The sequence below is a fragment of the Ursus americanus genome, chromosome 20 (genome assembly GCF_024610735.1).
Source record: "Ursus americanus isolate L20-20 chromosome 20, mUrsAme1.1.p, whole genome shotgun sequence".
In the NCBI taxonomy this organism is placed as follows: Eukaryota; Metazoa; Chordata; class Mammalia; order Carnivora; family Ursidae; genus Ursus; species Ursus americanus.
Window position 1 is genome coordinate 4,690,430 of NC_142146.1, and position 144,179 is coordinate 4,834,608.

Here is a 144,179-nt window from a genome sequence, read left to right on the forward strand (position 1 = left end):
TAGCCTGGGATGGGGGCCACGTTGGGCAAGGTTGGGTCACAGTTGCAGACTCTTGGGGGTACCTGGCGTCTGCCTAAACCCAGCCCTAGAATGTACACATGCACATGTTCCCCCTGACATCTGCTTGGTTTTGGGGGGCAAATAATGCTCAGACTGATTTTGTCTTTGTCAACAGTGTCTTTAACGCTGGTTCCCTGTGCGGATTTCTCCAGCCAACAGCATACAGGATCATGTTTTAAATTGACCATTACAGAAATAACACAGTTCCATGTTAGATCTATCCCATTAATCATGCTATTGTTCAGGCATAGAGAGAGGAAAGGAATAAAGTTCAAATTAATTTGAGGCATATTTTTGTAAGAGTTGGTAATCGGAGAGACAACTGAGCCAACGGAGATCTCACCTCCAACTGCCAGAGCAGGAGTAAAAGTTTAGAAATGCTAGAGCATATTTCCAGGGAAGGAGTGTGCTGGCGCTGAGGGGTGAGAGGTACTTCGCTGAGGGGCCTTTGCATGACTTTTACCACTGCCTGCGAAATTGTCTCCTTTGCTGAGGCAGGAGCTAATTGTTCCAAGATCTTTGGAAAAATACTTTAGATGAGCAAAGTGTATCCTCGCTAGTCAGAGTACTCTGGGATATTCCTCACAGCTCCCAGGATTCATGTTCTAAATGTCCCCTTGTCTGTCTAGTGGCTTCTTCCTATGTTTCCATTGATGAACCCCCATGGGGTCCCTCTGCCGCAGAGTTCTCATGGGTGAGAACAGAAGAGATGATCTCATCCTGACATGACTCCTTTCTTTCCTTCTTTTTTTCCTTTCTCTCTTTCTTTCTCTTCCTTCCTTCCTTCCTTCCTTCCTTCCTTCCTTCCTTCCTTCCTTCCTTCCTAAGATTTTATTTATTTATTTGACAGAGAGAGAGAGCACAGGCAAGGGGAGTGGCAGGCAGAGGGTGAGGGAGAAGCAGGCTCCCACTGAGCAGAGAGTCCGACGTGGGGCTCTATCCCAGGACCCTGTGACCTGAGCCGAAGGCAGGCACTCAACCGACTGAGCCACCCAGGCACCCTGACTCACTTCTTTCTTACACTGAAACAACTTTACTACTAAAAACAACTTTTTTGTCTTCGCCATAAACGAATCGATTTGAAATCATATCAAACCATAACAATCCATCCTGTGGCTTTGAGTCCCTCACACACTAATGAATGCTAGGGCCTAATGCCCTAACAAATCCAAGTTCACAAAAGTATCAGTCCACCCTCTGATTCCACATCACTCGCAGTCTTCATCATACACAATCATATTTTGTTCATACTTCTCCTCTGATGCACATTCTTTTACGCCATACATTAATCGCCGGTATAAGCGACCATATTCCTAATATTATCAATGTAAACATGAAAAAGGACTCTTCAACATGGGACCATATCCAATCACCAGCCAACCAAAAGTTAAGTGCCTTAAACCACCTTGTGCAACTTCCTTGACAATTACATCTGCAAGCAGAGCTCCCAGGATACAAGCTTACACAGTGCTATCAAGCACACATTCCTGTGCCAAAATATCAGAATCCAAGGTTATCATTACTTTAGGGAATGCGTGTGGTTTTTTTCTCTTTTCAATTCCTGCAAAGTTGTTTTGACGTTATTAGTCTTGTCTTTGAAATATTCTTTTACCTGTTTTCAGTTTTCTGATGTATAATTTACATTTGTTAGATTAACTTTCAAAAGTCCAATGTGAAATATTTCTTTGGTTATTTGAATAGTTCCTTTATCTTCTTTAACCCTGAATGGCATTTTTTCCTCCTATTGTAACACTCATTGCCTGTTTTAGTTTTATATGCTCTATCATGTTGAGTTTCTTGGTTTTTGCTTGACTGCAATAGGTTAGCATGAGGCTGGTGGAGGGTGTATTCTCCTGGACCAGTTTCCCATATTATGTATCCCTGGTTGAGGAAACATCAAGGCCATGGTCAGAGGTAGTTATACCACAGGTGTAGCCACAGGGGTAGCAGTAATAAAGGTATTTTGGTTCCCTTCTGCCAACATATCCTTAGGAACATGTTTTCCTTTTGTCTTGAGAGAGCCATAGGCTCTACTCTCTTTTTTGACATTGGGGAACCACAAAAGTACGGAAACTCAGTGTCAGTGCCAATAATCCAAATCCATAGTTGACCAAGGAATCATGGCCATTAGGATCTGTGGTATCCACTTCTGGCTGTCTTGTCACTTTAGATAGGTGACCAGGATTGTCCTGAGAAAATAGCTGTTCTAAGGCTATTCCACATATACAACCAATCTGAACTGCAACAGTGTCAGTCTACAGTTTGAGAAACATCTTTCTTGTCATTTTTAAGTATTTTCGTATTAGCATTTTTTTCCAGCTTTATATTGAATTTCCATTGCTCTGTTACTTCTGTGTGAAAATTATTTATCGTTTGTAATATATTGCTTTTTTTTTTTTTAAGACAGGGAGAGAGAGAGGGAGAGGGAGAATCATAAGCAGGCTCCATACCCAGAAGCAGAGCCTGAAGTGGGGCTGGATCTCACGACCCTGAGATCATGACCTGAGCCGAAATCAAGTCCGGAGTTTAACTGACATTAGCCACCCAGATGCCCCAGGTTGTCTCCTTTTTAGTGATGAACTATTTCTACTTCCAGACTTTGAGGGGATACAAAAAAGGGCTTTCAATAATGACAACAAAATAAGTTATAGCAGTAGCTAGCATTGAGTACTTACTGTGTGTCAAGGAACCTGTCAAGTATTTAATATATTTTATTTAATTTCCGCACTAACCCTTTGGGGTAGGTAGTTTTACTTATCTTTAGATGTGAAGTGTGATACTTGGAGATGTTGAATAAATGGCCCAAAGTCATGCAGATAATAAATGTTGAAGTTAGAATTCAAAATTTGTCAGTCAGGTTTTATACTGCATGTTTATGTTCCCCCACAAATTCCTATGTTGGATCCCAAATCCCCAGTGTGATGGTATTTGGAGGTGGGGCCTGTGGGAAGTAATTAGATCATGATGGGATTAGTGCCCTTTTAAGAAAAGACAGGAGAGAATTTCTTCTCTCTGCTTTCTACCACGTGAGGATAGGGGAAGGCCATCTGCAAACTAGGAAGAGGGCCCTCACCTCACCAAGTACCAAATCAGCCCACACCTCCACGTTGGCCTTTCCAGCCCTCAAAACTGTGAGGAATAAATATTTGTTGTTTAAGCCACCCAGTATGTGGTATTTTTGTCATAGAATTTGAAGTAGACTAAGACATTGGGATTCTAGGCATTCTTATCCACTGGGTAATACCTCAAGTAAAGAAAACAGACTTAAAACAGTTTGTGTGGTAAAATCCAATTTTTGTTGTTTGTTTGTTGTTGTTGTTGTTGTTGGCAGAATCTTTTATTCGAAACAAAACAAAACCCCAAACAAAAATTTTTGCAACCACACACAGGAGGGGTATGGGTAGGGGGAGGTGTCTGTCCATCCAGCCCCAGCCCCCAGCCCATATGGTTTTGGCAGCAACAAGGGGTGTGGGCTAATGGCCCCCAAATAAAAATGGTGTGTGTGTGGGAAGGATGCGAAAGTAGTGGGGTGTGGTGGGGGGAAAGGGGCAGCCGAGGTCAGTAACGGGGAACGCTGCGAGTGGGAGGCCATTTCATAACACTTCCTGTTGCTGTCACCCCTGCGGACACCTTCTTTGCCCATCAGCAGGACGAGCGTCTTGGCAGTCATGGTAACAGTGATGTTGAAAGTGGGCGCTCCGCTGGTGCTCCTGGTGCGAAGGTCCAGGGGAAATTCCCTGTCCTGCAGCAGCGGGTCCCCCTTAACAGGACATTTCCGGCTCCCAAGTGTCAGCCCATTCACGAAAAAACTTGACGGGTCTTTGCCAACCGGGACACCAACCTCAGCTGGCGTGAAGTTGACGAAGGTTTTCTCAGGACGTTGGTCCAGACCGAGGGCGAGTCCTTGTAGCGCACGGTGGCCGGTGGCCGCGTCCTGACACGTCGCTCCTGCCAGGAGGTGGTGGATGTGGGTGTCCCCCCCCCCCCCCGCCGCAGGTGGCGCCGCTGCTGGGGTCCGGTGCCGGGCTGAGCTGGGGGCCTCCGGCTGGCAGGCGGGAGAGGCGGGGAGCTCCGGGCTGTGCCCACCGCCAACCGGCCCTGCGAGCTGTGCTGCAGCCCTCCCACCGCCACCAAAATCCCGTTTTCTGTGTGTAATAAGCCGCTCAGCAAGGCAGAATTTTGCATTTTTATTCGTAGAGACACTACCAGTTAAAATTGACAACTGTTGGGCGCCAGGGTGGCTCAGCTGATTAAGCGTCTGCCTTCAGCTCAGGTCTTGATCTCAGGGGCCTGGGATGGAGCCCGCATCCGGCTCTCTGCTCAGGGGGGAGCCTGCTTCTCCCTCTCCCCCCTGCCGCTCCCCTGGCTTGTGCTCTCTCTCTCACTCACTCTCTCAAATAAATAAATAAAATCTTAAAAAAATAAGATAAAACTGACGGTTGTGGGCCACCTGGCTGGCTCAACCGGAAGACCATGCAACTCCTGATCTCTGGGTCCTGAGTTCCAGCCCCTCTACACTGGCGATAGAGATAACTAACTAACTGACTGACTGACTAACTAACTTTTGTTAGTAACCTTTGTTCTGAAAGGGGGGTTCCTTTTAATTAGGTAGGAGCAAGGCAAGCAGGGGAAGTGTGTAGCTGGGCACTTTGGGAGCCATGAATGCTGCTCCTCTTGTCAGGTTCTTTGGCAGAAAGTCAGCATTTTCTCGAAGACTAAGGAGACTTCTGGGAGATCTCCTGGGAAGAAGGAAGGAAGTTCTGGAAGGAACTTATTGAGACCCTGGCTGCTTTCTTCAGGAGGGTGTGTTACTACAGCATCTTTGATGCCCTCAAGTGGCCCCGACCTGAGACTGCGGCAAGACACAAGGGAGAAATTCACCGTAAAGGAGAGGGGAGCTCGGACCTAACATTGCTGGCTGGGAGGACAGGCTTCCAGCTCCGTCTTTATAAATTTCACTCTTGTATGTCCTAGGAGAAAGAGCCCTTGGTATTTGTAACATTGGAACTGCAGGCTATCAGAGTACTTGTTTCAATAACAGCTCCATCTTGTGAGCGGTGCTGCCATAGCTGATCTTCAGTGTTTCAACAGTGACACCTTGTGGGACAGAGGTAGAAGACACTGGGGTCTGTGAGAACGAGCAGTTTTCAGTCTTTCATTATTTAGTTTTCACCTTGTTTTTTTCCCCTTCGACTTTATGGAGGTATAATTGACAAATAAAATTGCAATATATTTAAACTGTGCAATGTTGGGGCGCCTGGGTGGCTCAGCCGTTAAGCGTCTGCCTTCGGCTCAGGTCATGATCCCAGGGTCCTGGGATCAAGCCCCACACCAGGCTCCCTGCTGCACGGGAAGCCTGCTTCTCCCTCTCACACTCCCCCTGCTTGTGTTCCCTCTTTTGCTGTCTCTCTCTGTCAAATAAATAAATAAAATCTTAAAAAAAAATAAATTGCACAATGTGATATTTCAATATACTTTGTGAAAGAATTCCCACCTTCCATCACTTTTGTGTGTGTGTGAGAACACTTAAGTTCTCTTAGCAAATTTCAATGACTATAGTCACCATGCTATCATTAGATCCTCATATGTTGTTCATCTTTTTTTTTTTTTTTAAGATTTTATTTATTTGATAGAGACAGTGAGAGAGGGAACACAAGCAGGGGGAGAGGGAGAGGGAGAAGCAGGCTTCGCATCGAGCAGGGAGCCCGAGGATCCCGGGACCCTGGGATCATGACCTGAGCTGAAGGCAGACACTTAATGACTGAGTCACCCAGGCGCCCCTGTTGTTCATCTTTTAACTGAAAGTTTGTACCCTTTACCAACCTGCCCTTATCCCCCCTCCCCAGCCTCTGGCAACTATGAGTTTGACTTTTTTGTTTTTTTGTTTTCTCCTCTGAGTCCACATATAAATGATATGATGTAGTGTTTGTCCTCCCCTGTCTGGCTGATTTCACTCTTAGCGTAATGCCCTCCATGTTCATTCATGTTGTTGCAAATGACAGGGTTACCTTCTTTTTATGGCTGAACTTATATATACATAAAATCATGTTTTCCGTCAGCAGATAGTTAGGTTGTTTCCATACCATGGCTATTGTGGATAGTGCTACAATGAATACTGGGGTACAGATATCTCTTTGAGATAATTATTTTGTTACTTTGGATATATACCCAAAAGTAGGATTGCTGGATCATGTGGTAGTTCTGTTTAATTTCTTGACAAAACTTCATTCTGTTTTCCAGAGTGGCTGTACCAGTTTACATTCCCACCAAATGTTCAAGGGTTCTCTTTTCTCCACGTCCTTGCTAGCATTTAATATTTCTTGTCTTTTTTATAATAGCTGTTCTAACAGGTGTGAGGTGATAGCTTATTGTAGTTTTGAATTGCATTTCCTTGATGATTAGTGAGCACCTTTTCACGTAACTATTGTCCATTTGTATATCTTCTTTGGAAAAATGTCTATTCAGGTCCTTTGCTATTTTTTTTTTAATTGGGTTGTCTGTTTTGTTTGTTTTTGCTATTGAGTTGATGAGTTCTTTATATATTTTGGATATTAACCCCTTATTGGACATATGGTTTGTAAGAATTTTCTCTCATTCCATAGGTTGTCTTTTTGTTGTGCTGATGGGTTTTTTGTTTTGTTTTGTTTTTTTGCTGTGCTTTTTAGTTTGATGTAGTCCCACTTCTATATTTTTACTTTTGTTGCTTTTGCTCTTGGTGTCAAGTCTAAAAAAATCATTGCCAAGACTAATGTCAAGAAGCTTATCTCTTACGTTTTCTTCTAAGAATTCTTCTTAAATTCAAGTCTTTAATCCATTTTGAGTTGATTTTTTTGATATAGTGTAAGATAGGGGTCCAGTTTCATTCTTTTGCAGATGGACATACAATTGTTCCACCATTTATTAAAGGAACTATCCTTTCCCCCATTGTATATTCTTGGCTCCTTTGTCAAAAATTAATTGACCAAATATGCATGGATTTATTTCTGAGCTCTCTATTCTGTTCCATTGATCTATGTATCTGTTTTTATGCCAATACCACACTGGTTTGATTATTATAGCTTTGTAACATAGCTTGAAAGCAGAAAGGGTGATGCCTCCAGCTTTGTTCTTTTTTTTGGGCTAGTTGGGGTTGTTTTGTAATTTCATATGAATTTTAGGGTTGTTTTTCTTTTCTTTTCCTTTTTTTTTTTAAAGATTTTATTTATTTATTTATTTGACAGAGATAGAGACAGCCAGCAAGAGAGGGAACACAGGCAGGGGGAGTGGGAGAGGAAGAAGCAGGCTCATAGCAGAGGAGCCTGATGTGGGGCTCGATCCCAGGGCTCCGGGATCACACCCTGAGCCGAAGGCAGACGCTTAATGACTGAGCCACCCAGGTGCCCCTAGGGTTGTTTTTCTATTTCTGTAAAAAATGCCATTGGAATTTTGTTGATAGGGATTGCATTCCATCTATAGATGGCTCTGTGTAGTATGGACATTTTAATGATAAAACTCTTCCAATCCATAAACACAAGCTAGCATTACGTTCTTGTATACGTTCTTCAGTTTCTTTCATCAGTGTTTTCTAGTTTTGAGTGTATAGATCTTTCATTTCCTTGGTTAAATTTATTCCTAAGTATTTTATTTTATTTTTTTTAAACTTTATTTATTTGTCAGAGAGAGAGAGAGCACAAGCAGGGGCAGCGGCAGAGGGAGAGGGAGGAGCAGGCTCCCTGCTGAGCAGGAAGACTGACATGCGACTCCATCTCAGGACCCTGAGATCATGACCTGAATCCAAGGCAGACGCTTAACCTACTGAGCCACCCAGGCACCTTGAACCTGGTGCTCTTAAACTCCATAAATCAAAATTTTAACCCCCCCCCCCAAAAAAAAACCCAAATTGGGGAATAAGGTTATTATCCTTTTAAGTGAAGGTATATGGGAGGTAGGAGGACCTTGACATTTAACAGACAGAGCAACTCATCTTAAACCCCTTAGTTGTACTCTGTACCCTGCTCTCACATGTGTCTTCCTCTTTGGTGCTCTTGTTTCCATGTGAACACTTGTCATGCTGCTGCTGGTCATCACCTGGAACTCCTGGACATAGTTACCAGGATAGGAGGTAGCTTCTTCTTTCTGGGGTCAGCAGAGGGTTCTTTTGTTCTCCATTTAGTAAGAATTGGGGCAAAAACAACAACAACAACAAAAGTGACAGCGCCTTTCTCCTTAGTTTAATGGAAAAGTTCTAATGAAATGCAACCCTCACTGTTATACTCCACTTCCTAATTTTTCTCTCCTATTCTTAAGCACCAATCTCTCTAAACAATGCCTCTTTCTCGCCTCTCGAAGAAAGTTTTCATTCATTCTTTGGAATAACCCACCCCTTCCGACGGATTGGACTATACTCCTAGCAGTATAGTCCTCAAAATATGGAGCCTGTTCTGAACAGGACATTTCTCCAGAGTGACTCTCACCCTTGGTACTATTGACATTTTGGGCAGGATGAGTTTTTGTTGTGGGGCAGTGTATCGTGCATTGTAGGTAGCGTCACTGGCTTCTAACCCCTAGATGCCAGGAGCATCCCTCCCCCATCATCCTCCACCTCCTCAAACTGTGAAAAGCAAAAATGTCCTCCGACATTGCTAAATGTCCTCTGCGGGGACAGAATTACCTCTCACTGAGAACCAGTAGACCAATACCCTGGGGGAAAGTGTGGTGGGTAAGAGCAGTAAAGTCCCCTCATGGTCCAAGTTTGGGTGGGGAACTCGGACTATCCAGGCCACAAAAACTAGGTAGATGAGTCACATTGTTCTCTTAAAGGTGCTGCAGGTTACTGTTGAAGCATCAACTCCCAAAGACAAATACTAATTTTCATAGAGTGCAGCCTAACAACAAAGCCAAATATACCTTCTCATCTGTCCTATAATTTCAAGGCCACATCTCTCATAATGAGTTTAGAATTTTACATTATTACTTTTAATCCACCTACCTTGCTTCCAAATGTATCTTCTTTGGATCATCCCTGAGCAATATTCCTTTTAATTTAGCTACTCATAGACTTGGCCCAAAGATTTGAAATTATTACTTGGAAATTTAACCTTGTAGCTTTTTTCTGATGGCAGTTGTTGTGTTATTTGGTACATGGTACATACGTATTTGGTATATGGACTTTAGGTTGTCGGATACATAGTTATTAAAAACTTTTACTTGTAGTCTTCAGTTACAATTTTTTTTTTCTGGAAAATTTTATCCTTTGACATTTAACAGACATATTTAAGTCTTTTTGGCTTGAATTGTCTGATATCAAGATAACAACCTTTGCATTCTTTTTTCTTTTAAAGATTATATTTACTTATTTGACAGAGAGAGAGAGAGAAAGAACGAGTACAAGCAGAGGCAGCTGCAGAGGGAGAGGGAGAAACAGCCTCCCCGCTGAGCAGAGAGCTCAACTTGGGGATCGATCCCAGAACCTTGGGATCATGACCTGAGCTGAAGCAGCTGCTGAACTGACTGAGCCACCCAGGCGCCCCAACCTTTGCATTCTTATTGTTTCCATTTGTCTGGTGTGTATTTGTCTATTCCTTTCTATTTATCTTTTTTGAACCACTTACTTTAGGTGTATTGCCTGTATGTATCACAATGGTGGTTGTCAGTTAATGTTTGCTGCATAATAAACCATACCGAAACTTAGTGGTTTAGAACAAGAATCATTGATTTAGCTCATGATTGTGTTGGTTGGCTGATATGTGTTGTCTGGGCTGGCTCAGCCGATCTCCGTATGATGCCAGCTGGGGGGCTGGCCGGTGGCGGAACTATCTAAGATAGCTTCACTCACATGTCTGATGATTAGCAGATTGTTGGCTAGGTCTGGGAGAATGACTGGGCCATGTGTCTCTCAGAATCCCACAGGCTAGACTGCACGCACAGAGGTTCCAGTATTTCAAGTGCAGCAAGAGGGGACCAGTCCTGATGAGTGAAAGTGTTCACTTGCATCACAATTGCTAATGCCCCCCTGGCCAAAGCAATTCAAATCAACAACCCAGACTTAACAGGTGGAGAAAAAGACTCCACCTCTTGGTGGAAAGATCTATAATGTCACACTGCAAAGTCAGAGAGGAACGGAGGGGAAGAATTTGGGGCCAATTTTACAATGTATCATATTTGGGTTTTCCTTTGTGAGTCAATATAAAAGTCTTCTCCTTTCAATGGTTGATTTAAACCCAATTACATTTATTATATGATTGTTATGTTTGATCTCAATTTTGTCATACCTTTCTGTGTTTCATTTGTTGAGTGTACCATTATTTTTACTGTTTTTCTCCATGTGGCCTACTTGCTCTTTTTAATTTTCTTTTGCTGTTTATGTGATTAATATATATATATATATATATATATATATATATATTAATGTTTGCCTTTATACTAATGTCCTTTTCTTAATTATTTGGTCTCCCTTTTCCCCAATTCCTTCTGCTACTCGATTTGTCAGCTTTAAATGACATTTGATGATATCATTTAAATATCTTTTGATTCTCATCACCTATTCACCAAATTACTTATTCTAGTTTTCCTTTCTTATGTTTGCAACGTACCATGAAATATATCCAAGAAGATAAATTAATGGATAGATGGATAGAGGGATGATTAGATAGATGTGTGATAAAGATAGATACATGTGATAATAAAATGTTAATGTTAGAAATCTAGGTGGTGGATATGTAGGTGTTTGCTTTAAAATTCTATACTGTGTTTGAAATTTTATTTTTTCACTTTTTAAAAAAATATTTATTTATTTGAGAGAGAAAGTGTACACTGGCGGGAGTAGGGGCAGAGGGAGAGGGAGAGAAGCAAACTTCCCACTGAACCTCATGCAAAGCTCAATCCCAGGGCCCTGAAATCATGAGCTGGAGTCCGACGCTCAACAGACTGAGCCATCCAGGTGCCCCTGAAATTTTACATTCAAATGTTGGGGGAAAAGAACATAGGAGGGGCACCTGGGTGGCTCAGTTGGTTAAGCATCCACCTTGGGCTCAGGTCATGATCCCCAGGTTCTAGGATCATTAGGCCCCCTACTCCATGGGGAAACTGCTTCTCTCTTGCCCTCTGTTATGCCTGTGTTCTTGTGCTCTCTCTCCCTCAAATAAATAAATAAAATCTTAAAAAAAAAAAAAGAACATAGGAACCAGCCTAAAGGTGCTTCCATTGGTTAAATCTTAGACAAGTAGAGTATCAAAATACACCATCAAAATGGATGAAAGATCCAAATCTGGGACAGGAAGTCATCAAAATCCTAGAGGAGAACACAGGCAGCAACCTCTTTGACCTTGGCCACAGCAGCTTCTTGCTAGACATGTCTCCAAAGGCAAAGGAAACAAAGGCAAAAATGAACTATTGGGACTTCATCAAGATAAAAAGCCTCTGCACAGCAAAGGAAACAGTCAACAACACTAAAGACAACTGACAGAATGGGAGAAGATATTTGCAAATGTCTGATCAGATAAGGGGCTAGTTTCCAAAATCTATAAAGAACTTATCAAATTCAAAACCCAAAGAATAATCCAATCAAGAAATGGGCAGATGATATGACCAGACATTTCTGCAAAAAAGACATACAAATGGCCAACAAACACATGAAAAAATGCTCAACATCACTCATCAGGGAAATACAAATGAAAACCACAATGAGATACCATCTCACATCTGTCAGAATGGCTAAAATTAACCACTCAGGAAATGACAGGTGTTGGTGAGGATGTAGAGAAGGGGGAACCCTCTTATACTGTTGGTAGAAATGCAAGCTGGGGGGCGCCTGGGTGGCACAGCGGTTAAGTGTCTGCCTTCGGCTCAGGGCATGATCCCGGCGTTACGGGATCGAGCCCCACATCAGGCTCTTCCGCTATGAGCCTGCTTCTTCCTCTCCCACTCCCCCTGCTTGTGTTCCCTCCCTCGCTGGCTGTCTCTATCTCTGTCGAATAAATAAACAAAATCTTTAAAAAAAAAAAAAAAAAAAGAAATGCAAGCTGGTTCAACCACTCTGGAAAATAGTATGGAGGTTCCTCAAAAAGTTGAAAATGGAGCTACTCTATGACCCAAAAATTGCACTATTAGGTATTTACCCCGAAGACACAAATGCAGTGATCTGAAGGGGCACCTGCACCCCAATGTTTATAGCAGCAATGTCCACAATAGCCAAACTATGGAAAGAGCCAAGATGTCCATCAACAGATGAATGGATAAAGAAGATGTGGTGTGTATACACACACACACACACACACACACACACACACACACACACAATGGAATAATACTCAGCCATCAAAAAAAATGAAATCTTGGCATTTGCAAGGATGTGGATGGATCTAGAGGGAAATAAGGGAAATAAGTCAATCAGAGAAAGACAATTATTGTATGATCTCACTGATACATGGAATTTAAGAAACAAGGTGGAGAATCATAGGGGAAGGGAGGGGAAAATAAAACAAGACAAAATCAGAGAGGGAGACAAACCATAAGTGACTCATAATCACAGGAAACAAACTGAGGGTTGCTGGAGGGGTGGGAGGGAGGATGGAGTAACTGTGTGCTGGACATTAAGGAGGGCAAATGATGTAATGAGCACTGAGTTTTATGTAAGACTGATGAATCACTGAACTCTATCTCTAAAACTAATAATACACTATATGTTAATTGAATTTAAATAAAAAAAATTTGGTGCCATGTGGACAAAATTTACACGCCCGTATGTGAAAAATGACAAATTTTCTTTTTTTTGCATACGTTTTTAATTTTTTTGGAAGTTAAATATGCAAATTGATTAAAGAGACAAATAGTTCTCTATTACATAGTGCAAAAAACCCAGTGCCCCTGCCCCACACCATTCCCCACTTTCCATTCCTTACACAGGATGTGTCTCCCCAGGTGACATGGGGGACCCTTCCTGCTGTTCTTGATTTCATTGTCTCTTTGTTTCTACTCATCTCCTTCCCTTGAGGCCCTCCCCTGTCCCCTATGTACCCAACACTATAGAGTGTGGAATAAGGAAGTGAGGACACCTCATTTACTTTCTGCCCTTCACTCTCTCTCAGAACCTTCGTCTCAGCACCCAAAGGACTTTCTCTTTCTTACAGTGCAGGGACTTACCTTCCATCAAACCCTTGTCTTATTTACTCTCTCATTCATTTTAAAAAACTCTTTATTGTGGCTTTATGGGGTTGGATTTTATAAGCCTCTTTCCTCAACAAAGCTTGACTCCAGGGGCACCTGGGTGGCTCAGTCGGTTAAGTGCCCCACTCTTGATTTCAGCTCAGGTCAGGATCTCAGGTTCCTGGGATTGAGCCCATCAGGGAGACTGCTTTTCTCCCTCTCCCTCTGTCGTTTCCCCTGCTCACTTTGTCTCTCTCTCTCTCAAATAAATAAATCTTCAACAACAACAACAAAGCTTGTACTCCTGCAAAAATCACAAGCACTTACTTTCAGGCTATTGTCTTAATATGGACTTCAAAAACTCTGTTTTGAAACTCACCTGTTTTCAGCGGGGTTCTATTCTTCTAAAGGGGCAATTACTTCCATTCGTTCAATCAGTGGGGGTAATGATGCGCCTAGCAGAACTACAGATTATCAGGGAAGGAAATCTACTGATTTAATACCTCCCCAAACATTACACTGAGACTACTATACTCTAAGAATGTATTTTATGGAGTTTCATTACGCAGATAGAAAATCACTGTTACCATTAAGTAAGTTTGAAAGCAGTGGAACTCATCCTTGGAATGCATCACTGCTGCTCCTTAATATCCAGCCCAGCCCTTCTTCCTGGGCACAAAGATTACCCTTCCCAGTCTTCCTGCAGTTTGATGGGGCCAAGTGAGCCGTTCTAGCCAGTGAAATGTGAGTGGAAGTGAGGGCTGAGGCAGTGAAAAGCTGCTGCATGATGCCATAGAGTTCCTATTCCCCTTCGAAAGTGCATCTCATATTGAGATAATTAGCTGCCTGTCTTATGTAAGACTTTGTGTGCATAAGGGACAAATGTTTACTATGTTAAGATACTGAGATTTTGAAATTGTTTATTGTCAGAACACAAAGCTAGCCTATCCTAATATGCCATCCTTCTTTGGCCATTGACCTCCTGCCTAATCAACGATTATTGCCTAATTAACTATACTGGCTATTGCCAAATTAACGAGGGTATCTGTTATCGAGAAATTTTTGTTACTTTGATAGTAGAAATCTAAATTTTTTTTTAAAGATTTTTTATTTAATTATTTGACAGAGATAGAGACAGCCAGCGAGAGAGGGAACACAAGCAGGGGAAGTGGGAGAGGAAGAAGCAGGCTCCTAGCAGAGGAGCCTGATGTGGGGCTCGATCCCATAACGCTGGGATCACGCCCTGAGCCGAAGGCAGACACTTAACCGCTGTGCCACCCAGGCGCCCCAGAAATCTAAATTTTTTTTACAGGCAGTTAAACTCATTTAGAAATATTTACTGAGTGCCTACCATGTCCCAAGTACTGGATTCAAAAAAGCCCCCACAATTTTGCCCTTATAGAGTTTATATTCTAGTGGGGAAGTCAGACAAAAATTCTATCGACAACAAAAATACTTGCTAGTTAGGTTAAGTGTTTTGAAGGAAATAAACCATGGCTGAGTTAGACACTAACAAGGGGGGAATCTACTTTAAATGGTGGGATGGGGAGGAGACATTTCAACTTATATATGAAGAAGGTGAGGGGGGAAGTATTCTAAGTCATATGTGGAAAGAAAGATCTTAGTGCATTCGAGAAACTGAAAAAAGACCAAAGTGAGTGGGCAATAATAGAGGAACAAGTGGCAAAATATGAAATTGAAGAGATATGCAGCAACAGATCATGCTATGTTAAGGAATTTGGATTTTATTTTAAGTTCCATCAGACAGGATCACCTTAATCTTCCCTTGACCAATGCCATACAGTTAGCCACAACTATGTTCATTCCCCACCTGGCTCAACAAATGATTTATCCTACATCTTTCTGACAGTTAATCCCTCCCTTCTACCCTCCCAGTTATGGTTATCCTTTCTTCTCTCCTCATGCACTTTGCGCCTCAGGTTCTTCTGAACCTTCGTTGTCTCTCCAGTACATCAGTTCTGTCAACCAACCTACAAGATACTCCAACATCTTCTGCCTTAAAAATACACCTAATCTGATCCTATCTTTCCAAATTGATAGCTGCTTCTTCTTTTTTTAAAAGATTTTATTTATTTATTTGAGAGAGAGACAGAGATAGCGAGCAAGAGCATGAGTGGGGAGGAGAGGGAGAAGCAGGCTCCCGGCTGAGCAAGGAGCCCAATGCAGGACTCCATCCCAGGAGCCTGGGACCATGACCTGAGCCGGAGGCAGACGCTTAACCGACTGAGCCACCCAGGGGCCCCTAACTGATAGCTTCTGATCTATTTTTATTTCTTTGTGTTCCTTCATAGTCCCAGGGGTTTAAAAATAGTTTGTATGCTGACTGCTGATTCCCAAACAAGACCTCTCTCTGAAGCTCTAATCCCATAAACCCAATTGTCAATTTATTGACTCCACTTAAATGGCTGCATACAAATACTCGGCCCCACCCCCCCCATCAGTGGATGATACATCAGTTTTCCTAGTGCTAGTAAATGATTCTACTGACCACTCAGAAGTTCAGGCACCCAAACCAGGAGCCTCATTGATCACTCCCTTCTCTTCACCTTCCTATCCTGATTATCAGTAAATTCTTCAATTTTTTTTAAAGACTTTATTTGAGAGAGAGAGAGAGCAAGAGAGCACGAGAGAGCACAGAGGGAGAGCGAGAGGGAGAAGCAGAGTGGCCGCAGAGCAGAGAGCCTGATGTGGGACTCGATCCCAGGACCCTTAGATTATAACCTGAGCTGAAAGCAGATGCTTAACCAACTGAGCCACCCAGGCGCCCCAGTAAATTCTTCAATTTTTAACTCACATCAACTTAGCTCACTCCTGCTAATGTTAGCTTTCATGATCTCTTGCCTGGATTTCTTTTTTTTTTTTTTTTAATGATTTTTTATTATATTATGTTAGTCACCATACAGTACATCCCCGGTTTCCGATGTAAGGCTCGATGATTCATTAGTTGTGTATAACACCCAGTGCACCATGCAATACGTGCCCTCCTTACTACCCATCACCGGTCTATCCCATTCCCCCACCCCCCTCCCCTCTGAAGTCCTCAGTTTGTTTCTCATAGTCCATAGTCTCTCATGTTTCATTCCCCCTTCTGATTACCCCCCCTTTCTTTATCCCTTTCTTCCCCTACTGATCATCCTAGTTCTTATGTTCCATAGATGAGAGAAATCATATGATAGTTGTCTTTCTCTGCTTGACTTATTTCACTTAGCATTATCTCCTCCAGTGCTGTCCATGTTGTAGCAAATGTTGAGAACTCGTTCTTTCTGATAGCTGAGTAATATTCCATTGTATATATGGACCACAACTTCTTAATCCAGTCATCTGTTGAAGGGCATCTCGGCTCCTTCCACGATTTAGCTATTGTGGACATTGCTGCTATGAACATTGGGGTGCATATGGCCCTTCTCTTCACTACGTCTGTATCTTTGGGGTAAATACCCAGTAGTGTCTTGCCTGGATTTCTGACATGATCTCATAACTTGCCTCCTTACTTCCACTTTGCCTTTCTTTAATGCATTCTCTACATAGGAGCCAAGTGGCTATTTTCACTTAGAATCTTTTTTTTTTTTTAAAGATTTTATTTATTTATTTGACAGAGATAGAGACAGCCAGCGAGAGAGGGAACACAAGCAGGGGGAGTGGGAGAGGAAGAAGCAGGCTCCCAGCAGAAGAGCCTGATGTGGGGCTCGATCCCACAACGCCGGGATCACGCCCTGGGCCGAAGGCAGACGCTTAACCACTGTGCCACCCAGGCGCCCCTCACTTAGAATCTTTTATTAAAAAATGAAAATTTGGTAAAATAAGCTTTTATAAGAATAGTATATTCGCTGTAAAAAAATTACACAGAAAAGACAGGCAAAACCCATAAATACAGAGAACTGATGGTTGTCAGGGGAGGGGAGTGGGGGATGGGCAAAATGGGTGAAGGGAGTGGGAGACAGGCTTCCAGTTATGGAATGCAGTCATGGGGATAAAAGGTACAACATAGGGAATACAGTCAATGGTATTATAACAGCATTGTATGGTGACAGATGGTAGCTACACTTGTGGTGAGCACAGCATAATTTGCACACTTGTCAAATCCCTATATTGAACACCTGAAACCAATGTAACATTGTATTTAAGCTATACTTCAATAAAAAATTAATTTAAAAAACTTAGCAAAATTCAACTGTTATTAAAAAAATAGAGAAAATAAGAATATATACTTCCACTTCCAAAGATAACAACTGCTAACACCCTTATGGTATAATCCTAGATTTTTTTTTTTGAGTACACAAATACATGTATTTTGTATTTGTAACCAAAGTGAGATACTGTAACGCATATACTGTGTTGTAACTTGCTTTTTTCGGTGAATAATCTCCGTTTTTCCATGGCAATACATTTTCATCTTACACTCTATCTAAATTGAAATTTCTTCAACTGTCCTGAAAATGCATTTTATAAGGTGGTCTGTTCATACCAGAATATGAATCCACTCTTGTGTACCTTAAATTTCTTTTCATACAGCAGTGGCTTTTTTCATAACAATACATTGTTGAAGAGATGGGGCCAGTTATTTTGCAGAATGTTCTAGCCCCTGGATGTTTGGTTACTTCCTATGGATCATTTAATTTGCTCATCTATCCCCTGTATTTCTAATAAATTGTGTGTTGGATGCAAGGTATGATAGACTCAAGTTAAACATTTTTCCTTGTAATATATCATACATGATATTGTTTACTTCATACTATATCCCATCAAGAGATACAATATCAGGTGGCCTTTTTAAAATGTAAATTCTATCATGTCAATATTGCTTAAATCCTATTTATCCCTTCCTTTGCATTTATTCTATAATACAAATTCTCTAGCTTGGCCTATAAGGTTATGAATGATTGATGCCTGCTTAGTCCTCCAAATTTATTTCATTCCATTCCCCTTGTGGTTTTTAAGTTTTTGCCGCAGTTTGCTTCAACTCCCAGAACAAGGAAAGTGCTTGCCTCCTAGAGCCTTTGCACTTGCACTCCCTTGGTCTGGGAGGCTCTCCCTTGCCACTTTTCCCTTCTTTTAACGTCCAGCACTTCTCAAACTACAGGTCATTTTAAGTTAACCTTCTCAGAGAAGCCTTCTCTAATTATCTTGTTTAAATCAGGTTCTTCCAAGGGACCCTAATATCCTACATTCCAAGCATCCTGTTGTTTGTACCATGCTTTGTCCACCTTAATATGCGTGTCCTTACCTCACTGTAAGCTGCACAATGGCAGGGACCTTGCCTACAAGGCTCACTGTACACTCAGTCCATGTGTATAGCAATCCGTTGAATGAACTACCATAGGTCACAAATAACCCTGAGGTTGCAAGGTCTTGGACACGTCGCGGAAAACTATTCTAAATGGCAGTAACAGTACTTCACCAGTAGTTCGGACGGGGAAATAGTTACTTTTACGTGAAAGCGCCCGGTCCAGCCGCCACGGAAGTGAGCTGGAAAGGCAGAATTCCACTTGCGAAAAAACCCAGCTCCTTATCTCGAAGCCCAAGCGGAGGAGTGCCCAGGTGACCTGCACTGGAGCCTCCCCGACTGCCTCACGTGACTGCAGGCGGTGCGCCGAGTGCGCCTGCGCGGGAGCTCCCGGAAGTGGCCGGACCCAAAGCACCGGCGGAGAACTCGTCCGTCGGCTCGTTGGTCCGCCGGTCCGCCTGCCGGGTAGTCCGCGCGCCTCGACTCTTGTCGCCGTCCCGCCGTCTGTTTGGCCCGAACGGCGGCCGAGGTGCTCGACATGGCGACGTTCATCTCGGTACAGCTGAAAAAGACCTCGGAGGTGGACCTGGCCAAGCCGCTGGTGAAGTTCATCCAGCAGACGTACCCGAGCGGCGGGGAGGAGCAGGCCCAGTACTGCCGCGCGGCGGAGGAGCTCAACAAGCTGCGCCGCGCCGCCCTCGGCCGCCCCCTGGACAAGCACGAGGGCGCTCTCGAGACGCTCCTGAGGTGGGCCCGCGGGCGAGCGATGGGGAGGTGGTCTGCGGCCTGCGGCCCCCGCTTCTTCCTCCGCCTTTCTTGCGTCCCTCCCTCGCACCCGCGGCCGGAGCCGGGCTGCCCCGCCCTGGCTTGGCGGTGCGCGTAGGTGTGGTCTACATTCCTTCCTGGTGAGCCGGAGCGGCCCCGCAGGCCACCACTCACCCTGCCCTCTCGTCCTGCCGGCCCGCCCCAGCAGTAGGTCAGCTGGGACTCAGTCCCTCGTATACCTGAGAGGAACGGTCTGCCACGTACTGCGCTCTCGCCACATTTTCCCAGAAGTAATTTTCCTCACTTTTTTGGGGTCTCCGAGACTCCACCCTTCCCCCATTTTTGCATCACCGCAAAACTTTCTTGGGCAGGTTTAGGTTTCGTAATAGTAGTTACTTGAGGGAAGTGAGAGAATTGGGGCACTTGAACAAAAGTCTAGTACTTAATTACATTATTTTCACTTGAAATGAGCTGTCATTATTTTCACTTGAAATGAGCTGTCTTCTTAAGTTCATCATAATCAAAAGAAGAATTCCAAAGGTTCGGAGCTGCGATTAATTTAAGCTTCAGTGACAGAACGTTCAAGATAGATTGCTTAAGATCAGTTTGTTCACAAGCAGGTATGCACATAAGGGAGTGAATTTGTTATTTTAACAAATGCTTGTTGAACTCATGCTGTATTTAATGAGGGTTCCGTTTGTGGTACTTTTCGGATAGGATGACAACATTTTTATAGTACTTTATAGTTAAAATTTTTCTTTTGTCTACTTGGTAGTAGACATACTGTCCATGTTTCACAGGAGAAACAGCTGTATTAGGATGCAAAGAGAAGTCCAGATTAAACTAGTTTGTTCTTGTGTCTGAAAAGTCTAGGAATATTGCTTCTTTAGCTTTAAACATCACTGGAGATTATCTTGGGTCCCTGATGATTCCCTAAATTTAGGTGAACTTTGTTCCTGTATTGGGAGACATGGTCCCCCGCAGCTCTACTGTAATTATAGTGTCCCTAATACTCAGGATCTTAAATGAGAGAGTGCTTTTCTCCTTATCTCTGGCAAAAGTCCATGTGAGGTCTCTGATTGGGTTGGCTTGTGCCCATTTATGATAATGGAAAATAGGGGAAATAGGCTAATTTAATTGCCCTTGTCTGACTCACTCTGCTGATTTAACTTTTCCATCCCACGTGGATAAAAGCGGTATTAATATGGACTGGGGAAGGGCTGGTTCCCCAAAAGGAGTATCCTGAATAGATTGCTCAGAGAGATTATGACCCTTTGGTGTCATTTTTAAAGGTAGGACTATTGCGCTGCAAAGATCATTAGTTTGATACTTAGTATGAGTATTTTATTAGGGTAACCTCGGAATTCTTAGCCATTCTTAGAACTAACATATTTGAAAAAAACTCCAAAGTGACTTTTATGTTGACAGGAATAGTATTCAGTGAGGATTTTCCATTAGTGGTATTAAGAAAGCACGGATATGGTGTAACGAACACTGTGATAACAGTCTTGTTAAGTAGATTAAATTTGGTCCTAACTCTTAAGGAGCTTGGAGTGTTCAGAGACAATTGGTGCATAATTTTAAAACTAACAGAAAAGAGGGAATAGTGGACAGTGGTTGTGATAGGGTTCTGCTGTGAACTTTACAACTTCATTCATTTGTTCAGTGCTTTATTTTCTCAGGCATAAATGTGAAAACTATTCGTAGGTACTAGGGCTGTCTGGAGATAATCTCTTTGAAAGTAACCATGTTTCATTAGTCACAGTCTATTAAATTTTAACATGGAGGTGTATATAAAAGTTCCTTGGGTATATAAAAATCAAACAGTTGTTTGTTTCAATGTTTGTTCAATCAGGCAAGCAGAATATCTTACTTTATTTTTTTTGAATTTTGTTTTTTAAAAGTAGGCTCTACACCCAATGTGGGGCTTGAACTCTTGACCCCGAGATCAGAGTTGCATGCTTTACCAGCTCTGCCAGCCAGGTGTCCTGGAATATCTTTTTTTTTTTTTTTTTAAGATTTTATTTATTTATTTGACAGAGAGACAGCCAGCCAGAGAGGGAACATAGGCAGGGGGAGTGGGAGAAGAAGAAGCAGGCTCCCGATGGAGGAGCATGATGTGGGGCTCGATCCCAGAACTCCAGGATCACGCCCTGAGCCAAAGGCAGACGCTTAACGACTGATCCACCCAGGCGCCCCTGGAATATCTTACTTTAATAATTATGTTTGGGTAATTGTGTAAATTTAACATTAGCTTACATATTTTTAACTTAGTGAACTTTTATTTTTTTAAAAAAGGATTTATTTATTAGAGTACGTGTGTGTCAGGGGAAGGAGGAAGGGAGGCGGAGAGAATGTCTAGCAGACTCCCTGCTGAGCCAGCTGAGCATGAGCCCGATGCAGGGCTCATCCGGTGACCCTGAGATCATGATCTGAGCTGAAATCAAGAGTTGGACACGTAACTGACTCAGCCACCCAGGCACTCCTAACTTAATGAACTTTTTTTTTTTTTTTTGAAGATTTTACCCATTTATATGAAAGAGAGAGGGAGCGAGAGAGAGCACAAGCAAGGGAAGCGGCAGGCAGAGGGAGAGGGAGAAGCAGGCTCCCCGCTGAGCAGAGAGCTCGATGCGGGGCTCCTTCCCAGGACTTTGGGATCATGACCTGAGCCGAAGGCAGAGGCCCAACTGACTGAGTCACCCAGGGGCCCCACTTAATGAACTTTTATTTATTTATTTATTTATTTTTTTAATGACTTACTGGAAAAGTTTTTATTTTTATTATTATTATTTTTTTTATAATGATTTTTTATTATATTATGTTAGTCACCATACAGTACATCCCCGGTTTTCGATGTAAGGCTCGATGATTCATTAGTTGTGTATAACACCCAGTGCACCATGCAATATGTGCCCTCCTTACTACCCATCACCGGTCTATCCCATTCCCCCACCCCCCTCCCCTCTGTAGCCCTCAGTTTGTTTCTCATAGTCCATAGTCTCTCATGTTTTAATGAACTTTTAAGTAAAACTTTTGAATCAGAATGGTGTACAGCACCACGTAGAGGTCCAGTGATGGACTTGTCTTATCATTCCTAACTCGTAGAGCTCTATTAAAATTTCCTAAAATATACATTTATGGGTATCATATCATTACAAAGTGGCTTTAACTAAAAATTGATTAGAAGAGCCTTGGTAAACTTCAGGGTGATCAGAGACGAGCCATGCTTTTTGCGGAAGGAAACTTCAGATATTAGTATCTGTGTCTTTTGTGGTAATTAGGTTTTTTTTAGAGAGAAAGCTTCCAGTCTCCTTCCATGAAAAAGCCTGGTTGTCAGCATTTTGAAATTTGATTAAGGGGAATGGAGGTTGGGTATTTCAGCAATCATATATGCAGTCTTTTATATCATCTAGTTTAGTGTGACACCTGTATTAGGGTTGGATTTAGCTGCATTTACTAGATCTTAAATTAACAGTTAAATTATGATTGTGTTCCTGTGTAAAAAGTTGGTAGATAGGTCGTCTGGGGCTGGTATGGTGGTTCTGTGAAGTTTATCAGGCTCGGGTGTCTTCCAGCCATCTGCTCTGTAAAACTTACAGTAGTTGTTCTCAAGGCCCAGGTAGTAGTCACACCCAAGTTTCAGATCGTAGGAAAGAAGGAAGAAAGGAGTCAGAGGGCTCAGTTTCCAGAATATTTCCTGGAACCTGCCCCACAACACTCTGCTCATATGTTATTGGCTCTAAACATTATGTCCACATCTCCTAGAAGGGTAGGATAGAAAAAGGAATTTTTATTAAGGGCAGCCATACACCCACCTGAAGTCTGGGATTCTGTTATTAAAGAAGAAGGAGAGATAATGATGCAGGCAATTAGCACTCCCAACCATAGCCTCTCAGTCTGCATCCTCCTCCCCAGTTAGTTGTGTTTGATCCCCACCTTAGCTGTGCTTGATATCCCTAACATTTTTCTGAGAGTAGAGGAGCTGGGAGCCTAAGAGTTTCTTTCAAAGATTTTCAACTATACCTTCTCTTCTCAGACTCACACTAAATTCCTTTCTTGAGTGGTACCTTAAATGTTTCTTAATTCAGATCCTTTCTGGCTTCTCTGGGATGATATTTGGCTTCTTTTTTTTTTTTTTTTTTTAGGCTCCCCCCCCCTTTAAGCAGTCAGATTTTCAGCTTTCTCTCTCTCCTTCATTCATCCACTTCTCACCTTGTAGAAATTTCCTGAAACCTCTTGCATGCTATTATGCTGTTTCCCATTGTCTTTGCTCTTGTGCATTTACATCTTTTAAATTTTTTATTCCTTTTTTTTGTGGAATTTTGGAGGAAACAGAGAGGGATGTTTATTCAGATCTCTAGTTAACTGGAAGAGAGTTACTTTTATTTTCGGTTCTTCACAGTGGTTTTATCAATTTATATTCCCATCAACAGGTATATGTGAGTTTTTTATTCCTCCACATCCTTGCTGATACTTGCTAGTTAATTTCAATTATTGCTTTTTGCGAAATGATGGATGAAAGATGGTATCTTGTTTTTGGCTACATTGCCCAGATTTCTCTGAGGTAGAACATCTTACATTCACTGGTCACTTAGTTTCTTTTCTGTGAATGGCCTGTTCGTTTTCTTTTCCCATTTTCTGGGTCGCTTGTTCTTTTTCCTTACTGATTTTTAGGAATTTTTTACATTTTCTGGTTATTTATTCTTTTCCCCATTATGTATATTTAAATATTCACATCTGTGTCTTAATTGTGTTTATGATACCGTTTGTCAGAATGTTTTATTTTCCATAATCAGTAGTTGTAATTTTTTCTTATTCCTAATGTGCATGTGTTACATGTGATTTTCCCCCTTGATCAGATTTGCTAAGAGTTTGGAGCTACCTTTTTATTTTCTTAAAGCAAGTCGAGGGTGCGTGGCTCAGTTGGTTAAGTGGCTGATCTCAGGGCCCTGGGATGGAGCCCAGAGCTGGGTTCCCTGTTTAGCAGGGAGTCTGCTTATCCTTCTGCACCCCCACCTCATGCTTACGTGCGCATGCTCTCTCTCTCTCTCAAATAAATAAAAATCTTAACCAAGTGTATGTTTTTTGGTTTGTTTTCTGCCTTTGTCATTCTTTTTTCTTTTTCCTCTTTTTGTATGGAATGTTTAGCTTTTCCTCTTTTTTGTTTTTCTGATACATTTATTTTAGGAATGTATGCTTTTTCTCAGTCTGCATCCGTTTTGATATTAGTATTTTCACTGACTTTTTTTTTAAAGTTTGTAATTTTACTTTTGTATTCCTTAACTCGAGTCATTTATATAGGTCTTGTAAAAATTCTAAATTTGTCATTCTCTTGTGGGTTAATACTTAAGTTTGTTGTGTTATGGTAGTATCGTTTTCATTTGTAAAAAGTACAGTTGATGAAACTAGTCTTGTAATTTCTGAATTCTTTTTTCAAGCACGAGTGTTTTATAGATCAGGAAAGAAAATATTGCTGTTCCATTTTACTTCACAGCTGTTGTTTACATTCTAATTGTTAGTTTGGGGGTGAAGATATTAAGATAATTTTAGCACTAATGACATTACTACAGATTTGTTATTCAGACCATGTGGAGGAAATAAAGATATGTAATAGTTGGCCCTTGGTCTCAAAAACTATCTGTGCTTGCCAGACCTTGATTTGGCTCAGTAATTTTATTCATGTAGATGAATAAACATAATTTCTTTCTTTTTTTTTTTTTAAGATTTTATTTTTTTTAGAGAGCATGCACGCGTGTGTGCTTGTGCATCCATGAAGGGAAGGGAAAGAATCTCAGACTTTGTGCTGAGCATGGAGCCCGACTTGGGGCTCAGTCTCATGACCCTGAGATCATGACCTGAGCTGAAACCAAGAGTCTGAAGCTTAACCAACTGAGCCAGCCAGCCTCCCCTGAATAGGCATAATTTAAAGGAAGATTTAAAATCTGATTTGTTTTTCTGTGTTCTGACTTCTAATGTTTGGTAAATAAAAAAGTTTGTTAGAACTGTCTTCATTCTGTGTAACCTTAAAGGAGAATCTTCTGCCCACCGGAGGCTTAAGGCGGTATAGTTGACTTTGTGGCAGAATTAGACTAAGATCCTGACCTCTTGACTCTCTGACTAGTTACTTTCTACTATACTTTGCTGCAAAATGCTTCATTAATGATTCTTCATGTGATAAATTGGGTGAAGAAAGAAGCGTGAAAAGGTTGCAGAAGGATCTTTTAACTCTGACCAATAAGTGGTCCAGCTCTTTGGATTCTCTTGTTTCTCTCTGGTTGGCAGTCAGGAGTTGCACAGCCCTAAGTAGTTACTGGAGAGGCGTAGGTTATGTGAATTTGCTGCAGCGTCGCTTTGGCTAGTGTGGATTGGTTGTTCTCAGTCTCCACATGTTCCCCCTAAACTTTAAAACTAGAATTTCTTTCTCTCTTTAAAAAAAAAAAAAGATTTATTTATTTTAGAGAGGGAGAGGAAGAGGGTGAGAGAGAGAGAGAGTGAGGAAGAGAGAAAGAACAGGCACATGCGTGAGTCAGGAAAGGGGCAGAGGGAGAGACTTCAAGCAGACTCCGCAGGGAGCCTAACACGGGGCTTGATTGGCTTGATCCCATCACTCATGAGATCACAACCTGAGCCAAAACCAAGAGTTGAGTGCCCAACTGACTGAGCCACCTAGGTGCCCCTAAAACTAGAATTTCTTTTTTTTTTTAAACTTTTGAAGACAGCTTTATCTTTTTTCCCCCCAAGATTCCATTTATTTATTTGTCAGAGAGCGAGCGCACAAGCAGGGGAGAGTGGCAGGCAGAGAAAGAAGCAGACTCCCCGCCAAGCAAGGAGCCTGATGTGGGACTCAATCCCAGGACCTCAGGATCATGACCTGAGCCGAAGGCAGACGCTTAACCAACTGAGCCACCCAGGTGTCCCTAGAACTAGAATTTCTGATGGGAGTTTTTCCTATATCTGTCTTTTGTATATTCAGAGAAGTGAATTCGTTTCCTGTTTTTTTCCCCCCTGTGAGCTTTTAAAAATTGAGCTATTGGATATTTGCTCTAAGGTGACTGAATTTTATAAAATGACTGGAGAACATATAAAGGCACTTTGGAATAGTTGCAAAATAATCTGTAGCTACCATTTATGTCACATGTACTATATATCAACACTACTTTATTTAGCGTGTATTGTATCATCTTTTTCCTCATGCTTAGATGAGATATTACCTCACATTAGGAGAGTTTGGAGAGGTTATTCATAACTTGCACACAGTCACACAGCTTTGAGTTGGTAGAGTTGGGATTCAAACTCAGGGTTGTCTGACTTACAAGCCTGAGCTGTTGCCCACTGTGACATTATACCTCTTAAGCATGATTAGGCTTTTATAATTGATTAAAAAATTGCTTATTTCTAGAATATTAAAGGTACATGCAGATTCTTTGTAGTAGTATTTCCCATAATCATAATGCACTTTTTTTTTTTTTTTTTGGCCAACTCTGGTATAGGACACTGGCTTTCCTTCTTCCTACTTATGGAAGACTTGTGCAGTGTAGGTCTACTTTGTTAGAGGTATAGCCTAAGCTAGAATCTGCTGATCTAGTAAATCATACTTAAGTGATAGAGAGATGGGTTAGATTCTCTTGTTTCTGCTCTTAATTCCTCTCGAGGAATTTTGAGACCTGAGATCTAGGCTGAATTACAAGGGGTGGTATGATGGAAATATATTGAAGGAATAGTTCATTGTTTTTGGTGCTGTAGGAATAGCATTTTGCCTGCGGTAACTGCAGTTAGCAATGGCTGCTTTCCTTGAGAAGCATTAGTTGGTCTCTTTTGGAGTTTACTCCATGTGAGTCAGATGTTGTTGATTTCCAATGACTGCCCTCCCATAGTACTTATTTTAAATTACATAACTGTCCTGAGACAGCTGTTTTTGAGGATTCCATCATATAGCTTCTAGTCATTCATATATGAGCTCTAAATGCACTGTTTCCCCACACAACTTAAGTTTTGAGAGTTGACCCCAAAAACTTTGAATTGAGTAGGTGTAAAAAATTTAGGACATTCTGTTTAGCCTTTCTTTGTTTTTCCCCTGATACATTTGCAGAGGAAGTGGCTTTATGTCCTACTACTTCCTTTCCTGCTTGCTTTAGAGCAGAAGTCCGCAAACTAAGGCCTGCCCGGCTGCCTGTTCTTCTATTGTCCATAGCCACCACTCTAATGCATTAGGGCTATAAGCCTTGGAGACCTCACTGGAGTGTTCCCCTCTTTCCCATCATCCCCTTTATTCCCAGCGCCTGCCTCCCTGGCCATTGGCTACACCTTGCTGCTGCCCAGGGTTTGCTCTGCTGCTACCTACGCTTGGCAGCGAATGTAGAATCTGACTGGGGATTGGTGACTCAGCAGATTGCCTTGTCTCCAGCAGCTGAGCCAGCTGCCCAAGTTGAGATGGCTGGGCTCTCTGGGAGAAGAGAAGGGTGTGCTGGAATTTCAGTGTCATTGGGGCAGAGAGTGAAGCTGATTGTTTTGGGTACTATCTATCCCCCCTCCCCCCCATGGCGCCCTCTCCACCAGATTGGATACTCTTCCTTTGGAAATGGCTCCAGCGCATGACAGTTGTACCTAGTGTGCCCACCATCTGAGATGGCCTAACTTAGGTAAAAAAAATATAGGTTAGGCAGGACCTTTCTTTCTTGTTGTATAAGGACCTACTTGTTATCCTTGATTTTGCCTTTTGCTTGGCAAAGCCTACAATAGCCCTTCTCAGAAAAAGTTTGTAAATCTCCACTCTGTAGCCGTAGGAGCCTTCTTGCTGTGCCATGTACACCCTCAGGCACATCGTTGCCATCCGTTGCCTCAGACCCTTGGTACTTGCTATTCTGTCCTTATGGGCATGTTCTTTAGTAGCTCCTGTTCATTCTAAAAAAAATAATTTTGGGTTTTACTTTTCAGAGATGAGAAAAAAAAGTTACTTTTAAGAAACTTCGCATTTAGCTGATTTATTTGTTTGGGTTAGCAATAAAATAGTGAGCAAACAGACCCAGCCTCTGCTTCCAGGGAGCTTAGTAGAATCCTTTGAGAGAAAAGACGTTAAATGTAATTCCGCAAGTAAATATATTACAAACTGATAAGTTTTATGAGGGAAGAGTTCAGAGGCCTAAGAGATTATAAAGGGAGAGGGGAACTAATTTAAAACAGGAGTTAGATCGATTGCTTATATCACTTTTTTTTCTATATATTTTTAAATATCTTATTTATTTTTTAAGATTTTATTTATTTGAGAGTGAGAGCGTGGGCACATGAATGGGGGGAGGGGCAGTGGGAGAAAATCTTTGAAGGAGGCTCCAGGCTGAGCAGGGAGCCCAGTGCAGGTCTCAATCCCCCTGAGATCATCACCTGAGCTGAAACCAACAGTTGGAGGCTTAACCAGCTGAGCCACCCAGGCACCCCTGCCCTTATCACTTCTGCCACCAATGTGGAACACCCTGGTCCATGCTACCATCATCTCTTGACTAAATTGCAGTAATAGCTTCCTGACTGATTTCTCTTCTGCTCTTACACAACCGCAAGTCAGTTTTTTTCACAGCAGCCATGGATGGTGACTCTGTGGAAACAGGTTAGCTCATGTTACTCTTTTGTCCAAACTCTCTGATGGGTCCCCTTCCTACTCTATATGGTAGAAGCCAAAAGTCTACAGTTGTACTCAAGGCATCATTACTTCTTTGATTTCATCTCCTGGTATTTTCTCCTGTGCTTGTTCTTTGACCTTATTGGCCTCCTTGCCATGGCAGGATATTTTCAGGCATACCTCTTGTCCCAGCTTCTTGGCACTTGATCTTTGTTTGACTGGTAATGCTTTTATCTCACTTATCTGCTTGCCTCATCACATCACCTCCTTCATGCCTTCTCTGTTATTCATGATTTTTAAATTATTAAATTTTTACTTCTATATAGTCAAGTGACCACATGCAGTGATTTGAGACTACAGTCTTCTCGTATCACCTTGTATAAGATCTTGTCCTTCTGACTTCTTTTTTTCCATAGCACTTATTATTATCTACTATACTATATTTTCACTTTTTATTTTATTTTATTTATTTGAGAGAGAGCATAAGCAGGGGGAGGGGCAAAAGGAGAGGGAGAAGCAGACTCCCCGCTGAGCAAGGAACCCGAAGATGAGGGGCTTGGTCTCAGGACCCTGGGGTCATGACCTGAGCCATAGGCAGACGCTTAACTGAGCCACCCAGGCACCCCATGTTATATTTTAACTTAGCTATCTTGTCTCTCCCTCTAAAAGTAAGCTTTACAAGGGCTCAAAATTTTAAATGCTTATTTACTGCTGAATTTCTGTGTTTGGTGCATAGCAAATTCTTAGTGTTGAATGGATTAGTGAATGAATGAGGGAAGACTTTTTTTTTCTTTTTCAAAGATTTATTCATTCATTTGAGAGAGAGGGCGCCTGAGCTGGGTGAGGGAGGGGCAGAGGGAAAGAATCTCAAGCAGACTCCCCGCTGAGCAGGGAGCCCCAAGCGTAGCTTGATCTCCTGACCCTGAGATCATGACCTGAGCTGAAATCAAGAGTTGGATGCTTAACTGATGGAGCCACCCAGGTTCTCCGAAGGAAGACTTTTTTGATGACATATTAGCCTGGATAAGAAAAGTGGGGAATTGTGATGGGAAAAGTTTCCAGAGAAAAAAATTTCCAGAGGAAAAAAATAGGTGCAGTCCCTAAGCCAGGGCAGAGCATAGACTAATGACTAAAATGTGTAGTGAATATTCTCAGATGAGGCTGGAGAGTTGAATGATGGCTAGATAATGCCAGACCTTGTCAAAAATTTTGTATGTAATTTTAACTATAATAGGAATTCATTAAAGGGTTTAAGCATTTAATACTTCAGAGTTCATTTTTTAAGTCAAGAATACTCTCCTACGGGCGCCTGGGTAGCACAGCGGTTGAGCGTCTGCCTTCGGCTCAGGGCGTGATCCCGGCGTTATGGGATCGAGCCCCACATCAGGCTCCTCCGCTATGAGCCTGCTTCTTCCTCTCCCACTCCCCCTGCTTGTGTTCCCTCTCTCGCTGGCTGTCTCTATCTCTGTCGAATAAATAAATAAAATCTTAAAAAAAAAAAAAAAGAATACTCTCCTACATAACCACAGTACAACTTTCAAAATCAGGAAATTTACATTGATTATTACCATTTAATCCATAAAACACATTCAGATTTTGCCAGTTCTCCCAATAATGTTGTTGGGCACTTAGTAATGTACAGATTTGGGATCTAATCCAGGATCCTGCTTTGCATTCAATTGGTTCTTTAGTGTCCTTCAGTCTTTAACAGTTTTTCCGTTTCTCCTTGTTTTTCGCAATCTTGACATTTTTAAAGGGTACAGGCTTGTTTCTTTATAGACTGTCCCTCAGTTAGGGTTTATCTTACATTTTCTTGTGGTTTATGCATTTTTGGGCAGTAGTACCACCAAAGTACAGCTGCTTTTTTTTTTTTTTTCTTTTTTTGATTGTTGATTTGTCCTATGCTGTTAATGTTCAACTTTTATCACTTGGTCAGGATGATGTCAGCCAATTTTCTTGACCTTAACAGTTAATGAGTATGTCGAACTAATTAATTAGTAGGTACTTTGTAGGGAGATACTTTGAGTCTTTGTAAATACCCTCTTTCCATCAAACTTTTTTGGTTTAGCATCACCATTGACATATCTTACCTGAAATAGATACTATACTCAGGTGCCAAATGCTGATTTTTCTAACTCTGTTTTATATTCTAGTGTTATTAGTTGGCATTGTACAGTAGGGTAGTGCTTTCCCTTTTCATCTGTTTATTTGTTTTATTTGCCTCAGATTGGTGTTCTTATTTTTTATTCTGAATGGGTTATGATTTGTTACTTTATTTAACTTTTTTTGGACTTGGCTAGCAGGAGCCCCTTAAAGTTCTTGTGTCTTTGACATGTTCTTATTTTTTGAGTACTTCCTTAACCTTATCTGATGCAAGATGTTTTAGGCTTGAATCTTGAATTTTCTTGGTCTCAGCCATGGAGTCTGCCATTTTTCAGAGTGTTGGCTTCCAAAGCAGAACGTCATTCATCTGGGTTCTAGGTGTGCTTATTGCTACTGAGGTGTTATTTTTTCTAGGCCCTCTCAGTGTATGCACTTAGGAGATACACTTCTACACACATTTATTACCTGTTTATGTATTTCTCCAATATATTAAAAAATAAGTTCACACTGATACCTCCAATTCCAAGCAGAAGCCACAGAACTTATTTTAACCATCTTTCTTTCCATAATTGTAACTCCTTTCTCTGATGGTTAGAAACTTAGCCTACATTATCTTCAGTGTATTTACTTAATTGCTTAATTCTTTCTGTTTGTAACCAAACTCATGACCATGTCAGCCAAAAACTTGGTTTCACATGTGTCTCCCCTCCCCCTGAAAAATTTGCCTCAGAGACAGTTACTGGAATGATAGCTCAGATGAAGGTGGGGTGGAGGGGGGAGATAATAAGGGAAGGAGGAAGATTACAGGCTAGTTAGAAGCCTTGGCCTTAGATACTCCCAATGCTCCTTGCTAGCTCAAAGGTCAGCCTGATGCAGGAGAAGACTGCTTCATGTTTGATGATTGTTCTGGCCGCTGTTTGGAGAATAGATTAAAAAAAATGAGAAAGGGGCACCTGGGTGGCTCGGTTGAGTGGCTGCCTTGGGCTCAGGTCATGATCCTGGGGTCCCCTATCAAGCCCCGTGTTGGGCTCCCTGCTCAGTGGGGACTCAGGAGGTCTGCTTCTCTCTCTCCCTCTGCCCCGTGCCCAGCCTCCCCCCCCCCCCAAATGCGTGGGCTCACTCTCAAATAAATAAAATCTTAAAAAAAAAGAAAAAGGAGACAGGGAGGTTGGCTAGGAGACTTTTTGATTAGTCTACTTTAAAGGGTAGAAGTTTTTTAATTTTTTAATTTTTTTTTCTTTAAAGATTTTATTTATTTGAGAGAGACAGAGTGAGTGTGAGCAGGGGGAGGGGCAGAAAGAGTGGGAGAAGCAGACTCCCCATTGAGCAGGGAGCTGGCTGTGCGGCTCAGTCGCAGAACCCTGAGATCATGACCTGAGCTGAAGGCAGACACTTAATGGACTGAGCCACCCAGGTACCCCATTAAATTTTAATTCCAGTATATTTAACATACAGTGTTGTGTTAGTTTCAAGTATACAGTATAGTGATTCAACATTTCTGTACATTACTGCTCATCAAGATAAGTGTACTGTTAATGGAGAAAGACTGAAAGCTTTTCCTCTATGGTCAGGAACATGAGGAGGATGGCCCCTCTCTCACCACTATTATTCAACATAGTACTGGAAGTGCTAGCCACAGAAATCTACAACAAAAAGACATAAAAGGCATCTAGATCAGTAAGGAAGAAGTAAAACTTTATTTGCAGGGGACCATGATACCATATATAGAAAACCTGGAAGACTCCACCAAAAAACTGCTTAGAACTGATAAATTCTGTAAAGTCACAGGATACAAAAATCAGTGTACAGAAATCTGTTGCATTTCTATATACCAGTAGTGAAGCAGCAGAAAGAGAAATTAAGAAAACAATCCCATTTACATTTGCACCCAAAATAATAAGATACCTAGGAATAAACCTAACCAAAGAGGTGCAAGACCTGTACTCTGAAAACTGATGAAAGTAATTGAAAATGACACAAAGAAATGGGAAAAAATTCCATGTTCACGGATTGGAAGAAGAAATATTGTTAAAATGTCGGTACTCCCCAAAACAATCTACACATTTATTGTAATTCCTACCAAAATACCAAACAGCGGTTTTCACAGAACTAGAACAAACAATCCTAAAATTTGTAGGGAACCACAAAAGACGGTGAATAGCCAAAGCAATCTTGAGAAAGCAAAGCAAAGCTGGAGGTATTCTGGACTTAAAGTTATATTACAAAGCCGTAATAATCAAATAGATACATAGATACATAGATCAGTAGAACAGAATAGAAAATCCAGAAATGAACCCACAATTATATGGTCAGTTAATCTTTGAAAAGCTGGAAAGAATATCTAATGGGAAAAAGTCTCTTCAACAAATGGTGTTGGGAAAACCAGACCACTTTCTTAGACCACACACAAAAATAAGTTCAAAATGGATTAAGGGGGGGAAGTGCCTGGGTGGTGCAGTTGGTTGAGCATCCGACTTTTGGTTTCAGCTTGTTAGTGAACTTGGGGCCATGAGATTGAGCCTCTAGTTGGGCTCTGCGCTCAGCTTGGAGTCTGCTTGGGATTCTGTCTGCCCCTGCCCCTCCCCTCCATGTATTCTCTCTCTCTTGCTCAAAAATGGGTAAATAAATCTTTAAAAAAAAATGGATGAAGGACCTAAATGTGGATGTGAAACCAAAAAATACTAGGAGAGCGCACGGGCAGTAACTTTTCTGACATTAGCTATAGCAGCTTTTTTCTATATGTGTCTCCTGCAGCAGGGGAAGCAAAAGCAAAAATGAATGATTGGGACTACATCAAAATAAAAAGGTTCTGCACAGTGAAGGAAACAGTCAACAAAACTAAATGATAATAGATGGAATGGGAGAAGATAACTTGCAAATGACATATCCAGTGAAGGGTTAGTATGCAAAATGTATAAAGAATTTAAAAATCTGAACACCCCAAAAACAGTCCAGTTAAAAAATGGGCAGAAGATATGGTGGCCAAACAGACATGAAATGATACTCAGCATCACACATCATCAAGGAAATGCAAATCAAAACTATGAGTGGTACCTGGATGGCTTTGTTGGTTAAACCTCCCAGTCTTGATTTTGGCTCAGGTCATGATCTTGGGGTCCTGGGATCGAGTCCTGTGACCGGCTCACTGCTCACTGGGAAGTTTGCTTTTCTCCTTCTCCCTCTGTGCCTCTCCCTGCTTGTGCTTGCACGCACACACGCTCTCTCTCTCTCAGATAATCTTTAAAAAGAAAAACTATCACGAGATACCACCTCACACCTGTTAGAATGGCTAAAATAAAAAACAGAATAAACAACAAGTGTTGGTGAGGATGTGAAGGAAAAGGAACCCTTGTATACTGTTGGTGCAAACTGGTGTAACCACTGTGGAGGACAGTATGGAGGTTCCTCAAGATTAAAAATAGGGGTGCCTGGGTGTGAGTCAGTTATGCGTCCCACTCTTTATCTTGGCTCAGGTGATGATCAGGGTCATGAGATCAAGTCCCTTGTTGGGCTCTGCAGTCGGCATGGAGCCTGCTTAAGATTCTCTCTCTCCCTCTGCTTCTCCCTGTCTCACTAAAAAAAAAAAAAAAAAAAAAAAAATAGACCTGTCATATGATTGTCATATGATGCAGTAATTGCACTACTGGGTATTTACCCAAAGAATATGAAAACACTAATTTGAATAGATATATGCACTCCTGTGTTTATTTAAACATTATTTACAATAGCCAAATATGGAAGCAGCCCAATTGTTCATTGATAGAGGAATGGATAAAGAAGATATGGTGTGTGTATACACACACACACACACACACACACACACACACACACACACAGTGGAATATTGCTCAGCCATAAGAAAAGAATGAAATCTTGGCCTTTTGCAACAACATGGATGGATCTAGAGAGTATAATGGTAAGCAAAATAAGTCAGACGAACACAAATACCATGATTTCACTCATATGGTGAAATTTGAGAAACAATGAATGAGCAAAAAAGAGACAAACCAAAAAGCAGACTCTTAACTAATGGTTACCAGAGGGTAGGTGAGTGGAGAAATGGGTGAAGTAGGTGAAGGGGATAGAGTATATTTATGTTTTTTAAAAGTTTTTAATTTCAGTTAACATACAGTGTTAGTTTCAGGTGTACAATATAGTGATTCCATATATCACCCTGTGCTCATCACAAGTGCACTCCTTAATCCCCACCACCTTTGTCACCTGTTCCCCACTATATTCCCCTAAGAAAGTGGTCCAGTTTCATTCTTTTTGCATAGATTGCAAAACTCTCCAGTTTTCCTGACACAATTTGTTGAATAAATTTTTTTCTTTTTTCTTTTTTTTTTTAAAGATTTTATTTGAGATAGCGAGAGAGCAAGAGAGAGCATGCGCACATGTGAGGACGAGTAGGGGGAGGGGCAGAGGGAGGAGGAGAAGCAGGGAGCCTGACGCTCTGTCCCAGGACCCCAGGATCATGACCTGAACCGAAGGCAGACACTTAAATGACTGAGCCACGCAGGCACCCCAGAAATTGTCTTTTTTCCATTGGATATTCTTGCTTCCATTGTTGAAGATTAACTGACCAATAAAATCATGAATTTATTTCTGGGGAGGGTAGAAGCTTTGATGAACGGTTGTGACAGTGGTGGAGAGGGACAGAAGTAGATATAACCAAAGCATATCTGAAAGTTAGTAAACCTGTTTTTAAATAGGAGTTTAGGGGCACATGAGTGGCTCGGTTGGGCATCCAAGTATTGATTTTGGCTCAGATCTGATCTCGGTCGCAGGATCAGGCCCGGCTTTGGGCTCTGGGCTCAGGAGGAGTCTGCTCCCCCCACCACCACCCTGCTCGCATGCACTCTCTGAAATAAATAAATCTTTAAAAAATATATCATTTTACCAGATATATTAATTTGCCCAATGGATATAAACCGTTACCTTAATAAGAAATAGTATTAAAATACATTGGTCTTGGGCAGATGTTAGTTTGCTTTTAAAAGCCAATAATACTTGATAAGTATTTTTCTTTGGTGGTGAGTATGCATCTTTTATTCACAGTTTTTTATTGCATGCATTTTAAATTCTGATTTATGCATTGAAAAGTTGTGTTTATTAACTTTAAAATGATTGAATTTGATTTGTGGGCCACTCAAAGGAAGCATGAATAATTTTCGTGTACTCTTAAACCAGTATTATACATATTTATGTATAATATTTAGCTTGGTAATTATAAATTTTCTTCCATTTTTTTTAGATATTATGACCAGATTTGTTCCATTGAACCCAAGTTCCCATTCTCTGAAAATCAAGTAAGTTATTAATTTTAATTTGTTTTTAAGTTGTATAATAATAATGGTAAGCTTTTCTCCCATACATGGTATCACTTTACTATTTTTATGTTTTTATGAGAACTTTTGATACAAATTAGAAGCTTGTAAGCCCATCTGATAAAAATTGGTTGTCTTTTTGAAGAGTGTCTTGGAATTCTGTTGCTGTCATTGCTTAGTCACTTCTGGGTTTATGTGGAGCATTGGGCTGTATTTTTTTCCTGCATTTTATATCAATATGATCTGTTGACTGATTAACGTAATCTATGATGTTCTTCTCTTTGGCTTTTACAGAATTAAGAAGGAAACTGTAATTGAAGAAGTATTAGTCTCAGTTTATGTGTTTTAAAATTTGGCACAAATGATGTTTGTATATGAAGTTGCAAGTACTGATACGATTAGGTGTTACACTATAAGAATGTCTGCTTTCTCTTAAAGGCTAGATATTGGAAATGCTGACGATTTCTTACAGTTTTATTTGAGAGACTTGTTAAACAAGTTTTTAGTTTGTGTGACATTTCTAAGTTTTTAAAATATGTAGTTTATGAAAAATACTTTAAACATTTTTGTACTGAAGTTTTACAGGTGACATAATGTGTTGAAATTTGCTTCAAAATACTGGAGGAAAAAATGTTTATGTTTGGGGGTTGGGGGTGGGGCAGGAAAGTGGGTGGTAGGTGAACCAAGAAGGACAAAAGGGTAAAACTGGTGATGGCCATATTGGGTTCATTATGTTATTCTCTCTACTTTTGTGTACATAGAAAATTTCTCTAATCCTGAGTTGTAGAATTTTTGTATGGGATTCCAATACATAATTTAAAAGATGGTAAGTTCTTTTCAACCTTTATGTGTGGAATATTTTAGAAGCAGAGTGAGATGCAGTTTTTTTTATTAAGTGAACTTTTTATTTATGTAGGGCATATGTACAGAAGTGAATATATCATGTGTATAGCTTGAATCTTTACGTAGTAAATATACATGTATGAGCACAACCCAAATCAAGAAATAACATATTATCTCATCTCATTCCCCCAAAAGTAACCCTTCTCCTACTTTGTCATCATGGAATCGTTTTTTTTTTTTTTTTTAAAGATTTTATTTATTTATTTGACAGAGATAGAGACAGCCAGCGAGAGAGGGAACACAAGCAGGGGGAGCGGGAGAGGAAGAAGCAGGCTCATAGCTGAAGAGCCTGATGTGGGGCTCGATCCCATAACGCCAGGATCACGCCCTGAGCCGAAGGCAGACGCTTAACCGCTGTGCCACCCAGGCGCCCCCATGGAATCGTTTTTAATTTTATCTTCTGGGAAATCTATAGTACTTACTTTGTTGCCTTTGCTTCTCTTGGCTTAGTTGACAATTATTTAAGTACCTGTTCTGTTCAAGCCATTGTATGTTGTAAAGATAAGTAAGATAGTGTTTTCTGGAGAGGATAATATATGTATAATTACTGAGGCACAATGACCATTGGAAATATCTTAGTGCCAATATTTGACTTTTATACATTTTTTTTTAAAGATTTTATTTATTTATTTATAAGACAGAGAGAGAGAGAGCCAGTGAGAGAGGGAACACAAGCAGGGGGAGTGGGAGAGGAAGAAGCAGGCTTCCCACGGAGGAGCCTGACGTGGACCTTGATCCCAGAACTCTGGGATCACGCCCTGAGCTGAAGGCAGACGCTTAACGACTGAGCCACCAGGCGCCCCCAGTATTTGACTTTTAAAAAAGAAAATTTTATGGTCCAGGAAGAGGGAAAGGAGTTAGTTGGCTAGAAAGGATAATGTTTCGACAAGCTTTGGTCGTTTTCCTCATTGTGGATTTTTCTTCAAAAGAGACCTAATATTTAGTAAGATCCAAGAAAGTAAGATAATTTTCTGTTTTCTCCCTTCCTCTTAAGATCTGCTTGACGTTTACCTGGAAGGATGCTTTTGATAAAGGTTCACTTTTTGGAGGATCTGTAAAATTGGGTATGTAATTATTTTTATAAAAATGATAAATTTGGTCTAAATACTTTGTATTATTTTAGATTTTTAAAATTGCTCTCCTAACTACTCTTTGTAAATAATAAAAATTTTTACATCTTATTTTCTCTTTATCTTCAAGTTTTATTGTAATTTCCAGTAATTTATAGAGAGCCTACGCCTTGCCAGGCACTGTCCTAGTTATAAAAATGAATAAGACAGTTGTATTCAGTCTGGCTAGGAAGACAGCTGATCATTCTAAAATATAGTGGGTAGTATATGAGTATATGAACAAAGTTGTGGGAGCATAGAGGAAGACATGAATTCTGCTTGTTGAAAGAAAGCGATGTTCAGGTTAGGCTCTAAAGGATGAATTTGGTTTTCCCACCTCGAAAATAACGTTACAGGTGGAACATTATAACCAAAGGTCAGAAGAGTGAAGGTTTTTTTGATTTACCATCTTGGCAGGTTAACCTTTCTGTGCATTAATTTTCTCATCTTTGAAGTGGGGAATAAATAGTACTATGAAATACTATTTATCTCATTGGGTTCTTATGTGGATTAAATGAGTGAATATATGTGAAGTCCTTAGAAGAGTATGCAATAAATATTAGCTGCAATGAATAATAGTAATATGTTTTATTATAAATAATTACATGTAATGTATAATTTATAGTATGTATGCATTTTAGAGTATGTATTATAATAATAAAATACAATACAAATGATATATAATACATATTAATGGAATTATTATTAAGGCTCAAAACCATAGGTTGAATTGAGGATTATGGAGGGTGAAGACATTGGAAAGTAGATTATGACTGCTGACTATCTCTCAGAAAGGAGTAGTAGTTGAGGGTTGACTCTCAGATTTATAACTTGGTTTGACTTGTTGGATATTTATTCCTTCCAATGGACAAGTTGAGTTTGACTTCCGTGTTATGTCTGGGTAGACATTTTTGTTTGGCATTTGGAAACTGGATTTAAAACTCAAAAGTGGTAGAGACAGATTTGGGAAGAATTATCATTAAATGATGATAAATCTGTCTCCTCTGGTAGTTTATAGATTGGGAAAAGTATGAAAGCCAGAGGTGCGGAATATAACATTCAAGGGAAACAGGGGAAGAGATTCTTGGGAATGAGGATGAGACAAAGCTTTCAGATCTCGGAGGAACCAGGGGAAAATACAGAAACGGAATTGAGTGCCAGGAGGGTTTCAGAGGTCACGTAGTCCAGTGGTTCCTGAACCTGGCTGTACATTAGAATTACTTGGGGAAGATGTGAAAGGTATAGATGTAAAGATACAGAATGTCAAAAGTGATAGGAGGAATTTTCAGGGTGGGCCACTGGAATTAGTATCTTTGAAAATACCTCCAGGTGACTCTAATGTTCATTCAGGTTGGAACATCATTGACAAGAGTCATTGTGGCAGAGGTCAAGTCACGTAAAGTTGGAGAAGTTGCTGGATTCGGGAATGAAAGAAGTTTCACTGGGGGCATGCTGAAGAAGCCAAATTGCGTTAGGTTGAGGGGTGGACCAGAAGTGAGGAAATGGAGACAGCAAATATGGGTTGCTCATTTCAGAAAATTTGCAGTAGAGATTTAAGGGCAAGGGAACATTATGCTGAGAGGGAGACAAGGTCAAGAAAAAGGATTTTTAATGCCAAATTGATAGGCTGAGAATTAAGGAGCAGATGGCAGAACAAGGAGGTGTTAAGTGAGATAGATGAAGTGACGAACCAAGTTCCTGGAAGAAGTGGGAAGCAAAAAACTTGGCATAAATAAAGCAGGAGATAGTTCATCAAGGCACTTCCAGTAGCAAATTTTGAGAATTAAGTGTCCTTCAGTAATGTCTTGGTTAAATAAAGCATGGGCTACCCACTCATTAGAGTATTGTGTAATTTTAGGATATGAAGAATGAGAGTGTAAATATAATTTTGTTCTCATGTAAAGCTTTGTTCTGTTTCTCAGTGCATGTAAAAGTTATGTTTATACTATATTATAGTCTAAGTGTGCAGTAGCATTATGTCTAAAAAACAGTGCATATAACTTAATTTAAAACTTTGTTGCTAAAAAATGTCAACCATCATCTGAGCTTTCAGTGACTTGTAATAACTGATCACAGATCACCCTAATAAATACAATAATCATGATGAAAAAATTTGAAATATTGTGAGAATTACCAAAATGTGACACAGAGCTACAGAATGAGCAAATGCTGTTGTAAAAATGGCAGCGATAGACTTGCTTGATGCCACTCTCAATTTATAAAAAAAGATGCAGTTATCCGCAAAGCCCAATAAAGTGAATCACGATAGAATGAGGTATGCCTGTAAGTTTGTGTTTTTGTGATCATTGTATTTCACTCAGCATAATGTCCTCAAGGTTCATCCATGGTATAGCATGTGATGGGATTTCCTTCATTTTTAAGGCTGGATGATATTCCATTTTATGTATATACCACATTTTGTTAATTTTTTCATCAGTGGACACTTAGGTTTCTTCTACCTTTTCGCATGATTATGGGTGTATAAATATTTTCTTGTGACTGCTCTCAATTCTTTGGGTATATACCCAGAAGTGGAATTTTTGGATTGTATGGGAATTTTATTTCTAATTTTTTGAGGAACTGCCATACTGTTTTCCACAGCAGCTGCAATGTTTTACATTCCCACCAACAGTGCACAGCAGTTCCAATTTTTCCACGTCTTCCAACATTTGTTATTTTTTGTTGTTGCTGTTCTTGATAGGCGTTATCCCAGTAGCTGTGAAGTGTGTAGTGTCTTGACCAGAGTTGTATTTTAACCATATTACTTGTTAGCCTTCTGAGAGATGTATTGGCATAAGGAAGTGAGACTTGGAGGCGCTTGCATTGGGTTAGGTTTTGTAGTCGTGAAGAACTGGCTTGAATGTGGTGAGAAGATATAATTTTGAGAGAGGTGATAAAATGGAAATAGTTTATTTGAATTTAAGTGAAAAAAAATGAATTTAAGTGAGAATTTACATGAGAATGACTTTTCATTTGGAACCTGACAGCATTGTGGACGTAAAGAGAAGGAAAGAACAACAGCATTGATCTTTTGACTTTTAGATGATGGGAATATTGCTGAGGAAATAAATGCCTGGCAGGGCAGCATTAGAAATATGGGCACTATTTTGGGTGAGAAAACAGGTTTGGAAACTTGTTTTTGTGAGAGCCAATCTCTAAAACATTCATTTTCTTTAGAAAAATAAACTGATAAATTTTTCCTTCTTAATTTTTTACAGCTCTTGCAAGCTTAGGCTATGAAAAGAGTTGTGTGTTGTTCAATTGTGCAGCCTTAGCTAGCCAGATTGCAGCAGAACAGAACCTGGATAATGATGAAGGATTGAAAATCGCTGCTAAGCATTACCAGGTATGCAGAAAAGTAACCACGTAATGATCAACGCTCAGTTGGAGTAAATTGAAAATAATTTGTATTTAGATTTATAGATGTTTCTTTATACACAGATATTTTCTTGAAAAGTAATGTGCTTTTTAATGAACTGATTAATATTTTTGAATTTTAATAAACTGTGTACCTATAGACCAGCTCTGTTTTTCCTCACCATTGTATACCCAGCACCTAGCACAGTGCCTGGCACATAATAAAGGCTCAATAAATGTTGGGAGAACAAATGATTGAATGTTTGAGGTGAAGTTCTTGGTAAACCCCTTTTAAATAATTGACCTCATTTAAAAATTTTGTACAGTTGACCCTTGAACAGCGTGGGGATTAGGGGTGCTGATGACCCCTTGCAAAGTTGAAAATACACTGTAATGGGGTGCCTGGGTGGCTCAGTCGTTAAGCATCTGCCTTCGACTCAGGGCGTGATCCCAGAGTCCTGGGATCGAGCCCCACATCAGTTTCCTCCGCTGGGAGCCTGCTTCTTCCTCTCCCGCTACCTCTGCCTGTGTTCCCTCTCTTGCTGGCTGTCTCTCTCTCTGTTAAATAAATAAATAAATAAATAAATAAAAAAAATCTTAAAAAAAAATACACTGTAACTTTTGACTCCCCTAGAACTTAGCTACTAATAGCCTACTGTTGAGGAGAAGCCTTACCCATAAAATAAACAACACATATTTTGTATGTTACGTGTATTTTATATTGTACTCTTACAATAAAGTAAGCTAGAGAACAGAAAATGTTATTAAGAAGTACATGAGATTTATAATACTGTACTGTATTGAAAAAAAAGTCCCTGTGTAAGTGGACCTATGTAGTTCAGATCTCTGTGTTCAAGGGTCAGATGTACATTATTTTAATGTATTTTTTTCTTAGAGTGAGACACATCTAAAATTTCACTATTGTCACAAAAATTAAGACCTAAGAAAAGTTTAACTCTGAGACTTGGAGAAGTCATATTTAAATGTGGTCAGATATGTAATGTTCTTAAGTTGGCTAAATTTAGATTTTAGGTATTATCATTTACTAATATGGCATATTTGTGGCAGTATATTATTTACTTTTATTTTTGTTTTAATTTAAAGAATAAACGATTGCTAAGTGATATCGTGTAATCATATTTTCATGTTTTATATTATGTTGTAATTTACAAAGTGTGCTCATGTACATTATTTTACTCTCATATAAGCCTTGTAATGCATGTTATGTAATGTCTTTCTCATTTTATACACAAGGAGGCTAAAAGGTCAGAGTGTTAATAACTGGTCCATTGGGGTTTCAGGTGTTCTGATTCCAATTTTATTGAATTCCAAATGGTACTTCCAGTGTCGTCTTTGGTTCTGGAATTTGCTTGTCCTAGAGGTGGAGTCTGATTTTTTCCTATTGTTTAAGTTTATGAGTGAGGTGAGGAATGCTCTTCTAAGAAAGTGTGAGAGGAAAGTACATTTTAAGAAACAAGGTGCTCCAAATTGTGGCTTGCCATGCAGTTTTGACTGGGCATGGATGACAAACATGATGCACATCCCTTTTCTTTTTGAGGCTATAGAGGGCCAATATTTTAAACTGTGAAAGTGAAGTAAATGTAATTATTTACTTTTTTATTAACTGTAGCTCAGTTAATTGGCATGTGGTATCTTAGAGGGCATTCTTAATTACTGAGAACATGTCATCCTGTGAGTCACTTCTGCAATTCACAGCAGGTCACCTAGTGTGATGGAAAAGGGAGGGGTGATACTAGTAAAAAGACCTAGATCCTAGGCTGGTCTAGGCTGTTTGCCACCAAGGAGCTGTGTGCCCCTGGCTATGTTCCTTAGTAACCTCTGTGGACCTCCATTTCCAGGATTTGTGAGAGAGACTGGATCCTTTGCTGTTCTAGTCTGTGATTCTCTCAGTTTGTTGAACAAGGTCAGGTCATCACCTCTTGGCAGATGCTCCAGTTTAAGATAACTTCCTGACTGTAGAAAACGTGACTTTTACTTTCCATAGAGTTAACCTTGATTTATCTCTGCAGAGCATCTCTGTATAACTCACAACACCTTTTAATCCCAGACTGATGTCTTTCTTTTTCCCAGGATCATTTGTTCCGTAAAAACAGTTATTTTTGTGTTAACCTCAGCAAAATATAATTGGGAGTAAAAAATTTGATGGGGAACATTTCACCAGGGACCTTTGAAAGCCAAATAGAAATCATTAGCGGTGGGTAGTAATGTTGTTCTTCAGAGGACTAGGTACCTGTACTATTTGAGGTTTTTCCCTAAGTATGGCATGTTTAATTACTTGACAGATGAATTTGCTTGGGACCAAAGTAAAATCATTTTAGTACTAAATGCATTTTAATAATGTTTTATCCCTGCCTGTATTCTCATGTTAGTCTCGAGGAAGTATATCTGAAAATAAGTTTAACCAATTTGCCCTCTAAAGTTACTGTATTTTTTGCTGCAGTGTACTTTTAATCTTTGTTAAATCTTCTGTTAACTGTATAGCACTTTAGAAAAATACCCTTATTGTCTGTAGGTCAGATGTTTTTAGATCTGTAACAATATAAGAATTTAAAAATAGTAACTGTTCAACAAAATTAACATTTGAAATGATTGTGTGTAACAGTAGAAAATTAAGTCTTGTCTGAGTTTCTGTAGATTTTAAAGAAGTTCTTTCCCCCCCCCTCTAGTTTGCTAGTGGTGCCTTTCTGCATATTAAAGAGACAGTATTATCTGCCTTAAATCGAGAGCCTACTGTGGACATATCTCCAGATACTGTTGGGACCCTCAGTCTTATTATGTTGGCACAGGCCCAAGAAGTATTTTTTTTAAAAGCCACGAGAGGTAATTCTAATTCTAATTTTTCCTCCATTTTGTTGCATGTGAAAAGAAGTGATAAGGTTTTAAAATAGGAAGGTGATAAGAATATAATATGTTCAGTGTAGAGCTTTCCTCTTTGAATTTGAAACATGGGTTATTGAAAATTTTCAGCTTTCCGTTTCTGAAATTAAGGTGGTAGAAATGAACATTTATGAATGTAGGCTGTGTTTGAAGCGTTTTATGAAATACCTATTGTCTTAAAACACTAAACTCTGGAATAGTCTTTATATAGGTTTGTAATGGGTCAGAAATTCATTCATTCAACATATATTTATTGGGTACCTACTGTGTGCCAGTCACTGCTCTAGGCTCTAGATAGAGGTTGCAGACAAGATTCTTATTTTCAGGAAGCTTACATTTTTAGCGTGGGGAAGATGATAAGCAAGAAATTAAGTAGCCAAGGTGGTTTTAAAGGGAGATAATTGCTATAAAGAAAATAAGCTAGATTATGTGATAATGCCTGGTGGCCTGGCTCTGGGTAAGGATATAGGGGGGAGTCATGCTTTTTTAGATTCATTAGTCAAGGAGAGTTTCTTTGAAGAGATCTCCTCTAAACTAGATGTAATTAATAAGAAGGAGCATCTAGGCAGAGTCCCTGGCCCTGTGAATGAGGAAATAAAAACAATTCTTAGAAGGCATGTAAGTTAGTATGAGAGATTGGGATATGGTCTGAATATGAAAGTTCAGAGAAATTGAAAATAAGAGAGCGGTCATCTTGTGGAAGCATTATGAACGGGAATCATTTTTTTCTTTTAAAATAACAGTTTGTAGTAAGGTGGAATTCATATATAATAAAATTTACCCTTTTGGAATTTACAATTCATTTTTTTTTTTTTTTAGTATATTCAGAGTTTTGAAACCATCAGCACTATCCCTTATTTTAGGACATTATTGTCACCCCAGGAGCATCCAAACCCTCTTACCATTCCCCTTTTTTCCCAGCCCCTGGCAACCATTAATCTATTTTCTGATTCTGGATTTGCCTATGAATTGGTTAAATTTTATGTGGAAGAATTGATTTCATCAATAAGGATATTTTTTTAGACAAATGTACAAACTTGTGATCTCAGTGTTTATACTAAGTTATCATGATATTATCAGATTATTTTATATTTATTTTAATTATAATGGTCAATGTAATATTTTATTCCAGATAAAATGAAAGATGCCATCATAGCTAAATTGGCTAATCAGGCTGCAGATTACTTTGGTGATGCTTTTAAACAGTGTCAGTACAAAGATACTCTCCCCAAGGTCAGTTATTGTTTTTATAAACACTTGGTTATTTTGCATGTGGAAATACTTGGATGTTTTTGTGTATAAGAAGGTGCATTGAAAATTACGTTTTATAAAGAAACTTGAAATTTTAGGAGAGGCATTTGGAGAATATATTTGTAATTTTTTAATTTAAGATGCATGAAAAATTCTTTTATATTTAGGGGATGCCTTTGTCTCTACTAAATTTGTTTTTCCAAGCTAAAACTCTTTCTGGAAATTTTTGAACCTCTGTCTCCAGTAATTTTACCACATGAAGGCATTGTGTGGTTCTAGTTCATTGGTGATTTGGTACAAGCATGAATACTTGAACATGTTGATTAGTCACACTTTTAATTATTGTCCTGTTTTCTTAAAGATGAGTCTTAACGCACAAAGCAGACATAAAGACAAAAGGAAAAGAAAACAGATTCATCTCATATATATTAGAATTAAGTTTTGCCAAGAGGGATAGAGAATTGGGCTGCTATTGGACAGCTAAGGAAAACAACCATCTTAAACCACACATCACAGGAAGTATTAATTGTTTTAATGTAAGCTTTTCTGAAGTGGCGTTTGAAAAGACTAGTCAGTGATGATCATATGTAAATGACAAAGCAGATGATTAGACTAACAAACTCAGAATGGTTAAAAGAGGGAATTTACAGATTGAGTGAAATGTAGTATGTTTCAATTACTCTTTCAGAAATGTTCAGGTAATTAGTTTTATCTGCATAATAGCGTATGGTTTTTGTTATATGATCTTTTGTAGGAGAATTTATTGATTTATAAGTCATTCAGGGATCTTTGTAAATTATGAAATTGCAGACAATTTTGTAGTGAAGTAAAAAAAGCATGTAAATACGTCAACAGCACAAATTAGAGAATTAGGAATTCATGTGAAGGAATTCCTGGAGATTTACAGTACACCAAGAGATCAGTAAAAATTTGCCCCGGACTCTTGGATGTTAATACTGTTACTCCTGAAAAGAGCCTTGGGATCTTCTCTCACCTTTTTTTCATCTGAAAGACCTCATGTTCAGCTGCACAGTGTACCGTTACATCCTGTTGGGCCATTAGTTCAGTCGTGTCACGGAGAGAAGAATGTCACCTTCAAAGACTTGGAAACTACCTCTGCAGCATTCCTGGTATTCCTTGAAAATCTCCTGTTTAAATACCAAGTTGCTCCAGCCTTACCTTGAGAACTGGCATGAGTACAGTTTGAGATTTAGATGTCTTTTTTGCCTTTTTACTAATAAAGCTCATAAGGTATTTTCATATTCTAGTTATAAAACTGGAATATCTGCAAGTAGTGATCCAGGAAGCTAGGAAATTATTCACTGGGAGACAGGAAAGCATATCAGGTAGTACTTGAGTTTTTGATTGTCTTATTTTTTGTCTAGACTGTGATTGCTTAGTATATTTCTTGGATTCCATATGTCATGTACTTCCTAAAGTCAGCGAGTTTGCAGGCTAGGATTTGAAATTTTGGAAGAGCATCTACTGATATAAGTGCTTCTCTGGTTCATGTGTTTGGATCTTTTAAAACTAATTTTGACTGGAATTTTCTTCAAAACAAATTAGGGCGAAAATAACGCTTTATCATGTTAGATATTAATTTAGTGCATTTTGTCTGTTTGCTATGTTTTTGAGTATATGATCTGAAATGTTAGTGTTTATACTAAATTTTTATATAGCTAGAAATCATCTTCATTAAAAAGTCTCTTAGGATATAAATGTAAGTGGGAACTTAATTTACTGTCTTTTGTCTTTTAAACATGATGAAACAGTCAGCTATAGAGCATTCTCATTAGTATATGTGAGTAATGGTGGTTTAGTTAACTCTGAGGGCTGGGTGAGGACTCATAAGAAAGCTTCTAAAGCTTTGTGCTTGGTATTCCTCTGTGAATGTCTCTTTTCCTTCTCTTTCTAATGCATGCTTTCCTTTCTTCTTTGTAAACAAAATGTTGACTTCATGGCTTGATTGAAGACTTAAAAAACTTAAATTGGCTTCACTAAACAGTTAAAAAAAAAGCCCCTTAATTTTAATTGGAAGAAAAAAGTTGAATTCATTGAATTCAATTCCTGCAAAATCATGTGGTCTTCTCTGTTTACACCTGATGACTAACCTGTCTCTAAACCATTAATGGGGTGATTCTAATTTCTGTCTCCTTTTCCTTTTTCTTCCTGCATCCCATGTTGTCTGTGGTGGTTTGTGTGGTTGGACTCTCCCCTGGTCAGTATTTTTATTTCCAGGAGGTGTTCCCTGTCTTGGCTGCAAAGCACTGTATCATGCAGGCCAATGCTGAGTACCACCAGTCTATCCTGGCAAAACAGCAGAAGAAATTTGGAGAAGAGATTGCAAGATTACAGGTGAGTCTTTTGGAAGTAAATATTTAAGTAACTTGGCTCTCTGTTTTTTTCCGTAGTGAGATTCCCACGTTTGCTTATAAAAACCTTTCCCAACTCATTGCCCCTATCAGCAGAGAAAAGTGATTGTTTTTATCTTTAGGTACCTGCTGGGTGCTTTTTTGAAGTCTTTTTTTTTTAAATATTTTATTCATTTGAGAGAGAGAGCATGAGCAGCAGAGTGGGGGCGGGAGGAGCAGAGGGAGAAGGAGAAGCAGACTCCCTGCTGTGCAGGGAGCCTGATGTGGGGCTCCATCCCAGGATCCAGAGATCATGACCTGAGCTGAAGGCAGACACTTAATGGACTGAGCCACCCAGGTGTCCCACCATGTTTTTTTGTTTTTGTTTTCTTTTTTAGATTTTATTTATTTATTTATTTTAGGGGGAGAGTGTGAGGGGGAGGGGAGGGAGAGGGATGGAGTGGGAGGGAGAAAATCTCAAGCAGACTCCTCACTGATTGTGGAGCCTGATGCAGACTTGATCCCACGACCCCAAGATCACGACCTGAGCCAAGGCCAAGAGTTGGACACTCAGCTGACTGAGCCACCCAGGTGCCTCATCTATGTTTGTTTTAATATAAAAGAATCTAAATTACCATGCTTAAGAAGCGTTGTGCAGTGCTTAACTTGTGGCCTAGCCTTTGAATTGGGACATACAGTTCCACAGCTTGAGAAGGACAGTGGTGGTAATACAGTTGACCCTTGAACAACACAGCTTTAAACTGCGTGGGTCCACTTAAACCCAGGTGTTTTATAGTATTATAAATGTATCGTCTCTTCTCTGATTTTTTTTTTTTAAGATTTATTTATTTTGAGGAGGGGTTAGAGGGAGAGACAGAGACAGAGACAGAATCTCTAGGAGATTTCCCACTGAGCACGGAGCCCAGATGTGGGGCTCCGTTTCCAAAGTGAAGGGTCAGAGGCTTAACCTGACTGAGGCACTCAGGGGCCCCTCTGTGATTTTCTTAGTAACATTTTATTTTCTCTAGCTTACTTTATTGTAAAAGTACAATATAAAATACATATGACATGCAAAATATGTGTTACTTGTTTACTTTATGGGTAATGCTTCTGGTCATCCGTAGGCTATTAGTAGTTAAGCTCTTGGGGAGTCAAAAGTTATAGAGGATTTTTGACTGTGTTGCAGGGTGTTGGTACGACTGACCCCTGTGTTGTGCAGGATCCACTGTATATATACATAGATTTTGTAAACAGCAGAATATCTTCTGTGCAGTTGTCTATACTGTTGGCATTGGGCTTGTTAGAAACTTGTGATATCTGGTTCAGTTTCACAACAGGGGCAAGGGCTGTTTATATGAGTTGTTTGTATTTTGAGCATTGGTGTGCAGAGGGTAGGAAGAGGACTGTTAGGGAACTTAAATATGGACTGGATATTAGAAGATATTCTATACATATCATTTGGGAAGTTCAGATTAATTAGTCTTTTCATGGGGGAAGAAACCCAAGTCTTTTTTTTTTTTTTTTTTTTTAGATTTTATTTATTTTAGGGAGAGAGAGAGCACTAGAGAGAGAGAGAGAGAGAGCAGGCATGAGTGTGAGTCAGAGGAAGAAGGAGAAGCAGGCTTCCTGCTGAACAGTGCTCGATTCCCAGGACCCGAGCCGAAGGCAGATCCTTAACCAACTGAGCCACTCAGACGCCCTGAAACTCAAGTCTTTTTAAAAAAAGAAAATGTGTGCTTATTCTTCTCACGGAGAAAATCAGAGAGAGGTATACTTCCTGATAAAATACAGATATTCAAACATATCTCATTTGTCCAGAGTTCACTTTGATTACAGTAACTTAGATTCTTACATAAAAATGCTTCTTGAAAAAGTGGTTTCTGTGGGAAGGATTTTTTTCAGGTTAGCACATTTAAAGTATTAGAAGTTTAGTTCCTTTATTTTCTGGGAATTCCAGGATTATTAGTTTGAAGTAAGCTCTTATTTAGTGTTTATAAACCAGTCACATTAGAGTTCTTTTTGAAATTTTAATATTTAAAATCCCCTCTGGAAAAAGGAGACTGTTTCAAACTTGAACAGTGAGAGGTAAAGTCTTTTTTCCAGTTACAGACACGTAAGAGTTTGTGACTTCAGTTTTAGCTTTAGTCATAGGTTAAAAGTTAACATGGAATTCGAACACTAATTCATATCTCAAACGGCTGTTCTTCTTTCCATGTGCGAGATTTTTTTGTTTACTTGATTTGAGCTCAGAAATAGGCAAACAGAACAAATAGAAGAAGATGACCAATAAATCATATTCTCTGTAGTCTATGGCTCAGAGTACCCCATGAATCTGATAGAGATCATTAGATGGTCACACCATGAAACCAGCCTTTTAATCATTGCTGTCAGCAATGGGGAAAAGAAGCATTGGTCATGAGCAAACAAGAAACAAAACCAAAATCACAGAGTCAGGAAAATCAAAACAGAAAATAGCAGTGAAGGTAAGACTGTTGCTTGGGATTTACTTTTGGGGCAAGAAAAATTGTACCTGAGCGTATAGGGCTCATGAGCTGTCCTTCCTCACAGTGCCCTTTATTTGTCTCCAGAAGGCTGTGCACTTGATTATCTTGGTAGACTCTCTAACACAAAGTGCGGTTTTCAAAAAGACATAAAAATAGATAGTTACAAAAATGTGACTCTGTAGAATGAATATGTGTTAGATATACTTAATTCATTAATGAGGGACCTAGTAAAACTGATTTTGTGAAAGTATTGTTTGTTATTAGATGTGATAGTAGTTTGTAGGTATTAAGGAGGTGGTTCTTACCAGATGTATGCTCACATATTTATGGATGAACTTTAGTCTAAAATGATCCTGCAAAAAAAAGAAAAAAAGAAGTACATGTAAGTATATATATGGGAAAGAGTGATAAAGCAAATATGGCAAATTGGTAACACTTGTTGAACCTAAGTGTGGGTTTGTTGTTAACTCCTGTTTTTTCAGTTTTTCTGTGGGCTTGAAATTAGGTATATATAAAGGTGTACACTTCACCCTTTCTCTGTTTCTCTTCTGTCCTGTTCCCTCAATCCTTTTTTCCCACTGCCCCAAAGGTAAATTCCATTAGATTCTCATTTAATCCTCTCAATATTTTTTTTCTTTGAAATACAGCAAATTCATACACATGCATATACAGTACGCACAATGCATGTTCTTAACTCTCCCCATTCTTACACACGAGGTACTGTGCTACATACGGTATTGCGTGTCTTGCTTTAATCATGTAACAGCATGTCCTAAAGATCTCTCTGTTTTAATATAGCGATAGAGTGCTTGCTTTGGTAGCATGTATAATAATAATAATAATAATGGTAATAATCATACAGCAATGGAGACACCTTCCTCATTTTTCTTTAGAGCTGAAGTGTACTTCATTGTATAAACGGTAGTTTATTGCTGTCACCTGTTGCTGGACACTTGCATGTTTCCAAGATTTTCTGCAAGTAATACTGCAGTGAATAATTATGTACACATGGCATTTTGTTATTTCAGCAGGTGTCTTGGCTCTGGCTACCATAATCATAGACTGAGGGTCTGAACAACAGAAATTTATTTTCTCATAGTTGTAGAGGCTGAAAGTCTGAGACCAGAGTGTCAGCATGGTTGGATTCTGGTGAGAGCTCTGTTCCTGCTATGCAGACTGTTGGCCATCTTCTCTCTCTGTCTTCACCTGGGTGGGGGGAGGAGAGAGAGCACGCTCTCTGGTTCATGCTCCTGAAAAGGGCACTAATCCCATCATGAGGGTTCTGTTCGCTTGGCCTCATCTAAACATAATCTTCAAGTCCCATCTCCAAGTACGAAAACTTTGAGGGTTAGAGCATCAACATACGAATTTTCGGGGCGGGGTGAAGAGTTTAGTCCATAGCAGCAGGTATACCTTAAACTTCTAGAAATGGGATTGCTGATATAAAAGTATAATACATCTATAATTTATTATATATTATACTTGGATCTTTGATCCACTTCGAATTTATCCTGATAAGTGAAGTATGGATCCGGTTTTTCTTTTCCCAAATGGCTTATCCACTTATTCCCAAATAATTTATTACAGTGACTTTCTTATTCCACTGATTTCAGATTCTGGCTTTATCACATGCTAAATTTGTCATATATGTTTGGGTCTATTTCTAAACTTTTTATTCTGTTTCATTGGCTTATCTGTTCATGTTTCAGTTTCATACCATTTTAGTCATTGACTCTTTAGAGTGTTTTAATGCCCGATAGGTATCATCATCTCTCATTTATGATTTTTCCTGATTGTTCTTTTGTTTATGCTTCTGTATGAATTTTATTTATTTATTATGGAAAATTTGAAAAAAATATATAAGGTAATGAATCACTATCCATTGCCTAGCTCCAGTGATTATCAGTATTTTGCTATTTGTGTTTATTTCCCGTTCCCCTCTTATTTCTTTGGAGTATTTCACATATTTCATCCTTAAGTACTTTACTGTGTATCTCTAATAGATAAGACTTAAAAAAACAAAACAAGACCCTAAAGCTACAATGTCATTCCACCTAGCAAAATTAATACTGATTAATACTAGTAATGTAATATTATCCAAACCTAGATTAGTTTTCCCGGATTTTTTTCTATACTGTTTTTTCACAGTTGGTCTGTGCAAATCTCATACAAGGTCCTCACATTGCATTTGGTTGATGTGTCTTACAAATCTTTAATTTGTAATGGCCTCCTTCTCCCTTACTGTCATTTTGAATTTTCCTCACTCTCTTGTTTCGTATGTTTCTTAAATGATATCTCTGATGTCTGTTATCCCTTTTTTGTTACTTGTGTAAATATTTCAATCTTTTTAAGTTTTTCAGTCTTTCTGAGTTTTTCTTCATTTCCTTGCCTGAGTTCTGTCAGTTCCTTTTCCACATTCTCTTGCTATCTGCTATTCATCCACTGTTGTCTGGACCATCTGGTCCTCTGTTCATATTTTGTGTTCTTTTGATACTATGATTATACCCTCAAGGTTTTTAGTTCTTAGTTTTTTTTCAACATGCTGTTTTCATCTGCTTTGTGACAACATTTCTTTGGTGAATTTTCATTACCTTTTGAAAACTTGGTTATGTGTTCATTTTCATCCTTTTCCTCTTGGTTTCTTTGTGTTGAGGCAGATGGGATGCCGTATCAGTTACTTGTATTTGAGTGAGATTGATTTTAATAGAAGAATAGCAAGAGGCTCCTGAGTGGGGGAATGGCGCCTGATAGTATTCCAAGCCTCTTTATGTAAGGGCGCCCTCCTCAGCTTTGCATCTTTGGCTCTCAAAGCCTAGCCTGGTTGAGGAAGGACTCTTCTTACTCGGGATCTGTGTTTCCCTGAGTTCCTCACAGCCTTTGCTTTGCAGGGTGGTGTGTCTGCTTTGAGAGTATGTTATTTTGTTGGCCTTTTCTGAGTGCTCACCCCCTTTCTTCTTTCTCCCTCTTTTCACTCCTTTTGTCTGCTTCCCCCAGCCTCTCTGCCTTTGATTAATCTGCGTCTTGCTCTCAGCAGTTCCCTCTTGGGATGAGGCCCCTCAGCATTCCAGTTTTTCCTGTGACCCCCTGATGGCTGACACGGGCCATTTGGCTTTGCCTTTGTCATCTGTTGGCACTTGTTTACCTCTTTCCATTTCATCGTTTTCATTTTTTTTTTTTAAGATTTTATTTATTTATTCTACAGAGATAGAGACAGCCAGCGAGAGAGGGAACACAAGCAGGGTGAGTGGGAGAGGAAGAAGCAGGCTCACAGCGGAGGAGCCTGATGTAGGGCTTGATCCCATAACGCCGGGATCACGCCCTGAGCTGAAGGCAGACGCTTAACTGCTGTGCCACCCAGGCGCCCCCCATTTTATCGTTTTCAGATTTGCTTAGCAGTCCCTTTTTTCTCCAGTGTTCAGTATATCTTACGGCTCTAGGACTAACTTTGCCATTTGACCACGTATTTACAAATAAAATGTGAAAAGTGATTTAAATTTATGCATTTTCTGTCTCCTAGTTTACATTGAAGATGCAGCTTTTGTTTTGCTCTATTGATTTTGCATGTAAGCTACCTCTCTCATTGTTTAGAATAGTTTAGTTGACTTTTTTAGGTTTTCCTGGTATACAAATACATCATCTGTAAATGATCATTTTTTTCCTTTTCTAAATTTTATATGTCTGATTTCATTTTTTTGTCTAGTTGTTTTGACATATTGGACGGTTGTTGATGACACTTTTATTTTGACTCTAGGAATGTTTCTTATATTTTTCTGCTAAGTATGTTAGCTTTGGGTTTTATCATGTTATCTATTTTGATTTTACTAAGTTTTTAAAAAATATCAGTGGTGAATACTGAATATTATCAAATGCTTTTTCAGCATCTATGAAGATAATCTGATCTTCTAAAATTTAAATGTATTATTTGGAGAATTATATAAGTTCTTAAACCATTCTTGTTTATCTGTATCATTAAACCATTCTTGTAGTTCTGTAACTTTGGTGTTCCGTACTTGCTTTGTCTCCTGTGGTCACTGTACATACATGTTCTCTGTATGTCTGAGGATATTATATATTCTCTAATTGTTTGATTTTGGTAAATCAAACTCATTGATTGTGTTGTTCAGACCTTCTATAATCTTACAGTTTTTTTGTTTATTTGGTCTGCCCTGTTGAGACAAGAGTGTTAAAATCTTCCACTCTGATGAGGGGTAGATTTATCATTTTCTCATTGTAATTGTTCATATACATAGAGACTTATTTTAAATACAAAATATAAGAAGTTTTATGTCTTTCTGACAAATTGGCAGATGTTAAGCATTAAGTACTGAATTTATCCTTAATGATGCTTTTGGCTTTATTGCCTATTTCATCTAATGTTACTGTATCTGAAACCACCAAAGTAATACAGTTTGGGCCCTAAATTTATGTGAGGCATATGCTCAATCTTATGAATTATAAGGGTAGACCTTTTTTTTAAAAAAAAAATTCCTATCAATGCTGAGATAACATGCTGCTTCATTGAGTTCCTGTGTTGGCTGGGTATTTTTTTTATGATTCATCCTTTCACTGTTGGAGTAGTTATTTACGGTTCCTGCCTCCGTGTAAGGTGGTGAGGGGAATGTTTCTCAGTAGATAGTTAACGTCTCTATGTTTCAAGACCCCTTTCTCAGGTCTCCAGGAGAGCCTTTAATGTGTGTGTGTGTGTTTCAAAGATTTATTTATTTGAGAGAGAGAGAGTGAGAAATAGTGCATGCACAAGCTGGTAGAGGGGCAGAAGGGGATGGAGAGGAAGAGGGGAGAGAAGCAGTTGCCCTGCTGGGCAGGGAGCCTGATGCAGGGCTCAGTCCCACCACTCTGAGATCACCACCTGAGCTGAAGACAGGATTCAGATGCTTAACTTACTGAGCCACCCAGGCACGCCACTTTTAATGTGTTTTAATTGCTAGTCCTTTGGGTTACAGAAATATTTGACAGCCAGCCTCCCTTGGTGTCTATACCTATTGACCCTTGGATTTCTTCTACTTTATAGGTAATTCACCCATATATTTTAGAGGAATGCCTTCTATGTTTATTCTTTATTTTTGGTATTTTGGTATTTTGTGATGGGATAATTTCTAGGTTATTCTGTTGACCACATTGCTGGAATTGCAAGTCCTCAAAGATTGTTTTGAAAAACCAATGCTTAGATCCTTGGTTGAGAAAAAGAAAACTTTTTTTTTTTTAAACATTTTCTCTTTAGCATGCAGCAGAATTGATTAAAACAGTGGCATCTCGCTATGATGAATATGTCAATGTGAAAGATTTTTCTGACAAAATCAGCCGTGCCCTTACTGCGGCAAAGAAGGATAATGACTTCATCTATCATGATCGAGTTCCAGACCTTAAAGATCTAGACCCTATTGGCAAAGCCACACTTGTGAAATCTACCCCAGTCAGTGTACCCATCAGCCAGAAATTCACTGGTATGTCAAGTACTCAGATACGCTTTAATCTTACTCATCTTTTCCCCAGTTTAATCTGTTTTTTTTTTTTGTAGCTAAAATCCTATAACTGCTATTGTATGCTTTGAATATGATTTGCATTCATGTTGTTTAAAATGAATATGAGAATAAATATGAAGTGTTGTATCTATAGTGAAATTTCAAGATGAAAAGTAAATGGTAATAAAGTATATGCATACAGCAGAGTCAGAGAATTTGAAACTGTGTTTGAATAATGATAGACTTTAAGCATTTTTCATTTTGTTAACATTTGTTATGTTAAGATTCTGCCATTAAAAATGAACATTCATAAATATGAATTTAAACATACAAACTTATGGAGTCCTGGTTGTATGCGATCAATGTTATCCTTGGATATCATAGATATATTCAATGTATAGTAGTCTCTAGCTGAGATCCTAAGGATAATACTCCGGGAAAGGGTGATTATCCTACTTATTCATTTTAGCAAACAAGATGTGTTTACCATGTGCGAGGGACTCTTTTAAGTATAGATACTAGCTCAGAATTTATATTCTCACCACAGTCCCATGAGGTGGGTACTGTTATTACCCCATTTGATGAGATTATTGATGCACAGAGTGCTCAAGTACTTTGCCCAATGTTGCAGAGCTAGAAGGTGGTGTGGAAGGAGCTGGAAATCAAACCATGGCACTCTAGGCTGCTTAATCAGTTTAATCAACAAGTGAACAGTATTTTCTTATGTGTAAGTCTTCTTTATCAAAGATCTTTTAATGTCAATGACAAACATCTTAAAAAGTTAGGAAAATTAAGTTCAGAGAAGAAGAAAGCTTTCATTGTCATGGTCCTTGAATATAGTGATCTAAAAATGCTCTTCATTATTGTGCTTTTAATAGTGATTTGGTTTTGATTTTTAAATATTTGCAGACTTTTTATGTAAATATTGGAAAGGGAATATGAGCATTCACTTTACAGATGGGATTTTTGTCTTGAAATTTTATAGAAATTTTCATTCCTCATTTTAGATTTGTTTGAGAATATGGTTCCTGTGTCAGTGCAGCAGTCATTGGCCGCCTATAATCAGAGGAAAGCTGACTTGGTTAACAGATCAATTGCTCAAATGAGAGAAGCCACCACTTTGGCAAATGGGTAGGTAGAGCTTAGCTTTCATAAGTGTATCTCTAAAATTCTCATGTTTTCTATTTGACTGTTCTGTAACTAAATAGTTTATGAACATTTTAGTTTTCTGAGCTTAGAGCTGAATGTCAAGAATATGTGAAATAGCAAATACACATATGCACTTCTTGTGGGTATTGTTTTTATTAAGCCCTAGCAAATGTATTTGGAATAAATTTGATTACTGAAACAAAGTGAGAAATTTTGACTACTAATTTGCATTTTAGGAGATATTTATTTGAGGGAAATGAGAAGTAGAAATGAACTTGTAAGTTAAGATACATGGTATATTCAGTAGTCTGAACCAGTTTTTGTTTCTGGTGGATTAAGGCTAAAAAAAAAATTCATTGGTTTTTAAAATACCTTAAGTATAATTTTCAGTAAAATGTAACAGACTACACCTATTTTAAATGTATAGTTCAGTTCTGATAAATGTTCATACGCATGTAACCACCACCACCATGATCAAGATCAAGAACATTTCTATCACCCTAAAAAATTCCTTCATGCTTCTTTCACTTTAGTCCTTCTTCCCCTGGCCCTTAGCCACTGCTCTTTGCTCCCTGTCACTCTAGGTTAGTTTTACTTTTCATACAGTTCAACATAAATGAAATTATTATAGCAAGTATATTGCATTATACGTACATTATAGTATGTAGTACATTGTAGTATTGCTGCAGTATATATAGTATGCACCACAGTACATACTCAAAATGTGTTGAACTTCTTTCACTTAGCATAATGTTTTTGAGATTCATCTGTGTTGTATCAGTTTGATCCTTTTTTATTACAGAGCAGTATTTCATTTTATGGTTAAATAGCAGTTTGTTAATTCTGTATTCACTGTTGGTAGACATTTGAGTTGCTGTGAGCACTGATGCACACATCTTTTTGTGGACATGTTTTATTTCCCTTGGGTATAGCTAGGATTAGAATTGCTGAGTTGTGTGGTTGGTGTATGCTAACTTCATGCAGAATAGCCAGATTGTTTCCAAAGTGGTTATTACAGTTCATATTCCCACCTGCGCTTTTTGGGGACTCTGTACCCTCAGCAGCACTTAGTATTGTCAGTCTTTTCACTTACATTCATTTTAGCGTATATGTAGCAATATCACATTGTGGTTTAATTTGCATTCCTGTGATTACTAATAGTATTGAGTAACTCTTCATGTGCTTATTAGCCATTTATATATCCTTTGTGAAGTGTCCGTTGAAATTTTTTGCTCATTTTTTTAAATTGAGTTTTTCGTGTTCTTTACGTATTTTAGAGCAAGTCCTTTGTTAGATATATGTCATTTGAGATTTTTCTTTCTTTTTTTTTTTTTAAAGATTTTATTTATTGCTCAGCAGGGAGAGAAAAAGAGAGCAAGCAAGGGGGGGAGCGGAAGAAGGAGAGGGAGAAGCAGGCTCCCTGCTGAGCAAGGAGCCAGGTGCTGCGGGACTCAATCCCAGTACCCTGGGATCGTGACCCGAGCCGATGGCAGATGCTTAACTGACTGAGCCACTGACGTGCCCTGAATTTTGACTTTAAATTACTTAGACTGTCTAGAAAGAAGTTAAGTTTGAGCTGTGGCCCAAAGTAGCTAGTATTTTTTAATGTATATTTCTTACTTTTGGCTTTTAATTCTGAACTGTGAACTTAATTTTTTTAACAATTTTGTTTTAATTTTATCATTCACTGATTTTTTTTCCCTCTTTATCTTTGTTTTATTTTTTCACTGATGAGGGTAATCCACTTTTTTGGGGCGCTAACTCTGCTGCTATTGATGAAGATATATTGGAGATAAATGTTTTAAAGATGATTTAGACCTCTAGATGACACAGTATCTCACTTTTTCAGGGTGTTAGCTTCCCTTAATCTTCCAGCAGCAATTGAAGATATATCTGGAGATACTGTACCTCAGTCTATATTGACTAAGTCCACATCTGTGATTGAACAGGGAGGCATCCAGACTGTCGATCAGTTGATAAAAGAGCTACCTGAACTACTACAAAGAAATAGAGAAATCCTAGATGAGGTATGTTTTAAGAGATTTGTTTTTTCAAATAAAAACTGTTTTACGCCTTAGTGTCCAGCAGATTAGGACTTGATGCTTTCTTCTATTGGGTTACTCTATATTCTATAGGGTAATACTCACCATCCTGATGAACTTAATGTGGCCCAGAGCCGCCTTTCAGCTTCAAGAGGAATTCTAATTGAGTGAGAATAGGTTCATACATGTCTTAAGGGTATATAAATGCACATTAATAAACTCATGTGACCATGATGTAATATTGATATACTATGAGAAATTACTATCATATAAACTGTTCAGAGCCTTCATAACTAATGATTTCTTTTCTATGAAAGATTAGTTTTCTTGGTAAATGTGGAATAAGACTAAGGAAGTTAGGCCATCAAATGTTATATAAGCCCACTGCATCCATCTTCCAAAAGAGAGGGCATTTTATCAATAGGAATGGAACACTAAAGTTTTTTGGCTAAAGTCAACGTTTGACAGTGTTATTCTTCTGTGCCTTCAGCTCTTTCCCCTCACTGATTCATTTCTTCTTTAATGATAAATGTATTCAAAATGGTTATATTGGCTTTTGCCAGTTTAGTAGTCACATCTTCTAGGTAACTTCCGTTGTCAGTTCTTTATGATGTTTTAATTTTTCAGTTACTTTTCAGAGGATATTGTATTTACATCATTTTCAAGTACTTTGGGACAGGGGTAGAGTACTTAAGTATAGTTGACCCTTGAACAACATGGGGCACCAACCCCCCATGCAGTTGGAAAATCCGAGTATAACTTCTGATTTCCCCAAATATAACTATTCATAACGTACTGCTGACTTTGGAAGCCTCACTGGTAACATAAACAGTTGATTAACACATATGCTGTATGGTATATATATTCTATACTGCATTCTTAGAGTAAAGTAAGCTAGGAGAAGGAAATGTTATTAAAATCAAAGAAAATCATAAAAATCATACATTCATAATATTGTACTGTAAAAAATCCACTTATAAGTGGACCTACAAAGTTCAGACCTGTGTTATTCTAGGGTCATCTGTACTTAAGAGGGTGTGAACCTTGGGGATGAGGATATTTACCTCTGGGCTTTTTTTTTTTTTTTTTTTAAAGGATTGCCTTTTAAAAGGATTATTGTGATTATACTAAATGATACTGTGATGGTGGTGGTGGTGGCATATTAGCTATTGAAAAGGGTCAGGAAACTTAAATGAAAACTTACTGTAGTATGAGCCTGGGGAATCTGATTCATGAGAGGTTCTACATTAATTATGCCGCCAGTGTTAGCTTCCCTTATCTATGTAGATGTAGTCAATAATCAGAAAATTGAAAGCAAACAGAATTGATGTTATATAGTTCACTACCAAAGGCTTGCTGTGCTGAGCTTGCTAGGCATGCAGGATCTCAGACTCCATCTCATACCTGAATCAGGAGTTGCATTTAACAAGATCCCAGGGTGATTTGTGTGCACATTAATATTTGACAGACACTGCTTTTAAGGTTATAGACTTTATTCATACGAATGCCTTATAGTCCTTTAAAATTTGTTGATTATTGGGTCAAGCAAGCTTGTTATCTGTTGTTGCACTTGAAAGGACGTTAGAATAGTAGATAGACAAAGGGAGAAAAAAGTGGAGAGTGTTGTTTAAGATCACACTACAAGAAAGCAGCAAGAAGTAACTGTCTGATAGGGAGAAGACAAACCCTGGAAAATGCAGGTATAGCAAGCCAGATAGCATTCTGGGGCATTTAATAAGTAGATGTTATAATAATAAACCATTATTGAATATTGGAGTTATATTTGAACTTGATCCCCAGTTTTTATTCTTAGCTGTGGCCCTGGGCAGATTACTTAACATCTTCATGTCTTAGTTTACTTATTGAAAAAAATGGGATAATGGTATTTAACACATAAGATAGCTATGAAGTGGGATCAGGCGTGTGCCTGCTAGTTAGTAGTTATTTAAAGTAGTTATTTAAATAATACTATATATCCTTGATTTTAAGATGTCATTGATTAGAAGATGCATATTTGATTTTGAAACAGGTTTTATGGAAAAGAACATTGCCTATTGAAATATTATGTATCAGTTGTGAGGAGCATGTTCATTAGAAATAATGTGTAAAAAGCTTATAATCAAAAAATGGCATCATTACTGTGTATGGTGTATGTCTGTTGTCTGCCTATCTTAACATGAGGTACTTTTGTTTATCTTGATGTTTCTAAGAGCCTTTTGAAGTAGTAGTCACTGTTATTCTTTCAGCTGTACTTGGAGAGTCTCCTTTTTAGTAAGTTGTGAGTTAAGAGAAGTAAGGTTGTGAAGTTGGTCTTCTTTTTGAGTGTTCATTTCTCTCTGGTAGCTTTTAGAAATTAGGTTTGATTTTCAGAAATTTTGAAGTATCCACTAATTTATTTTTTAAATAATAAATTTATCTTTGCTGGGGACCTGTCGGGCCCTTTTAACCTTTGATCCCTGTCCATGGATTCTGTTTCTTCAGTTATTTCTTTATCTCTGCCCTCTCCTAATGAATTTCTCTCAGATGGTTGGTGGTTCTTTTGATGTTGATTGGTTTTCATATCTTTGAACATTTCTTCTACTTTTTCTCTTTGTGCTCTCATTCTTTCTGGGAGATTGCCTCAGGCCAGCCTTCCAGCTCAGTAATTGGTTATTTAGCGTGCTTTTCAGCCGTTCTCTAGAGTTTTTCATTTTATTGATACCTCTTGTTTTCAGCATACCTAATTCTTTTAAAGAATCTCCTGTATTTATTTCACAACGCATGTCTGTTTTTGAGGTAAAATTTGCCTAACATAAAATTCATCATTTTACCTCTACGGTGTACAGGACAGTGGCTCTTAGTACACTTGCGGTATTGTGTAGGCATCAGCACTGTCTAATTTCAGAGTGTTTCCATCACCCCCAGGGAAACTCCATTCTCATTAGCAGTTACTCCTCATTCCCCCTTGCCCCTACTCTTGGCGGCCACTACTCTGATTATGTCTCTGTGGACTTGCTTCTTTTGGACATTTTATATAAGTGGAATCAAATGGTATGTGCACTCTTGCCTTCTGTCACTTAGAATGATGTCTCCAGGTTCATCCATGTTGTAGCGCCAGCACTTCATTTCTTCTTATGGCTGGCTGACACTTCATTGTGTGGACGTATCACATTTTGTTATCTATTCATCAGGAATAGATACTGGGATGTTTTGCTTTTTTGATTATTAATGCTATTTGTGAACAAGTTTTTTTTTTTTTTTTTAAGCACCTGTTTTAAATTCTCTTGGGTAGGGGCGCCTGGGTGGCACAGTGGTTAAGCGTCTGCCTTCGGCTCAGGGCGTGATCCCGGCGTTATGGGATCGAGCCCCACATCAGGCTCCTCCACTATGAGTCTGCTTCTTCCTCTCCCACTCCCCCTGCTTGTGTTCCCTCTCTCGCTGGCTGTCTCTATCTCTGTCAAATAAATAAATAAAATCTTTAAAAAAAAATAAATAAATTCTCTTGGGTATATACAGAAGAGAGTGGAGTTGTTGGATCATACAGGAATTCAATGTTCAACTTTTTGGGGAACTACCAAACTGCTTTCCAGAGCAGTGGCACCATTTTACATTCTTTCTAACAGTGTGTAAAGGTTCCAGTTTCTTTACATCCTTTCCAACCCTTAAATTGTTCTTTTTTTTTTTTTTTTTTAACATTTCATTTATTTGTCAGAGAAAGAGCCCAAGCAGGGGGAGCAGCAGGCAGAGGGAGAAGCAGGCTCCCCACTGAGCAGGGAGCCAGATGTGGGGCTCATCCCAGGATCTTGGGATCATGGCCTGAGCTACAGGCAGACGCTTAACCGACTGAGCCACCCAGGCGCCCCTGATGGTTCTGTTTTTTAATTATGGCCATCCTTGTGGGTATGAAGTGGTATCTCATTGTGGTTTGATTTAACCGTTATATATATGGAAAATCCTAAAGTTAATGGTTTGATAGGGATTGTCCTAAATGTTTAGACCAACCTGGGGAGTATTGCTAGTCTTTACAGTATTAAATCTTCCGGTCCATGAATATGGACACAGTGTCTTTCCATTTAGTTAGGTCTTCTTTAATTTCTTTCAACAGTGTTTTATAGCTATTAATGTACAAGTCTTGCACCTCCTTGGTTAAACTTATTCCTAAGTATTTTATTCTTTTTGATGCTATTGTAGATGGAATTGTTGTCTTAATTTCCTTTTTGGATTGTTTGTTGCTAGAGGATAAAGTATAGATAGAGTGTAGATTTTGTATGTTGATTTTGTACTCTGTAACTTTAATAAATTTGTTTATTATCTCTGATGGATATTTTGTGAATTCCTTAGGATTTTCTTTGTCTAAGGTCATGTAATCTGCAGGGAGAGATCGTTTTACTTCTTCCTTTTTGGATGCCTTTTTATTTCTTTTTCTTGCTTATTGCCCTGAATAGAAGTGGTGAGAGCAGATGTTCTTGTCTTTTTTTTTTTTTTTGAAAGATTTTATTTATTTATTTGACAGAGATAGAGACAGCCAGCGAGAGAGGGAACACAAGCAGGGGGAGTGGGAGAGGAAGAAGCAGGCTCATAGCAGAGGAGCCTGATGTGGGGCTCGATCCCACAACGCCGGGATCACGCCCTGAGCCGAAGGCAGACGCTTAACCCCTGTGCCACCCAGGTGCCCCCAGATGTTCTTGTCTTATCCCTGATCTTAGGGGAACGCTTCCCAACTTTCACTTTGTGATGTTAGCTGTGGGCTTTTCTATGAGGTTGAGGAAGTTCTTTTCTATTCCTGGTTTGTTGAATTCTACCTTTCATTCATCCTGGAAAATTCTTAGTTTTCATTTCCTGGAACATTTCTTTTTCCCTGTTGTCATTAGTAACTCCTTCTGGGTTGCTGATTATATTTAAGTTGAATCTTCTTAACTTTCTTTCCTTTTTCTTTTATTAAAAAATATTTTATTGATTTATTTGCGATAGAGAGTGTCAGTGCAGAAGGGCAGGGGGAGACACAGAGACTTCCCACTGAGCACAGAGCCTGAAATGAGGCTGGATCCCAGGATCCCAAGACCATGACCTGAGCCGAAATCAAGAGTTGGATGCTGAACTGACTGAGCCACCCAGGAGCCCCTAACTTTATTTTCGACGTCTCTTAAGATTTCTCATTTTCTGCTCCTCTGTGCTTTATCGTGTGTAATTTCTTCGATCTATTTTCCAGTTCACTGATCCTTTTCAGTTATATCTTAGCAGCTTTTAACTAGTCATTAGCTTCCTAATTTTATTATGTTTTTCATTTCTAGAAGTTCTTCCTGTTCTTTCTCCTGTGTCATAATTTTAATTTCTCTCTTACTCTGAAAACATATTAAATATATTTTATATTCTTCATGTTATAATTCCAATATCTCTGGTCTTCGTGGTTTGGTTCTGTGATTTGTTCCTTTTGCTGTCTCTTGGTGCAGAGTTCTTTACCAAGCTTCCCTTAAAGTTAAAATCTTATGATCCATGGTACATTTGTTAAAACTAAGAAATTAACATTGGTATGGTATTATTACTCAGATTTTACCAGTTAGTCCATCAGTGTCCTCCTATTTCAAGATCCAGTCCAAAATACTCCATTGCATTTATATGTGGGAGTTCTTTGAGGTCTGGGTTTTAAAGTGAATTCTTCTAGAGAATTTTTATATTTTATTTTATTTATTTTTTTGTAGTTAACCTTTTTGTCAGAAGTACATCTTACGGCTTTGTGTCACAGAGGTAGTATGATTGCCAGTCCTAAGGACAGGCTTTTGATTAAGAATCTTAGGTGTTAGGGGCGCCTGGGTGGCGTAGTCGTTGGGCATCTGCCTTTGGCTCAGGGCATGATCCCGGCGTTGTGGGATCGAGCCCCACATCAGGCTCCTCTGCTATGAGCCTGCTTCTTCCTCTCCCACTCCCCCTGCTTGTGTTCCCTCTCTCGCTGGTTGTCTCTGTCAAATAAATAAATAAAATCTTAAAAAAAAAAAAAAAAAGAATCTTAGGTGGTAATTTCTTTTCTTTTCTATTTAGAACCAAGACAAGTAAGTTTCCTTTGTCAGGCAGTCTTCCTTTTTAAAAATTTATCCAGTGAGTGCCACTCATTTGGAAGTATCCCAGTCTGAGGGAGGGTCCTGCCTTTGATGTGACCTCCACTCATAGCAGCCCCACCTGTGTTTCTTATGTCCTGCTCCTGTTCCGTCACATCCACACTCTAAGCCAGTAGTGAACTGTATAGTTGGTGAACTATGGACAGTGGACCGGTTCTGCCTTGTGACCTATTTCTGTATGATTCACTAGTTAAAGATGATTTTTATCTTTTTTTAGAGGGTTGTAAAAAAAAAAAATTTGTGACAAATGGTCCACAAAGGTCCACAAAACCTAAAATATTTACTCTAGTGTTTGACAGACAAGTTTGCAGACCTGTGCGCTAATTTGCCTGGGATTAACAGGTACCAGTGCTCTAGCACTTGTTTCTACTGGTAGATGATTAGCACCTTCCTGTGTTTCCGGCCCGCTACTATTCTGTCTTCTCAGATACCCATTCAAAAGTCATTTTATATATGTTGCTTTTTAGTTTGTTGTACTGGGATAGAAGTCTTAAATCTTTGATTTTCATGTGGTTAAATTCATGCTTTCTCTTTGTTTATGTTATGTAAGGTCTAAAGGCTTTCTATTTATTTCAATCTTAAAAAGAATCTTTGTTTAAAGTAGTCTTGGTGTATATATATGGATATACATAATCTCTTAATGTTTCTTCCTTTTTAATTTACTGAGTAAGGTAACGGCTAACCTACCCTTAAATTTTATGACTTTATTAAATATGTTATAACTTGGATTTGTGCAACAAAAATTGTTGTACCATTTTATATTCCAGCCAGTAAAGTAGGGGTATTCCCATCCATTAATTCTCACCTATATTGAGTCTGATCATTTAAAAAATATCTTTTAATTTTTTTATACCAGAAATGATATTTCATTGTTACTTTGCTTCCTTTTTAAAAGTCATTAAGATTATTGGATGAAGAAGAAGCAACTGACAACGATTTAAGAGCAAAATTCAAGGAACGCTGGCAAAGGACACCATCTAATGAACTCTATAAGCCTTTAAGAGCAGGTAAAAATGTGTATAAATGGCTTCCACTTGAATAAATTCCCCATTTTTTTTTTTAAGATATTATTTTTAAGTAATCTCTATACCCAGTGTGGGGCTTGAACTCACAATGCTGAGGTCAAGATTTGCATGCTCCACTGACTGAATCATTCAGGTGCCAGTATAAATTCCTAATTTGGATCCACATTTTTGCTTGATTAAATTAGGGTCAATTGTAAACCTGTTTTTACTGAAACTGCTATTGTGAAAACACAGGTGTTTTTCCTCAGTTCAGTGTGAGATAAAATGTAAATAACAGAGGTAATTCATGTTCATTATAAGAAGTTCAGATTCTTAAAAATTCTAAAAAGAATGTATCATTCTTTTTTTAAAAAAGATTTAGTGCTTGGTAGGGGTGTGTATGCAGAGGGACGGGGAGAGAGGGAGAGAATCTCAAGCACACTCCTGACGAACACAGAGCCTGACCTGGGGCTCGAGCTCATGACTCTAAGATCATGACCTGATCCAGAATCAAGAGTTGGACACCCAACTGGCTGAGCCACCCAGGTGCCCCCAAAATTCTAAAAAATTCTTTAAAAAAAAAAGTAAAAATGACAATCATTCTGTGACTTTTCCTATTCTAAGCCCTGTGTTTTTTTTTTTTTTTTTAAGAGCATCTATGTAACCACTAGATATCACTGTTTCCAGGAACTGCTATTAAGCTCTAAGCATATTAAAAAAAAATGAGATCAGGTTTTTTAAAAGATTTTATTTATTTGAGAGAGAGAAAGAGAGAGACTGTGCAAGCTGGGGGAAGGGGAGAGAGAATCTCAAGAAGACTCCCCACTGAACATGGTATCAGGGCTTGATCTCATGACCTTCAGATCGTAACCTGAGCCAAAACCAAGAGTTAGACGCTCAACTGACTGAGCCACTCAGACACCTGTAAATGAGATCATATTGTATGCATATGGTTTTGTAATTTCATTTCACTACTAGTGGGTGGTAAGGGGTGAGTTTTACCAGTTAATTTGAGGCCAAATTATTATTTTTTAAGACTTTAATTATTAAGATTTGTGTTGTTGAGATAGGTGTCTTTTTATGGTAGCTAGAGACTAGTTTTATTTATTTATTTATTATTTATTTATTATTATATAATTAATATTACTGACATTTTTTCTAAAAATGTATCTGCTGTTCAAGTCAAGTTGAAGCAGTGATCCTTTGAGAGGGGAATACTTTTTAAGTAAGTTGTGTAACAGTTTTTGGAGTGAATGATTTCTTTCGATATTATTGAGTTGTAGGAAATGATCAGACTAATGTCAGTTAGCTTTTATTTGGTGATAGTAACCACAGATGTGTTTTAAGGTATACGTGTGCATTTTGCCAGAAACAAAAATGCCAAGAGTGACAGGAGCTCAATTTCTATTACATAATGAATCAAGGCCCATAGAAGAGGGGGAAAAAAGTAAAGTTGGAGAGCAGAACTAAAAGTATAACCAGCCTATAAATTTTACTGTTAAAGTCACTGCTGTACTGGTAACATTTGTTTTCCCCCACAGAGGGAACCAACTTCAGAACAGTTTTGGATAAAGCTGTGCAAGCAGATGGGCAAGTAAAAGAACGTTATCAGTCTCACCGTGACACCATTGCACTTCTGTGTAAACCGGAGCCTGAGCTGAATGCTGCCATCCCTTCTGCTAACCCGGCGAAGACCATGCAGGGCAGTGAGGTAAGCAGATGCATTTTGATGTGGGTGGTCATCTGCTTATGGAAACTATGTTCAAGCCATTATGAGCACAATTAATTGCCAATTTCTTACTGTCATCTTTTCAAAAATGCAAACATAAATTGAGGTGGTTATATTTGAAGTAGCATGATACATACACTGTGTGATAGGTAATCACATCAGTAATATTACTATTTTGTAATAATAATTCCTATTTATTGAATGTTTCCTATGAGCTTGGTACTATAGATACTTTACAAGTTCAGTATTTAATTCAGGTTTTATAAAAGGGAGAGGCTTGGAAGTATAGAAACTTCCCTGAAGTGAAAGGACTAGATTTGACCAGATGCTCTTCTGACCATAAATTCTTTGTTGATACATCATTCTCTACCACCATCCACTGTATTCCACTGTGACTCTCTCTAAAGGGAAAATCAATCAATTATTGATTGATAAAAATCAATAAAAATTATTGATTTTTAGGTAACATCATTATAGCATTTCTCTTTGTGACAGGAAGGGGAAAATAAACAGTGAGGCATTTGGGTCAGAAAGTCCAAAGGTGCAAATACGCTTTAGTGGCTGATCACTGTAGTAGATATAATAGAATAAGATGGATCCTGAATGAAGTACATAGGAGAATAAGCCGAAGGGCAAAAAATGTTTGCTGAAAACTTCTTGAAAAGGGTGAATTTCCTGGGACAGTAGGTCTCAAAAGTTATCAGTGTTGTGTCTTGTCTTTCCACAGAAACATTTCATGTATTTATTCAGCCAAGGCTTTGGATACCTACTCTGGAAGGCATTATGCTAGGTACTTTGAAAAGTCAGCAAATGTATCATATACAGCCTTTACCCTCAAGTCATGGTCCAGTGTGGGAAGATCAGACCTATACAAGGAGAACTGTAATACAGGGTAGACAAGTGTTGTGACTATAGAAAGTATGCTGTAAGGATTTAGATGACGAAGCACTTAAATTCCAGTATTTTGGAGCTTCTCTCTAACGAGGCCTCTTAAGAGAGTGGCACGGGACAAGAACAGAGTAGACAGGCAGACAAAGTGAACATATAAAATCTGAGGAGGATCGAGTGAGTGGTGTGTCAGAGATGCTATCAAAGGTTCAGTGGAAATGAGCCCCCACAGTGAAGACTGCATAGTTGAATGGGCACAGAACCCAAATCTAAAGGTAGGGGGAACCTGATGGAACAGAGAATATCAATTAGTTGCTTTAAGGAAATGGGAGGAAAGGAGAAGGAAAGGTGGTTAGGTTAATTTGTGAGGAACAGAGACTGCAGACCCACATAACAGCACCAAAGTCTGACCCTTTTTTTATTTCAGGAAAAAGAAAATCCCTGCTTAGCACCCTCTTCTCTCTCTCTTTAATATTTTAAAAAGTAGTCTCTATACCCAACATGGGGCTTGAACTACAGCCCCTAGATCAAGAGTCGCATGCTCTACTGACTAAGCTAACCAGTCATCCCCTCTCCTTTTTCTTTTTGGTGTCTTGTATGTGACTCTGAACTTATATGGCTTTTGTTCTTTGATTCTCCTGCTTTCAGTAGAAAAGCAAAAATGATTTCTGCTGAGCAAAATCAGAATTAGCATGCACTACTTTGTTATTTTATACAGTTGTAGTCACAGCTGTTTTTGTTACTTCATAATGGTATTACATAGGGGAAGAAAACATAGTCAATATGAAGTTACTTTACTGAAGCTAGGTTTTCTAGATAGAAGCAACCAAAAAATTTTCAGTGTTCTATATATTCATTCATCATGTGCCTTTATCAAAAAGACTAACTAATATCGTATGTTTGTTAAAGCTGTTTCAGGGTAATTGTCGTAGTTGTTGATGACACATTTTAGCTAGAGTTTTTTTATGATAAAAGCATAGTCATTTGAATTCTGATTATTAAAGTGAATACAAATTACTTGTTTTATTAAGAAATCTGATCTTACTGGTTGGGCTTTTTTTTTTTTTTTTTTTTTTTTTGTGAAGGGGCCTACTATTTATCTTTGGTCTCTTTGGGCATTGTTTTTACATATTGAGATACTGTGAAAAATGTTGCAAGCTATGGGTAATTTGTATTTAAGGATCTTTTTTTAATACTTAGGACCATTGCTTGTGATTGTACACCTCTGATCAGCAGGGGTATGGAATCTAGTCTACACTTGGCCAGCCAAGTCTTGGCCCTAGTGTAGGGTTGAGTCTGCCTAGAGGAAGAGGCATCTTTTTTGTACAAAAATGGTATCATACATTTCTAATAGTATTGCATCTGTCTGGGGTGATGGAGGGGTCCCTTTGGGAAAAAATCTCTATCTCCTCAGAGATAGTGCATAAAGTAGCACTGTCCAAAGCTCTGTGCCTTTGTAGGCCCTGCTTTTTTCTGGTTCACACAAAGTCACCTTCTAGACTTGTGGGTGATCTGCAAATGCAGCTTTTTTACTCTTTGTTTTTTGTAACAGGAAGTGTCTAGATAGGTGTCGAGGTTGACTGTCATCTCTTCATTCATTTGTTCAGTAAACATTTGTTGAAGGCCTACTGTATGCCAGGAACTTTGGCACCATGGTCCCTAACAGAGCTAGATGGAAAACTCCAGATTAGCTTTAGTGTAGGGTAAGTGTGGTCAGGTTCCCACTATTCTGTTGTTGAGAAAATTCTCATGTCTGCCTTTTCTGAAAATAAAATGGCAGGGACTGAAAAGTAAAGCTGAAAATCTCATTGAGAGTATTTGTTCTGTGCCTAAATGTGTTTGGTGTGTTAGATGCTACAGAGAGCTCTATCATCTAAATGGGGCTGGCAAACGATGGCCTATGGGCTAAATCCAGTCTGCCTCCTGTTTTTGTATGGCCTATGAGCCAAGAATGCCTTTTACATTTTTAAATGGTTGAAAAAATCAAAAGAATAATGTTTTATGACATGTGAACGTTAACATAAAATTCACATTTTAGTATCCATAAATAAACTTTTGTTGGAGCGTAGTTACACTCCTTTACATTTCGTCTATGGCTGCTTTCACACTAGAAAGGCAGAGTTGAATAGTTGCAACAGAGACTGTGGCTAACAAAACCAGAAATATTTTCTTTCTGTTGTTTTTTCTTTCCCCTTCTGTTTGGTTCTTTATAGGAAAAGTTTGTAGCTCTTGGTCTTAAAGGTGAAGTACAGACAGCCTTTTTTTTTTACTGTGTTTAAGCCATACTAGCCTTTTAAAAAATTTTTTCTTTTCCCTTTGAACATGGTAAGCTTGTTCCTGCCTTAGGACTTTAACATTGGCTTTCCTTCTGTTGGGGTCTGTCTTCCCTTTGCATGGCCACTGCTTCTCTTTTCATTAAAGCCCCAGATGTCACCCTTTCCTTTTCTTTGTCATTGTCTACTGTATTGCTCTGTTTTTTGTGTGTGTTTAATTCTCCCCTCTCTTCCCCTGTCCCCCTCATGAAGAACTCTGCTTTTGTTGATAGTTGTATTTTAGAACCTAGAGCAGTACCCAACATGTAAGGATTCAGAAAGTGTTGATGGAATGATAACTACTGGCAGCCTAATTTAGTAAAGGGATGCAATTAATTGCAGTTGAAAGCTAATTGGAGCTGTTTTTAAAACATAGAAATAAACACCACAGGATTCTAATTATTATTTTAAAAAATTTTAAATTGAGGTATATAATTCACATACAATATTAATTAGTTTCAGGTGTGCAACATAATGATTCAGTATTTGTACATATTGTGAAATGATCACAATAAATCTAGTTAATTATCACACGTAGTTACAGAATTTGTTTTCTTGTGATGAGAACTTTAAGATTTACTTTCTTAGCGACTTTCAGATATGCAATGTATTATTATTATTTTTTTAGAGGATTGTATTTATTTGAGAGAGAGAGAGCACAAGTGGACGTGGGGGGAGGGGCAGAGGAAGAGGGAAAAGCAGACCCTCCACTCCTCAGGGAGCCTGACGTGGGACTCCATCCCGGAACCCTGGGATCATGACCTGAGCCAGAGGCAGACACTTTTTTTTTCTTTTTAATAATTTTTTATTATATTATGTTAGTCACCATACAGTACATCCCTGGTTTTTGATGTAATATTCCATGATTCATTATTTGCATATAACACCCAGTGCACCATGCAATATATGCCCTAATACCCATCACCAGCCTATCCCAGTCCCCCACCTCCTCCCCTCTGAAGCCCTCAGTTTGTTTCCCAGAGTCCATAGTCTCTCATGGTTCAATCCTCCTTCTGTTTACCCCCCCCCTTCATTCTTCCCTTCCTTCTCCTACCCATCTCCCTGCTATTTCTTATGTTCCATAAATGAATGAAACCGTATGATAATTGTCTTTCTCTGCTTGACTTATTTCACTTAGCATAATCTCCTCCAGTCCCGTCCATGTTGCAGCAAATGTTGGGTAATCGTTCTTTCTGATGGCTGAGTAATATTCCATTGTATATATGGACCACACCGTCTTAATCCATTCGTCTGTTGAAGGGCATCTTGGCTCCTTCCACAATGTAGCTATTGTGGACAATGCTGCTATGAACATTGGGGTGCATATGGCCCTTCTCTTCACTATGTCTGTATCTTTGGGCTAAATACCCAGTAGTGCAATTGCTGGGTCATTGGGTAGCTCTATTTTTAACTTTTTAAGGGACCTCCACACTGTTTTCCAAAGTGGCTGTACCAACTTGCATTCCCACCAACAGTGTAAGAGGGATCCTCTTTGTCCACCTCCTCTCCACATTTGTTGTTTCTTGCTTTGTCAATTTTTGCCATTCTAGCTGGAGTAAGGTGGTATCTCAGTGTGGTTTTGATTTGAATTTCCCTGATGGCTAATGATTTTGAACCTTTTTTTTATGTGCCTGTGAGCCATTTGTATGTCTTCATTGGAAAAGTGTCTGTTCATATCTTCTGCCCTTTTTTGACTTGTTTGTTTCTCGTGTATTGAGTTTGAGAAGTTCTTTGTAGATCTTGGATACCAGTCTTTTATCTGTAGCGTCATTTGCAAATATCTTCTTCCATTCCGTGGGCTGCCTCTTACTTTTTTTGACTGTTTCCTTGGCTGTGCAGAAGCTTTTTATCTTGATGAAGTCCCACAAGTTCATTTTTTCTTTTGTCTCTCTTGCCTTTGGAGATGGGTCATGAAAAAAGTTGCTGTGGCCAATGTCAAAGAGCTTGCTGCCTATGCTCTCCTCTAGGATTTTGATGGATTCCTGTCTCACATCGAGGTCTTTCGTCCATTTGGAGTTTATCTTTGTGTATGGTGTGAGAGAGTGGTCAAGTTTCATTCTTTTGCATGTAGCTGTCTAATTTTCCCAGCACCATTTATTGAAGAGACTGTCTTTTTTCCACCGGATGTTTTTTCCTACTTTGTCAAAGATTAGTTGCCCAAAGAGCTGAGGGTCCATTTCTGGGTTCTCTATTCTGTTCCATTGGTCTATGTGTCTGTTTCTGTGCCAGTACCATGCTGTCTTTGTGATCACAGCTTTGCAGTATAGCTTGAAATCTGGCAACGTGATGCCCCCAGCTTTGTTTTTCCTTTTCAACAATTCCTTGGCGATTTGGGGCCTTTTCTGGTTCCACACAAATGTAAGGGCTGTTTGTTCCAGTTCTTTGAAAAATGTCATTGGTATTTTGATCGGGATGGCATTGAAAGTGTAGATTGCTCTGGGTAGCATAGACATTTTAACTATGCTTATCTTTCTGATCCCTGAGCATGGAATATTTTTCCATCTTTTTGTGTCTTCTTCAGTGTCTTTCAAGAGTGATTTGTAGTTTCTAGAATATAGATCCTTTACGTCTCTGGTTAAGTTAATTCCGAGATAATGTATGATTTTTGGTGCTATTGTAAATGGAATGGATCCCCTCATTATTCGTGTATGGAAATGCAACTGATTTCTGAGCATTGATTTTGTATCCCGCTACATTACCGAATTGCTCTATAAGTTCTAGTAATTTGGGGGTGGAGTCTTTTGGGTTTTCCATATAGCGTATCATGTCATCTGTGAAGAGAGACAGTTTGACTTCTTCTTTGCCGATTTGGATACCTTTTATCCCTTTTTGTTGTCTGATTGCTGTTGCAAGGACTTCTAGTACTATGTTGAATAATAGTGGTGAGAGTGGGCATCCTTGTCATGTTCCTGATCTTAAGGGAAAGGCTTTCAGCTTTTCCCCATTGAGAATGATATTCACTGTAGGCTTTTCATAGATGGTTTTTATGAAATTGTGGACTGTACCCTCTATCCCTACACTCTGAAGGGTTTTAATCAGGAAAGGATGCTGTGTTTTGTCAGATGCTTTTTCTGCATCAGTTGAGAGGATCATATGGTTCTTGACTCTTTTCTTGTTGGTATGATCTATCACACTGATCGATTTGTGAATGTTGGACCAGCCTTGCATTCCAGGGATGAATCCCACTTGGTCATGATGGATAATCTTTTAATATACTGTTGGATCCTATTAGGTAGGATCTTGTTGAGAATTTTGGCATCCATATTCATCAGAGGTATTGGTCTGTAATTCTTTTTGATGTGGTCTTTGCCTGGTTTGGGGATCAAGGTAATATTGGCCTCATAGAATGAGTTTGGTAGTTTTCCTTGTTTCTATTTTTTGAAACAGCTTCAGAAGAATACGTATTATTTCTTCTTTGAATGTTTGGTAGAATTCCCTGGGAAAACCATCAGGCCCTGGACTCTGGTTTTTGGGGAGGTTTTTGATCACTGCTTCAATCTCTTCATAATTAATCGGTCTGTTTAAATAATCAGTTTCTTCCTGTTTCAGTCTTGGTAGTTTATAGGTTTCCAGGAAGGCATCCATTTCTTCCAGATTGCTTAATTTATTGGCATAAAGCTGTGTATAAAAGTTTCTAATGATCCTTCCTATTTCATTGGTGTTGGTCGTGATCTCTCCCCTTTCATTCATAATTTTATTAATTTGGGTCCTTTCTCTATTCTTTTGAATAAGTCTGGCCAGTGGCTTATTGATCTTATTTATTCTTTCAAAGAACCAGCTTCTCGTTCTGTTGATCTCCTCTACTGTGCTCCTGGTTTCTAATTCATTGATCAGAGGCAGACACTTAACAGACTAAGCCACCCAGGCGCTCCACAATATAGTGTTATTAAGTGTAGTTGCCATACTGTACGTTATATCCTCGTGACTTCATGTATTTAACTAATGGAAGTTTGTGCCTTTGGACTACCTTCATCTATTTCGCCCTCCCCCACCCCCCACCTCAGGCAGTCATCATCTGTTCGCTGTATCTGAGCTTGGTTTTCTTTCAGATTCCACATATAAATGAGATCATATGGTATTTGTCTTTCTCTGTCTGACTTATTTCATTTAGCATAATACCCTCAAGGTGCATTCATGTCACAAATAGCAAGACTTCATTCTTTTTTTATAGCTGAATATTCCTGTTTGTGTGTGTGCGTGTGTGTGTGTGTGTGTGTGTGTGTGTACGTGTGTGTGTACGTACTACGTCTTCTTTATTCATGGATGGACATTTAGGTTTCCATATCTTGGCTGTTGTAAATAATGCTGAGTGAACGTGGGGGTGCGGAGGGATTCTAATTATTTATATACTTTAACTTGATAACACATTAAGCCTCAAACTTGAGTGGATACAAAAACGTAGGCAGTGGTTTACTTTTCTTACTATTCTGGTCATTCGTTTGCAGAAGCAGTTTAATTCATTTTCTGCTGTAGTCAACTCTGTTAAAATAAGGCCAGTATCATACAGTCTAAAATATGGTTGAACTAGTATATATGACAGTCTGAAAAAAAAACAAAAAAAAAAGAGGACGCTTGTCATATAAGGACTCTGTGTGGTGGTCTAAAAGTTCATTTATAAATTGGTTGTTTCAAATGGCATTTTTTCCCCCAATGACTTAGAATCATAGCATTTTGCAATAGAATAGGACTTATTAAATACATATCTGGCCCTTTTTTATCACTGATTAGAAAACTGACTACCATAAAAGTTAGGAAGGTAGTTTTTCTACATAGTGGAGCTGGTATTAGAACTTTTAGTTCTACAAATTCTGTTGGGGTTCTCTTCCCACGCTACTCTGCTGCCCTCTGTGTGGTTGGTTCTTCACCGAAGAGGAGGTTTTATTCATGTGAACCATATCTGTCTTCTCATATTACTTATTAGTCAACTTGGGGTACTATTACCACAATTTTGACCCATTATTTGATGAGAGGATCTTAGTTGCTACACAGTGGAAGAAGCATCCAATCTATTTCTAGATAATAGTGTTATAGTGTCCCTGACTTTCAGCTTTGTTTAGTAGACTAGTTTTTTTTTTAAACCAGTTCTGTGTATTCCTGTTTCTCCCCCAGTTTTCTTTTACTTGACTGTTTTATTTTTTTCTTTTTAGCTTTTTTTGGACATAACTGAGAGAAAGATAAAAGGTGGCATTTTTCTTATAGATAAACAGCCTTCATGTAGAGTCACAGTCATGGTTGAGGTTCCATTATCAGTTTAAATGTGACAAAAGATAATATTGTCACAACCTTCTAAAATTATATCCTATTGTACCCCCTCCCACAAAATGTGTGACATAATTACAGAAATAGTTATTCAAAACAGAAGAAATGGTTATAATTTAGCAAAATAAAGGGTACTTTAATTTTTTTTTTTTTTAAGATTTTATTTATTTATTTGACAGAGATAGAGACAGCCAGTGAGAGAGGGAACACAAGCAGGGGGAGTGGGAGAGGAAGAAGCAGACTCCTAGCAGAGGAGCCTGTTGCGGGGCTCGATCCCAGAACGCTGGGATCACGCCCTGAGCCGAAGGCAGATTCTTAACCGCTTGTGCCACCCAGGCGCCCCAAGGGTACTTTAATTCTTAATCTGCTCCTCGTTGTTCCTCTCTTCTTTTCTTAATGCTTAGATGCCTAAGCCTCTTCAGCAGTCTATAGTGTACTCAAACTATAGAGTTAAACCATAAAACCTAACTACCAGTTAATAATAATGACTATTACTGATTGAATGCTTACCCTGTGCTAGAAGTTATATTGAGCACTTTATATGAATCATTTCAGTTTTCAGAACAGTTCTGGGATAGGTATTACTACTCTTGTTTTGCCGATAATGAAATTGAGTTTTCCAGGTAGTAAAGTACCCTTGGTTACACGGTAACTAAGTCTTAATATGTCCATTAAGGGAATATAGTTAGGGATGAAAAATTTTTTTGTATGTAATTATGTTTCACTTTAACGAGGTACTTGTATTTCTTTATTCTAAAGTTTTGATTTAATTTTGTGTTTTGAATGTGTAAAAAATGTTTGTGATTCAAAAGGTGCATGCAGAGAAATATCATCTCTGTTCTTTCCACGTTGTTCCCATCTGTTCTCTATAAGCAGCCTTATTTATTAGTTTCTGGTTTGTCCTTAGTGCTTTTCTTTTTGTAAAAAATATATAAGCCCATATATATACATAATATATTATGTATATATGTCTTTCTGTTTCTGATTTCCCTTCTCTCTCACTCAGAATGCAATATGCTGTACCAAGGCTTTTGTGCCTTTTATTTTCATTTAACAATGTATCCTGGCAGTCATTTGGAAACAAGATTTTTATGCACATTGTTGAACGTCAGATTCCACTAGATCCCTGAAACAGACTTGCCATCTCCGTCTAGGTGTGATTTTTTTCCTCTTCTTCCTTCCATTGAAAGTGTCTGGGTCTTGAGGCTTCTTGGACCTCTAGGAGTCACATTTCTTTCCACTACTCTGAATGTTAAAAGACGTGGAATTTAAGATAGGACAGATGTGGGTGGTAAACAGAGGCCAAAAGTTAGAAGAAATTTTAGGTTTTTCCTCGGGTCTTTAGTCTTCCAAAAGGAAGTTTATTCTGGACACTTGTCAAGGAGTTAACTAGGGCTGTGGCATGAAAAGTAGGACAGAAATGCTTAGAAACAGGCAGTAGGTGGGGAAATCCATTGGATTTGGAAATGCCATGGTAAGAAAGGGATGTAGATGGGGTTCATGGGTGTCCCCTTCTTCCTTTGTTTTTCCCCCAGCTTTCTGAGCGTCATAGGGGCAAGCCCAATAGGGGGATTGGAGCTGGTGTTCTCCCTGCTGGTCCTAGCAAGAGTGCAAAGAGATGTGAGTGAAAGGGGACAGCTTGTAAGTGGCATCAGAGGGCACTTGGGCACTGATACTGTTACTCTGCAGGGTTGTTTATGAATCATGTGGGTGTTAGAGAATGCCTAGGCTGAATCCGAGACAAAACTCTAGTCCTTTTTTTAAAGATTTTTTTTTTTTTTAAAGATTTTATTTATTTATTTGACAGAGATAGAGACAGCCAGAGAGAGAGGGAACACAAGCAGAGGGAGTGGGAGAGGAAGAAGCAGGCTCATAGCAGAGGAGCCTGATGTGGGGCTCGATCCCAGAACGCTGGGATCACGCCCTGAGCCGAAGGCAGACGCTTAACCGCTGTGCCACCCAGGCGCCCCCCCCCCTTTTAAAGATTTTATTTATTTATTTGTTAGAGACAGCACGCCCGTGCACACCCACAAGCAGGGGAATGGCAGGTAGAGGAAGAAACAGGCTTCGCGCTGAGCAAGGAACCCGATGTGGGACTCAATCCCAGGCCCCTGGGATCATGACCTGAGCCAAAGGCAAACGCTTAACTGACTGAGCCACCCAGGCGTCCATTTTATTTTATTTTATTTTATTTTATTTTATTTTATTTTATTTTATTATTTTATTTTATTTTATTTTATTTTATTTTATTTTATTTTATTTTATTTTATTTTATTTTATTTTATTTTATTTATTAGCACAAGCGGGGGGTGCAGAGGGAGAGGGAGAAGCAGACTCCTGCTCAGCAGGGAGCCAGATGCGGGGCTTGATCCTGGGACCCTGGGATCATGACCTGAGCCAAAGGCAGATGCTTAATGACTGAGCCACCCAAGTGCCCCCCGATGCAAAACTCGTAATGATATGAACAGATGTACAAGAGCCCTCTCTCCTCTCTTTCTCCCAGTATATAAAATAAACACATGGTTTATAGCTTTTTATCTGTATCTCTGGCTCTTTTTTTCTAAGATGCTCTCTCCATATATATCTGTGTCTCTGTTTCTATCTACATGTCTGTCTGTATCTCTTTCTCTCAATCTCTCTATGTCAGCAAAATATGGTATCTCCTTACTTGGCAAAAACATACCTTCCTCTACCTTGGAGCCATAACAGGGACATGGTATATAGTATATATATAGTGGTTAAGAGATTGATTTTGGAGTTAGGCAGACTTAGGTCTCAAATTTTACCTCTGCTTCTTAGTGGTGGTGTAACCTTAGGCAGGTTACTTAATTTTTCTGAGACTCAGTTTCTGCAACTGTGGAATAGAAGTAATAAATATATACCCAACGGGACTTTGGAAGGATTAAATTAAATTATATTTGTGAAGTGTTTAGGACAGTCCCTGGCACATAGTAAATGTTCAGTAAATCATTGTGCGTGTTACTGTTGCCATTATTGCTGCCTCCTGTTACAAGCTGAGTCCCACTAAAGGTACAATGTCTCTAAATAAACCTGATGTAAAATTGATGTTTGGCTTTCTGAGAAGTAATCCAACTCTAAGTGAACCTTTGTATATAATTCCCTTCTGGAAATTGGCTTCTGAGTTTTTTTGGCAATTAAACAAAGGGTTTTGTTTTGTTTTAATTGTTTAGGTTGTAAATGTCTTAAAATCCTTACTGACAAATCTTGATGAAGTAAAGAAGGAAAGAGAAGGGCTGGAGAATGACTTGAAATCAGTGAATTTTGACATGACAAGCAAATTTTTGACTGCTTTGGCTCAAGATGGTGTCATAAATGAAGAAGCTCTTTCTGTCACTGAACTGGATCGAATCTATGGAGGTCTTACAACTAAAGTCCAGGAATCTCTAAAGAAACAGGAAGAACTTCTTAAAAATATTCAGGTAAAGTTTATATGCGTTGGTAAGATTTATGTTTAAAGAAAATCAAGAAAGGATAAACCTGGACTAAATCTGTATCTGTTTATGATTGTGTTTTTTTTGCAAGTGCTACATATTAATAGAAGTCTGTAATCATTATTGTTTATGTTTTGATACCCACTGAATTTGTGGTATTTTTACTTTAAGAAAAGATTTAAAGTACTGTGTTATCACAAAAGAAATATTAGGTAAATTTCTAGTAATTCTGGCATGTAATCATACATGATTTTCATATGTAATTGGCAAAAAAGCAATAAAAATGTTATGAGCTATATTAATTTGATAAATAAATGTAAATACATAAATCTTTTCTTTTAATAAGGTCTCTCACCAGGAATTCTCAAAAATGAAGCAATCTAATAATGAAGCTAACTTAAGAGAAGAAGTTTTGAAGAATTTAGCTGCTGCATATGACAACTTCGTTGAGCTTGTAGCCAATTTAAAGGAGGGCACAAAGGTATGATGTACAAAAGAAATAATAGTTCACTGGCACAGATGTGAAAGTATAGTTTGAGAAGTTAATTGTGTTTCCAGTTATACCACATTATTCTTGAACTTCCTAGCTTTAATGACTTTTGCCTTTAAGAGGCTTGTTGTAAGCGAGAGGAAGCTTAACAGTGGTGATATTTCATGGGAACATTGAAGAATGAATTGTATATTTCACCAGGCAGAAAGAGGGTGTAGGAATTTCAGGTAAAAGAAATTAGCACAGAGATGTCAAAAGCTAGTGACACTTTTTGGGGAGAAAGAAAAGAGAGTTGACTGATTAAAAAAAAATTTTTTTTAAAGATTTTTTTTTATTTGAGAGAGAGGGAAAGAGAGCTTGCTCAAAGTGAGCAGTGGGGAGGGGTGAGGGGAGGGAGAGGGACAAGCATACTCCGTGCTGAGCGTGGAGCCCAGCATGGGGCTCAGAGCGTCTCTCTACCCTGAGATCATGAGCTGAGCCGAAATTAAGAGTTGGTTGCTTAACTGACTGAACCACCCAGGCACCCCGAAAGTTGACTAATTTGAGTGAATTATGAAGGAACAGGAGTAGTCGAAGCTGATCTTTGGTGCCTTTCCTTTAAGTAGCTTAGGGAAATGATTATATTTGTTTTTACCTTTGACTTTGCTTTTGAGGGAGCAAGTGATTTTTAAGGTTTTTCAGGTTTGTGGTACCTTGTGGTGTTTTAACTCCATAATGATCACTGAATAAAGTTATCTTGATACAAATACAGTGGATATAATGTAAAACCCTCTGAAGAAGGGGTAGAAATACTACAAAGCCTTGGAAATAGAAGAGTAAAAAACCATTTTAATTTGGTTTAAAATGCTTTGTTGAAATAGATAAGCTGAGAAAACTCTTCAGAGACCCTTTGGAAATACTTCTCAGGGTTTCTGAAGTGATGCCTGTATTTCTGAAGTGAATGTGCAAATCTAATCCTTCCATTTAAATAGGTTTCATGTGTTTATTAAGTAATTGACTTTTCTCTAGGAATTGGGAACATACTCCTGATCATGAAACTTTTAATTTTTGATGATGAGTGTTCTCTAAAGAGGATTTTGTTATTTTATTTTCTTTAGTTAGGTCATATTTAATATTAAGTTGTTGAACCTCCTCAGTGGTATGACTGTCTCATGCAGAGGACTTTAGTTCTTTAGCTTTAACCATGATTGACAGATGAGCTTTAAGATTGTGTTCCTCTTTAGATTAAAAAATTATTCTGGTTTATTACTTGTATTTCTTTTTTGCTTACAGTTTTACAATGAGCTGACTGAAATCTTGGTCAGGTTCCAGAACAAATGCAGTGATATAGTGTTTGCGCGGAAGACAGAAAGAGATGAACTCTTAAAGTAAGTTATTTTTGTGTATCGAATTGTAGAGTATTTTTCATTTGAAAAGTTGTATGTGGAGACTTTGGGGTGAACTTGGCAGTATGAGATAGCAATTTCCTTCCTTTCCTCCTGGACATTTACAAAGCAACAAGCAAGCTGTGTGATCTGAGAATAAAAGATGAAAAGGAGCAGAAACTCCAGGTGTCAGAAGCACAGTGATGTCACAGAAATGCTAACACAACAGTTCAGGGTGGCAGGTCTCAGAAATGCCAATAAACATAAGTAGTTTACCTTGAAATGACAAGTAGGTTCCTTACATGTAAAACTAGAGGTACAGGATATGGGGAAGACAGGGTAATTAGCTTAGGAAACATCAGCTATTGCTCTTCTGAAGGAGCCTGCTGAGAAAGCTGCACCAGTAACGTAGGACTCATTCCATGCCGAGTGACCTGTAGAGTTGACACAGCACTGGTACAGAGATACAGTATTTATTAAAAATGGTGAAAAAAATAAAATTTAATAAAACCTAATAGATGGAGAATATTCACCAGAATAATGTTGTCACAGAACAGGTGAAAATTCTGAATGAGCATTTCATCATGAATTAAGGGAAAAAAAAAAGGAGAAAAGGGTTAGGAAGAAATCACCCTGAGGAACGCCACACACAGAAGTGCCAGAACTCAAGGAAGATGGTGAGAAGACAGGACATGGTAAAATGTGAGGTGTCAGGATTCAGGAAACAAGTAGACGAGAGAAGAACAAAACCATCACAGAAGCCAAATGGAATGGGAAGGAGCAAAAAGAAGAATAGACAGTGAAGAAGACAAAGGAGCACAGAGTAGAAAAGAGGAAATCAAAGAAAATGAAACCAAAGTAAAAAAAAGAATTAAAAAGGATAGAGATAAGATGGGCAAAGAAGATCCAAATATGCAAAATTGAATTCTCCTGAAAGAAGAGAAGCCAAAACCATGAGCAGAACAAATATTTAACAATATTACTCAAGAATATTTTCCTAAAATAAGTAAAGGCTTGTTGAAAAGGCGTATCTTATGGTCAGGAAAAGTGAACAAGAACGGTTAACACCAAGGCATATAAATTATTAGCCATAAAAGATAATGGCAGAATCCTTTAGGCAATGGGGCAAAAAGATCAAGTTCATTTATAAAAAGGTGAAAAGATTTAGGCCCATAGCATTGCATGCTAGAATAGAGTAGAGTGATTGCTACTGGAACTCAGGGAGAGCAAATATGAGCCAAGGATTTTATATCCAGTCAAACTGTCCTTCAGGTATATACAGAACCATATATTCATTAGTAATGAGCATAAAGAACTCAGAGACTATTATATTCATGAGTCTTTCTTGAACCTTTCAGCCAGCCTGACCATTATTCACTCCTCTGTTCACATTTAAACTGTTTTTCTTAGAAGTTGTTGGAGAAATTATTGAAGTGCTACCTCCCTCCACCTCCTAAGAAAGAGCAGTGGTTGTTTTTACGGTTTTTCTATTAACCCTTTAAAAATCAAATAATTAAAGTACTTTTTAAATGGTTTTAGAGGTTAAAAAAACCCCTCCAGATTAGTCTTATTGATAAGAAAATCTGATAAAGATGAAGACAGACCAGTCTGCAGACCAGTTTCATTTATGAATATGGTGGCAAAAGTCCTGAATAAAATACTTACCATTGATACCAGTATGTTAGAAAAAGGACCATGAACAAGGGGGATGGGGTGGTTATTCCAGTAATGCAATGATTGGTTCAGTATTTTTTTTTTTACATGTAAGGGGAAGAAGATTCTTTTCATAGGTGAGGAAAAAACAGTTGAGAAAATAAGTGTTTTCACATGGTTCATACATACAGTGGAATATTATTCAGCCATCAGAAAAGATGAATACCTACCAGTTACATTGACATGGATAGAACTAGACAGTATTAAGCTAAGTGAAATAAGTCAATCAGAGAAAGACAATTATCATATGGTTTTACTCATATGTGGAATATAAGAAATAGCGTAGAGGGTCATAGGGGAAGGGAGGGAAAACTGAATGGGAAGAAATCAGAGAGGGAGACAAACCATGAGAGACTCTTGGGAAACAAACCGACTCCAGGAAACAAACCGAGGGTTGCAGATAGGGAGGTGTGGGGGAATTGGGGTAACTGGGTGATGGGCATTTAGGAGGGCATGTGATGTGATGTGATGTGATGTGATGAGCACTGGGTGTTACATACAACTAACGAATTATTGAACATTATATCAAAAACTAATATGCTGGCTAATTGAATTTAAATGAAAAAAGAGAAAATAAGTCTTCTGGTATTTAGTAAAATGAAGTAGGTGGATACTGCCTTAACACCGTGTGTGTGTGTGTGTGTGTGTGTGTGTGTGTGTACCGATCTGTGTATATCTGCACAAAACTCAGCATCATGGTTAATGGAGAAACAATGTAAACATACTTTCTAAAAGCAAGGACAAAATGCCCACTATCAACACTATTATTTAATACCGTATCGGCAGTATCAGCCAGCACAGTTAGACAAAAGAATAAAATTAGAAATATAAAAATTGAAAAGGAGAAGTTAAAATTTTCACTATTTATAAAGACTTTATGGTTGTACAACTTGAATATCTAAGAGAATCATCCCCAAAACTCTGCAAATAATAGAACTATTACTGAAGACAATGGGTTGTAAAGATAATTTATAGAAATCAGTAGCTTTCATGTAAATAGGAGATATAACAGAGAAGACCCCACTTGTAATAGCAACAAAAACCAGAAAATACGTAGAAATAAATTTGTCATCTATGAGACCTGTCTGTATGTAGAACGCTTTGAAACACTGTTCAAGAGCACAGAGGAGGACTTGAATTTGAAAGATGCGTCATTTTTTTTGGGTAGGATGACTCAACTGCATAAAGATGTCAGTTCTTACGCATTCAACATAATTTGATTTAAAATAAATAGATTTTCATTTAAAACTAGACAAGTTGATCCTAAAGCTCAGCTAGAAAAACTGTCAAATTATTAGCCAAGAAAACAGAACAAAAAGAACAGTAAAGGAAACTAATTCTGTCAGATATTAAAATATATAATATTGTGTCTGAAACACAGTGGTACTGGTACATGATTAGACAGACCAAAGACCGAATAGAAAATAGAAATAGACACTAATAAATTGTGAATTTAGTGTAAAAAAGATCCTAAGCCAATCAGAAGAAGTTAGCCAACTGCCTCGCCATTTAGAAAGCAGGTTATTTTTATACCAGAATAAATTCCAGGTGGATCAAACTTGAAATGTGTAGAATAAAATGTCATGTTTAAAACAATAGGTGAGAATTCCTTTATGAAGCTGAAATGAAAAGAGTCTTTCTTACTCTGACTTAAAATCTAGAAGCCATTTTTATTATTATTTTTTTTATTTTTTAAAAGATTTTATTTATTTATTTGACAGAGAAAGACAGCCAGCAAGAGAGGGAACACAAACAGGGGGAGTGGGAGAGGAAGAAGCAGGCTTCTAGCAGAGGAGCCTGATGTGGGGCTCGATCCCAGAACACCGGGATCACGCCCTGAGCCGAAGGCAGATGCTTAACGACTGCGCCACCGAGGCGCCCCTAGAAGCCATTTTTAAAAAAGGAAAAGTTCATCATAACATAAGCTGAGTCATATAATAAACTGGGGGAAAATACTTGAAACCTACTCACAAAGGTGAAAGGCAAATTTACTGGTTTATGAAGAACTCCTAGATGCTACTGAGGAGGAGAAAAACCTGTAGAAAAGTGGGCAAAGGCTGTGAAAAGAAATTTTGCAGATGAGGAAATGAATGTAAGTGATTCTTAAGCATTTATGAAAAAATACCTGTCTGGGGCCCCTGGCTGGCTCAGTCGGTACAGCACGCAACTTTGGATCTCGGAGTTTTGAGTTCAAGCCCCACTTGGCCTAGAGCTTACCTAAAAAAAATAAACCAGAAGCCTGCCCTCATTCAATAAAATATAAATACAAATTAAAACTACTCTGAAATAACATTTCTAAGGTTGGCAAAAATCTGAAAGTTTGAAAACATGCTTTGTTGGCACATGTGGGGGAACAGGTCTCATTCGTGGCTATGAGTGCATGCTGGTGCAATCTTTGTGTGGGGCAGTTTTGCTCTAAAGGGTTGGATTACAAATCCATACATCTTTTAATCCATCTAAACTGGCTTTGAGAATTTATTCTGAGTATGTGTTAGCATATGCTAGAAATGATATATTTATGAACTAATTCATTTCTGAATTGCTTGTAGCAGTAAAATAAATCAAATATCCAGGGCTGGTGAAATAAAGCTACATCTGTACAGCTTTTTTTTTTGAAGAGCAGCTATTAAGAAAAGGATGTTTTCTATTTATTGATATGGAGAGATTTTGAAGATAGTTATGTTAAAGAAAAAAGGTAGAGAATAGTGTAAAGATTGTATTTTGTGTAAAGATTGCATTTTGTGTAAAAAGGGAGAAAATAAAACACACATTTGAATTGGCTTATTTATGTGTTAGGAAGCTCTGGATAAGAATAGTGTGTATCTGGGGGTGTGAGTGGTGGAGTGGAAACTAGCAGATAGGGATCTTTCACTCACTTTTTAGTTTTTGGAGCAAGTGAACACATTACCTTTTCAGAAAGTTATGTGAAATTAGTCTAAATAATTAATGGGACTTCATATTTTTTTCTAGCCCACATCCCAGTAGTCTCATTTTATTTTTCAGACTGTACAGCTGAATTTTCAGATTCATTCCCTATTACCCACCTTTCTTTCTTTCTGTTTTTTAAGCTGCAGAACCCTTTACTCAAGCTTAGTCTTAAAGAGAAGCCTGGTTTGTAAAAGAGATAAAGATGGATCTGGCTCAGATGCAAGTGGGGTGAGGGGCTTGGAGCAGGACCTTTTGCCCCTCTTTCCTTCTTTCATCTAAGCAAGCAGCTACCATTGAGATGACTGTATAGGACCCTGAAATTCTGTAGCTCAGCACCAAGCGAGAGCCAAAAAAGGTTTCTGAGTTTAAATTGGAGGTTGGCAAACTACAGTGCCCAGGTTAAGTCAGGCCTGCTGCTTAATTTTGTAAAGTCAAGTTTTATTGGAACACAGCCATGTTCTTCATGTTGCACGTGTTATCTATGGCTGGCTTTGCACTGACAACAGCAGTCTTGAGTGTTTTGACAGAGACCCTATATCCTACAAAGCCTAAAATATTTGCTTCTGGCTCTTTACACAAAAAATTTTACCAGCCCCTAGTTGAAATAATTTTGTTGCCCGTGATAATTTACTTTCTAGTTTTATGTACTGTTTTTCCACTTAAATCTCTAGTGTAAAATAGGCTAACATAACTATTTTTAGAATTGTGTAGTATAATACAGGTTCATGGCTTAGGAAGAAATTTGGGGATATTCTCATTTTCAGATATTTCATATTTCAAATTTCTAGCTTGAAAATTAGACTTGTTACTATTTGCATGAGTATTTCTGTATTTATGCTGTAAACAAAGTCAGTTCTGAGACATTCATCAACTTGTCAAGTGAGCAGGGAGCCCGATGCAGGGCTCGATCCCAGGACCCTGGGATGATGACCTGAGCTGAAAGCAGACCCTTCACTGACTGAGCCACCCAGGTGCCCCGTATTCTTGGTTTCTTGATGAATGTGTATTAGCTTTCTTTATATAGAGAGTGACTCATTTATTTTTCAGCTGGGACCCTTTTTTGAGAGTGAAAGTGTGGTCAGGGGGACTCTGGGAGTTGCAGTTAATTATTATGTCAGGACAGCAGGTGCTGTTGCAAACATATCGGGGCTTGCCATATTTACTTAGTGTATATGACTCAGTGCAGGTAGAAGTTGATCAATACCATGTGTTTCACAGAGTGCATTGTACCTTAGGGTTTTGGTTAGTGAGATCTTGGGATGGAGTCCAATATACTGTTGGAGGGGACTTTAAGTAATTTTCCTAGATTTTAATACTATATTTTAATCGTCCTTTCAACAGTCTATCATGCATTTACCTTAGTTGTAGATTTGAGGTATCTTTTAACATAAAATAACTCAGTGCTGCATTTCTTTGAATGTCTTCAGAAAATTTTCATTAAGAAATTTGCATAATGGTTTGAATAGGTTAGCTTTCTCACTTGTTTTTTCTGTAAACACCGGTATGATACAGCTAGCTGACTGTGAGCAGTTGCGGTTTTCTGGTAACTTTTAGATAGGCCAGGATGTTAGGAGTTTCCCATCTAGGGGACAACGACTTAATAGAGAGTGGGCAGTCTTTTAGGACTACCTGCCCAGTTTGACATGTTCCATACTCTAGCTATAACTGTGATCTCTGACCTTTTCCTAGTCTTCAGAAATAGAAAAAGAACTAACTTTGTTTTATTAAATAGTAGGAAAAAAGATTTAAGTTTAGTTCTAGAACAGAATGTAGTATATTTTAAAATACCATCATTGTTTTGAGTCTGTGTTCTGTTTCATATGTGAAGAGAAGAAAAATTTTGAAAAGACTTGGTATTCACTTCACACCTGTTAGAAGGGCTAAAATTAACAAGTCAAAAAATTGACAGATGTTGGTGAGGATGGGGAGAAAAGGGAACCCTCTTACACTGTTGGTGGGAATGCAAGCTGGTCAGCCACTCTGGAAAAACAGTATGGAGGTTCCTCAAAAAGTTGAAAATAGAGCTACCGTACGATCCAGAAGTACTACTACTGTACTACCCAAAGAGACAAATGCAGTGATCCAAAGGGGCACCTGCACCCCAATGTTTCTAGCAGCAGTGTCCACAACAGCCAAACTATGGGAAGGCCCAGATGACCATCGACGGATGAATGGATAAAGAAGATGTGGTACATATATACAATGGAATACTATTCAGCCATCAAAAATGAAATGTAGGCATTTGCAATGATGTGAATGGAACTAGAGTGTATTATGCTAAGTGAAATAAGTCAATCAGAGAAAGAAAATTATCATATGATCTCACTTGTGTAGAATTTAAGAAACAAAATAGAGGAGGATAGGAGAAGGGAGGGAAAAATAAAATGATGAAATCAGAGAGGGAGACAAACCACAAGAGACTCTTTTTTTTTTTTTTTTTTAAGATTTTATTTATTTGACAGAGATAGAGACAGCCAGTGAGAGAGGGAACACAAGCAGGGGGAGTGGGAGAGGAAGAAACAGGCTCATAGCGGAGGAGCCCGATGTGGGGCTCGATCCCATAACGCCAGGATCACGCCCTGAGCCGAAGGCAGACGCTTTAACCACTGTGCCACCCAGGCGCCCCCACAAGAGACTCTTAATCATAGGAAACTGAGGGTTGCTGGTGGGAAGGGGAATTGGAGGATGGAGTAACTGGGTGATGGACATTAAGGAGGGCACATGATGTAATGAACACTGGGTGTTAATGTAAGACTGATGAATCACAGACCTCTACCCCTGATACTAATAATACACTATATGCTAATTAATTGAATTTAAATAAGAAAAATAAACTATGAAAAAAAAAGACCTGGTATTTTATATATGTTGTTTTTTTTAAATTGTGTTAATTCCTAACACTTTTGTCTTTAATAAGGGACTTGCAACAAAGCATTGCCAGGGAACCTAGTGCTCCTTCAATTCCTACACCTGCATATCAGTCTTCTCCAGCTGGGGGACATGCACCAGCTCCTCCAACGCCAGCCCCGAGAACCATGCCGGTCAGTAAGCAACCATGGTTTTAAATGGAAGTTTTACTTTAGTGACTGCTTGCTTTCCATAAAGGATAAAACAGGCTTTACATTGTAAAGATCTGGTGGTTACCAGTTTTCATCAGGTGACCAATCTTTTGATGTTTTGCAATATAAAGAATTCAGCATCACTCATGAATTCTTGTCAGAACAGGTTAACTTGAATCTAATCAGGTCTTTAGAACCACCTCTCAGTTTATAGCAAATATAGTGTAATAAAACAAGAAGTTAAATTGTGCCATTAGGAAACAGTTGGACAAATCCAGAACTGGGACATTCTGTGAGACACTTGACTTTGTCTTTTCTAAAAGTGAATGTCATGGAAAGAAAAAAAGATAGGTGTGGGGCATTCTGGTTTAAAAGGAAAGATTCGTAATAATCATGCAATTCGTGAATCATGATTGGATCTTGGTTCATAAGAACTTTAAGAGCTTTTATTGGTGATAAATAGGGGAACTTGAATGTGGAATGGATACTCAATGACATTAGGAAATACTTGTTTATTTCCTTAGGGTGACATGGTATTGTGATGTAGGAGACTGTTAGGACTTGTATGCTACAGTCTTTTGGGCTGGTGTCATGAAGTTTGCAACTTACTTTCACATGGTTCTGCAAATATTTAGATAGATAAATATATGGATATGGCTGTAGATAAAGGTAATATGGCCAAATGTTAATAATTACTGTATTTAAATGGTAAATGTGTGCTTGTTTATTATACTATTCTTTTAAGTTTTTGGGTGTTTGAAAATGTTTGCATAAAAAATGTTGTGGCCAGGAGGAGATTACAGTAATAAACTGTACCCGACTTGCTTCTTCCTCCCATCTCAAATGTCTGACTGTTGGTGGGAGCAGTAATGAGCTACAGTGAATGATTAAATATTAGGCATCAGGAATAGAGCAGTAGCTGTGTAGTTTACACAAATTGGAGAATTATTCAATTATACATTTCTAGAGCAATAAGTCAACATTTAAAAATGGAAATTAGAAATATGTTTGGTTGGATTCTAGAGTTTCTCATATGCCTCATTTGTTTTAACTGACAATAATTTGATAGAAGTGAAACATTTTGTAGTCAATGTTGACTTTTTCTTACAGCCTGCTAAGCCCCAACCCCCAGCCCGGCCTCCACCTCCTGTGCTTCCGGCAAATCGAGCTCCTCCTGCTACTGCTCCAGCTCCAGTGGGAACGGGCACTGCGCCGGCAGCTCCATCACACACTCCTGGTTCAGCTGCTCCCCCTCCACAGGCCCAGGGACCCCCATATCCTACCTATCCAGGATATCCCGGGTAAGGCCGCAACTGAATATCTGAATGAATTGGCTAATGTTTGTAGCTCTGGTTAACCTTTTAAAAACAGGGTCACCCCTTCTCTGAATGGAGGTGTCATGAATGAATAATGTTACAGGCACTTACTTGAGCAGTTGGATGGCTATTTCCCAGGCTTATTTGTGTTTTTGGTTTTTACATGCTGGGTTCATCTTAAATGCATCTCTTCTGTATGGAATGTAGAGTGTGTTTCCTTGGTCGTCTTTGTTTTGGTGATAAGTGGATAGGCGCCTTTTCTGAACTTAGCAACACTGATAAGGCCTTGTTTATATACTTGTACTTTGAAATACTGGCATTCTGACAGACTGTTGAACACGACTCTAATTATGGCATGTGCTTTCTTAAAGAACAGCTTTCTTTGTGATAATTTTTTAATCTTAAAAATCCTGACATTTGACTGCCTCTTAAGATGTGCTCCAAACTTTGCTTTGTAAGTACATTCTGTCTTCTGAATATTAAAACTTTGTTAGCTATCAATTTATGTGCATTACAGTGAGTATCGAATCTTGTGAATTAGGAATGTATTTAGGTTGCTACGTTAAAATGAAGGGTGTCCATTTTTATTCCTTGTTAATAGTTGAATATTTAGTCTTATTTCCATCAATAATATTATTTTCTGGATAGTATTAAACACTTGATATTCTTTTATCTCAAGTATTAACAGGATAGGAATACTTTTCTCTAATAAGTACCTAGTAACAGCTATTTTTTTCTCCCTACTGTTCTCTGCTAGACTGAGAAATAGAGAAAAATGACTTTCTTGAAGAAACTTGGTTTTAGAATAATTGTTATGTTTCGTTTTCCAGTATTTGATTTACCAATCCATTTTTTTTGTTTGTTTTCTTTTCATCAGGTATTGCCAAATGCCTATGCCCATGGGCTATAATCCTTATGCATACGGCCAGTATAATATGCCATATCCGCCAGTGTATCACCAGAGCCCTGGACAGGCTCCATACCCAGGACCCCAGCAGCCTTCATACCCCTTCCCTCAGCCCCCACAGCAGTCTTACTATCCACAGCAGTAATATGTCAGCTCAGAAGCTCAGCTGGTTCAGTTCAAAGGGAAAGAAGTACCAGCCCTGCAATAAGTGTACTAAACTCTACGCTCTGGTTAATATAACGTACTCTGTTGTACTGAACACAGTGTCTAATTTCTGTCTGTGGCTGAAAGCTGAAAACTGTGCTCCAGTTCCACATTTGATTGCACACTGAGAGATGCTGCTGTTGCAGTATAAACACTACAATAGGTATAATAGGATTTGAAATAAATTACATTTCAGTTCATAAAAGTTAAAAATGAGAAATTAAACCCACAAGTGAAACGTTTGAAATTACTATACTTATGTCTACGTAAGACGTGGTTGGGACATCAGATACTTATAATGATGGTTTAAGTACTGATATTCAAGAAAACTAAGTTTTCTTTCTCTCTTGGTTTATCAGTTTGGTTTAATTTCCATTATACTATTTTGCATAATCAAAGCATTGTAAATCTTATAATTTAAAAATAAATTACTTAAGAACAGTTGTCATTGTTATGTTTTGTCATTGATTCTCATTACTGTCTTCTTTCTTTCTGGTCTTAGTCTCTCATTTTATATGTAAGTAAATTAAACAGATAACTGTTTAAGTGCATGATTAGTGCAAGTTAATAGGTTTATAGGAAAACCAAAAGAATAGTACCATAATTTATCTTTCATATGCTGATTAGTAAATTAATTTTGACATTTATTTTGGAAAGTCCTATAATGTGGAAGAAACACAATTGCTACCAAAGATTCTTCAAATAAATATACAAATAAATGTGTATATTTAAAGTTTTACTATTAGCCTCTCCAAGAAATTGATACAAATTCTGATAATAATTCTTTCCCTTTTTTCCATCACTTGGTTAAAATAAATACATATCATTGACAGTACTGTCTAATGTAATGGAATTGTTTAAAGAAAATTTACTGTACCCTTCTATTCCTTTTTTCCACCTTACTGTCTTAACTTAGTAACATTTAATGCACAATGTATATGAATAGATCTAACCCTTTCATTTTTATGCTCCTAAAAAATTAGACTATTTTGTAATTCAGGGAGCGTACAAAACAATTGTTGGGAGCATATTGCCAGTTCTGGAATAGGCTGTATATTTAATATTAATCTCTGCTGTTAGGATAATTAATCACTGTATAAACCTCAGTAAAAATAGTGAGACATGCATCATGGAGGGAGTAAACGAGAAAGGAATGAGTTGTCTAATAGTGGAATCTGTTTTGTATGAGGTTCATTTCTGAACACGTCAGGCATATGAGCAGATTTCCAATGAATCTGTTTATGTTTATTTTCTAAGTTTTGATGCTCACCTTTTCTTGCATTATTGTTGCATTTAAATGATACTGTCATTTGGTCCACTGTTCTTTTCATTGACAGTTCGGGTTTATATTTGAAATGTTGGACTGAAGGTGTGATTGTAAAAAGGAGTGCATTGCTTAAAAAATATATGTACATTAAATCTTACTTTGTTGTTGTACGTAGAAAACACGAAGGCATGTTACTTTAATATAAATGACCTTTCCATGGAATACTAAAATTGGTTTAAAGTCCAATAGTTACAACCTTGGCAAAAGTAGTTTTTTACATATCATAGCTAAATTTTATTAATGTGGAATCACCAAAGTATGACATAGGCTTGTTTGACTCTTATGTAAAAGGCACTGAAGTTCTACATTCTTATTTTTCATGGTATCCTATACTAACATGAGATACTCAGTGAGAGTTAAGGGTATTCCAAATTGCTAGTTTATTCTTACTAATGCAGAAAAACAAAAACAAATTGGCCTGAATATTCTCTTGGGGAAAGAAGGCACTAAGAAGAGTAAGAGCATCAGAGGGGCAAAAGAGGTTATAAGGCCACTTAGCCCATTCCCTGTGCTAAGCTAGGCCTGCTCCCAGAGAGCCACGGGAAAATTGTGCAGAAACTGTTAGAAAGGAGGCTCCAAAGCCCCAAGTGGCAGCCTCTTCCAGCATGCCTGACTCACTCAAAGCCTTTTTAATGCAGTAATGCAGACCCATTCCCTCTGGTCAGTTCACTCATCCTTTAGGTAATTGAGGATACTTTTTTTTTGGTCACCCATGTCTGGGTACAGATGACCAAATTTCTGCAGCCCTTCATGCTGGGGCTGTCTTCAAAGCCTTTCCAGTTTCATTAGGGTAGCTCATGGAAAGTTTCTGTACGTCTGTTTTGCATTCTGACAATGAACCCCCCCCCCCCCCCGCCGCCTGGGATTATTTTTATTACCAAACTTTTTTGTCCTTTGCTTAACTTCCTGTATTCCACAAAATACCCTAAAAAAGTTGTTACGAACAATGCTATTTATCTAGAGGTAGGAAAGTGTCAACTCTGGTTCAGGTATGTTGTTACCTATGTTTATAATTAGGCTTTTTAATTATTTTCCTAAACTAAAACCATTCCCAGACCATTTGGGTTTGGAATACTGTTCTTAAATGGACTGCAACTAATGAAGCTCTACATGGAGGAGCCAGTCAGAAGCAGGGAAAAGCCTCACTTCTCTTATTTCTTGTTGCTAGTTGGAGACAGATGGCTTGACTTCTCAGTCTGGTGTAAAGTATTGGTCTACTCCTGTGTCCTTTGGTTTTACTCAGTTAAGAAAAACAGTCATATGTCACTGCACACCAGTCAATCTTTGTGAGACAGTCCTGGACCCATACCCCCAGCTTCTTCGCAATTTATAATCTTTCCTTCCCCAAATATAAGTATTTAACAGAAAAAAAGATTTCACAGAGCCTTCTGTCCCTGACATTCTGTCCCAGTCAGCAGCCTTTCTAGTTAAAACAGATTTTAAAGATGTTTTCCATTAGAGCTTTACAAAGTTTGCAAAAGTGCTTTGTACACATTTTCTAATTTCATAAACATGATAAAATGCAGTTTGTTAAGTAGGTTTCAGTTTGCTAATGGGGATTTTTTTTTTCTTTTAATGATCAGTATATCTTGAAGAATCTTGCTACAACCTAGTAGCATCTCTCTCTTTGTAAACACTTCTGCAATTATTAGTTGATTCACAGTACAGAACAGGATACAAAGTAGGGGAAAACTGCTATAGTGTTACAATTACTAGTTTAAAAATAGAACTAAATGGTTGATTATAAGATTTACATGGAAGAGCTAAGAAGGAAAAATTATATTTTTAAAGATAAAGAGAATATTCAGGCTTTATTTCTGGTATGAAGTTTATATTTTTTAAAAAAATCCTATATTATCACACCAGAGATTTTAGATTCTTTTCTGGTTACAAACATTGCTGGTAGTTGGATTATATTTTTATTGTATTCATTTCTCTTAGGGGGAAAATTGTAAAGCAACAAAAAGGTTCCAGATGAATGTATCCTAGAAATAAAAGTTGAAAGATTCTTACTTCTTTGGAGTATGAATTCTTATTTGAAGTGTTTATCCTTCAGCTTTATAGTGTCTGCAGTTTATTTGACAAATGGTGGTTTGGGAAATAAGAAAATACCCCCTTTGACTAAATGCATGAGACAGTGTTTAAATGTTTTCTTACAGCGGTCAGCCCCATACTTGATCATGGATGGGCCATGTTTTTCATTACTTGTGATTTGCCTCAGTTCTTTAAGATGAGGAATCTTTTCAAGTGTCATTTTTTGGGGGTTACTTTTTGGAAATGTATGGCGTGTTATTCAGTTGGTTAGGAAAGGGGAGATGGTGAAATGTGTTCATCTTTTATTGATTTTTAAATTTTTCAAAATGTGTTCATCTTTTAAAACATGTATTTTCTTTCTACTTCCATGTTTTAAGGTCAGATGCAACCGTTTTATTATATAGCTCACAATGCACAATTTATCAGAAAATGTCGGTGCTGTTGTATGTCTTCCAAATTTGTTGAGGTCAAACAGGCTGGCTCCAGGAATGAATCAATAGTCTGGATCCCTATTATATAAATTTTAAATACGTATGACTTGGGCATAGTTAACTCTTAACTTTTGTTTTCACTTATCTGGCGTCTGGGCTGGAGAGTAGAGTTCGCGCTAGGGATTTGGACACCTAGATGTCTGCAGTGAGAGGCCAGTGGGGGTCTCAGGGCCCCTGCCTGGCGCTTGGGTTGTGCTGCTGCGTGAAGGGGAAGGAGCAGCTCCGTGTGCTTGCGTGGCTGTAGCATTTACTATGGCATGGCACGTGGGGCTGGCATAAGAACTGCGGGGAGCAGGCTTCGGCTTGCCCAGAGCCTGTGCACCAGAGAGCTTCAGGCCACTGCAAACCAATGGCCCCACTGGCTGACGGGCTCGCCTTTGTAGATGATCAGTCCAGGCACATCCGGGTTGTCTGCCTTAGCATCCTGCCTGCAAGGGACCCTGGCTTCTGTTAGTTTTGTGGCTCCTAATATTCTTCCTTCTTGTTTAAAAGTTGCTTAGTCCCTTTCAACTAATGAACACCCAAGTGGTACAGGCTCATGTCTGCTACCGTTTTATTTCTCCTTGAGTTTTCCTGTATTTTTAACTCTACATATTTTGAAGTCATGTGATTCATATTCATGTTAATTATGTCTATTGTGAACATGAAATGACTATTCCTTTTCTACCTCGTAATATATTTTGTTATTAAAATTGCTACCACTGTTTTCTTTTTGGATGCATTAGTGAAATTTCTAATTTGTGTGTGCTAGCCTTAGTTTTAGGTGTTTAGGTTTAATTATTAGATTTTTTTGGGGGGATAATCTAATAGGAAAGTTTCATTTGTAACTTTGTTAAAATCACAATTGTATGATCTTTTGATCATTTTGTTTGGTATATTTTGTCCTGTTTCCTTTTCCTGTCTTTCATTGCTTGGATTATGTTTTCTCTCTTCTAATTATTTGGAACATTAATACTTTAATTTTCTTACCCCCCCATCCTCAGCCAAATCTTTTTTTTAAAATATTTTTGTGAACAGGGTTTAGACTGATATTATTGTTAATGTATTGTTATTCTTATAATAGGCATCCTCTCTGGATTATAGTAATTGGCCTTTGCTTGCAGTTTTTGTTTCTCTTCAGTTTTATATTACTCAATTTACAAAATACATTAAACATGGCAGAGCTGGGTCTCCTCCCTTTTTCCTTCTTGGCATGGCTTTGAGCACTTAGGATGTTTGGTCTTGTTGTCTCTCTTACGTCAGATCCCTCAGTGCCTCCAGTCTTGTGGCTTCTCTGTTACCAGTAAGCACAAGTGATCCCAGACAAGGGACCCTCCCTGAAGGGCCAATGTCTTCTTTTTCTACCAGAACCTGGAAGAAGGGATAAAGAAGAGACTTCACCCCTTGAACTTTCACCGCCCACCACAATAGACTGGGTTGCATGATACATTCTTTTAAAATTTAGTATACTTTTTGAATAAGTATATACCCGTGGTATAAATTACAAAAGGTAAGAAAAGGCATGGGATAAAAAAGTGTCTCTTACCAGTTTCCTTCCTTGGAGACAGTCTCTGCTACCAGCATGCACAGAGTTCAGATTGTCTTCAGGTTTACCAGGTCCCAGCAGCAGATGTGATGTGACCTTTTGTGGAAGGGGTGCAGTGAACTGTGACAGTTGGATCTGAAACCAGAATCTGCCCTGGCTTTCCTTCTTTCGTAAAGACCAAAGACTGCATTTTTAGCTGGAAGCTTCGCAGACTTAATTCGAAGTGCAGGTACAAACCTGGCATTATTTGCAGCAATGACATGTGTTGAATGATCACTAATCTCTAATCCCACTATGCTTTATGAGTTTCCATAACTACCCAGAATATGTCTCATAATTTTGATATATTTACATTTCAGACTTTAATTTTTCAGCAAGAAAACTTTTTAATACTGGATCAAAGAAAAGAAATGCGCCTAAAAGAACAGAACATAAGCACATTTAATTTTACTTTGTGGTGGGCCGAATAATGGCCTCCCAAACACGTCTCCGTCTTACTCCCCGGGACCCGAAAGTGTATTAGGCTGCATAGTGGGAGAATGAGGGTTGTAGGTAGAATTAAGGCTGCTACTCTGCTGACCTTAAAATAGGTAGTTTATCCTAAATTACTGGTGGGCCCAAGTGTAATCACAGGTTGCCTTAAAAGTGGTAAAGGGAGACAGACAAGGGAGGAATGGATGGCAGCCTGAGAAGGCGTTGGCTGCATCAACACTGCTGGCTCTGAAGCTGGAGCCATGGGACAGTGAGCCAAGGAAAGTGACGGCCTCTAGAAATAGGAAACGGGGAGGAAACAGGTCTCCCCCGGAGCCGACAGAGGGAGCACTGTTCTGCCAACACCTTGATTGTAGCTCGGCGAGACTTAGCTCGGACTGGTGATCTCCAGAACTGTAAGATGATTAGTTTGTGTCATTCTTTTTTTTTTATTTTAATAATGATTTTTTATTATATTATGTTAGTCACCATACAGTACATCCCCGGTTTCCGATGTAAGGCTCGATGATTCATTAGTTGTGTATAACACCCAGTGCACCATGCAATACGTGCCCTCCTTACTACCCATCACCGGTCTATCCCATTCCCCCACCCCCCTCCCCTCTGTGGCCCTCAGTTTGTTTCTCATAGTCCATAGTCTCTCATGTTTCATTCCCCCTTCTGATTACCCCCCCTTTCTTTATCTCTTTCTTCCCCTACTGATCATCCTAGTTCTTATGTTCCATAGATGAGAGAAATCATATGATAGTTGTCTTTCTCTGCTTGACTTATTTCACTTAGCATTATCTCCTCCAGTGCCGTCCATGTTGTAGCAAATGTTGAGAACTTGTTCTTTCTGATAGCTGAGTAATATTCCATTGTATATATGGACCACAACTTCTTAATCCAGTCATCTGTTGAAGGGCATCTCGGCTCCCTCCACGATTTAGCTATTGTGGACAATGCTGCTATGAACATTGGTGTGCATATGGCCCTTCTCTTTACTACGTCTGTATCTTTGGGGTAAACACCCAGTAGTGCAATGGCTGGATCATAGGGTAGCTCAATTTTTAACTTTTTAAGGGACCTCCACACTGTTTTCCAGAGTGGCTGTACCAACTTGCATTCCCACCAACAATGTAGGAGGGATCCCCTTTCTCCACAACCTCTCCAACAATTGTTGTTTCTTGCCTTGTCTATTTTTGCCATTCTAACTGGCGTAAGGTGGTATCTCAGTGTGGTTTTGATTTGAATTTCCTTGATGGCTAATGATTTTGAACATTTTTTCATGTGTCTGTTAGCCATTTGTATGTCTTCATTGGAAAAGTGTGTGTTCATATCTTCTGCCCATTTTTTTATTTGTTTATTTGTTTCTCGTGTATTGAGTTTGAGAAGTTCTTTGTAGATCTTGGATACCAGTCCTTTATCTGTAGTGTCATTTGCAAATATCTTCTCCCATTCTGTGGGCTGCCTCTTAGTTTTTCTGACTGTTTCCTTGGCTGTGCAGAAACTTTTAATCTTGATGAAGTCCCATAAATTCATTTTATCTTTTGTTTCTCTTGCCTTTGGGGATGTATCATGAAAAAGGTTGCTTTGGCCGATGTCGTAGAGGTTGCTGCCTATGTTCTCCTCTAGAATTTTGATGGATTCCTGTCTCACATCGAGGTCTTTCATCCATTTGGAGTTTATCTTTGTGTATGGTGTGAGAGAGTGGTCAAGTTTCATTCTTTTGCATGTAGCTGTCCAATTTTCCCAGCACCATTTATTGAAGAGACTGTCTTTTCAGACACAGACTTTAAAATCACTGTGATTAGTATGTTCAAGAAAATGGAATCAAGATGAGAATTTCACCAGACAACTTGAATCTGTGAAAAATTAAGGGGGAAATTCTAGAACTTAAAAAAAATACCATTACTGAAATTAATACAACTTAGAATTCTATACCAAGTGAGGATACACGTCAATAATGAAGGTGAGGAGGTTTAAGGGGCTTGGAAGTCATTTATTGAAGAGACTGTCTTTTTCCCACCGGATGTTTTTTCCTGCTTTATCAAATATTAGTTGCCCAAAGAGCCGAGGGTCCATTTCTGGGCTCTCTATTCTGTTCCATTGGTCTATGTGCCTGTTTTTGTGCCAGTACCATGCTGTCTTTGTGATCACAGCTTTGTAGTACAGCTCGAAATCCGGCATTGTGATGCCCCCAGCTTTGTTTTTCCTTTTCAACAGTTCCTTGGAGATTCGGGGCCTTTTCTGTTTCCATACAAATTTAAGGACTATTTGTTCCAGTTCTTTGAAAAATGTCCTCGGTATTTTGATCGGGATAGCATTGAAAGTGTAGATTGCTCTGGGTAGCATGGACATTTTAACTATGTTAATTCTTCCGATCCATGAGCATGGAATATCTTTCCATCTTTTTATGTCTTCCTCAGTGTCTTTCAAGAGTGATTTATAGTTTCTAGAATATAGGTCCTTTACGTCTCTGGTTAAGTTAATTCCAAGGTAACGTACGGTTTTTGGTGCTATTGTAAATGGGATGGATTCCCTAATTTCTCTTTCTTCGGTCTCGTTATTCGTGTATAGAAATGCAACTGATTTCTGAGCATTGATTTTGTATCCCGCCACGTTACTGAATTGCTCTATAACTTCTAATAGTTTGGGAGTGGCTTCTTTTGGGTTTTCCATATAGAGTATCATGTCATCTGCGAAGAGAGACATTTTGACTTCTTCTTTGCCAATTTGAATACCTTTGATCCCTTTTTGTCGTCTGATTGCTGTTGCAAGGACTTCTAGTACTATGTTGAATAATAGTGGCGAGAGTGGGCATCCTTGTCGTGTTCCTGATCTTAAGGGAAAGGCTTTCAGCTTTTCCCCATTGAGAATAATATTTGCAGTAGGCTTTTCATAGATGGCTTTTATGAGATTGAGAAATGTACCCTCTATTCCTACACTCTGAAGGGTTTTAATCAGGAAAGGATGCTGTATTTTGTCAAATGCTTTTTCGGCATCGATTGAGAGGATCATATGGTTCCTGAGTCTTTTCTTGTTGATATGATGTATCACGCTGATTGATTTGTGAATATTGAACCATGCTTGCATCCCAGGTATGAATCCCACTTGGTCATGATGGATAATCCTTTTAATGAACTGTTGGATTCTATTAGCAAGTATCTTGTTGAGGATTTTGGCGTCCATATTCATTAGGGAGATCGGTCTGTAATTCTCCTTTTTGATGGGGTCTTTGCCTGGTTTGGGGATCAAGGTAATATTGACCTCATAGAATGAGTTTGGTAGCTTTCCTTCTGTTTCTATTTTTTGAAATAGCTTTAGGAGAATAGGTATTATTTCTTCTTTGAATGTTTGGTAGAATTCCCCAGGAAAACCGTCCGGGCCTGGAGTTTTGTTATTTGGAAGGTTGTTTATCACTGACTCAATTTCTTCATAATTAATTGGCCTGTTTAAGAAATCAATTTCTTCCTGTTTCAATCTTGGTAGTTTATAGGTTTCCAGGAAGGATTCCATCTCTTCCAGATTGCTTAGTTTATTGGCATATAGCTGTTGACAAAAATTTCTAATAATCCTTCCAATTTCAATGGTGTTCGTCGTGACCTCTCCTTTTCATTCATAATTTTAATAATCTGGGTCCTTTCTCTTTTCTTTTGGATAAGTCTTGCCAGTGGTCTGTCAATTTTATTGATTCTCTCAAAGAACCAGCTTCTAGTCCTGTTGATCTGCTCTACTGTACTTCTGGTTTCCGCTTGATTGATTTCAGCTCTAAGTTTGGTCAACTGCTTCCTCGTGTGTGGATTAGGCCTGTCCCTCTGTTGCTGTTCCAGCTTCTTGAGGTGAGAATATAAAAACTGCATTTTAGATTTTTCTATTCTTTTGAGTGAGGCTTGGATGGCTATGTATTTCCCCCTTAGGACTGCCTTTGCAGTATCCCATAGGTTTTGGACTGTTGTATTTTCATTCTCATTGGTCTCCATAAATTGTTTAATTTGATTTTTGATTTCCTGGTTTATCGAGTCATTCTTGAGCGGGATGGTTCTTAGTCTCCAAGTGTTTGAGTTTCTTCCAAATTTTTCCTTGTGGTTGAGTTCCAATTTCAGAGCGTTGTGGTCTGAGAATATGCAGGGGATAATTTCAATCTTTTGGTATCGGCTGAGACCTGTTTTGTGTCCCAGAACATGGTCTATTCTTGAGAATGTTCCATGGGCATTAGAATAGAATGAGTATTCTTTGGTTCTGGGGTGTAGTGTTCTATATATATCTAAGAGGTCCAACTCGTCGAGTATGGCATTCAAAGCCTTTGAGTCTTTGCTTAGTTTTTGCCAGGGTGTTCTGTCTATTTCTGATAGTGGAGTGTTGAGGTCCCCTACTATTAATGTATTTTATCTATATATCTCTTTATTCTGGTTAAGAGTTGGCTTGTGTATCTTGCTGCTCCCCTGTTGAGGGCATATATATTTATAATTGTCATATCCACTTGTTGAATACTTCCTTTAAGAATAATATAGTGCCCTTCTGCGTCTCTAACTATAGTCTATAGTTTAAAATCCAATTTATCTGATATGAGAATTGCTACCCCAGCTTTCTTTTGAGGTCCATTTGCGTGAAAGATGGTACTCCATCCCCTTACTCTCAGTCTGAATGCATCTTTGGGTTCGAAATGAGTCTCTTGTAGACAGCAAATGGATGGGTCATTTCTTTTTATCCAATCTGCAACCCTGTGGCGTTTTAAGGAAGAATTTAAGCCATTAATATTAAGACTGAGTACTGAGAGATATGCTTTTAATGATGCCATGTTGCCAGTAAAGTCTTTGTATTGGCTGTGACTTTCTGTTCTGTATCACTCTTGGGGCCTTTTTACTTTTATAGAACCCCCCGTAATACCTCCTGTAGGGCTGGTTTCGTGGTTATGAAATTGGTTAGTGACTGGCGATTCTGAAATGTCTTTATTTCTCCATCAATTCTGAATGACAGCCTTGCTGGATAAAGGATCCTTGGCTGCATGTTTTTCTCTGAAAGAGCTTTAAAAATGCTCCCCCAACCCTTTCTCTCATTCCAGGTCTGTGTAGACAGGTCTGATGTAATTCTGATGCCTTTGCCTTGGTACGTGAGAAATTTCTTTGCCCTGGCCACTTTCAATACTGTATCATTGGATCTAATATTTGCGTATTGCACTATGATGTGACGTGGCGTACGTTTGTCGTGGTTGAGCTTGGGAGGGGTCCTCTCTGCCTGTTGGACACGAATGTTTGTTTCCCTTGCTAGATTAGGGAAGTTTTCAGCTACAATTTGTTCAAATATCTCTTCTAGACCTCTGTTTTTCTCCACCCCCTCGGGGATGCCGATGATTCTAACATTGGATCGTTTCATTGAGTCAGTAATCTCCCGTAGCCAACATTCGTGGACGTGGATTTTTTTAAGACCATCTTCTATTTTAATTTTTTCCTCTATTAACCCATCCTCCAATTCACTAACCCTTTCCTCTGCTTCGGTGACCCTGGCCGTCAGAGCCTCTAGTTTTGCCTGCATTTGGCTCATAGAATTTTTAATTTCTGTCAAATTCGCTCTCATTTCTGACCTTAAGGATTCTATATTCTCAGAAACCTTTTCGTTAATACTTTTTTCAATTCTGCTCATCATTTTGACCATCGTTACTCTGAATTCCATTTCTGATAATTTGGTTACATACATATCCATTATTTCTGTGGCAGCACAGACTCACTGTCTTTTCTTTGCTGGGGGGGGGGCTTCTCCTTCTTGTCATTCTGATGAGGAGAGGTTGCGGGGTTGTCCAGAGCCCAAATTATTGACTGGGTCCCAGGCCGTGCCCCTTGTTTTATAGGGATCTTAGAGATGTGGGCTTCTTCTTTAAAGATTTTATTTATTTATTTATCTGAGAGAGGGAGGTAGACAGTCAGCAAGAACGGGAACAGAAGCAGGGGAGTGGGAGAGGAAGAAGCAGGCTCCCAGCAGAGGGGAGTGGGAGAGGAAGAAGCAGGCTCCCAGCAGAGGAGCCCAATGAGGGACTCCTCTCCGGAACGCTGGGATCACGCCCTAAGCCGGAGACAGGCGCTCAATGACTGCGCCACCCAGGCGCCCCGGGTTGTGGGCTTCTTGATTTTTCAGCCTCCCTTCTGTGTTCTGGGGGAGGGGCCTGCTGCACCGATACTCAGGCAACCCTGTTTGGGTAGAGTCTCCGTGTCCCCCGCGAGGGGGGATGGGGATGGGCATGGGCATGCTGTGAGCCGGTATTTCCAGGCTTTTGTTGTCTGGCGGCTTTCCCTGGTGGTTTGCTGTGCCTCTTCTGAGAGTCAGAGCAGCAGAGGCTGCATTGTCACAGAACAGAGGGATTGCGGCCCGTTCTCCACTGATGTTCTGGCCACTTTAACTCTGTTACTGTTGGTGCTGCTCAACCCTGAAGCGTCCCGGGATGTGCGCCCCACACCCGGCGTCCCTGCCCTCACTTCCAGGGCCAGCGCGTCTCTGTCCTTTGTGTTTCTAATGCCGCCAGCCGCCCCTGCGCGCTCCCAGGTCTCCCGGTCTCAGTCTATGCCTGGTAAGCACACCTCGATTCCGGAGTTCCGTGAGAAGCCTGGTGGCGCACGCACCCGGTTCAGGGTCTCAGTCTGCTGTTTCGCGGGTGCCGACCGCGAGTCCGCCCGCTCCCCCGTGCAGGTGGCCCGCCAGCCGCCCCGCGCACGCTCCGGGAGCTCCCGGTCTCAGTCTGGATCCCGTGAGCACACCGGGATTCCGGTGTTCCGGGAGATGCCTGGTGGCGCGCTTTCACGGCTCATGTCAGTCCGCTCTCTCACGGGTGCCCACCATGAGTCCGCCCGCTCCCCCGTGCAGGGGGCTGCCGCTTCCCGGCGCCCAAACGCGGCGGCTCCCTCCCCCTTCCGTTTATCTTCTGATATCTGTGCACGGTTTTACGGCTCCCCTCTTGGTACCTCAATACTCAGCGCTGGAGATGTTCATTTGTAGAGATCCAGATGTATCTTCCTGCATCTCAGGCTGATTCTGTGGTTATTTAGGCTGGTCTGTTACCTATCCAGCTCTACTCAGGGGACCGGCTGAAAAAGTGGTCCCCTACTCCTCCCCCATCTTAACTCCTCTCAGTTTGTGTTGTTCTAAGTCATAAGTTTGCAGTCATTCATCACAGCAGCAATAGTAAGTGAATTACCCAGTTTGGTTTTCACAGTCTCCTCGTGGGGTCCCTAGGTCATACTGCATATATGACATGCCCTAGCTTCTGTCGTGAGCAGACAGGTGCAGATTTACAACATCGCGGTGACTCCCCAAAGCACATATAGGCCCAAGTGTCAAAAACCAAAAACTAAATGAACAACCTGGGTTTTTTTTCTTGCCTTTTAGCACACCTTGTAGTTGTTTGTTGAAAAGCAGACATGCTATATTGGGTAAGAGAGGCTGAGGTCAATAGACCCTTAGTGAGAGGGTTTATATTTTCCTGGCGAGGAGTTAGATTTACTGTTTTCTGTAGGTTCGTAAGCTGCAGTTCCCTTTAGTGTCCTTGGTTTTTTTGTGTGTTTTTTTTCTTTTATTGTCTTGTATTTCCCTAAGAACTCCTTAAATAGAATCCGGGCCTCCCAGTCCTTCCAGCTGTAATCCTCCAATTATCTAGGAGCCGTGCTGAGGGGTGGTCGGGCTGCAGGCAGGAGAAGTGCCTCCCAGCGCTCCCCCATGCCTTATCCGCCAGGAAGGCTAGAGGACCCTAGATCGGGGTATTGCCCTTTCCCCAAGTTGGTTTGGCTCTCATGAAGTGGCTTCCTCTGAGGGCAGGCAGGGAACAGCACAGTCCTTTGGTTCCTCTCCTTTTTCCCTGCTGGAAGTCAGAGGAGATTTTCTCAATATTCCCCATGGAAATCTGGTGGGGCTCCTGGAGCTAAAACTCATGAGAGAGGGGGGTCCATCCATCTAAACCTGGGCCCCCAGAAGTTTTTAACTCTTGCGCTAGTTGGCGCTCTGTTTCAGTGTTTTGTCCATTCCTGTTTATTTTCCTCCCAGATCCTGGGGAGCAGTGATTTCCTGTCTTTGCCTATTTCTCCAGTTTGGGGCATGTCTGTGTCCCCTGTGACCTCAGTGCTCTGTTGACTCTAAAAAGAATGGTTGGTTTTCAGTTTGTTCAGCTTTTTTCTTGTTGTGCCTGTGGAGTGGTCATGTGTCAGAGCAGAAACCGGAGATCAAATGAACTTTTTTTTTTTTTTTAAAGATTTTATTTATTTGACAGAGGGAGACACAAGCAGAGGGAGAGGGAGAAGCACGCTTCCTGCTAAGCAGGGATCCCGACTCGGGCTCGATCCCAGGGGATCGTGACCTGAGTCAAAGGCAGACGCTTAAGACTGAAGCCACGCAGGCACCCCTCAAATGAACTTTCTGATATAAAAACTCGAGCCTGGGGTGCCTGAGTGGCTTAGTCAGTGAAGCGTCTGTCTCTTGATTTCGGCTTGGTCATGATCTCAGGGTTGTGAGATCGAGCCCTGCATAGGACTCTGGTCAGCAGATTGAGATCCTCCCCTTCTCCCTCTGCCCCTCCTCCCCCTGTGTGTGTGTGTGTGTGTGTGTGTGCGCGCACACGCGCCCGTGCTCTCTCTCTTAAAAAAAAACAACTCAAGTCTTTCTTAGAGAATGATCTCTCTTCATGTGCTTTTTCGTTGCCCTCTGGAATTCCTATTGTTATGATGTTTGATCACCCCATATGTTTTCTGTGTACCTAGCATATGAATATTCAATAATATTAGCCTTTTTTTTAACCCAGTATTTTAATCTTCAAACTTTTCTCTCTGGGAGACTTTCTTGAAATGGTTTCCCCTCCCTCCCCCCTATTCTTTAAGTAGGCTCCATACCCTAGTTCGGAGCCCAACATTGGGCTTGAGCCCATAACCGTGAGTTTAAGACCTGAGCCGAGATCAAGAGTCAGACACTCAACTGACTGAGCCTCCCAGGTGCTCCGAAATGATTTCTTTGTTTTTTTTAGAATTTTTTTTTGAAGATTTTATTTATTTGAGAGAAAGAGAGTGCATGAGTGGGGGAGGGGGGAGAGGGAGAGGGAGAAGCAGACTCCCCACCGAGCAGGGAGTCCTACACGGGAGTCAATCCCAGGACCCTGAGATCATGACCTGAACCAAAGGCAGATGCTTAACTGACTGAGCCACCCAGGCACCCCAGAAATGGTTTTTGTATTAAGTTATAAGGAATTGGCTCACATATTTATTGAAGGCTGAGCAGTTCCAAGATCTACAGTCTCAAGTCCTGAGAACCAGGCAAGCTGATGATACGAATTCCAGTTCAGGAGAAGACATGCCTGACTGTGAGAACAGCAGGCAAAGAGCAGATCCTCTCTGGCTCAGGTTTTTGTTCTCTCAGGCTTTCAGTGGATTCCAGGAAGCCTGCCTGCATTTGGGAGGGCAGTCTGCATGACTCAGTCTACCATCCAGTGTTAATCCCACCCAGAAACACCCTCACAGACACACGCCTAATAGCGTTCAGCTCAATCTGGGCACCCCCTGGCCCCGTCAGGTCGACAGGTACCATTAGCCATCACAGACTTCTAATTCAGAATTCATTTTTCTGCAGCATTTACTCTTCCACACACTATCTCTAAAGCATCTTTAAATTCGGCTGTCGCAGATATATTTTGGTGCCGTCTTTACCAATCTCACATTTCCCTCCTCGGCCAACCACTGCTGTGTTTCATGGATATCATGGTAGTTACTCTATTTCATATCATAGTGACTTGCTCAACATCGACTCTACCCTGCACGTTGTAGGCACTCTACTGCGTCTTCAAATAATAATTCATTACCCTTCATAAGAACCCTATGAAAGTGATATTATTTTGATTCACGTTCCAAGCGGAAGAGTCACTGGTTGTAGGTAAGTTGAGCCCCCTGTCCGCGGTGGCTGCCTCCTAGGTGAGCTGGGGCTCGGCTGTACCTGATGTTTTTTGAGTGTCTGTCACGTTCCAGGTCCTCTTCTACACATTCAAAATCCACTAACTTATCTGAGCAGCCACTTAGGAGGTGGCCACTAGCTTCCCCCCTGTTTACAGGAGAGGAGGAAACAAGGCTCAGAGAGGCTGAGTCCTGGGGACTGGCGTGTCATGGAGCTGAGCCCTCATCGAGATGAGAAGTTAAAGAGTTTCTTTCTTTTTTTCTTTCTTTCTTTCTTTCTTTCTTTCTTTCTTTCTTTCTTTCTTTCTTTCTTTCTTCTTTCTCTTTCTTTCTTTCTTTCCTTCTTTCTTTTTCTTTCCTTCCTTCCTTCCTTCCTTCCTTCCTTCCTTCCTTCCTTCCTTCCTTCCTTCCTTCCTATTTTATTTATTTATTTGAAAGACAGAGAGAGAGACAGCCAGCGAGAGAGGGAACACAAGCAGGGGGAGCAGGAGAGGGAGAAGCAGGCTCCCAGTGGAGCAGGGAGCCCCATGTGGGGCTCGATCCCAGGACTCTGGGATCACTCCCTGAGCCAAAGGCAGATGCTTAATGACTAAGCCACCCAGGTGCCCCATTGAAGAGTTTCTGAACTCTCCCCTGTTGCTTGGAGTATGTTTTATAAGAGGGCATTTGCTCCTCTTTCTTACATGCATCTATCTCTTTACCCATTCATTTTCTTCTCCCTAGTAATTCACCATTATGTTGAGAGACTACTTATTGTTCTAGGTCCTGGGATGCAGCTGTTCCCCTAAGGAATTTCTGTTCCAGGAGAGAGTGAAGTTGACGTGGGAACAATGGTGCGTATAAGGTGGGTGTTATATTAAGGTGTGAATTTGTGTGAGGGTGCTCTCCATGTTTTCCTCCCTGTTTCCATATCCAGCCAGCTAGCAAGCCCTTTATTCCTGCCCCAGCGGCTGCATGCTGCATGGGGTGCAGACTACCCCTGTAGTCTCTGGGAGCGGGAGTTGAAGGAAGTAGCAAAATCTTGGAGAGGATAGCTCTTTGGTATAGAGGGACCGCAGCTTTCCCAGAGAGGGTCTTGCTCCACGTGAAGTGGGGCGTCCATGTCGGAAGGGACCATGAGGCTGGGCAGCATGGCATGGTCACCCCGGACCTGGCACCACCTTGGGCATTTGTATGGGGAGCCAGTAATGGCTGAGACTGAATTTCTCATCAGCCTGTGGGATGGGCTTCACTGAATAAAGAAATGGATGATTCTCGTGCACCTGGCACGGTCCGCTGCAGTTCACAGCCACCGACTACTGCGTCTGGGCCATCTCCGGGATGGTGAAGAATGCTTATGCTGTGCACGCCGCACTCATGGGCTGATGGCAGCACCGTGTTCGTTTTGATGGATTGGCTGAGATCCCGCTGGAGAATTGGCAAGCAGAAATAAGGGGGCTCTCAGAGCCTCTGTTGGGTGCAGGATGACACAGTTTTGTGCACTGCTTAGATATGGGGGCCGGGAGAATGGAGAGGGGGTACATCACGTGCGTGGCAGCACTGAGGGAATTGATTTTTCTCATTCCCAGCAGGCAGTGCCTTGTGCCTGGAAAGTGGGTGCCTGGATCCTAACATGGCCCCTGCCTGGTCATACCCTGTAAGGCCCTAGGCCAAGCAGTTGCCCAAATTGTGGGGATACCTATTTTGCTGTGGTAGAAATGAGTCCACTAGAAGCCATGGGTGTTTTGGGGAGATAAAGCTCTGACTTCGTCCCAGGAGAAAGTCTCTGAGCCTTACTGGGGCCCATTTCTGAGATGCAGCAGGTGGGTGGCTGACAGACCATGAAATCCCAAGGGTGAGGTCCTCAGGCTTCCAGGGCTCTTGGAGCAAAAGTTCAGTTGCTGAGACCTGCTCCTCAGATCCAGAGCAGACTTTTAGGGGGCTGCAACCCTCAAGAGCATGCAGCTAGCTGTTGAAAGATGTCTGCACCTACAGGTGAGGAGAGAGGGTGTAGAAGGCCCTTCCTTGGAGAGTTTTGGACTTTATAAGCAAGTCCTGTACATTCCCAGTAGGTGTTGACAGACCTGAGTGACACATCCCACCCCAAGTTCTATCTGACAGACCCTCACCTCATATCTCCCAGCCACTGATAACGTAAAGACTGGGTACTAGCAGGTGAAGGGAAACGGTCAAAGAGGCTGGTTTTTGTGGCTCCAAAGCAGGTCCTGATAGAGTAGGCCGACAAATGGGGATGTACTTCAGACTCCTGGGAAATGGGTTGTGGAGCCTGAATCCTGGGTGAGGGTGACCCTCAGTCTGTCGTTGGTGAGGTGGCCTGGATGCTCTGAGGAGGGACCTGCTCAGGAGGGACAGTGAGGTGAGCTGCGTGGACCCATCCTCAGAAAAGGTGGTCCTGAAGAGGCACTAATGCCCATGGAGGATATACGGGGTATTTTACAGGGTTTTCAACCACAGAGAGAAATTGTAGTTGGTGAAATGGCTGAGGAGGGCTTGGAGTGGGATCCAGGGTAGGCATACAGAGTGTAGCCAGTCGGATACCACTGATGTTTCTTCCAGTGATGTCTAGATGATCAAGAGAGCCTTCCCCTCACTCATGTGTGTGTGTGTGTGTGTGTGTGTGTGTGTGTGTGTGTGTGGCAGGTGTGTGGGGGAGGTGGTGGTGCTGGTTGGGAGACAAAGGCAATGTGTGGGAAATTCCAGAGGTGACAAAAGGCAGCAGGTGAGAGACCTCACCTGGCAATAAAAGGCCCCAAGAGGGCTGTAGGCAGAGGAGTGATGTGGTCAGACAAATTTTAGGGAAAAGGGACACATTTGGACTTGCTGTAGAATTGCTTGGTAGATTAGAGGCTTGTGGAAAGTGGGCCAGGCACTCCAGCCAGGAGGTCTCTGGTTGCCATGTTGTGTGGGTCGTTCTCCATGGCCATGGGGCCCTCAGCTTACCTAAGTCCTACTCCCATGTTGCCTTTCCCAGAAGCACTGATGGAGCCGAGATTTGCCCTGTGTACTGGCTTCCCCTTCAATTTATCATTCCAAGTAGTAGCTATCATAGGGGTCCTTTGGGGTCAGGGTCCTTCCCACTAAGGCAGCTGTTGAGGCTACAAATCGATTACACTGGCACCCTCCCTCTGAGTGAGGGTTCTAAATAGGCCTGGCAGGTGGACACTGCAGCTGGCCTACCCCAAGCTTTCCCCTGTTGCCATGCAAACCAGGCCTGCCACCACTGAGGGAACAGAGAAGCTGAGTACCATGTATGGATACCCTCACTGATTAGACAGTGATTAGGGGTCACATTTAGAAGGTCAGGATGTGCAAGATTGGGCAACAGAGCATGACATTGAATGGAGGTGCCATCTCCCCTGGAACCCACAAGCAGCGGGGTTGGTAGAAGGAAAAAATGGAATATTAAAGCAACAGATTAAATTACCAGCAGGTAAAATCACCTTGGCCAGGTGGACTAAAATACAGTTTCAAGATTTAATACATTTGAATGGTTGACCAGTAGGGCCTGGTGCCCCATACGCCACACCGAAGACCCATGCTGAGGCACCCAACACTGCAACCTTATGGAAGTTGAGGGAGACAGCCATTGCCCTGACTCTCCCTGAGGATGCTGCTGCTGAGAACACCCTAGTCCTATTGTGACTGGGAAATGTGTTATCCACTGGAATGTGCAATGGGAAGTCCTGACAGGATGGGTGAGGTACTTTGCACTCTTGGGAGAGAGGGAACTTCTCCCTCTCCACTGGGATCCCATTGTTTTGCTGTAGCCAGATCTGCTGAAACACACTATATGTGGAATGCAACACGCACCATTGACAGAGGGGACAAGGTGTGGGTCCTGGGCTGGCATATCCTGCCCAACTCACCTCCTCATGCCTGATGGGGCTGCCTCCTCTGGCTGACATATTCGGTATGCACAACCTGATTGAATTTCCATAGTTGCCAGCCTCCTTCTCCTCCAGCCCAGGTGGGCGTTCTGTTTTCCATTGATACAATCATTTGGCCGCTGTCTTTGTTTCCTCCATTGACCTGGAAGCCTTCATAGCACAAATAGAAGCCTTTGCTAAATTCACCCAATAAGTCTTCAAATGAGAGCCAACAAAACCCATCTTGACTGAACACTGAAATGTCTCTAACGAGAAAAGCTGTCTTCCAAAATAGGATGGCCTTGGACACTACTGCTCCCTCACAAGGAGGCACCTGGGCCATTGTCCCAGCAGAAGGTTGTGTTCATACCTGGTGAGTCTGCTAATGTTCTTTCTTTATTAAATCACGTGAGGACACAAGTGAATGCCCTGAGGGATTGGATCCCCCTTACACTTAGGGACTTAATAAATCAGTGGTTTGGATCATGGAGCTCTTGATGGAAAAAACTGTTACTTGTTTGGTGGATTATTATTTTACTCTGTGTTTTCTTGCATGTGCCTATTTTGTTGCTGCGGGATCTGCCTCCACTGCAGCCTGAAAGCCACCAAACCAGCAATTTCCATGCTAATGGAACTCCTTGCAACTGCTCAGGGCCCATTGTGGAGTAAGGGGGATTGTAGGATTGGAAGAGCGGGTCACCAGGGCTAAAATTTTGGAGGAGGTTATCCAGTTGACCCATGAACTGGACAGGCCAATCAGAAGCTCCTCACCCCCACTTTTGTCCTCAAAATGTACGTTCTGCCCACTTTTCTCATTGTGGGAGCCATTTTCAAGGATGCAGCTTTGAGAGGCAGTGTGTTTTTGAGACCCTATGGATGGTATACATGGCTGAATCCCGTTAAGGCCTCTCTAGGAACCTTAAGATTCTGGCAGTGGGTGTGGAGATCCACTCATCTTGCTGCTGCCCACCACAAGCCTCGTAGATTCCCTTGCTTGCTACACCTGCCACCTGCCAATCTGGAGTGGCCTGCCTCTTTGGTCTCTCCCTGCCCTCTGAGTATAGGGGGCCAGTTTCAGATTTCACCCAGCAGTTGAAGACTTGGTAGTAAGAACCAGACTGACCTGGACTCCAGTCCTGGCCTAACCACTATCCAGCTGTGTGATTCAGAGCAAGACACTTCTGCTGTCAGCCTCCTTTTCCTCGTTGGTAAAACAGGTAGTAATTCCCTTCCTCAGAATGGCAGAATGCCTGAAAGACTAGCCCCTGGTAGACACTCCAACACTTGGCTGTTTTAATTATTACTAGTATTAGGAGTTGGTTGGACAGTTAGGTAGTCAGGGCCTGGGCCCCCAACAAGAAAATATGGAGTCAGGACAGCTAAGATAGAACAGCACCAGCATCCTGTTTTGCAGCTCAGACAGGAGCGCCCTAGCATTCTGCTTTGCAGCCTTTGCAGAAATGACTTCTGCAAAACGTCCTAAAGTAAGACAGTTACCCACAAAGCACTTGTCACTATCACAGGCAAGGGCAGTTAAGACATAAGCCCCCAGATATCAGCAAAAAAGACCATCCACACGTTGACGTTAATCTAATAGGTAGATAATGTGACCAAAGTCCTGATTGGTACGACTCAGCACACCCTGGTTGCTGAAAATAGTTCCACAAAAGAGCTCATAAAACCCCCTAGACTTGCAAACTCGGGGGGCAACCTACTCGGGCCTCTCTCCGCCTCCAGGAGCTTCACACTACAGCTCAGCAAACTTTGCTCTGCTGCCCACCACTCTTCCTCTGGTCTACCTGTTCATTCTTCCAAGCGGCGTGACCAAGAATGGCGGGCACCAACGGAGTAGAAATCCTGCATCACTAGCACAGGCAAACTTCCCCTAACTTGTGGAGAACTGGGTGGGATTGTTGGCCTTCCTGTGACTTCTGGCTGATCTCTACTTTATCTTGCTTCCTGTCCCTGCATGTTCAGGCCAGGATGGGTCAGAAGCTCGTGCTCTTGGCTTTTAGATCAGTGTTGTTTCTGTTATACTAAACATTTGGATTGGCCATTTTATTCAGATCCACTCGTTCTCACACACCCTGGAGAAAACAACAGCATTTTTGCTCCGAAACACTACAAATTGGTGACCTTGCCTCATGCGGAGAAGTGGCTCATGGAATGGATTAAGCTGGGTTAAAATAGCTGGGCTCCACCGACCCTGAGGGGTCTGGGAATGGGTTCAGGAGACCCGTGTACTAGAATGGGGAAGGACTGGAGCTTGACCTCTAACTGAAATACAGAATTTCCTTCAATTATAAATGGCAATAAAAGGTCAAATACTGACCTTTGTAGTGGTATGGGAATCCGCGAATTTGTCACTTCTGGAAATCCTAGCTATTTGCATATTGCATCACGGTTGTCCCTGATTTCTCAACATGTCATTTATTCTCATCACTACTTTTTATTTATGGTAGTAAGACTTATGGTAATAAGGCCTTCTTATTTATTGTGTTAAAGAAGTATGTATATTCAGATAGCCCCCACTTATTTAATAATTGAGTGAATAAATCTAGATACAGTTGGTTCTCCTTATAATTCTATGTATTTTACCTTATGAATTTGGTAAAGGTCTCTTGGCTTTACCTGCCAGTATGGTTTATGGCACAAAAAATTTTATGAATTTCAAGCAGTGGAGAACTTTTGGTGTAAGAGCAGCAATTTCCAGTTAGACCACAAGAGGGAAATATTTCCCCACCAATGTTTTAAAAGAGCACAGCAGGGAATTTTCTGCATTCTTTTTTAACTCTTGTTCTAAAATTGGTTCAAGTTTTCTTCTTTACCGTGAGCAATGTAATTGGGGCCCTGTCATGAGGCTCTGTAGCTGATACCTTGCCAAGAGCCGAAGTGTTCTTGTTCTGTAAATCCAGGCAGATGTGCTAGGAACAAGTCAGTCTCCCAGGCCTAGATGACAACTGAGGTTTAGTGCCCCTGGCATGTTTGCTGTCTTCCCAGCCCCACCCCCAAGTCCCAAGCTCGTAAAGCAGGCGGTACACTTGGTTCGTTATTCTGGTAGGTATAGACCCTCTATCAGAAATGTGGTTTGCCATGCAATCAATGGCTGTTAGGAGACGGTGCTGTGTTTGTGTGGGAGGTAGGAGGGGACAGACCTTAACAGGCAGAGAAAGGCCAGGATCCTATAACACAAATCTGACGACCCAGCCAGGCCCGCCACTTGCTTATGCCGTGGTTGCCCCAGGGCTGATTTTAATGGGAACAATTTCACACGTTCCTTGTCCTTTGGCCACATCAGCACATAGGTCACTGTATATATTTAAGGGCTCAGAATGGAGGTCTAGAGTGTCTAATTGCAAAGGGCAGCAGCCACTTTTACCAGTCAGCAATGAACCTAGGAACAGCTCTGCAAACCCTCACTAGTGCGGAACTGGGTCAGGCTGAGGGAGCACAGCGAAAGGTCTCTGTGGGTGGGGTCGCCGCTGCTCTGGAGCTCGCTCTATGTTCCCACCTCCTGCAGTGACTCTAAAAGTAAAATTTGCTGCACTACCTGCTTCTCTGACTTTTGAGGATTGTGGGCTGTTATTTTGCAGTTTTAATTACGAGCAGTACTGTTTCATTCACTCATTCACGCGTGCATGCGTGACAAAGATGTCATCTATGGAAAGCTGTCCTTTCGGGTGCCCTCCTGGGCACTGGGGCCACAGCAGAGGCTCCCCCTCCCCCACAATGCTGTGGCATTGTGCCACGGAGTGCTTGGAACATGTTGGGTAAATGTGACCCTTCTGAATAGGGGTCTTTCTTTTCTTTCCTTTTTTCTTTTCTTTCTTTTCTTTTTTTTTTAAGATTTTATTTATTTGTCAGAGAGAGAGTGCGGGTGAGCGCACACAAGCAGGGGCAAGAAGCCCCATGCGGGACTCGATCCGAGGACCCTGGGATCATGACCTGAGCCGGAGGCAGACGCTTGACTGACTGAGCTACCTGAATAGGGGCTTTTCCCGATCCTCCACAGCATGACCAGCTGGCAAGTTGTGAATCTGCTCTGAGCTTCAGTTTCCTCAAATGTAAAACGAGAGTAACATTATCTACCTCATGAGATTATTGTGAGAATTAAGAAAACAAAGTGAGCACCCAGCCCCGTGCCTGGCTGTTGTTGCTAAGGATCATAGCTTTGTTCCTGGCGCCTGTGGTGTTCCCGGGACGAGTATTAGCAGCCAGGAGTGGGAGCTGTGGCAGCATTCTGCTTTCTTTATGACACGGTACCTCCAATAAACTGGGGCACTTAATGAATGCTTTTCATGAAAGTGTCATAGGTTTATTTTGTGAGGTGACAGTGTGACGAAGTGGTCAAGAGCGTGGGCTCTAGAGCTGGGTGGCCTGGGCTAAGTCCCAGGGCTGACTCTTACTAGCAGCAAGAACTTAAGCAAGTAACTGAGCCCCTCTGTTCATCAGGTTCCCCATATTTAGAATAGGGCGAGTGATGAATGCATGCATGAAAGGCACTTAGAGCGGTCCCTGGCACTAGGAAGCACGTACAATGATGAGCTAGCATTATCATATTGACCAAGGCGACTTCTTAAATGTCTTCTGATGACAAAATTAAAGGGCTGTGGGAATCTACTACATGGTCGAGAGTAGTGGTCCCATGTCCCCAGGCCCCATTTCCTCGATACTCTATGGTGACTGGTAGCAGTGGATGCGTAATGGTGGGGTGGTGTTGCAGGGGTCATGGAGAGGATGTGACCATGGGTAGGCGGGCGAGCTGCACGTGTGCGATCAGAGACTCCTCACTCCTCCCTCTCCTTGGAGTATACCATCCGCCCACCTTGCCCACGGTGGGGGCTGTTTTCAAGGACACAGCCTTGAGCACTGTATTTTTGAGACCTTCCGGATGGTATACATGGCTGAACCCTGTTAAGGCCTCTCTAAAAGCCTTAAGATTCTGGTGATAGGTGTGGGGATCTGCTCGTCCCCTGGCTGCCCAAGACAAGCCTTGCAAATTTCCTTGCTTGTCAGACTTGCCACCTGCCATTCTGGAGTGGCCAGCCTCTATGTTCAGTGTTGTCCCGCTTTATATGCAGGGGTGGTCTGCGAGCCATCAGGTGGGGGTGAGGGTGGCAGGTGATAATGGATGGGTGTTGGGGGCATGACGGTGGGTGGTTGCTAGTAGTTCAGGTGGGAGGTGATGATGGAGCAACGTGGGCAGTGGTAGGGGGGCACTAGGAGGACTAGGTGTTAAGGTGGGAGGACGGACCCTTCTTTGACTCCTTGGAGGCCATTCATGCTGTGGCTAACTCGAAGAACTGGCTGTGTCTCTGACTGTGCTCCCAGAGGGGCCCATCCCTGGTGTGCTGGAAGCACAAGAAGCAAGATCAATGCTGCCATGTGATGGAAGAGCTTGTTTCAATCATTTTTAGATGCTTTATTTGATAGTCTCATGTCCTCCATCATTTTTTCCCCCTGAGAACCACAAGCACTTGAAAGATATTCTATAAATGTTTCTTATAATATCCCTTTGATTTTGGTGTCAAATAAGAGAACCCACATTTTAGAGGTGACAGGTCACATATTTCTTAAACTGTTGAGAAGTGGCATCTGGTTTACAAGTCTTCCTGTGGCTGGCAGAATTAATTTGTGTTGAAAAAATGGGATCATGTTGTTATATTCCAACCTCCCCTCAACTATGGAAAAAAAGAGAAGAAAAGCTCTTTCTTTCCTTTGATTTCAGAGTCCTGCTGGGCTTCTTGTCTCCTGTGTATTTGTCTGTGAGCCCAGTTCCTTCCTGATGAGAGCAGGGTCCTGGGATGGGGGCTGAGGCTGCAGCTGGAGTGAGGACACAGGGTAGATGTGAAGTCTTCATATGAAACTTGGGTGAGCAAGTGGTACGTGCACTGCCCTTGCCAACTAAGGAACCATTTTGGACAGAAAAAGAAAACAACTGGGACTCCTGGCTGCCTCAGTTGGTTGGGCGTCTGTCTTCAGCTCAGGTCATGATCCCAGCATCCTGGGATCGAGTCTGAGTCAGGCTCCCTGCTCAGCGGGGAGCCTGCTTCTCCCTCTGCCTGCTCCTCCCCCTGCTAGTGCTCTCTCTAATAAATAAGTAAAATCTTAAAAAAAAAAAAACTTAAAAAGAAAACAACCATAACAACCAAACCTGCTATTTTTGAACACTTAAAAAAATTTGCTCCACATTCAATAAAGTTGGGAAACTTCACATTTTCCTTGGAAAAAGCAGTTGCCATTTTTTTCAGAGCGCGCTTGAAGACGGCTGCCAGGTGCCTGGGTGGCTCAGTTCGTTGGGCGTCTGCCTTCAGCTCAGGTCATGATCCTGGGGTCCCAGGATCAAGTCTCGCATTGGGCTCCCTGCTCAGCAGGGAGTCTGCCTCTCCCTCTGACCTTCGCCCCTCTCATGCTCTCTCTCTCAAATAAATATATAAAATCTTAAAAAAAAAAAAATGAAGATGGGCTGCCTCGGCGGAGCACGGAGAGGCAAGCACGGTGGCCCGGGCGCCAGGGCAAATGCAGCTTGCCTTCAGACTACTGTGTTCCCGCAGAAGAAACAAAAAGGTACACTTCAGGACACGCTTATCTCCAAAAGGCTGCTTCCTAAAACTGCTAATTGTGCATGTTAAACAGGAGCCAGAGGCTCTGGGCAGCCTCTCCAACTCCTCTTTGCAGATGTTTTATGGAGGTGATTTAAACCTTAGGACTCTTCCTTTCCTCCCTCTGGTGAAGGATCTTGGTGTTATCAACTCATTAACTCGTGCTCCCGTTATTTGCCTGCCGTTGCAGTCCTTGCTTTCAATAAAGTGGCACAGCGCCGTCGGGGGACGCGAAAGTCGCAGAGGTGGCCTCGATGGATGATCAACGGTGATGGCAACTTGGCCAATTTAAGAACAGCACATAAGGCAAAAATGAGAAACAATGTCTGAAGTGCTGATGAAGAGCATCTTTCCCATAGACCCGACCTGTGGCTCCATGTGAGCGGGGCTGAGAAAAACCGACGCTTAGGAGCCATTTGGTGCTTGGTATGGAGATTCTCAGGGGCTGATCTGGGCCGCTTTGGGGTGTGCGGTCTTGGTATATTAATTCCACAGGCATCCTAGTGGCCTGCTTAGGGAACAAACAGTCTTATGGGGGAGGTAGAGGGACGCTTATAGCAAGAAGTGCAACATGGGAAGGAATATCACAACAGGGCGTTGTTCTGAATAGGGTTCAGGGATGCTGGAAGTCTACACAGAAATACATGTTTTGTTCTGCTGGATTGGAGAAGATCAGAGCAGAAGGGACAGTCAATGGCCACCTGCCAAAGGCCCCCAGGAACACACATGTAATGCAAGTTGGGTTCGTAACTTGCTACACACAAGGAGAACACACATGATGGACAAGCATGGAATGTCTGGGTAAAAGGGAGCTCGGACGGGCTTAATAGAGAATCTAGGCTTGTGTTTGGTGATTTGAGTATAAGGAATTGGGGGATATCTTCTGGAATGGTGTTGTTAGAAAGCGGGGGAACTTGGTAACTGAGCATCTAGGAGGTGGGAAGAATGGAATGGAGTTAGAGATCTCACTGGAAAAGAAGCAATAGAGATTCATGTTGGGGCACCTGGGTGGCTCAGTCGATTAAGCATCTGCCTTCGGCTCAGGTCATGATCGAGGGATTGAGTCCTGCAGCAGGCTCCCTGCTCAGCAGGGAATCTGCTTCTCCCTCTCCCTCTGCCCCTTCCCCTGTTTGTGCTTGTACTCTCTCTCTCTCAAATAAATAGATAAAATCTTTTAAAAAATAGACTCATGTTGGTCTAGGGAGGGGATGTCTGTCTGGTCATTCTGTGGTTGCATAGTGTCTTTCTCTTTATCTCTGTTCAGGGATGATTATGGAATCTTGGAGTTCTCCACTGATGTTGATATTCTGTGAAATTGTTTTTTCTTCAGGGGAACATCACAGCCTAGTTGATAACAACTAGGCCAACTACTGGATAAAATCTCTCAGGGCTGCTTTTCTCAAAATGCTTGATCTGGGCTCTGAAGGATGAGTAGGAGTTCCCTAAATCAGAAAGGGAAGGCATCGTTGGCAAGGAGGGGTATAGCTGAGAAGAGAGAGGGAGGCATCGAATATCACAAGAGGCTAAGGACACTGTGAATAGCTCAGGATGCTGGAAGTGAGGGTGCATGTGGAGAACCAGAGAGAGAAAGGCCCAAGAGTCAGACAGGGTCAGATGTGGAGGGCCTGTGAGTCTGGTTAAGAACCTTAGACTGTATCTTTGGCCATCTTTATCTGAGTGCTCAACTCAGAGCAGTTGGCCAAGAGGTGTTTGTTGAATTGGGGTGGACTTCATTTTCCTTGTGCATACTCGTCCCTCTTCCACACCATTTGTTACCATCAGAGCCAAAAAGAAGCTACCTGAAGAAGGGCTATCCCTCTAGGGGTACAGATATCCTTTTCTTACAGTCACATGTAGAATACTCTCGTCACAGAGCTGGAAGCATTCTCCTTTTGCAAAGGGGGACCTGAAGGCTGACGTGGCAAAATACTTGCTGAAGGCTCCATGGCAAACGGCAAAAGAATGAGGACTTGAACTCCCCTCTCCTGCTTCCTCATCTCCGCTCTTTTCAGTACAGCAACCCATGCCTCAGTCATGCAGAACTTCTCTAAATTAATGCTTCCACAACTCTAGGAAGTCTTGGGGCTCCCCGTGTCTCAGTCACTGCAGAGACCCTCCCACCCCCCAATACACAAAAGCAAAATCCAGAAGCCAGAAGTAATTGAGAAGGGATTCCATCTGTTATGTGACTCTGTTGAAGAACTTTAAGGAAACATGATTCATGAGCTGTAGTAACACTTCTCAAAGGCTCTTTCCTCCACTCTGCTCAGCTTCTCCAGATGTTCTTTGGTGCCAACACCCAAACTACTTCTCTAACCACAGCTTGCAGCTGAATCTTCTCTGGCTCCTTCCTTCCTCTTGTCTAGTTCTTCATTGAATGGGTGGCCTGGCCTCTCTGCCCATTGCCTCCTTACCTTCTTCCCGTCTCTCAGGGCCCATCCCTCCTCTGACAACAGTCAGGGCTGTGCCTGGTTGCATGTTGCAGGAACCTCATTGCAGTGGTTAAAACGAGTGAGAGGTATGTTTTTCTCCCCAGGCAAGAAGTCCACAGGAAGGGGCTCCATGCCTGGTTTGGCAGCAACTTTGGCTTTTCTGCTCTGCCATTTATGGTATATAGCTTTCTTCTTCCTTCTTGTAGATGGCTGCTGTATCTTTAGGCATTGTATTTATATTCAAGGGCAGACAAGGGGGAATGGCCAAAAGCAGAAGACATGTGTCTGCTGAATACATTCTTTCTATCAGGAAAACAGTGATTTCCCAGAAGCCTGTAGATTTCCACTTACATCTCATTGGCCAGAAATGGTCCCATGGTCATCACTAGCTGCAAGCGTGCCTGGGAAGGTAAGTATAACTGGTCACCTTGCAATGCTGAAAAAATAATCAAGGTCATGTTACTAAAGAAGGGAAGAATCAACATTGGATAAGAAGCTGGCAACGTCTGGCATACTTATCTTTTAGATTTTGCATCACGAAAGGCTTGGGGGCTGATCTGGCAAAAAGAACTCTTCTCCATATTGGGAAGGGGGTAAGAAGTTGATGAGGCAAACTTATTCACAAGTGAATTAATATTTGCTTAAATGAATATGATCCATTCTAGAGAGCATTGATTTGTTTTCATTTTGCAAATTTTTAACCTGTAAAAATAAGCTAGAAATTTAAATAGACATTTATGATAATTTGCCTATAGGCAATTTTTTTTTCTTAATGTATTATACCCAGCATTAGGCTTTACTCTGAGAGATTTCAATTCCAAAAAGACAAGTTTCCAAATACAGTCTCTTAGAAAGTTTATAGTTGTTTTTCTCTTACTATGCACTAAAATAAAATAATTACAGAGAGTAAAATCCCCAAGCTCTTGGAACTGTAATTTCAATTCTCATCTTTGTTGAGATACAAATAGGCATTTAAGTTTATTACAATGGGTACATTCCATTTGCTAGTGATCTGTTTTCTATTGAACATTATTTTATAGACATGATTTTACGGGCTGACAGTTCAACATAGTTACTTTAGCAAAAATATAATATGCAGGTATGCTACAGATGACTTAGGCACTCCCCTTTGGTCAGAAATATTTTTTAAAATATTTAACAACTGATATGTCATTAACACTGATCTATCAGAATAGACCAGGCTATAGAAACAGAGCACGTCCTGGAGGTGCCTGCTGGACCAGGCATCGGATCTTTTGCTGTTGGAATGTGGAGCAGTCCAGGGGTCCGTTTGTTAGTGGTGGGGGATTAGGCAGTGAATATTTACTAACTGATACAGAAGAACTGTAACGAATTAATAGTAAGTCTTATCAGTTAGCTTATGCTATTCCAAAATTTAGTGACTTAAAAAAATGCATTTAGCTCATTCTGTGCATTGGTGATTTGTGATGAGGTCAGGTAAATGATTTTCCTGGTCTTGACTAGGGTCAATCATATATCTGTGGTCTGGGGCTGGACAGTTAGATAATCTGTTCTGGGTGTTGCAGGGTTACCTGGCGTGATGGGGGTGACTTGGCCATGTATATTTTATCCTCCAAAAGGCCAGCCTGGGTTTTTCACATGGCTGGATGGAGTTCTAAGAAAACAAGCAGCTATTTGATTTGGATTTTGTTTTTGATTTTCCATTTTTGTGGTATCTCTCTTTTAAAAAAATAGGTCATTTGAGCTAAAAACAAAACAAAAACAACTCACATGTTCCCCCCACTCCCCTCACCTCTGGCAATCACCAATCTGTTCTCTGTACCTATGAGCTTGATTATATGTATATATTTAGATTCCATACATAAGAGGGATCATATGGTGTTTTTCTTTCTCTGTCTGACTAATTTCACTTAGTATAATGTCCTTAAGGACTTTCCACATAGTCACAGATGGCAAGATATCATTTTTTATGGTTGAATAATATTCCATTGTGTGCATATATGTATATGTGATATACATATCACATCTTCTTCATCCATTCATCCATTGATAGACACTTAAGTTGTTTCCATATCTTGGCTATTTTAAATAATGCTTCAATGAACATGGAGGTGCATATATGTTTTTGAATTAGTGTTTTTGTTTTCTTCGGATAAATACCCAGAAGCAGAGTTGCTGGATCATATATTGTAGTTCTATTTTTAATTTTTTGAGGAACTTTCATACTATTTTCCATAGTGGCTCCACCAATCTACGTTCCTACCAACTGTGCACAAGAGTTCCCTTTTTCCACATCCTTGCCAATAATTGTTATTTCTAGCCTTTTTGATAAAAGCTGTTCAGTAGGTACGAGGTGGTATTTTATTGTGGTTTTGCATTTCCCTGATGATTAATGATGTAGGCATCTTCTCATGTACCTGTTGGCCATCTGTTTGTCTTCTTTGGAAAAATGTCAATTCAGGTCTTCTGCCAATTTTTATTTATTTATTTATTTATTTATTTATTTATTTATTTATTTATTTAAAAAATTATTATTACCCAACATTTGCATCAACATGGATGGGACTGGAGAAGATTATGCTAAGTGAAATAAGTCAAGCAGAGAAAGACAATTATCATATGGTTTCACTCATTTGTGGAACATAAGGAATAGCAGGGAGATCTGTAGGAGAAGGAAAGGAATAATGAAGGGGGGTAAACAGAAGGGGAAATGAACCACAAGAGACTATGGACTCTGGGAAACAAACAGGGTTTTAGAGGAGAGGGGCGTGGGGGGATGGGTTAGCCTGGTGATGGGTAGTAAGGAGGGCCCGTATTGCATGGAACACTTGGTGTTATACGCAAACAATGAATCATGGAGCACTACATCAAAAACTAATGATGTACTGTAGCAGTTCAATAAAGTCTCAAAGGATTAAAAAAGGTTTTATTTATTTATTTGAGAGAAAGAGAGAGACAGAGAGAGAGCACGAGCAGGGGGAGGAGCAGAAGGAGAGGGAGAAGCAGACTCCCCTCTGAGCATGGAGCCCAACACAGGGCTTGATCCCAGGACCCTGAGATCATGACCTGAGCCGAAGGTAGATGCTTAACTCACTGAGCCACCCAGGCATCCCTGTATCTTCAACTTTAACAAATTTGGTTATCAGTTCTAACAGTTTTCTGATGGAGTCTTTAGGATTCTCTATATATCATCTGCAAATAGTGACGGTGTTACTTCTTCCTTTCCAATTTGGGTACCTTGTATTTCTTTTTCTTGTTCAATTATTCTGGCTGGGATTTCCAATATTATCTTGGATAAGAGTGGTGAGAATGGATATCCTTGTCTTGTTCCTCATCTTCAAGAGGAAACATTTTTAGCTTTTCACCATTGAGTATGATATTAGCTGTGGGCTTGTCATAAATGGATGTTGAATTTTGTCAAAGGCTTTAACTGCATTTATTGAGTTGATAATGTAATTTTTATTCTTCATTATATTAATGGGATTATCACATTGACTGATTTGCAAAGGTTGAGACACAATGAAGAGCTGAGGCAATGTTGAACAAGATTCAGCTACACAAAACCATTCCTTCAAGATTAGGAGAGGTGTTTGTTTCATTTATTGTATAGAAACCAACACAGAGAGTCAAGCAAAAGGAAGAAACAGAGGCATATGTTCCAAATGAAAGAACAAGATACAACCTCAGAAAAAAAGCCTAAATGAAACAGAGATAAGTAATTTACCTGAAAAAAAGTTCGAAGTAATGTCATAAAGATGCTCACCATGTGGGAAGGAAGAATGGATAAACACAGTGAGAACTTCAATAAAGAGAGAGAAAATATAAGAAAGTACCAAAAAGAAGTCATATGGCTGAAGGATACAGTAACTGAATTGAAAAAAATACACTAGAGCATTCAACAACAGACTGAATGAAGCTGAAGAAAGGGTCAACTCAAAGACAAGACAGTGGAAGTCACCCAACCAGAGGAGCAAAAAGAAAAAAGCACGAAAAAAGTGAAGATAGCTTAAAAGACTTACAGGACAGCATCAAATGGAATAATATTCACATCAAAGGGCTCCTAGATCAGCTCTTGTCGAAGCAGCCTATTATATTTTTAATAGCTCCCAGTAGCTGAGGATGTGCTATAACCTGTCAGTGCTTTATTTAAAAAAAAAAAAAAAAAAGTAAAACAAAAGCAAAAAAAAAAAAAAAAAAAAAAAAAGAAGCCTACCCATCAAGCCATGGTCATAATGATTAGCTAATAGGTCTTCTTCACAGAGAGTCTGCACCCCTGGGTCTGTTGCTTCCTCTGTGCCCTGGGGTGGGAGCTATTTAAGCAATCCTTCCTCACTAGTTACAGTCCTGTGAGGCCTGCAAGTGTAAGCCCCACTGGCCACCAGAGCCACATGATATAGAGGAGTCTCCAGATGGCAGTTGCAAAAATCAGGGTGCCAGACAGGAGTACGACCTTTCTGGGTGAAATCATTACAGTTTCATGGTACCAAGAATCCAAACTCCCTTGGCCTTCAGAGCCAGGTGATTAGAAGATGTCTGGCAGCTGTAAAAATCAGGCACCAGCTGCATGTAAAAGCTCTCTTCTGGGAGATACCGGTTCTGGAACATGTCAAAGGGAGCATGAAGATGGCACTTACCAGTTTCCATCCCTGGAGAGTATTCCAGCAGGCTCCTACATGTGTGTGTTAAGTTAGATGCCTGACCCTCAGGCTGAAGCTTTAATATAAGCAGGTGAGTCTCCTTCACTTTAAGTCTGGATGTGATTGGCTGCCTATGAGCTGGGTTCTGGGGTGAGTCCAGGCACCCTGGTGAGTCCTTAAGAGTGATTTCTCAGATTAGAGTCTTATGGGTCTTGGAACATGAGCAACATTGTTTTTCAAAGTGAAGTGCTTTGGGGGCTCCTCTCTTAAGTGTATGTCTTAAAAGTTGAGATGCCCAACATGGGATTTGAACCTTTTGTTCCTCTGGGAGAAGCTCCGGGGTTTTGAGTTTCTTCCCAGTTGTAGGATACTGTGTCAGGGGTGGAGTTTATGGTGAGATTGTGTTCCAACCTCCATTTCTACTTCATTGTGGTTTTCTTTTTGCTTGTTCAATGTGTAGTTGTCACTCAGCCAAACTTCAGTGTTTTATTTATTTATTTATTTATTTATTTATTTATTTATATTTTTAAGGAAATTGCATCATATGGAGCTGTAGACTCAATGTGTTGGTGGGAGGACATGAGTTAAGGATCTTCTTACATCGCCATCTTGAATGGAGACAAAAATATGACAAGGAATAATAAAACATCAGGACAACCATATTTTCAGAAGTAAAAGCAAACCTCAGAACAAAACTCTGATATGACACACATGTTTGAACTACTACATAGGGGATTAATGACAATGCTTAACATGTTCAAGTCTTTAACGTAAAATGCAGATAACATGCAAGATCAGAGAGGTAATTTTGGCAGAGTTATAAAAATGATAAGAAAGACACGTAGAAATCAAAAGTACAGAAATATAAAACAGAATGCTTTCAACAGGCTCATCATCAGGCCTGACACAGTTGAAGAAAGAAATAGAGCTTGAACTGGCTAATGCAAATCAAAGTGAGATGCTGAGAAGTATGTGAAAAGAGAGTAGCACAGCTTCCAGAAGGTGGCGTAACAGCCACCACCGTAACATTCACATAGCACAGCTTCCAGAAGGTGGCGTAACAGCCAACACCGTAACATTCACATAGTTGGAATCCCAGAAGAAGTAAAAGGGCAGGAGGCGGAAGAAATAATGGGTGAGAATTTTTCAAAATAATGGTAGATGTTACACAAATGATCAATGAATCTCATAAAATGCAAGACAAAGTTAGGAATGAAGCCGGAGGGAGGTAAAAAAAGTCATGTTGCCTAGAGAAGAAAAAGGCTAAGAATTATGGCAATCTTTGCCCCCAAACCATACAAGCAAAAAGGAAAGGGAGTAAAATGGAGTGACACATTTAAATTGTTGAAAAGAAAAAAAAGTAAAGCCAGAATTCTATTTCTAGCAAAAATATCTGTTGTATTAGTCAATGTTCTCCAGAGAAGCAGAACCAACAGGTGTGTGTGCATGTGTGTGCGCACGTGTGCACGTGTGTGTGTATGTGTGTGTGCACAGAGGCAAACATACCACAGGATAATCTCTTAAATAAATGGTGCTGGGAGAACTGGATAGCCACGTGTGAAGGAATGAAACTGGACCACTATTTTACACCATACATAAAATCAACTCAAAATGGATTCATTAGTTGAATGTTAGACCCAAAGCCATAGAGCTCCTAGAAGAAAACATAGGCAGCAAGCTCCTTGACGTCAGTCCTGATGATGAGTTTTTGGATTGGACACCAGAAGCAAAGGCAAAAAAAGCAAAAAGAAACAAGTGGGACTGTATCAGACTAAAACGATCTGCACAACAAAGGAAACGGTCCATAAAATGAAAAGGCAATCTACAGAATTGGTGAAAATATTTGCAAATTATACATTTGATAAAGGCTTAATAATCCAAAGTACATGAAGAACTCATACAACTCAATAGCAAAAGCAAACAAATGAACAATCTGATTAAAAAATAGGCAGAGGACCTGAATAGAAAAATTTCCAAAGAAGACATCCAGATGGCCAACAAGTACGTGAAAATGTGCTCAACATCACTAATCACTAGGGAAATGCAAATCAAAACCACAGTGAGATATCACCTCACATCTGTTAGAATGGCTAGTCGTCAAAAAGATAAGAAGTAACAAGTGTTGAGGGCGTGGAGAAATGGAAACCCCTGTGAACTGTGGTGGGAATGTAAACTGGTACCACTATGGGAAACGGTATGGAGATTCCTCAAAAAAAAAAAATTCAAAATAGAGCTACCATATGATCTAGCAATCCCACCTCTGGGTATATATTGAAAGGAAATGAAAACAAGATCTGGGAGACATCCCTGCATTTTTATGTTCATTGCGGCATCATTCACAACAGTCCAGATGTGGAAACAACCTAAGTTGCTGTCAACGAATGAATGAATAAGGAAGATGTAGTATATATCTACAATGGAATATTGCTCAGCCTTGAGAAAGAAGACATCCTTCTATTTGCAACAACGTGGATGGACCTCGAAGGTGTAAGCTAGACGGAGCAAGGGAAATACTGCGTGGTATCACTTACATGTGAAATCTAAAAAAACCAAAGTCCAGCTCATAGAAACAGAGAGTAGAAAAGTAGTTGCCAGGGACAGGGGGAAGAGAGGGGAGTAAGGAGAGGTCAGTAAAAGGTACAGATTTTGAGCTATAAGATGATTAAGGTCTGAGGATATAATGTGAAGACGGCAGCTCTAGTTGATATCACCGTATCATGTAATTGAAATTTGCTAAGAGAGTAGAACTTAAATGTTCTCACACACACAAAATGTGAGGTGATGGATGTACTAATTAACTAGATAGAGGAACCCTTTCACGCACACACACATACATCAACTTGATACCAGATCTGTGTTAGGTAACTCTTCCCACAGCGCTAGGTATGTAAATTTTGAGGCTTGAGAAAGGAGCACGGAACTCCAACACGTATGCTTCAACTCATGACAGGTCTTGGGTTTCATGGATCAACCATATTTAAGATACACAAGGTATTACTCCCTCAATCTGGGGACACAGGGACATCCAAACATGCTTGAGAGTTCTAATAGAGGCTCTGGAAACAGAGCTGGTGAATCATGACCCCTGGATATATGCTATTTATTCTTATGAGATCACAATTTCTATTCCTCTTACAATCCATCCATTTGAATTGTGAAGAACTAGAATCATATAAATGTTAGGCCAAGATAAAAATTACCCTAAAATTGTTTAAGAAAATTCAAATGGTGGTCCATGAGACAGCTTAAATTGAGGGGGAACAAAATTATGAGGGGAAATGCTTCCTACATGCTGAAAATAAAGGTTTTCACCCTTTAAAAACCGTTATTTCTCTCTTTAAAATAATCTTCTTTAAAAAAAAAAGACACACAAGGACTTCTGCTACACTTAAATGCTCAAAGCAAATCCCAAGGTCAGACTCAAGGACAAGGAAGCTGACTCTCCCTCTGGTTGGAAGGTGCTGCAAAATCACAATGAAAAGAAGTATCTATACAGGGAAGAGAAGAATTTGGGCCCTTTTCGCAGCAAACTACCATGCTATTGTATACACATGGCTGTATACAATGCAATATTACTCGGCTATCAAAAAGAACGATTTCTCAACATTTGCTGCAACATGGATGGCACTGGAGGAGAATGGCTGGCTGACTACCAACTCAGTTAAGCATTTATAATTTGCATTTTTGGGGACATTATATATATCACTGCTACGAACATCACCTTCTTGATGATTTTACCATTCTTGGCATTAGAAAGATACTTACAAATTGAGCAGGGTTGGGGGATCCTCACTCATTCAGGAATCATTCGTGTAGCATCCCTCTGCACTAGGTGGAGAGATAGCAGAAACAGCAGACACAGAAGGGAAGACACACAACAGGGAACAGAACAACGTGGAATGTGGTTGCTGCTTTGGTAGTGGTGTATGTGAGGGATCTGGGGCATGTACACGAGGCTCAGAGGGAGGGATGTGGGTGGGGAATGTGTGCTCGTTGCGTGATGTGTAAGGCAAGGCAGCCGAAGGGGAATGGCTGGGTTTAGATTTGATAATGAGTTAGCAGCACATCAATTGCCAGGAAGAGTGAATTCCAATGAGCACAGGCCATTTCATCCCAGATAATGAGGATGCTCTGGGGCTGGGAGCGAGCCAAGGTGAGACCAGAGTGAAAAGCAGGGTGGAGTCCTAAGTGCCTTTGACCTTTGTCATGGAGGCAACGCAGGACCACTGATGACAGACAGCTCGTATTCTTGGGAAGATTCTCAGAAACGCTACTGAAGAGGGTGGCTTTGACCAAGGCAGCTCTTTGATTCCCTGTTGTAAGAAACAAGTTCTTGGCCTCGAACCAGAGGAAGAGTTGCTTTTCTTCTCTGAACAGACTGAAGGAAATAAACTTGGCCTTACCTCACATCTTCCATCAAAGTAAGATCCAGGTGGATCAAAGACTTAAGTATTGAAAAAAATGAAGTCATAAAGTATTACTAGAAAATATGAGAATTGTTTTAATCTCAAAATGGGCAAAACTTTCTCAAGAATGATGCACACTCAGAAAAAGTAAAAGAGATAAATGTATTTGACTCCATAAAACAAAAAGGAAAGAAAAACAGCCGCATTGCAAAAAAACACCATATGCAAAGTAAAAAAAAAAAAACAAAATAAAACAAAAAACCAACCACAAATTAGGAAAAAAAATATTTGTGATGTGGCAGGTCTGCTCTCTGGTTTTTCAGTTTTCCCAACATCATTTTGTTGAAGAAATCTTTTTTCTTGCTGATTCAAAACATCTTTATCATACATTAAGTATTTATTTATATACACTCACATTTATTCATGGATCTTTATTTGAGCTTTAAATTCTGTTCCTTTGATCTGTCTGTCTATCCTCTTATGCACCAGTAGCTTATTATTTTAATTCCTATAGTATTGTAATATATCTTAATATTTGGCTGTCTTCTTGCATTGCTTTTAAAAGAAGACTTTTCTTGGAGAATTTTGTGTGTGTGTGTGTGTGTGTGTTTAAATTTTGTATGAGGCACTTCTTATTTAAGAATATGGTACACCTCCTATTTAAAAAGTCTTTTTTGGGGGGCGCCTGGTTGGCTTAGTCAGTTAAGCATCTGATTCTTCATCTCAGCTCAGGTCTTGATCTCAGGGTCACGGATTCAAGCCCTGGGTTGGGCTCCATGCTGGGCATGGAACCTACCTAAAAAAAAAAAAGGTCCTTTTTTTTTGTCTGTATCTCTTGGGGGTGATTTAAATTTTCTTCACACAGATTTTTGCACATGTTGGGTTATTTCTATGTATTTTATTCTTTTTGGTTATTACATGTGAGATTTTTCTTTCCTGATAACTTCTAACTAAATTCTCTATATTAATTTTGCATCTATTCAACCTACTGAAGTTTTTATTTGCAGTAGATTTACACTGTATAGATTCATTCTCATTTCATAGATGTTTGCAATAGATTTTCATGTAATCCTCTTGGACTTTTACTAGTTGATAATCACACCAACTACATATATTGATAACTCTGCCTTAATTTAAATTTTTTTGTATTTAAACTATTTGTTTATTGTTTTTTTATAATAATATTTTTTTTATTATATTAGTCACCATACAGTACATCCCTGGTTTCTGATGTAAAGGTCGATGATTCATTAGTTGCGTATAACACCTAGTGCACCATGCAATACGTGCCCTCCTTACTACCCATCACCAGCCTATCCCATTCCCCCACCCCCCTCCCCTCTGAGGCCCTCAGTTTGTTTCTCAGAGTCCATAGTCTCTCATGCTTCATTCCCCCTTCTGATTACCCCCCTTTCTTTATCCCTTTCTTCCCCTACCGATCTTCCTAGTTCTTATGTTCCATAGATGAGAGAAATCATATGATAGTTGTCTTTCTCTGCTTGACTTATTTCACTTAGCATTATCTCCTCCAGTGCCGTCCATGTTGCAGCAAATGTTGAGAAATCGTTCTTTCTGATAGCTGAGTAATATTCCATTGTATATATGGACCACAACTTCTTAATCCAGTCATCTGTTGAAGGGCATCTCGGCTCCTTCCACGATTTAGCTATTGTGGACAATGCTGCTATGAACATTGGGGTGCATATGGCCCTTCTCTTCACTACGTCTGTATCTTTGGGGTAAATACCCAGTGGTGCAATGGCTGGATCATAGGGTAGCTCAATTTTTAACTTTTTAAGGGACTTCCACACTGTTTTCCAGAGTGGCTGTACCAACTTGCATTCCCACCAACAATGTAGGAGGGATCCCCTTTCTCCACATCCTCTCCAACAATTGTTGTTTCTTGCCTTGTCTATTTTTGCCATTCTAACTGGCGTAAGGTGGTATCTCAGTGTGGTTTTGATTTGAATTTCCCTGATGGCTAATGATTTTGAACATTTTTTCATGTATCTGTTAGCCATTTGTATGTCTTCATTGGAAAAGTGTCTATTCATATCTTCTGCCCATTTTATGATTCGTTTATTTGTTTCTTATGTATTGAGTTTGAGAAGTTCTTTGTAGATCTTGGATACCAGTCTTTTATCTGTAGTGTCATTTGCAACTATATTCTCCCATTCCATGGGCTGCCTCTTAGTTTTTTGGACTGTTTCCTTGGTTGTGCAGAAGCTTTTTATCTTGATGAAGTCCCACAAGTTCATTTTATCTTTTGTTTCTCTTGCCTTTGGAGATGTGTCATGAAAAGGGTTGCTTTGGCCATTGTCGTAGAGGTTGCTGCCTATGTTCTCCTCTAGGATTTTGATGGATTCCTGTCTCACATCGAGGTCTTTCATCCTATTTCTGTTTATTGTTGATTTGCATTGGTTAGTATTTCCAGAACCATATTAAAAAATAAGAGTGATGGTGGACATTTTGTTTTGTCCCTGACTTTAATGGGAGTTTCTTGTGTTTTTCCATTAAACATGAGGCTGATTTAAAAAATTGAGATAGATATAGTTATCATATTAGGGACACATCCTATCATTAGTAGCTTCTGTGATAGCCAATTAATTTGGGTAGCCAAGTATCTGCATGTGCCTTTTCCTTAATTAGAACATACTCCTCCATCCCCTGAAGGGAACAGAGTCCCATTTGGGTCCTACCTCTGGGTCAAAGGCCAGGATCTCGGGGTAATGCGCAGTTCTGTCCATCAGATCACAATAGGCTTCCCTTGATCTGGTGGTCTTTAAACTAAATGGAAAATGATCTAATCACAACGTGGCCCATATATATAACTCAGTGGACACTGGACAATCACAACCCAAACTCCATCTTGAAAAGGGAAAGTGGGAAATTCTGTAGACACTGGTCCATGGCAGAGATAACACTGGGCTGTAATGGCAAATAGTTTCTTTTCTGGCTGTAGATCACATTTCATGGTTAGTCCATTCAGGTCACCTGCTTCTGCTCTCTGAGGAGAATGCCTTTGTTCATTGTTGGCTGAAGTCCCTCAGCCCTGCCTGTGGGAGATTTCTCCCTTGTCTTTTATTCTTCAAGGCCGTAAAAGTACTAGAGCACCAGTCAATGTAGATTGCTGGCCACAGTAGGAAAGTCCCTCTCCTAGCAGAGTTATGTCCCCTTCCATCTCTGTTTGTGACTGTCTCTAGACAGAGTTAATCTCTCTTGTAACTTTGGGTGAAGGAGAAAGAAAGGCAGCTAATGCCCCCCCAAATTTGGAAATTTCCCCAATACGTCATCTCCACTGGCAGGTTATTTGTCTTCCACTGATAATGGTCTAACTAAGAGCTTTGTATGGAATAACTAGGACCATCAGATGACCAGCCTGTGACACCATGTTTTATGGAAGATGTTAGTGATTGCTATGCCCATCTTATGCAACCATGTCACAATGTAAAAAATGGCCCATAGCAATTGTAATATGCTCTCAGTTGTGAGATGCAAATCAATTTCAGAGATGTTAAAATGGGCAAAAAATGTGCATTTTAGATGTGATGAAATATCATGTCTGCATCCTAGCCATCTGCTGTCCTCCCAATCCCACTTGGACAGCATCTCAATTTAGGTTTTGCCACTTGAGGCTCCCCACCTGTGGGTACCACATTCTGTTTAAATTAGGATTAATTATTGTTCCATCATCTTCAAAATTCTTTTTCCACTTGTAACCCAAGGTGACAGCTCCCACTACCAGCAGGAAGGAGGGAAGTGAATAAAATGGACATTATCCTTGCTAAGTGAAATAAATCAAGCAGAGAAAGACAATTATCATATGGTTTCTCTCATCTATGGAACATAAGAACTAGGAAGATTGGTAGGACAAGAAAGGGATAAAGAAAGGGGGGTAATCAGAAGGGGGAATAAAGCCTGAGAGACTATGGACTCTGAGAAACAAACTGAGGGCTTCAGAGGGGAGGGGGATGGGGGAATAGGATAGGCTGGTGATGGGTGGTGGGGAGGGCATGTATTGCATGGTGCACTGGGTGTTATACGCAACTAATGAATCATCGAACTTTACATAAAAAACCAGGGATGTACTGTATGGTGACTAACATAATATAATAAAAAAACATTAAAAAAAAAGTAAAAATAAATGGACATTATCTTTCCCAAATGTCCAGGAAGTTGCTCATACCATTTCTACTTATATTCCACCACCAAGAACTTAGTTACATAGTGAAACTAGTTAAGAGAATGTAGTTTTGGGGGTGCCTGGGTGGCTCAGTCGATGGGCATCTGCCTTCGGCTCAGGGCGTGATCCCGACGTTATGGGATCGAGCCCCGCATCAGGCTCCTCCGCCATGAGCCTGCTTCTTCCTCTCCCACTCCCCCTGCCTGTGTTCCCTCTTTCGCTGGCTGTGTCTCTCTCTGTCAAATAAATAAATAAAATCTTTAAAAAAAGAGAGAGAATGTAGTTTTGATTCTAGGTAACCAGGTATGCAGCTCACATTCAGGTGTTCAATTACTGTAGAAGGAAAGGATGAATATCGGGGACGACTAACAGTTTCTAAAGGTTTGCAGGACAGCTTGTAAAATAGTTCCTATTTTTACTAAGGATCAAATCAGCCTAAGAATGTGTGTAATTTCATTAAATGCCTTTTGAGCATCTCTGGAGATGATTAACCCCTAGCCTCTGGCTCAGCCTGAGCCTCTTGTCCTATAGTGTAGGATGCACCCTGTCCCTCTGAGCTTCGCAGCAGCTTTGCAGAGCATAATTAAGCTTTCGTTTTTGTGATGCTTTGATTCAAATCTGGGCCCACCGCTGGCCTGTGCCCCCAAGAGACTCACCACTGGGAGTCTAGCACCTAATATAGAACGTGGCTTATAGTGAGCGTGCAGTCAATTTCTAAAGAGTAACGAACGAAGGAGCTGTTCCTGTTTTGTGTCAGCTTTCTGAAGGAGAGAACAGGGAACGTCTCTCTGCCCCCTCCCGCCCAGCTCAGCCCTCCCTCCCACAGGTTGCGGTTCCTACGAGACACTTAATAGGATGAGTGGGTGGCTTCTGTGTGCAGGCTATAGCTTCCAGGCCTACCTCCTGGGGCCTGTGTGGACATGAGGAACTTTGAATTAATGGTGGAGGAGAGCCCTGAGAGCCTTTGCAGACAGCGCTGGGTAAAGTGCACGAAGCCGTTGGCGGTGCCAGGCTGTGAGGCCATTAGCACAGGGGACAGGGCCCACTTGGAGAGACCTGGCCAATTACTGGGTGTACAGGTGGCAGGAAGGTGCGCTCGGGTTCACACAAGTCCCCGCCTGTGGGCATGTTATCTAACATGGCAGGCCCAGTGTGACCCTCCTGCCTTTTGGAGCAGAGAAATGCCATTTAGCATTTTTTGACTCTGGCAGGAGCAGCAAGCCAGGCTCAGAAACCTTTTCTTGCCAAATCATTAAAGATTGGGCTGGAGCCTCAGGAAACCTGCGAACTTGGGCCACCTAGCAGAAGAGAAGGCCCATAGACATTTCCTCACCGGCAGGTCCTCTCACTTTTTTTATGGCTTCCCTCTTGATCTCTTGGGAAAGGCTACAGGGGAGGTTGGAAGGACGAGAGCAGGTGGGGTGGCGGGGAGAAGTTGGCTCTGTGTCTCCCCACCTTTCTCAGGGACGTGTGTGTCTGAGGGGTTGTGCACTCTGCACCTGTAAACCTCCCATGAGTCCAAGAGGTTCTCTTGTCAGGGTTGCTCATGTTAACAGAGTTACTGAACTTTGGCTTTGTTCCAGGCCCCATGGTGGACTTTGGAGGCCCAGCAGTGTCTGGGACACTCATGGAGATTAGATGTGTAAGCAGATACCCTCACAGTGAAGGGACATAGGGCGGTGGTCGAGGCATACCCTTGATAACGAGTGAACCCAGGAGAGGCTGGTTGGGCCAAGGCGGGTGGGTATCAGGGAAGTCTTTAGGGGAACAGGGGGACAAGAGCAGGTGCCACAAGATGCTTGAATGCTTGGCAGATGGACAAAGCCATTTGCTGTGACAAAAAATCACAGACGTGACAAATAGCGTGGTACATTTTGAATACCACTGTACCACTATGCTACTCCTGGATAAAACGTATTGCTCATTTACCTAGTACCAGGGAATGTTCAAAGTGTTTTCTCTGCTTTGTCACTTTTAGTCTTCACAATATCCTTGAGACAAAAGAAACACTGTCACCTTTCACAATTCAGGAACTGGGGCCCAGAAAGGTTTAGTGACTTATCCAAGATTCATAGCTATTAAGTAGTTAATAAGGAGTGGACTTTGATGGGTATTAAGGAGGGCACGTATTGCATGGTGCACTGGGTGTTATACGCAAGTAATGAATCATGGAACTTTACATCAAAAACTAGGGATGTACTGTATGGTGACCAACATAATATAATACAAAAATATTATTAAAAGGAAAAAATAAGGAATGGACTTTAAACGTTTGTTGGACTTTATTTATTTATTTGTCAGAGAGAGAGAGAGAAAGAGAGAGTGAGAGGAGAGAGCACAATCTGGGGGAGTGACAGACAGAGGGAGAAGCAGACACCCTGCTGAGCAAGGAGCCCGATGCGGGACTAGATCCCAGGACTCTGGGATCATGACCTGAGCTGCCTTAGTAATGATAATGATGATAGCAATGATCTAATAATAATAGTTAACACTTCCTGCATACTCATGAAGTGCCAGGCGCTTTGCTAAGCATTATTTCAGCTAATTCTTACTACATGCAGGTCTGTCCTGTTTTATCTCCACCTCACAGATGAGGAAGCCAGGAATGGTTCAGGGACTTGCCCAGAGAAAGAAGCCCCTAACTGGTGGGGCAAAGATGTGCTTCCAGGCAACCTGACGGCAAAGTCCCTGCTCTCAAATGCTGCCTTTTCCCTGGTGTCGTTTCTTGGAAAGGTGGAGAAGGGAAGGTGAGTCTAGAGAGGTAGGCAGATAGGTCCCAGACCCCAAAGGGCCTTGTATGCAGCATGCAAGCCCATGGGCTCTTTGGCAGGACAGTAATGGAGTCAGGGTGCCCATAGTTGCAGTGGGAAACTGCTTTGGAAGGACAGTCCTAGGGTCTCCTCCAGTATCAACTTGGGGTCCATTCTCCTTGATTTCCATTTTCCCTCTCTAACAAGGCCTGTCAGGGTGGAGGCTGTTCCATCTGCTTCTCCTTGGTCCCTTCTGTGGCTGCTGTGATGTTAGGGTCACACTGTGACCATGACAGTGGAAGAAAGCAACCTTCACTACTCAGGAGTCCCCTGGGGCCTTGGGCCTGACTGGAATGCCCTCTGTCCATTGTCCCTTGTGCTTTCTGAATGCATCACCTTAGCGCAAAAGCCTGTTTCTCCCAGCCTCCTAATCTCAGCCCCTTGCAGTGCCATTGTGATGGTTAATTTATGTGCCATCTTGACTGACCCATGAAGTAAGCAAATATTTGGTCATTATTCTGGATGTTTCTGCAAGGGTGTTTTGGATGGATTTACATTTTAATTGGTAGAGTAAAGCAGATTGTCCTCCATAATATGGATGGACCTCATCTAATCAGTTGAAGGCCTGAGTAGAGCAAAAAGATGGACCCTCCCCAGAGTAAAAAACTCCCCAGCAGACTGCTTTGGACTTCATCCCCAGCATCGGCTCTCCTGGGTCTCCAGCCTTGCCGGCGCACCTGGTGGATTTGTATTTGCCAGCCTCCACACTCACATGAGACATTTCCTTATAATACATTTCCTTCTATGTACATATCCTATTGGTAAACACAGCCTGGAGAACTCTGACTAATATAACCATCCTTGCAGTTTCTCAAGCAGAAACTGAGGAGTCATTATTGACATCCCTCTCCTTACCCCAGCGCTGAATCTGTCACCAAGTCCTATTGGCATCACTTCTGGAAGTACTCCCATGTCTCTCCACTTCTCATCACATCCACTGCCACCTCCTGGCCTGGTGGCCATCACCTCCCTCTGGGTGACAGCAGAGCCCACTAACTGGTGTCTGAGCTAGACTTGTCCCTTCCTCATGTATTGTTTACATAGCAGCCAGAGTAACTTTTACAAAGGCACATCTCATCCTGTCACTCAGCTATTTAAATCTCTGAATGGCTTCCTCTGATCTCAGGATAAAGCCAAGGTATCAGTTAGCTTTTGCTGCATAACAAATAATGTCAAACTTAGTGGTCAAAACTAACAAGCATTTTTGGCTCATGCTGGTAACTTGATTCTTCTGGATTTGTGGGCTCACTCATGAGTGTGGGGTCAGCTGGTGAATCAGCTGGAAGTCGGCCATATGGGAAGGGGCTCAGCTTGGATGGATGGACTTTGTGCTACATGATCTCTCATGCCAGGCTCTGAGAGAGAGAGTAGAGGCTGCAAGGCACAAAGAGGCCCAGGCTCAGAACTGGCACTTTACTTCTGCATTCTTTCAGCTCAATTAAGAGAAAAGTCCAGCTCAGATTTAAGGGATTCAAGGGATAGGGAAATGGACTTTAGTTCTTGGTGGGAAAAGATGCAGAGTCACATTGCAAAGAGCTAGATCCAGATGGGGGGGGGTAATTGTAGCTATTTTGTAACCTACCAGAGCCCCAAACCCTTACCCTGACCCATAAAATTCTTTGTGATTTGGCTCCTAGCTTCCTCTTTAGTCTCCCCTTATATCACCTGTCCTTTCATTCTTGGCACCGCAGCCCCAAAGGCCTTTCTTCGGTGTGTTGAATCTGCCAAGGTCTTCCTGCACTAGAGATTACGCACATGCTGACCCTTTTGCTGAAAATGCTCTTCCCTCATTCAGCTGGACAATTGGTCCCCATCCTTCAGGTCTCAGCTGAAAAGTTGCTTCTTTAGGAAAAATCTGTGTTGACTTGTTTGGACTATTAGATCAGGTTCTCCAGTTACAAGTTCACAGTGTACATCATTCTTTTCTAAGCACCTGTAACAGTTGTAATTAACTAATAATTATTTTGAATGTTTGTGTAATACCTGTCTGCTCCTAGACTATAGATACCCCTGGACTTTATTTAAGTCATCTATTTAACAGGTGTTTATGGAGTGTGGTTATGTGCTAGGCATTGTGTTAAGGTGCTGGAGATACTGTGGTGATAAAAGTGGACCCAGTTCCTTTCCTCAGGGATTTTATAATCAGATGGGGACACCACCCTTAAGAAATAATTACCAAAACAGGAGTAAAATTGCAGCAAAGGTGGTTCCACAAAGGAGGGTTACATGATACCGTGAGTCTCTGTAGTGGAGCAATTTGACAGGTAGGAGTTTTTCTTTGTGTGTGTGTGTGTACTTTGGATTCCTTCAGCAGTCTGGGAACACCCATGATTTTAAATGTGTGAAATAAAATGCATAAGATAGCAATGGGAACTGATTACACTGAAAATAGTTCTCAAAATATAAAAATAAATTGGTGATATGAAAGTATATATGCTTCTTTATTAACTCATTAAATAACAATACCAGTGGCAGCTCTAATAGTTACTGTAATTTCAAAGTAGTGATGAATATAGATTTTGAGACTTCTGCAACAACTGTTACGTGAGATGAAGATACCTGGGGTTTTTACTGGGGACAAAGACACAGGTCCTGCTAATACTGCTGTGGTTTGTTGCCTGCATTCATAATCGAAGGAATTGCTTAATTTCAGTAAGAGGTAAGTGAAAATAAAGATGCAGTTTTTTTTCACACCCGGTTTCACTGACTCCCAAGGGGTCTGGGACCCCAGGGTTAAGACCCTTGATCTAGAGTGAGAGGAAGAGGGTGTGTAGGGTGCTAGGATAGAGTTAGGGACCATGCAGAAGACAATGCTGAAAAGAGGCAGAAGAGAGCCCTGAGAGGTAGGTGGGAAAATGAGGGTTTTATCTGTAAAAACCATGGGAAGCAAGTGAACCAAGAAGGAACTGAACAATTGTGTCAAATGCTAGAAAGTTCTGCAACATGAAGAGTGATAAATGTCTGTTAGATCTGGTGGCTTTGCAGGGAATATATTTGTCTTCCCATTTAATTCTTGATGCATTTCACGGCACGTGGTAGACATTGACTATCTGTAGAAGGAAGGGATGTGTTGTTGTCTTTCCTTACCAGGTCTGGTGGGAAATTTACCTGATGGAATAATCAGTGGAGCCTGCAAACTTTCTTTCTTTTTTTTTTTTAATGATTTTTTATTATATTGTGTTAGTCACCATACAGTACATCCCCGGTTTCCGATGTAAGGCTCGATGATTCATTAGTTGTGTATAACACCCAGTGCACCATGCAATACGTGCCCTCCTTACTACCCATCACTGGTCTATCCCGTTCCCCCACCCCCCCCTCCCCTCTGAGGTCCTCAGTTTGTTTCTCATAGTCCATAGTCTCTCATGTTTCATTCCCCCTTCTGATTACCCCCCCTTTCTTTATCCCTTTCTTCCCCTACTGATCATCCTAGTTCTTATGTTCCATAGATGAGAGAAATCATATGATAGTTGTCTTTCTCTGCTTGACTTATTTCACTTAGCATTATCTCCTCCAGTGCCGTCCATGTTGCAGCAAATGTTGAGAATTCGTTCTTTCAGATAGCTGAGTAATATTCCATTGTATATATGGACCACAACTTCTTAATCCAGTCATCTGTTGCAGGGCATCTCGGCTCCTTCCACGATTTAGCTATTGTGGACATTGCTGCTATGTACATTGGGGTGCATACGGCCCTTCTCTTCACTACGTCTGTATCTTTGGGGTAAACACCCAGTAGTGCAATGGCTGGATCATAGGATACCTCAATTTTTAACTTTTTAAGGGACCTCCACACTGTTTTCCAGAGTGGCTGTACCAACTTGCATTCCCACCAACAATGTAGGAGGGATCCCCTTTCTCCACATCCTCTCCAACAATTGTTGTTTCTTGCCTTGTCAATTTTTGCCATTCTAACTGGCGTAAGGTGGTATCTCAGTGTGGTTTTGATTTGAATTTCCCTGATGGCTAATGATTTTGAGCATTTTTTCATGTATCTGTTAGCCATTTGTATGTCTTCATTGGAAAAGTGTCTGTTCATATCCTCTGCCCATTTTTTTATTTGTTTATTTGTTTCTCATGTATTGAGTTTGAGAAGTTCTTTGTAGATCTTGTATACCAGTCCTTTATCTGTAGTGTCATTTGCAAATATATTCTTCCATTCCGTGGGCTTCCTCTTAGTTTTTCTGACTGTTTCCTTGGCTGTGCAGAAGCTTTTTATCTTGATGAAGTCCCATAAGTTCATTTTTTCTTTTGTTTCTCTTGCCTTTGGGGATGTGTCATGAAAAAGGTTGCTTTGGCCGATGTCATAGAGGTTGCTGCCTATGTTCTCCTCTAGAATTTTGACGGATTCCTGTCTCACATCGAGGTCTTTCATCCATTTGGAGTTTATTTTTGTGTATGGTGTGAGAGAGTGGTCAAGTTTCATTCTTTTGCATGTAGCTGTCCAATTTTCCCAGCACCATTTATTGAAGAGACTGTCTTTTTCCCACCAGATGTTTTTTCCTGCTTTATCAAATATTAGTTGCCCAAAGAGCCAAGGGTCCATTTCTGGGTTCTCTATTCTGTTCCATTGGTCTATGTGTCTGTTTTTGTGCCAGTGCCATGCTGTCTTTGTGATCACAGCTTTGTAGTACAGCTCGAAATCCGGCATTGTGATGCCCCCAGCTTTGTTTTTCCTTTTCAACAATTCCTTGGAGATTCGGGGCCTTTTCTGTTTCCATACAAATTTAAGGACTATTTGTTCCAGTTCTTTGAAAAATGTCCTCGGTGTTTTGATCGGGATAGCATTGAAAGTGTAGATTGCTCTGGGTAGCATGGACATTTTAACTATGTTAATTCTTCCGATTCATGAGCATGGAATATCTTTCCATCTTTTTATGTCTTCCTCAATGTCTTTCAAGAGTGATTTATAGTTTCTAGAATATAGGTCCTTTACGTCTCTGGTTAAGTTAATTCCAAGGTAACGTATGGTTTTTGGTGCTATTGTAAATGGGATGGATTCCCTAATTTCTCTTTCTTCAGTCTCGTTATTCGTGTATAGAAATGCAACTGATTTCTGAGTATTGATTTTGTATCCCGCCACATTACTGAATTGCTCTATAACATCTAATAGTTTGGGAGTTGATTCTTCTGGGTTTTCCATATAGAGTATCATGTCATCTGTGAAGAGAGACATTTTGACTTCTTCTCTGCCGATTTGGATACCTTTGATCCCTTTTTGTTGTCTGATTGCTGTTGCAAGGACTTCTAGTACTATGTTGAATAATAGTGGCGAGAGTGGGCATCCTTGTCGTGTTCCTGACCTTAAGTTCCAGCTTTTCCCCATTGAGAATAATATTTGCTGTAGGCTTTTCATAGATGGCTTTTATGAGATTGAGAAATGTACCCTCTATTCCTACACTCTGAAGGGTTTTAATCAGGAAAGGATGCTGTATTTTGTCAAATGCTTTTTCTGCATCAATTGAGAGGATCATATGGTTCCTGAGTCTTTTCTTGTTGATATGATGTATCACGCTGATTGATTTGCGAATGTTGAACCACGCTTGCATCCCAGGTATGAATCCCACTTGGTCATGATGGATAATCCTTTTAATGTACTGTTGGATTCTATTAGCAAGTATCTTGTTGAGGATTTTGGCGTCCATATTCATTAGGGAAATCGGTCTGTAATTCTCCTTTTTGATGGGGTCTTTGCCTGGTTTGGGGATCAAGGTAATATTGGCCTCATAGAATGGGTTTGGTAGCTTTCCTTCTGTTTCTATTTTTTGAAATAGCTTTAGGAGAATAGGTATTATTTCTTCTTTGAATGTTTGGTAGAATTCCCCAGGAAAACCATCCGGGCCTGGAGTTTTGTTATTTGGAAGGTTGTTTATCACTGACTCAATTTCTTCATAATTAATTGGCCTGTTTAAGAAATCAATTTCTTCCTGTTTCAGTTTTGGTAGTTTATAGGTTTCCAGGAAGGCTTCCATCTCTTCCAGATTGCTCAGTTTTTTGGCATATAGCTGTTGATAATAGTTTCTAATAATCCTTCCAATTTCATTGGTGTTGGTCATGACCTCTCCTTTTTCATTCATAATTTTAATAATTTGGGTCCTTTCTCTTTTCTCTTGGATAAGTCTTGCCAGTGGTCTGTCAATTTTATTGATTCTCTCAAAGAACCAGCTTCTAGTCCTGTTGATTTGCTCTACTGTGCTTCTGGTTTCTAATTCATTGATTTCTGCTCTCATCTTGGTCAACTGCTTCCTCGTGAGTGGATTAGGCCTGTCCGTCTGTTGCGTTCCAGCTTCTTGAGGTGAGAATATAAAAACTGCATTTTAGATTTTTCTATTCTTTTGAGTGAGGCTTGGATGGCTATGTATTTCCCCCTTAGGACTGCCTTTGCAGTATCCCATAAGTTTTGGACCGTTGTGTTTTCATTCTCGTTGGTCTCCATAAATTGTTTAAGTTGATTTTTGATTTCCTGGTTTATCGAGTCATTCCTGAGCAGGATGGTTCTTAGTCTCCAAGTGTTTGAGTTTCTTCCAAATTTTTCCTTGTGGTTGAGTTCCAATTTCAGAGCGTTGTGGTCTGAGAATATGCAGGGGATAATTTCAGTCTTTTGGTATCGGTTGAGACCTGTTTTGTGTCCCAGAACATGGTCTTTTCTTGAGAATGTTCCATGGGCATTAGAATAGAATGAGTATTCTTTGGTTCTGGGGTGTAGTGTTCTATATATATCTATGAGGTCCAACTCGTTGAGTATGGCATTCAAAGCCTTTGATTCTTTGCTTAGTTTTTGCCAGGGTGTTCTGTCTATTTCTGATAGTGGAGCGTTGAGGTCCCCTACTATTAATGTATTTTTATCTATATGTCTCTTTATTCTGGTTAAGAGTTGGCTTGTGTATCTTGCTGCTCCCCTGTTGGGGGCATATATATTTATAATTGTCATATCCACTTGTTGAATACTTCCCTTAAGAATAATATAGTGCCCTTCTGCGTCTCTAACTATAGTCTCTAATTTAAAATCCAATCTACCTGATATGAGAATTGCTACCCCAGCTTTCTTTTGAGGTCCATTTGCGTGAAAGATGGTACTCCATCCCCTTACTCTCAGTCTGAATGCATCTTTGGGTTCGAAATGAGTCTCTTGTAGACAGCAAATGGATGGGTCATTTCTTTTTATCCAATCTGCAACCCTGTGGAGTTTTATGGGATGGTTCAAACCATTTACATTAAGACTGATTACTGAGAGATATGATTTTAATGATGCCATGTTGCCAGTAAAGTCTTTGTTTGTATTGGCTGTGACTTTCTGTTCTGTATCACTCTTGCGGCCTTTTTACTTTTATAGAACCCCCCTTAATATCTCCTGTAGGGCTGGTTTCGTGGTTACAAAATTGGTTAGTGACTGGCGATTATGAAATGTCTTTATTTCTCCATCAATTCTGAATGACAGCCTTGCTGGATAAAGGATCCTTGGCTGCATGTTTTTCTCTGAAAGAACTTTAAAAATGCCCCCCAACC

The 144,179-nt window shown here is 40.3% G+C and overlaps 1 protein-coding gene across 2 annotated transcripts; it reads left to right on the forward strand.

Annotated features, from left to right (window-relative positions):
- The first annotated feature begins 18,813 nt into the window (after positions 1 to 18,813).
- On the forward strand, positions 18,814 to 95,332 carry PDCD6IP (programmed cell death 6 interacting protein). Of its 2 annotated transcripts, none has more exons than XM_045798294.2 (18): positions 18,814 to 19,174; positions 36,160 to 36,214; positions 38,130 to 38,199; positions 41,463 to 41,590; positions 44,289 to 44,442; positions 45,632 to 45,732; positions 47,974 to 48,105; positions 55,845 to 56,067; positions 57,093 to 57,216; positions 59,084 to 59,261; positions 66,264 to 66,375; positions 67,914 to 68,083; positions 79,752 to 80,000; positions 80,359 to 80,493; positions 81,775 to 81,869; positions 89,425 to 89,548; positions 90,677 to 90,867; positions 91,760 to 95,332. In XM_045798294.2, exons 1-18 carry the CDS (start codon positions 18,966 to 18,968, stop codon positions 91,932 to 91,934), a joined length of 2,625 nt encoding a protein of 874 aa, XP_045654250.1. In that variant the 5' UTR covers positions 18,814 to 18,965; the 3' UTR covers positions 91,935 to 95,332. The 2 variants fall into 2 exon arrangements, with proteins under 2 accessions (XP_045654250.1, XP_045654251.1); XM_045798295.2 differs by having other exon boundaries at positions 47,989 to 48,105.
- Positions 95,333 to 144,179: the final 48,847 nt, after the last annotated feature.

Bases quoted from the DNA above. Each gene is read 5' to 3' on its own strand.
- PDCD6IP (XM_045798294.2), top strand. From the start codon at position 18,966: ATGGCGACGTTCATCTCGGTACAGCTGAAAAAGACCTCGGAGGTGGAC. The intron at 19,175-36,159 runs GTGGGCCCGCGG...CATTTTTTTTAG, and splicing joins GCTCTCGAGACGCTCCTGAG to ATATTATGACCAGATTTGTT. The intron at 68,084-79,751 runs GTAAGCAGATGC...TTAATTGTTTAG, and splicing joins AGACCATGCAGGGCAGTGAG to GTTGTAAATGTCTTAAAATC.